The sequence below is a fragment of the Phoenix dactylifera genome, chromosome 4, assembly GCF_051530095.1.
Source record: "Phoenix dactylifera cultivar Ajwa chromosome 4, Ajwa_hap1_PhDact_Kaust_v1.1, whole genome shotgun sequence".
Lineage (NCBI taxonomy): Eukaryota > Viridiplantae > Streptophyta > Magnoliopsida > Arecales > Arecaceae > Phoenix > Phoenix dactylifera.
In genome coordinates, this window is record NC_143193.1 from 43,196,282 (window position 1) to 43,340,460 (window position 144,179).

The following is a 144,179-nucleotide window of genomic DNA, read 5'->3' on the forward strand; positions in this document are numbered from 1 at the left end:
TCCGAGAGGAGTCAAGAGATATAGTTGTATGTATTCATTTTTGGCTTGTGCTGTATTTTTTTTGGTTTTATTATTGGCATACATTAATTTGAATTTTTTTTTGAGAGATATAGGATAGGGCAACAAATCTTATTTCGGAGCGCGTCGGGGGGTCATCATCATCCAACGTGACCCATAATATTGAAGCTCAAGTGCTCGCTGAATTGATGGGCCCAGAGCGTTATGGTCGAGTGAGGGGTTACGGCGTTGGAGTTACCCCCACTCAGTTGTCTTCAGTGGGCACATATACAAGAAATGCCAGAGAATCTAGTAACACTGCAGAAGTTCGTCATCTTCAAGCAACTATTGAAGAGCTGAAGCAAAACCAAGCAAATTTGCAGTCTCAGCTTACGAATATTTCATCCATGTTACAACGATTTCTCCCTTCTCAGGTAAATAACTATATATATTTGAATACTTTACATATTATCAATTATGATATATGAGTTAATATATCACATTATTCCTAACTTCTACGGTTTTTATTTTGTAGATTCCTGATACTTCAAACGCTTGTAGAGATGATGATGGAGCTGAATCCCGTCTCTGATGCATTCTAGATTATCTTTTATGAGTTTGATATGTATATCTTTCTTATTTTTCAGAGTACATTGTAATTTGAAACTTATTAAGCAAATTTTTAATCAGATATGACAATATTCATATTTCGAATGATCTGAGTGTTTGTGTCAATGTATCAATGTAATACAGGTTCATATTGTAATAATATATGTTTTGTAATGTGCATTTTTTTAAATGGAATGGTGTTTTATTTTTTTTTAAATAAAATATTTCCCGACGCTTTTAAGCGTCGGTAAAAGCCGTCGTGGCACCGCACCGGCAAGGCTATGCCGACGCTTCAAACGCTTAAAGCGTCGTGGCAAATGAGGATATACCGACGCTTTAAAGCGTCGGGCATTTGCGACGCTATAAAGCGTCGGAGAAAACCAACAGCACACCCATGACGAAAAGGTCCGTCGGGTAAGCGCCGACGCTATAAAAGCGTCGGTAAAGCTGGGTTTTGGCCGACGCTTTCCGCCTGCGTCGGCAAAAACTTTTGCCACTCTGGTATCTCCAACGCTTTGGCGACGCTTGTCTTGGCGTGGGCTGTACTTTAGCCGACGCTAAAAAGCGCCGCAAAAGGTTTGTTTTCCTGTAGTGTATCCGATCTGTATCCGACTATTATTCCATTCCATTTGTGATTTTATTTAATTTTATATAACACTCATATAATAAGTTAATAACTTGATTTATCATCCATTTAGTAATATTTTTATTTCTATGGTCATAAAGTTTAATTATACAATTTATATCCGTATTTATATGCATACTTTCAATATTTGATTTGTATCCGATCCGTTTAAATTGTATAGATATAAATTTTTGCATTTAACTAATATTCATATTTATATTTGTGTTCGTCAAATAAAACAAATATGCATATTGACATATTTGTATCTGATCTGTATTCGATCCAATTTCAACACTAAATGCTAAAAAAGGCGGCCAACAATATTGGTTGGCAAAGGAACACACGACCACCACATGATTGCAATCCTCCACAAGTCCTCGATTTGCCTCCTGAAAGGGCAAAAACAAAAACGTTGCTCCTTTCTCTTTTTTGGACATCGATGCGATTTTTTTCATGCCCTTTAATAGAATTTTCCTACTTTCTTTTTCTTAAACGACACTAATACGGTGCAATTGATAATACAAAACAGCAATATGGATGCACATTATGATTGTGGGATATCAGTCGCCTATTCTGCTGTCTTCTTCATTTTTTTTTTCTTTTAATTAAAAAAAATCAAATCAGTTATACAAAAAAGAAAAGCATGATAATTTCTTGCCATACTCAAGAACCTTTTGGCGAAAGAGCCAAATATTCTTTCAAGAAACAAGACATAGATGAAAAAAAGTTAATTCATGGACAAAATAAAATAGAATACAGCAGTCAGGAAATTAAGAATATTCAAAACTAGTGTTGCTGATTAACGATTTTCGTTTTCTTTTAGTACTGATTGAAAAATCTTTAATAATATATATATATATATATATGCAAGTTGATAAATCATTTTTATTTTTAACTATTATTTTTTTTTTCTGAGAGAGTTTTCAATTTCTTGAATTATTTTTAACTATTATAATAGATTATTATATATTATTTAGTCCGTTGACAAAATAAAAGTAGGAATTTTGAGTGGCCATGACATGTGTGTGCAGTCTAGTGTCCATATGTTTCATTGGCCCCACTTGCCATACATGACCTTCATCACATACAGCAATGGTATCCGAGTGCTGACTAGAATTAACTCATCCAATAAAGAAAATTACAAATCTAAACTATATAATACGTGAATTCCTTTTCTAAAATATATAGTACATAATCTTTTAGAAACAATTGCATATTTACATACAATTATCTTATACCTTTAGATCTAAACATAATAGATGCTTGGTAGAACTACTGCATTCTCAATTCCATGCATTCCCCGAGCCGAGATACATGGAAGTCGGAGTTATATTGATTGAAAAGGCATGTGAAACCACTATTAGAAATCATAGAAAATACTTGTAACACAAGAGAGGAGCCATACTTGGGATGGAATTGCATCCCTAAGCATTATCACTTTAATGGTAGAGTGTAGAGATGGGGATGCAGGAAGTTTGGTTTACTGATAAGTATAGTTCTAGGTTCATAAATGGACTAGGTTCACCAGGCATGTCAAATTGGATATATTAATCAAAAAAATACAATCAATAAAAAAAATGTGATATAGGATCAAAATGCATGGCCTAAAGACTTCAATTTTCAATGGAAGTGATGAGAATTAAATAGGAACCCATGTGCTTAATTAAAGAAATAGTGAAAATAGAATGTGGATAATTAGAATGCAGAATAGGATAATTGAGAATACAATAGAAATTCTTTTAGATCTTGATATATACGTCAAACCTTCGTATCTAAGATATAGTTAGAGTTCGAAGAGACACTTAACATCGAATAATACCCTGTTTAAATATGTGAGAAAGAAACCATCTAATCCCTTTCATGTTCATATATCCAGGAATTCTACAACCATATTGGGATCACTTGCGGTGCATGTTTTATAGTACAGAAGATTGCACCAACCTTTGTAGCTGTCATGTCATCCATCTCGAAGATGGACGATAATTGTTTATACTTAAGATATGCCATGTTTGGCACCTTATACAACCCTCTCTATTTCCGAGTTGAATGCCACTCATTCATCTTTGAAATGGATGACGTGATAGCTATCCAGAATTGTAGCAGTGAAAAACACCCACTTAGTAACAACTTTATTAACTGAATTATCTATTTTTAGTTTTTACAAAGAAGATAGACAAAAATGGACTCTATGCCAAGTCATTGGTACCCAACTCTCAGTGATTTTGCCAATGGAATTAGCTGGCTTTTGTTTGATAATTAAGTAGAAAGATAAGGAAAGATTGGAACCCGGCCGGCTCATTAATAGCCATTCTCTAGTAACTTGACTAACAGAAATAGTTATTATCCTCGTTCTAAACCTATCTTTATCTGTAAACTTTCAGAAGTTTAAATAATCACTTTAATGGACAACTACCCTCCATCTTTGTTAGAACCAATTGAGTGGTTGGTGAAACAGCGTGTCACGCGAAATCATAAAAAATTGCTTGAGATTATTACGAAGCAACACACCATGTTACTTTTTAGGACAAACAAAATTATATATCTTCCATGTTATAAGATGGAGGGTTCATTGCCTCCATTAAGATGGATTTCTTACAACCTTTTCCAAAACCGAGAAGTCCACTTCCCATGCTAAAATGAACTTTTATAAAAACACTCTCAAAGGCCGGGTCATGCTATCAAACCATAACCAATTGAAAAATAAAACAAGTAGAACGAAGCATGGTAGATTACAAAGCCTTTGTATCTAATATTTTATAGCATATTAAAGTAGATAACTAACACGATCAGCAGAGGCAATATAGAGCCCCCAAGCCACACCCGAGGAATAACAGAATAAATCAAAAAAAAAAAAGAGAAGCCACATTTCAAAAAAAAAAAAAAAAACTTTTTTTTATTATTTATAGTAAAATAAATAATTCTGGGTGTTTTATCCTCCTTCCATGCATAACAATCGAACTTAAAATTTGTTTCGTTTTGTTATTTTTTCCCCCGCAAGTCTCAACTGCATCGGTTGTTTTCCGACTGTTCTTCTCCATGTCCTATTTTTTTTATATAACAAACTCTTGGTAGGATTCCAAAAGCCTCATTCAATCATCCGAAGGGGGTGAAGAGAAGAAGAAGTATTGTTTTCTCATACATGATGAATTCAGCCAATGCTAATAGCTTCCGGCGACGGCATGAGGCCGGCAACGAGTTCGTGCTGCCGGCCGACGTCCAAATTGTCACCTCCGGCGGCCGGAGCATCCCGGCCCATTCCGCCATTCTGGTATTAACTCCGTCTCCTCCAAAATTCCATCGTGGTCTCTTAGTTTGTCTAGCTTCCACTGCATGCTCTTTGGGATCCAACGTTCACTATGTTATTTCGCATGCAGGCTTCGGCTTCGCCGGTGCTGGAAAAGATGCTGTACCGATGCCGGATAAGCTGGAATTCGCAAAGAATAATCCGCATCTTGGGTGTCCCCTGCGATGCGGTGCTCGCCTTGGTCCAGTTCTTCTACTCCTCCAGGTACAAACTCGACGCAAACTAATCGATTCCAATGCAATAATTTGATTGGAATACAAGAGCAAGTTGAATGATGGGTGTGACGGCGATCGCAGAACTGCATGGAGATCGAGGGAGGGGGAGGAGGCGATGGAGAAATATGGCATGCATCTGCTGGTGCTGTCTCATGCGTACCAGGTGAAACGGCTGAAGAGATGGTGCGAGGAGGGGGTGGCGGCGAGGCTGCGAGCGGAGGTGGTGGTGGATGTGCTGAAACTGGCCAAGCTTTGCGACGCGCCGTGGTTGTACCAGCGGTGCATGAGGCTGGTGGCCAAGGATTTTGCCGCGGTGACGCAGTCGGAGGGATGGCGCTTCATCCAGAAGCATGATCCATTGCTCGAGCTGGAGATCCTGCAGTTCCTCCAAGATGCAGACCAGGTTTTATTTATTCCTTCATGGGTTGACATGGTGGAAAACATAATCTTCTTATCACGTTTTAATCTAGGGAGAAATTCAAATGAGTAAAGCACTGTAAGTTTAGATTGAAAAAAATAATATTGGATCTTGTTCTGCTTCATATATATCTTGTGTTCATGCATGTGTTTGGCTTGGGACCATTGCTTTGCGCAATGGTAAAAGGCTTGGAGGAAAAGCAAAACATGAAGGGATAATAATTACAATTCTATCAAAGAAATAAAAGGGAGGAAAGCTAATGCACTGTTCATGAATGTAAGCAACAAATAGAACCTCTCACTGTTTTAAATAAAAAATAAAGGAGTTGGACTTTAAAGAAAGCACCAATTTTCTTGGTTCATTGTAATTAACTAACCAAATTGCATCACAAATTACTTGATCAATTCTTGCGAGAGGAAGACTTGCTTTGTATGCACATTGCTCGATTTAGCATAATTTCAAAAGATAATTTAGATGAATCTAGTCTAATTGTTTAGGTGGTGCTATTCAAAGTAGACATCGAGAACTGCAAAGTTGTTGATTATTCGCAATCTTTATGATGTCTAATGTTTGCAGAGGAAGAAGAGATGGATGAGAGAAAAGAGAGATCAAGAGATGTACCAACTACTGAGTGAGGCAGTGGAGTGCCTCCAACACATCTGCAGTGATGGTTGCACAGTTGTGGGGCCCCATGATGGCAAGCCTCCAAGCAGGAGCAAGGGCCCTTGCAAATTTCCCACGTGTGGAGGGCTACAGCTCCTCATTTGCCACTTTGCCACGTGCAGCAGGAAACTGTCCCCTGGAGGTTGCACCCACTGTAAGCGCATGTGGCAGCTCCTTCAGCTCCACTCCTCCATCTGTGACCAATCCAACTCTTGCAAGGTTCCCCTCTGCAAGTGAGTGGAACTCCATATGCCATCTTTTACCCCTCTTTTATGTTGGTAGTGTTTCACTCAAAGTTTATTAGCTGATATTTCTATTAATTTAATGCAGGCAATTTAGATTAAAGATGCAAATGGATGGCAAAGTAGATGTGGCATGGAGGCTTCTGGAGAAGAAGGTGATTACTGCTAGAGTGATGTCTACTTTGGCCAGCAGAAGGAGACCAGAAGAAGTCCAAAAGACATGGTTAAGATACAGAGGCACAAAGTGACTTCCCATCATTCAGATTTTTGTTTATTTTCCTTTTTTTTCATTCTTTAGAACAAAACAATGTTTGTTCTATACTGAATCTTGGTTCTTTTGTACTCTCATTGCATTTATTTTTTCTATATTCTCTGTTATGGGATTTTGGCTCATACTTTATGAAACTTATTGAAGTCTGATGCAGATGACTTGATTAATTAAGCTCAACTTGCTGACAGATGTGTTGTATATTTTTTAGTGGGGTGATGTACATGCAATGATAGAATCACAAACTATATTGGGCAATTGCTCAGATCCAAGAGACCGGGGAGGCGGTGGATTGATGTCGGCGCCGGAGAGGAGAGGAGAGCTAGGGCATCGAGAGGGGTTTGAGATGGGGATCGGTTTTGAAATGGTTTTGGCCTCCGACGACGCTTACAAGCATCGTCGTAAGTCTGTTTTTTCCACAACGCTTAAAAAGCGTCGTCGATTCTAAATCTCTACCGACGCTTTTTGAAAGCGTCGGCATAATTTCGCGCTCTAGGAAAATTTTCCGATGCTTTCCCCTAGCGTCGGAAAATATTATTTTTCCTGTAGTGCAACTATGATATACGTTATCCTAGTAGTAGAAGCATTCTGATATGTGCACCATGGTTTCATTGGATGCTTTACATGTTTTTACCCACCAATGCCAAGAAGGGGACTTTTGCTTGTGGAATCTTTTGAATGGTGGATCAAAGATATAGAACCCTAAAAAGAGTCCCTCCTACTAAATTCCCTATAGTAGTTTCTTTCCCTCCACATAGTTTAAAAGCGTAGATATGAATAGGTTCTAGGAAGCACAAATCTCTCTAATCATCCATAGAACTCACATGGTGTTGGAAGTAGCTCTGATGCCAAAAGAACTATATCATGTCTACATGGAATGAAAAAGTCAAATAATGTATGGAAAAGTCAATGCAGATTATAACAATGCCAGCTATAAAGCTCCAAATATTTTCAACCATTGATTTTATGAAATGCTAGCGAACTAGACCTAAAGCAAGAGAAGATTCGCGCCGAGTACACCATTGTTTAAGGATTTGGAAGAAGGATCTGATAGAACAGACGACAAGGTTTGTTACATCCTACATCAAAAATTTAGAAAAGTGAAGTAGCTTCTAAATTCTAAAAGATTTAAAAGACATAAAGTGCCTCTTCATCATTGAGAGGCCAATGGAACCTACAAACTAGCTATATAGAAATTTAAGTAAACACAAATCCAACCTCATCTTGATTGTAAAAGGAATCTATATCCCCTTACAAGAAGCATGATATGAAAGAAAGAGATTTTAATATTCAGTTCAGACAAGACCCAAGATCGATGCTGTAAACAACTCTGGTAATCATCGACTGCCACCTAAACTATCGAGCAATAAATGTTGGTCTTGATGAAAATTTCTAGCCCTCCAAATCCCCATTCTTTAGATTCTTCCTCCATTTCACCATGACGAGTCTGCCACTAGCTTAGATTTCCCATAAGACAGAAAACTCTGGTAATCATACCTAGTGACAATTCCAAAAAGAAATAAGGAAGAAAGGGCCTCCCTTCATGAGTAGGGACGTAGCAGTAAACAGCTAGCTCGCAATGGGAACCCTTATCTATCAGGATTTGTGCATAGAAAGTGGATAGGGTTGAGGGCATATGCCTCGGCGTTGGGTTTTTTCAAAAGCAAATTAAAGATGGGATTTGATAGATCTTGCTCTGCAAGGAACAAGGACAGTTCATGAATGTTTTGGCTTTTGCTTCATTGTAATTGCTTTTCCTGCTTTTAGAGAGAATAAGGAGGAGACACACCTACACCAAGAATCAAACTCATAAAATTTTGATTGCTAAGTAGGTGCAAATAGGGGTATCAAACAAGAAAGTTGTTCACAAGCTGGCTTATGTTCAGCTCAAAGCCAGCTTGCTCATTCAATCCATGACCCAAGATTGAGCTGGGCTCAGCTCGTCCATTACGGACACTCAAGATGGCTTGTTTAATACTATTTATAATACATTATATTATAGAGATTGACTTAGCTACACCAATTGAATCTCCCCTAAGATCGGTCAAGTTTAAATTAGATGATGAGGATCCCACATCGATGATTTGAGCAATTGGATATGATTTTCGAACTCTAAAGTACTTATATATTAAAAATTATATAATTTGGAGATCCTAACCTATGCATCGAATGATAAAAAATAAGTTTAAATAACATAAAATAATACATATTTTTTTGACTATTTGATGCATAGGATAGAAATCTCCAAATCATATGATTTAGTGCAAGTAGTTTAAAGGTAATAAATCATACTCCAATAGCTCGGATCATCAATATAGGATCCTCAATCTTTCATTCAGACCTGATCAGATTTGAATGAAGATCCACTCAAGTATAGCCACATCAATCCCTTAGTTATATTTAATATATCATACTTATACGTAGAGATTAAATGGACTCCTATAATGACTGGATTTAGGATTGGATCCAGTCATTTCCTAGTCACTGGATAGGAATGGATCAGAATGCCGCTTCCCTTAGCTCCTCTCTATCTAGTTCTATTATTGTGATAGGAAAGAAAAAAGAAAATATGAAACCAGAGAGAGGCATACGACTCTCCTCTCTCCATGCTGCCTTTTTATACTCTCTTCCCACCTCTCTCTTTCCTTTATTCTTTGCAATCTCTCTCTTATTTTTCCCTCTTATGCCACTATCTACCATTCTCTATCCCTCTTCTCAGAGATTCTCTCTTCACTTCGTTCCTCTCTCTCTCTCTCTCCCTTCTATTACATTGTTCCACCTTCCTCCCTTTTGAAAGAAGACAAGACATTCATCCTTCCCTCCCTCCCTTCTCTATTTCGTTCCATCTCTTTATATCTCTCTTTGAAGTATCTTCTTCTTTCTATCGCAATTGATTTATTCTTACCTTTAATCCAAGACCTTGAAGGAAGCCCTAAAGTAGGAGAAGAAAAATATACAAAAAGCTTCGAAACATAATACCACTGCCTTCTCTGCCATCTCCATATCCCTCTACAAAGTCCAACATAAGGAGATGACAAGGAATAAATAGCTTAGGTAAGAAGTAAATAGTAACAAATTTAGTAAAGTCTTACGGTCTGTCAAATTAGCAAACAAAAGCAAGATCTCATCTCTAATTTCATGCATTTCAGATTTATATATGTACATATATGTATATATATGTATATATATGTATGTACGTGTGTATATGTATATATGTATATATGTACGTACGTATGTATGTATGTATGTATGTGTATATATATATATGTCTGTATGTATGTATATATGTATGTATATGTATATATATACCAGCATACATATACATACATACATACATATATATATATACACACACACATTGAAAACAATATATTGTATCTTGTATGCACTAGCCACATCATCCAAAATATATCGCTTTTCATCCACATTTGCCTTATTAATTAGTCTTCTTTCTTTTTGGCATGTTATTTAAAGAATTAGGTTGCTATAAAACTCATATCTATGACTCAATCTTCATAATCTTTTAAAACAATAAGATAAAATACCAATGTTGCCGCTAGAATCCAAGTTGAGATCGGCTGCTGCTCGAAGTCGATTAAGGTCGGTCGGTACCGAGGTGAGGAACAAGTCGGTCTAGAACCAAGCAAAGGCTTTAGAAAGTTGAAGGACTATCAATATCTCTTTGGAATGCAAGTCTGACCTAAAATGAAGTCCACTTGCTGGAATGTTTCTTGTAGGGATCCTCTGACACTTAAGTCAATAGAATTCTAGAGCAATAGTAGAAAATGAGAGAGAAAGTATAAGAGTAAAATAGTTATTTTTGAGAGCTTTTCTGAGGGTCCCCAATTCTTCCTATATATAGCATGGGGTTAATGTCCATTACCTTAACTATCAAATGGTGCAACCACCGCATGATAACGGATGATCGTGCCTTAACTGTATGGAAACGGCTCCTCATGATTCGCACGTGGCAATAATTGCACCGATCGTGTATTTATAGTTGAGCTGGCATAACTACTACCGAAATCATAATTGTGGCTTCTTCTTTAGTGATCCTCGGCATTACTCCATGCTTGGCCCGATCTGAATAGGACCTTAGCCAATACCGAGGTCAGAGACCTCGTAACAACCCGAGGTCAGGATAGCCAATAGTCTCTCCAACTAGTAATAATCTTTTTATCTCTTTTCTAAGAATAATGGCGGGAGCAATACGTGTAAATCTACAACTTAAATTTATATCTCATTCAAGCCTTTTTCTGCAAACTTACCAGGTATGTGCAAAACTAAGGATAAATTCATGGTTTTCTAAAATTCTTATTATTATGATGGGAACTCTACCTTTTTGATAAACTTTCTATCCCAACTCCTTTCCCTTGTAAGTTCTAATTCCTTTTTCTTTTCATCTTCTCTTGTTTATGAGGTTTCTCAAATCTAGCCCTTGAACTTACACTACTTCTCAAATTTATTTATTTATAAACATAAAAATGACTGATATTTCTTCCCTTTAACTTAGCTAAATGTCTAGCATTTCACTCACATTGTATGTAGCAAAAAATCTAGTGGTAAGACCCTAAGTATAGCTCAATGGTTGCACACCCTACCTTAGAAGCGAGGTTGAAATTCCAATCTTTAGTGATGTTATTTTTCAAAGAATTTTTTAAAAAATAAAATTTTGGTAATATGAGCAATAAATTTGGAGCACCCAAACTCTTAGCAATTTAGATACACAGTAATTAGGTTATGAGGTGGATGTGGCCTCCCCATTCTAAGATGAAAAAGGAATATATTACACTAACCTTCTCAGGATTTAGGGTTGTTGCCATCGAAACTAGGTTAAGGTCGGAGTGTAACCCAGACGACTTAGGGGTTGGCTGGAGACAGGCTAAATAGGCAGAACGAGGTGCGGGAACTGGATCTGCTCCGTGTGTGGCTTGCAAAAAATTCGCTTGCCAAAGAGTTTTCGGCAAGAGACCCTCCAATATCAAAGTCAGAATCGAGAGCAACAGTGTGGAAGGGAGAGAATTTCAGCAAAGTAGAAAATCTACGAAAATAGTTGTGTGTGTATTGCGTACCTCAAGTTTTTGGGGTTGTTTCTCTTGTATAGGGAAGCCAGCTTTATTATTACCTAGGCTGATATGGCATGCAATGATGGCCAAACAACGTTCAGTCACACGACCGAGGCATGGGCGCTAGGCAGCGTGGGCGGCGTGCAACGTAGGTCTAGCGTGGTGTACGATGTTGCAGCAACTACAGGCTGCCAAGATTGTCGATTGTCAGGGCTATTAGTCCTTATCGACTCGTGCGGATTAACTCCTCATCGGGGCTGAAGTAACTCACTTCGGTTGGTCCGCTGCTCGGTCAGGGCCGAGGCTATTCTCTTTGGCTTATATCCAAGGTCAAAGGGATGATCTAACCCGAGGTTGAGCCATCCAATATTTTTTCCACCACTTGCCCCCACTTTCGAGGCCAAACTGCATTTCGGTTCGGGCAGTAGAAGTCAACAGTCGCCTCGATTGAGGGTGAGATCTTTGTCATGAGCATTAAATGTGTCAGATGGTCTTTTCGAAGCGTCGTCGGATCCGGGCTACCTAGAGACATCATCATTGCAGGGCAACTCCGAGTCACCATCAATGCAACGATCCGTTGGATAACCCATGCCATACCTCGGGGTGATATATGGCTCAATCTGCTCGAGTAGCCAGGCCAATGTTCCGATCGAGGCTGTTTGCACCCATATAAAAGGGTGTCCCCAACCCTCAGATTCTACCTTTTGCTCCATCTACCCCTCCACATGAGTATCCCAGCATTCGGGACTCCGGATAGTCTTCTGGCGAAATCTTTCGTTCCCGACGTTGGCGTCCTCCGTCTATGGCTCCAACATCCTCCGTTTTCTCCATTTTCTATAGGCTTTCACTCCTTGGCTACTCAGCTCTTTTCTTATGTTCTCCTTCTCTACTTGTCTCCTTTTCCTTCATCTTCATCTTTCTCATTATGAGCGACCGTGAGGTTAAAACCCTAGAGGGAAGTGGTTGTCGGATCATTCTCCCTAGGCTTGGTAGTCGTCACCCTTAACTGAGTCTGGAGCTCAACCTTTAGAATCGAGAAGCAATAGTGTGGAAGGGAGAGATTTCAGTAGAGTGAGGGCATTGTGAGAAAGGTTGTGTGTGTATTGCATACTCAGATCCTCTGGATTGTTTCTCTTGTATAAGGGAGCTAGCTTTATCGTTACCTGGGCCGACGTGGCATGCAATAATGGCCAAGCAATAGCCGATCGCACGATCAAAGCATGGGCTCTAGGAGGCGTGTGGCATACAGTGCAAGTCTAGCGTAGGGCGTGATGTTACCGCGGTTGTGGGCTACCAAGGCTTTGATTATTAGGGTTGTCAGTCCTTGTCAACTCGTAATAATTAGCTTCTTAGCGGAGGCCGAAGTAACTCACTTCGGTTGATCCGCTCCTCGACTAGAGCCAAGGCTGTTCTCTTCGGCTTACATCCTAGGTCAAAGGGAAGATCTGGTCCAAGGTCAAGGCATCTAATATTTCCCCCAATAAGGATAATTAAGGTTGCAAATGGATCGAGTTGACCTGTGACCCGACGCGACCCGCTTAGACTTGATCCGACCAATCTTGGAAGACCCATGAGGCCGAATCGGATCCTAAAATTGGACCCATTCCATTTTTTTGGATCGGATCTAACTGAATTCAAATATGACCCGATCCATTTAAAATTTGGATAATTTTGGATTTTCAATCCTACGACCTGACCCGATACGATCCAACTCGAATCTGTAAAATTATTTGGGTCGTGGGCCGCTGGTACAAACCACTTAAAATTTGCTGGCCATTAGATTGATATCAAATGGGACGGACAAAATAATGCCACGGTAGGGGCAATCCTCCAAATCCAAAGTCCGCCACCATTCTTCTTCATTCCCAAAATACTCCTCCTTCCTCTCCTTATATCTCTTCCCCAAATTCTTCCCCAATCTCCCCATACAGAGAAACCCTAAAATCCTAATCCTAACCCTAGCATGGATCTGCAGCCGGAGGAACTCCAATTCCTGGGTATCGTGGGCATCTACCACTAGGCATCTAAGATCATGCTCTCATGGGGACGTCACTTCTCCCATATCGCCCTCACCCTCGTCCTCCCCCTCTTTATCCTCTATCTGGCTCACATCTACGTCTCTCACCTCCTCTTCTCCAAGATCGACTGCAACAAGGACACCCTCGACGATGCCCCCCTAGGCTCCCCCTCTTAATCCGCCATCCTCTTCTGCCTCTCGTCTGAATGGTTCGCCTTTCTCCTCTTTAAGGTCACATACCTCCGTGCCCTTCTCGTCCTCTTCGTCCTCTCCACCTCCGTTGTCGTCTACTCTGTCACCTTCATCTACACTGCCAAGGAGCTCTCCTTCGCCAAGATCCTCTCCGTCGTCCACAAGGTATAGCGCCACCTTATGGTCACCTTCATCTGGGCCTTCCGCCTCACCTACAACATCGCCTCTCTCTTCGTCATCGTTCTCATTGCCGTCCTCCTCAACCTCGTTGTCGCCGACGTCACTGCCAAATCCAGACCAGAAAGCCCTCACTTGTTGACAAACACAATACCTGGATCTGGACCCGACTCAAACCAGACCCGAACCTGACTCGGACCCAATTTTTTTGGATAGGGTCCGGGTTATACGTAGACCTAACCCGATCCGAATGACCTATTGGGTCAAAAATTGTAGCCGTGGATCCGATCTGACCCGATCTTCTATTGGATCGAATTTGAATCCAAAATTAGGATCCAAACAAAAAACCAGATTCGGTCAGGATCACTTATAACCCGACCAAACTATTTGCGCCCCTAAGAATAATTATAGATTCGTACCGGTATTTTGGAAATATACATATATCCTTCTATCATTATCTATCCATCGAATAAATTAATAGATCTTGTCGGCTTCATAACTCAATAACCTATTTAAAACTTAAAATATTCTTTTTTTATTATTATTTATTTTATTATTTTAATTTTTATTATTTTTATTATTTTAGAAAGGAATATTTTCGAAATGCTGAGTTAAATTTTTAATCACCTCAAATTTCGAGAAATTCAATGTAATTTATTCAGAAAAAAAAAAAATCTGACTCCAGACACAGCCGTGCTTAGCGGATGCTTGCGCCACCCAAGAGACAACAAATCACGAAGTGCAACTCCGATCTCCCTTCCACGCGTCGAAACCGAACGATTCAACCCGACATGGATTCTTGCTGACAAACCAGCCAAAGTTGGCTGGAAAATTTTTCTTTGGAAGTGCTGAAGAGTTGGATCGGCATGTACCAAAAAAAGAAAAAAAAAAAAAGTTGGGCATAGGCGCATGCCTCGATAGCCGGGCTTCGGCTTAGTGCCTTCGTCCTCCCCGAGGCGGCCTCTTGGCTTAATCTTTTTAAGTCCCACCACGACTCCTTCGTTCGCCGCGTTGCTGGTCTCCGGAGCGCGTGCCGTACGGCTAGCAACAATCCATGTCTTGTCTTGTTTGAGATCATGTGATAACAAGGTATGTCCAGGATCAACCTCTTCCTGACCATCTTATGCTTTGCTGAATAATATGCTTAAAATTGAGCCAAGTTTAAACTTTATTAAAACCTTGAATCAACTAAAAAAATTAGCCCATTCTTAGGATTTTGGACTGTTGAAGACAAATGGATGCTGAGACTCGGCTCGATAACAAGAACGTTTGTAACTGTTCAAATAACAGATATGGCAAATCTCCAGAAAAAAAAAATTATAAAGCTTGATAGAAGTTTACAAGATGGAATAGAAAAAAAATAATTATGTAACTGAACCAACCAATTTGGAATTAAAACCTAATTAAATTGAGCTGTTTTGAGTTCATAAACTTTTTTATATAACAAACAACGTCTAAGCAATTTCATACTCGGTTCAGCTTGACTGGTTTGCACCGCTAATTATAATCCAACATATATTAATAAGTAATTGCTTTAAAAATCTTGGCAAAATTTCATCTTTTTATCATTTAATTTTATAAGGAAATGGTATTAATGGTCACAACTTTTCTCCGGAAAAAAAAAAGAAAGAAAAGCAAAACAGACAGATATCCCTCAGCTAAATGGAAGAAAATAATTACCACTCCATCCATTTAATTGCTTTGTTTGGAGATGAATGAGATTACAAAAAACTAAAATCAAGAGATTCAAATGTTAATGTTAGTATAGAAACCACATCTAATGGCGCGTCGATTTTAGATGAATTTTGCAAGGCCCTCAATGAAAAATATGGGCATGAAACCTTCAAAGATATAAATCAATGGTGAGCAGAAGACAGGCATATTGCCCGGTTTACCCATGTCTCGCATGGCAAGTTATCCAGAGACAGGATACCTCCCGCTGTGCAGTCCACAGAGACAGGCAACCTTCTGCAGCATGGGTATCCACACTAGCCAAATGTCTGAAGTACCAGAGACCCATCTTTCACAAGGTGATTTCTTGCAATGGTAGTGCATGACTGTCTTCTCATCATTCAATATGCTTGGAACTTTATGAACTACTGGTGCATATAGAATTAAAGTATTAAACTCAAGTTAGTCATATTTGCTGCTTCTTAAACACACCTTAGCATTAGCCAAGTAATGGAAAGCTTGCAGTGGATCAAATAGAAACTTCTCTTTGGACAAACAAAAACAAAAAAAAATGATTAATAATGCTAATCTGGGCTCATGAGGGTGAGTTCCATATCATTAAAAAAATAAAAGTGCAAGGTCAATACAAGAAAAATGATCAGGAAAAACTTATAAACTTATAGATTAGATTACACCTGATGGCCTTACCTGAGAAAACATGACTATACTATATAAGCCACTAATTACAGCAGACCTTTTTGCAAAACGTTTGACCTATAGATCCCAAACTACTACAAACTCAAAACCATTAGCCCTCCCCTTTCTTGCATGTGGTCTCGTGTTTTGAGAAAAATCTTACTTAGATTTCCTGAGCAAGGAGACATTAATTAATCATGGGTCAAAACTATTATGTATTGGTCTTCCTCGCCTAACTGGAGCATAATCTGCAGTCCACCACAAAGACATCATCCCTTTCTTTGCCCCAAATCTTCCCCTTGTTGCCAGCCGCCGATGCTGCATGCTAGTGGCGCCTTCCGCATTCAATAGATTTGCAAAGGAAAAAAAAAAAGAAACATAATAAATGTGTATCAATGAGAAGATTATCTACAACACATGCATATAATGATAGAAGAGAAATTGTTCATGTCTTGATATACATACAGAGAACAATGGAAGAGAAGATGTTTTACCAACTCTTGTTTGATGATGGAGCAAGAAGAGTCCTGCAAGCATCAGAAGAACAACCAAAGCCTCCATTCTAGCAGATCCCATACTCCTCCCTCTCCCTCTCTCTATCTATTTGTTTAAATGTGAACTAAAAGCATGTCACATCAGACCTCAGGCTGCCTTCCTCAAGTCAAGGACATATGAGACTTCAGCATGAGGGAATTTTAGTAGCTAAATTCTGTCCCTCTAAATGCATGTAGGTGAACTAGCTAGACTCATATTCTAAAGGGAAGGAAGATTCTATAGTTTCAAGCCCTTTTAGTGGGTCTATAATAAGGTGTGGGATTTTCCTCTCTCTCTCTCTCTCTCTCTCTCTCTCTCTCTCTCTTGGGGCTGATATCTGTCAGAATATTTTGTCTCATGTGAGCTCCACTAGCAGGTAAGCACATGACTGTTAAAATTGGAGGTCATCGAGAAGAGAAGAGACACCATCACTGAGATGTTTATATATATTTAACCTTGGTTGATCATCTTGATGGCACAGTGTAATGGTGAATGGGAGGCCACCACGGCTACTCTTAGTGGAAGTCAAGGACAGTAGACCTCATCATTGGCCGTCATATGCATGGATGTAAAGATAAGCTCAAGACAAATATAAAATCCTATGTTAAACTCCCTTGAAATCTAACCATTATAAAGCTACTTAGACAGCATGCCTCGTATGATCATCCTATTGTTTCGCATGAAATTGTTCAGATTAATCCGTCTGAGTATTTTTGGTTTCTTTTCTTCTTCAGTGGGCCATGCTACAGGGAGTAGCTGTCCTCTTAAATCTATGGACCACCAAGCTCCCCATGAATGCAAGCTCTGATCCCAATGTGTTTTTTGATGCCATTACCTAAAGATTTCACCAACAAGGTTCCTAAAGCTTTTATTTAGTTCACACCAGAAAGGAAAAATACTTGGTAAGCCCAAACATAGTAAAGATTTGGGAAACAATTGATAATAACTTTTTCGTCAAGATGACATCAGCTTAGAAAGTTAATTGATATTATTTTTTTGTAATTACTTATTTGCTTCAGCAATTTGGGACTAGATTACCCTTTATACAGCGGTAAAGTCGCCCATTATGCAAAGATCATCAACTAATAACTTTGTTGCTAGGAGTATTACTTAGAAATTGAATTAGTTGATTTTGTTTACTAGAAGGTTGTTCTTCCACTATAGTGGAGAAACAATCCCAAGCAGGTCAAGGATGAAGAAGGGAAAAGGATACAGGAAAGCTCAAATCATGTCCAGGTTTATATATTATGCCGATATTAAAGAAGAGAGAAAAAATGTTTCTCTTCATCCTAGGAGAAAAGGTAGCTGCAGAATAAAACATTTCTTTAAGCAACTCCCTTTGGTTCGCTCAACTCACTTCAGTAGCTGCCCTACAAGCAACCCCCTATGCTTGTCAATCTTATGAAACATTGTACAAACACGACCAATTATAACTCCCTTTTGCTTGTCAAACTTCAAGTATCGTATATAGAGAGCTACATAATATAACAAAAGTTTTCCTCATCCAAATATGCAACACACAGGAAAAAAACTTTAGTATTTTGTTTTATATGTGCACATACTGTCTTCCTTGAATTAATTGGAATAGTTTAAGCTAATACACAACAGAGCACAATCCAACATCAAACATAGTACACCCTCTGAATTTGAGCAGATGAGACTTACCAAAAAATTACCAACCTCTTGATTATATATTACTACTTTATAAAATCCTTGCAAAGCTGTTTCTGAGAATAGGAAGATAATCTGAAAGACACAACACAGGAACTAAAACAGACACATGAAAAGGAGAAAGGAGGGGGAAAATAAAATTATAAAAAAAAAGCCTCAATCTACACATGGCAGAGAACTACTCTGGCCAAATATATCTGGAATGCCATCCCATTTGCCCTCCTCTCTTTCTTCCCAATATCCACCTACATATCGGTAACAATCATCTTCTCTATCTTTTCTGAACCACCTGGGTTGCCATCCCTTCTCCTGTAGCTTTCTTGCCTATACAACAAACCACGCAATTTATTTCAAAGAAAACCTTCAACATATAGAAGTAACAAAACTAAAAGAACCACATGTTCGCAGTCTAGCTCTAAGTCATTGGAGAACAAGAGAGTTTTATTTCTTTTCAAAATATTTTCCCTTTGCAGAAGCATCCAATAAGACATCAAGACGTAAACTCCAAATCAGCATGACAGAAAGCTAGCTATGACCCTTGGAGGAATTGCCTTATGTTCGTACTTATCTGGACTGCATTTTTATATATTTAGAGAGATGTCTGCTTTAAATACTAGATCTCCAACAAATACAGAGAGAAAAATAATAAGATATGTTACACATTAAGAAATAGGCAAAATAAATAACATACAAGCTGCATTTTTAAAACGTAACACAAAGCAACCCCCCTGAATGTTCAAGAGCCTTGGCACTAACCAACAAAATAGAAGTTTTTAATCTATAATTTGGATTATATGGTAAGGACTTCCTTCCATGAATAGTTAATGATCTTTAGTATAAAACTACTAGTTTCTTTGGAATGTGTGCATGTACTTATGTATGCAGAGAGAGAGAGAGAGAGAGAGATTTTGCATGCTTACATCTATTTTAACATAGAACAACGACAACAAGCTCCGCATCTACTCAACTATATTCATGTACAAGTCATGTGGAGTGAGCTCATCAGCAATGATAAACAGAAGAAGCTTTTCGGAATAATCCGGAATTAGTGCAGACTTAAACTGTTGCATTACCTATCTTTCAGAAATATTATCTTCTAATAACTGCTGATAAACAATATCACCAAATGCATGTTTTCCTTCACTTAGAAAGAATGATGTATCCCCTCTCCCACTACCATAAGCAGGGTAATTTGGCTCAATAATAAACAGATCCAGCATCTATGGTGCATGAAAGACATTTAAGAATTAAGGGCTACAAACAGTTTTTAAATTGAGACAACCCGAAACTAAACATTTTTCCTTTTCAGTTTTATGGATTAGTGAGATGAAAAATGACACAGAAGATGCATGATCATATATCCAAAAACAACAGCTAGCAGCAATTTGATTATATTAGCATGGAAATAGAAAAGTACGTGCCCATAATGCCCTTGTAAATGTCTTGAAATTTGAAAACATTTTTGCAATATCTGAACAAACTCTAAAAAATAAAATGTAGGCATGTATTTTTCAAAAAAAAAAAACACTTTGCAATCCAATGTGGCACATATCTACCTGGTCACCCACAAATATCATGTGAGACAATTTCATTAACATGATAGCAGAAGACACTGGAACTACAGACAGGCCCTTCTGCAATCTAATTTTTATAAACGAGAAAAGATTTATGGTTAAACCCTCATGTTTTTGTATTTATGTGGAAAATCCTAAGAAATATAGCCATTTCAGTAGAATAATATATTGCCTGTTCACTTCCGCTTTACAATGGGCCAACTCCAAGTTTAACAAGGGTTTTAACTACAAATTCAAGGTTAAGGGCACAAAAAACAGAATGGGCACCTAAGTCATATATAGATCACAAGTGCAAGCCAAGGGCAATGAGCCTCACCTCAACCATTGTGATTTCCGGTTTGCATGTACTCTAACTAGAAATATGATAAAAATCACCCAGATCTATTTACTCTAACAGCTCAAAGCATGCGCCGTGTACATCAAATCAACACCTTGTTGATGTGATTAACATAGTTGATTAGAGTGGGCAAACATTCCTTGAAAAGCATCCCTGGGGGTTATTATGAATACGAACATATGCAAATTTTACATGTTAAAGCTTGTGAAAGGCATTGCAGAGCTTTGAAAATCCTTGGCATAAGAGCAGCTCATCATTTTTGCTCACCACGAGTCTCAGGAAATATCTGATCCAAAAAACACAAGCTGCCAGCAAAATGAACCTAACAAATATAGATGATGAAAAAAATCCTGCTGTTGTGAGTGTTAGTGGCTGGCCAAGGGCTCGACCATGGAAATTGTAGGAAGGAATATTAAAGTGGAGCTGAATGAAGATAAACTAAGGTTTTGGGACCAGTTAATGTTTATTGGAAACTCATTTTCCAGAGAAATGAGAATGTTTTGGCACTTGGATGAGAAAACCAGAACTAGCTAGCTACCCACCAGAGATGATAGTTGCTGGAAACTTGAAGGAGATGGGCGGTCCTAATCTCAGGTCAGCTTAGAATTCTGAAAGGATAACAGCCTCAGTTTTCAATACCGGAATAATTTGGTCCAAGTGGGCAACACCAACATGTTCAGTAAACATTTGGAGAGCTCTGCAACAAAAATTAGATAGCCCAAGAGCCGCTAGAACTTGCAGCCTCTGTTGGTCAGTGAGGAACAAAATAACACCTTTTGTTCAATAATTGTCATCACTATTGGATGTGGAGGTTCATATAAATTAGGTGCGGATATGATTGAAAAATTATTTGAACTGAATAGTATTTTCCAGAGGCAAGAACTTCATTCTTAAGTTGATGGCATGGAACAACTTGTGCAGGAGTCTGGCACTTACATGGGATGTGAGGCATACAAGTGCAGGATGTGAGGCATATGAGTGCACTTGGGGAAACGATTGCATAAATACAACAGGCAGGATGTGTTGACAAGAAAGTGAAAGCAATATCCAACATGCAGGTAATGAGGTGCATCAAACTTGGTGGGTGCAAGTCAAGTATGGATGCTTAATAGTGGCCAAAAATTATTCCAAATTGTGACTGGATAAGGCCGTTATTTCTCAAGTTTGTAGGATTCAACTGATGTACCATGGGACATAAGGGCCAGAAGGGTATTAATGATTGAAATATTTTTCAGCTTTTAAATGATAATATTTAGTGTCATCTCAAGTCTAAGGAGTGATTCTTGCAGCTTAACTACAACGAAACTTGTGAAGCAAGTGTTTGGATGATGCAAGGGCACAGTATCAGCTATTAGATGGCAAACAGCCCACTAACTAACATAGTTTGCAGCCATTGGCCACTCATAAAACTTGTTTACATATACCCACATTGGCAATAGATAGCATAACATTAAGCTCCACAGAACTCCACTGAAGCATTTCTTTTTCAGCCAAGACCAGTCCAAAACAGATGTTGATATCAAAGAATCAGCAGAAACTAACTAATGGGATCAAATAAATGCATATACACCAAGTAAATTTTTTAACTATTTTTGTATTACTTATATTGTTCAGAAGCATGTTGGCTAAATTAAATTTAGAGTTGAGAATTTTGATAAGATTTGAAAGCATGGTAACATTAGGTTTCAAAGATATTTCAGGTTGAACAAAATTTTTGAAATAAGCCCAGCTATCCCAGAACTCACTAATCATATAGCCATGTAAATCATCATATGTTAAATTGTCATTAAACTCGATTTTTATCTGCACAACCAACAAAAAAGATACACCAAGCGATCCAAAATATTGCATATTACCTCCTAATTTTCTCTTAGTGGCTTGCTATACTTTTTACAATTCTGTATTTTCCACAATTCTGTAGACACTCTTTTTGTATTTTTACAATTTTCGACCACAAAATCCAAAACTAGAGATGAAATCGCTAAATTGCCAACATGAGAACTCAATTGGTCCAGCCAAAACTGAGTTCTCAAACCTATGTATATTATGTAGCTCGAACAATCATTAATTCAAAGCATAAATTGTTATTTACAATTTCAATAACTTGTTTCAAATATTTTGCTTCTTGATTCCAGCTTTTTCAGAGTACATTTTTGCAGCCTGATGTACTGAAAACATTCGTGGCATCTCAATGGCAAGGAATGCAGCTGGTATGATGATCTCTCACATTTTTGACTACAGCATAACAGCAATGCTAAGATTCAAAGTAACTCGAAGGCATTACAAAGTGGGATCTGTATATCACATATAACAATAAAAAAAATTTCACAGTTTTTATTCATAAAAAATCATGAATTATTGCTCAAAATGATAAGCATATTAAAAGTTCCTTGCTGGATATTCTACATCTTTGATCATAGGACTTAAGCCAATACCAGGATTAGGAAACATATTGAAAGGATAGAACAAAATCATGTGGATATCATCTAATCTTAAATAAGAAAGAGATATCTCACGAGTTTGCAAATTCTGAATTTTTGAATAAGCATGATCAAAGTGTACCCAGATGTAACAGAATGAGGGGGGGAACATGCAACTCATACTAAGTATTTCGAGACATATCATAAGCATTTTACCAGAAAAGAAAGTCATCAAAATACTGGCATGTTGGAATAAGCATAATAACAGGTACCTGTCTTTGCAATTGTTCAAGCCTGAGTTTCTCTGCATTTGCCAGCTCATATTCACCATTTTCTAGGTGTCGTTGATCAGGCCGAAGACGAGAGTCGGTTGGAGGCAACTTCTCCAACAAGCTAGGTGTCAACTCATTTAAGGAGATAGCAAATGGTGTAAGGTTGTAACGTGTCTGAGTGACAGACTTGTCTCGCTCCCATAGAAGCATGGCCTCAGACATTGGATCATACCCCTTGGGTTTTGTACTTGGATCACCCAGTACATAATACATGGCTTCATCCCACTTACCCATCAACATTGCTACCTTCCTTCCTGTTCTATTATCCTGCACAAATCCATGTACCTGCATGGTAAAATGGAACTATCAGTTAACAAAAAGGGGAGGTACAGGAGTAAAAAAATACATAACGATACCCGTCTATAAACATTTTCCATGTTGATTCAAACATACAACCTAATGTTGATAAAAATAAATTAAATAATCTAGAAAGAAATTTCTCTTTTCTGCTACAAAAGTAAGTAAAGTTAGTTGCTAATATAGGGGAATATACTAAATTATGAATATAACATACCCAGCCAAATTTCTGATAAAAACAAGTTAAAAAAAAATAACCAATGATTGATGAAGATGTTCTGTTCAGATTGAGGAGGTCTTGCTAGCAAATATGGAGATCCCATCCTAATCACTATCACTGGAACAACAACATTGCTATATTACAGGATACCACCATACATTAGATAATGTAAAGAGAAGACTATGAAAGAATAGATATATAAACCAAAGGAACAAAAATAATAATTTGTGTTAGTTACCATATAACTTCTTTTTCCTTTTTCTTTTCTTTTTGTGATGGTGGTGTCCTGGGGGTAGCGACGTGGTGTTCTCGAACAACATCAAATGCACACGTATAATTGGCCAATGAGTTTCCTAATTAGTAAACAGGTATCTCTGGGTTACTGAAAGAGAAAAGTACTTGATCTTGATTCTTATAGTTTCTCCTACATAATATTCTTGAGACATGTCTCAGTAATTGTCTAGTGTATGCTCTATCTCCCGCTAGTCAATTGAATGACATCAACTTTTAGTTTTTTCCATGGCCTAAAATGCATGAACCAGAAGTCTTTCCCTGGTTAGGATCAACAAAAATTCCTAAACTAACTGCTGATCGCCGAATCTTGCATGTGACACTATGCTATTTTTCTTTTCTTTAAAAAATGAAATGTGAAGATAATCCAGGTAATATCTCTACCATTTTAGTGGGAGAAGCTTTTCTGACCAAACTCTTCTTTTGCAACAATACTATTGATCAGACTTTTTACTGACTAAATAGAGTTCAAATGCAAACAAAAGAGAAGAAAAAATAATGAGTTTAGCAATTTTTTAGAGTCCTAATTTAGAAAGTGTTCTAGGTTCTTAATGGATTTAGAAACTCTTTAGAATCTCAATCCAAAAAAGTCAGAATCCCCAATCTAAGAAATGTTTAAAATACTGCAACAAATATTTTTTTCTTAAGCATGAAGGTAAGAAAGCCTATTCTTGAAAGTATCATAGCCATGCTTCTGCCACATGCATAGCAGCAATACAAAGTGCTGTTTTGCAAGAAATGAAGAGAAAATATATGAAGCCTAAAGCTTTTATTCATTTCCAGAAATGAGAAATAAGGCATCAACTTTCTAACAGAAGTTCTTTGAAGTGCTCAATAAAGTGGAGAGTGACATATACACAGAACAACTCCACAATCATCATTGTTTATTCTAGTTTCTAAGCTGCTGCAGTTTCAGTCTGTATTGTGTTTTGTGTGTTTTATAAGACTTATACACCTCTTATGCCTTCATGATCGGGCTTCTCAAAGATTGGGGTTTATTCTGTTTTGCTGGTTTTCTTTTTGGACTCTTTGTTGACTCATGGCAGTTCTTTTGCAGCTTCCATTTTGATCTCCCTATGAAACAAACCTTGATGCATGTTCACTCCAGAACAACCCCCACCCAAAAAAAATCTCAACCCAAAAAAGATAAATAAATAAATAAAATAAAATAAATAACAATTATCAGAAAACATTTTGCTAAACATATTGTTCCATGAGCTAGGGACCAAGTAACTGCAGAATAGAAATGCTATCTGCATCATGCAGAGGTACCTGATGGGGATTTCGATCAATGATGGACTGTTCTTTAAACTTGAGCTTGCAGGAGTAATGGCCACTACCCTTTATGCGCATGGTACCATAGTGATCACAATAAATTTTACCAATTATAATGTTATATATAGAAGTGGTGACTTTACTCCATTGAAATGTCTCTCCATCTTCAAACTGGAGAGTTAGAATGCCAATAGGATCAAGCTGGATAGATCGACCCCAAAACTTTCCTTTCAGATTAGAATCACCCCAGAATTTCCATCCTCTACCTTCACAGTGACAAGCGACGATCATTGGGTGGTGACTCACCTGAACAGACAATAATTTTTTACCAAAGAAAACAGTTCAATGTGATCAGAATCTGCATTATTTCGAGCACAACAAGAGGACACTAATTGCTTCTGCTGAAAACGGATAGAAATGAATGGGAAAAAATGAACATCACTAAAGTTTCTGTTCTATCCAAACACATGACATTAATAATCCAGAGTAACTTAACTAAATAGTATGCTGCACATTATTGAGAGAAGATAAGAGTGTAACCTTCTCAGAGAAGAAGTGAAGACCTTTATCTGGATAATCAGCTTCATATGTCTCCCCAAGAAGAGGGTTGAAAGGTTTGCATTGTCGACCTTCTGTTGAAGCATAGCCAGATACCGCAAATGCTGCAATGTGGAGAATCCTCATTAAGCTGTTTCCCTGCATATTTTTCACCACATTCTCTTATGTTTCACAATCAAGCAACAGACAGCACTCGACCACATGTTACGCTATCTGTTCAATTGAATATATAGGTTTATCTATGAGCTATAATAGGTAATCAGGTGAGGCAGCTCTTAAATGAAAGTTATAAACAGCAGGCTACAGCAACTGTAGAGTCATAAGCTTTTATATTGTTGTTGCCTATCAAGAATTTCCCTACTTGTTAAGACATTTTCTTTCTATTCAATGGTATCCAGGAACTATAGCTGAGAGTCTAAACGATATAAGTATACAGTAGAAAAGGAGTGCAGTGAGGTATAAAAAAAAGGAAAGAAAAAGAAATCTAATGGCCTGCCACTGGTTCAGGATTTGAATCAGCTCCCAAGCAACTCATATGCATAAAAAGTTTGACCCATCTTCATGGCATAAACATTATAATCCTTGTTCACCATTTGTTCTTATTTCAGAAGCTTGATGTGTATCTCTGATCCATGATTCTCATGAATAGATGAAAAATATAATCATCCATCATGAGAAAATGTTAGATTGGTCCAAACAGAAGCTATGGCAGCACCATGGCTGCTTATTCATATGTCATGGCAAAACTACTTGACAGTGTAAGCAATCTGACCATATGATGGCAGAACTATGGACAGGTTTATGATATAATAAAATTTTACATATCATTGTTGAACAGAAACTTAATGGGTGGTAGCGTTAATATCGACAAAGTTTAGATCGAGATTCAAGGTATAGTGTTAATTATGGTAGGATTATGTATATAATCACAAAAACCTGATTCTAAAGGCTGAAGTTCCATCAATGAGGTTAATGCTTTAATCAGGCATTGGACATAAGAAAAGGATAAAGCAATCTTGTAATAGTTCCCAAAACTGTCACAAGACCCAAAAAACTGATGCGAAGCTGCAATATCATGCAACTTAAAGATCTAAGTTTGGCTCTTCAGATTATTGCTTGTGCCTAGAGATAATGCAATTCTCTGCATCACATTATGCCTTATTCCCATGCATCCGGACTGCAAGTCTAGGTAGACGTCAATAATTTGCTCCTAAGTTGCACAAGCTTAAGGTGCGTACTGCGGTAGGTCTCCATACCCAGAAATGGCTTCTCTAGGTCTTATAGAAGTACTCTCCTTGAAAAGATTATCTAAGAGATTCAGCACCAGTGTGCTAAGATCAGCTTAGGATACAACTGGAAGATGTTTCTTCGCGTTGATGAATCATATGCATAAAGCCAATACCAACTAGATGGGATATAATTTGTTGGTTTAAGGCTAAGGTTAATACAATATGAACAGGAACACCCCAATACATGCACAGTATTCTGTACTGTTCAAGTCACTAAAGCAGTAAACATACCAATGATATAATAATAAATTACCATGTATAACATTACAAAAATCCCTTGTATTACTGATAAATTAAAGAAAATATGGCAATCAAGCAAACATGAAGAAAAAAAGAGGACAATAATCTAGAATAGTAGATAGCATTAAATATAAGCTGCAAGGCACTTTAAAGATCAGAAATAAAGAACAAATAGCATCAATTTTTTAACATTAACCATCCATGCTTATACCATGTTTGGTAGGCATTAATAGCTACCTACAGTGATGCATATTACCTGAAAAAAAAGTGGCAATTTTTTTTTTTCAAATGAACAATGCAAAACCTGAAAAGGTTTGTTACCACTGGCAATAGCCCATCATTACTTGAATAGTGGAAGACTTAATTGCCACTAACAAGGCAGATATCTAGCTCAGGAATCAGGATACTAGAAGTGTTGAGCTGCAGAAGTATCAATTTCTTGTGAAAGTTTTCAAAAAAGAATGTTCATGATTGCCAAGCATATACATTCATCAAAATGTTTCAAACTTATAGACATCATCATACATATGTAAGGATGATATTGTTTCAAACTAATAAAAGGGAAGGAAGCAGATGCTTCCGCACAGCCATTGAACATTCATTCAAGAGGATAGCACACTAGCTACATTAATAAGACTAATTAGTAAAAGTTCATATTAAAAAACATCTCCATAACAAATAAACATAAAACAAAAGCAGCAGTATGACCAGATCATCAGCAATGAGTAAGTGCCATCTTTGCACCAAAGAATTCCAAAGAAAACATAAAAATTTTACAGAAAACATTTACATTAAAAGGGCATGCTTATAAGTTGTAACAAATCAAGACCCATACGAAACAGGAATGGTAGTACTATTGTATATGAATAAGCAATTGATTAATAAGAGTTGGAATTCTTCCAAAGATTAAACCTGCTTGCCCCATTCCAATGCTCGATCGACCAAGTATGAATATTCCAGGTCCTCAAAGCATTTTTGCAAGGAAGAGAGTGGCTCGTTGAAATAAACAGGAAGACAAACTCCCGAAAGATCTTTTCCGATGTTTTCTTTAATTATTGACCACAAGCCAACAGGTTTTTCTTTTTCCTTTGGCTCTGGCAACTTCTCTCTCCGTTTAACATAAGGATACTCGATGATTTTCACTCCAATAACAATATTTCTTATATGATCAGGACAGCAGGAATCTCTATCACATGTTAAACACATGCAGCCATTAGTCATAGTTTCCCTACTACGATATGAGGCACTTCTTAGTGACTCTGATGATAGAAAGTCTCTAGTGTCAAAATACATCCCATCATCTTCATCTGTTTCCCCGTCTGCACCTTGACTTTCATTGTCTGCATCAGAGTCAGTTGCACTGCCCTCTGACATAACTGAATAGAAATCTGTAACATACAAAACAAGATGAGTGTTTTTAAAATTCCAGAAGAAAGAAACCAAGCCTGACAAAAATACATGGACATATTTAAATACAAAGGCATTTACATGGACACTATAGCCTCACAAAGTAAAACAGGTATGCTCCTAAATGAAAAATGAGCAAAACACAAGCACTTTTTTCTTTTAAGGACATTTTGTTTGTTTTCACTGGTAAAAGCACCATTTTGATGCATCAAATTACATTGCTGAAGGTCTGAATATTTTTCATTTCAATTCTAACTAATGAGAATAAAGGAGAAAATAGCAACAAGAATAAAAATGGACCATGCAATATCAGAAGCCATCTCATGAAAACTGAAAGGGGCCAGACCAGTGGGAAGGTAAAGGTTTGAGCATGTTAATCAACAAAAAAATTCAGCTCAAACAAGTCTCCATCTGCATGCATGAGAAGCGCCCCCAGAGTCCACCAAAGCATCCCACAACTATTTATAATGTTGCTTTGCCTATGTGGCATAAGATTTTAGTCTTTAGCTTCCAGCATGTCAACAAAATGGTTGACAACAGTAGCCAATTGTGGTGACTCATCCCCACAAGAATAGACATGCATCAGCTATTTTTTGTTCATTTTGGATCGAAAAGGGTCCATCTCTGGATGGTAGTCAGGATTTAACATGGAGATGGAGATATAATGAAAGCTTCGGAAGAATGAAGATAAGGAGAGGAACATTAATTAAACTAGCTTGTACATGTAATGCAATTTTGGTCCATATATGCCTCAAACAATGTATGTAGCCAAGGGAAACTGCAGCACAATTCCTCTCATTATCTTTTGAACATTAGGTGGTAAAAGTCAAATCGTCTTAAACTGAAGAATATATGTTATCCACTAGTTTTCCAGGTGCAGATGGGTCACATCAATCAATCTAACTTGACTCAAATTCCCAACTTAATTAGCTTAAACTCTAAAATGTAGAGCAAATACCAAGCAAACACTGGTTTCAGAAAACAAACATGAACCAGACATTTGGAGAGACAGGTTCAATCATGTACCAACTTCAGACTGAGTTAAATGGGCCAAATCTCATTTTTTGAGCTCATTTTCCTGGAACCTATAGAGTTTTTTTCAAGTAAAATCATGCAATGTCCAGCAAGATTTGAAGCAATAGCTTCCAAATAGATCCATGTATCTTTTCCTGGTGATTACCAGCATTATTTCAAGATTTGAAGCGATCATTGTTCACACTCTAACATATCCACAAAATATATAAATCAAAGCAAATTTGTGAGGATCCATGTGGATGTGTGTTTAGCCTAGATAAGTAGATCTTGGATACTTATACAGGACCAAGGAATCCAAATAATACATTTTGGCTAGACCTTCTTAGATGAGGTCTTGGGTTATAACAAATGGTATCAAAGAACAATTTAGAACCCCATCCAAAAAGGCTAGCCAAAAGGTATTATTTGGTTCCTTATTCTTGTCAAAATATTCAAGATCTACCTAGTGCATAGCCGGTGTGGGACTAAACACACGCCTGCACAGGTCCTCACAAGATTAAAATGAGTAGGGAGAAAAAAATGCATGCAATTTTTTCAAAAGAAAATGAAGCAGGGTCATGGTAAAAGCAGATTAATACAAATAGGGATAAAAGAAACACATGATATTTTTTCCAAAAGAAGATGAAACAAGGTCATGGAAAAAGCTTTCATAGTTCAGAATATCATATAACAATATGCCCATTGATTCATAAGAAAATTCAATAAATTGTGAGTATGATATGCATAACATGATGTCAGATAAATGTCAGATGACAGCACAAATTTGTAATACCAAAATAAATTATAGTAAATGTCAGGACATAGAAATCCCTAACTGATGCAGCTATATATATACATCGCGAGTATTATAACAAAGCATTCAAGAAAATAAATCTATTTCAAGCACTACTGACCACTGAATCTCCCATTCCCCAGTCCAGCATGTGCTTCACGCTCCTTTGTTTCGTCTACTACTGTAGTTTCCAGCTCCACTTTCTCTGTCTGCATGTCAAGAAAATAAGGACAATATAGTTCCTTTAGGACCATGTCTTTGCTTCATGACTCAAAAAAAGATACAATAATGAGAAAGAAATGTGAGCATCTGAAATAGGAGGTCTCTGCAAATGATTTCTTGAACATAATCTATCAAAGAAACATTAGTTAACTTTTCCCACCAGTTATCATGGGCACACATTGGAATTATCATCAGTCATCGCCATCAATATAATTCAAGCCTTTTCCCATGAAAAGATGGTTCTACCGTGAAGCACAACTCTAAGCCAATAAGTTATGAGAAAATATTGAGCAATTTTTTCAATTGCTGATTGGCCTGATGGCATTTCCCTGAAAATTAGAGCCAAACTCCTAGCTAAAGCAGCTTCAAAAAACAGAGGAGCCTTCCTTGAAACTTAGAAGGTCAATAGATTGTAAAGGAGTTTAAGTTTTGCAACAAGGGAGCAACCTTTTCAAATGTCATAAACTATCAAATAGCCTAGGCAAAAAGTATAAAACCCTATGATGCCAGAAATGATGTCTCGTGTGTCTATATATTAGGACATTTCACTGAAAAAAGAATGTGATGTGTGCTTTTCAAATTTGCTTCCCCAAGTTCTTGTTGCATGGATTACAAAGAAAAGGTGTATGTTAATTTTAAAATATACAGAAGACGAAAAGTTCAGCAGTCAGTTAGGCCACTAAACAGTGTCTGGAGTAATATTAATGGATTTGATCCATAACCATTATGCAGTAACTGATGCTCTGGGAGTCATATTTAAAATGGAGATGACCAACTGTAAGCATCTTATCCCTTGAAGCACACATGTGGACCTTGATGTGCAGTAGATTGGAGTGTCATAATGTGCATAAAAGTTTGAGCATGTGAACAGTGAGCTGCAAGAACACGTGTTTATGTAATTGCGGGAGCATTGGACCCTGGGCTGCCAAACTTTGTTTTCAGGTTGTAAATGCATACGAGCAAGGATATACAAGGTTTCAATTGCAAAGGGGCAGCAACAGGAGAGCAAACAAGAACAAGACAGACAGCAAAGACAAGCAGTTAGGAAGGCATGGCAAGTTTGAGATTAAGTCAAGGCAATCGAATGTTGATCTGATGTGGTGGAGAGAAGCCTTTTCTGCAAATATTCATTCTTGAAGTTTTACTTTATAAATAAAATTACAACAGTATATACCATGTTTTATTGCAACATTGCACCTGCATGGAACTATATCCATAAAGGAAAAGAGGTGGATGTTTTAGCACTGTAGTGACTGGTGAATATATTCCCTAACATCATAAAAATTAAAAGTTTTACTACAAGTGAAAACAAAATTTTTAATAATACTGCATAATCATCATTAAGTTTTAAAAAATGGCAATGCATGCTACAGCAACAAGCATACACCACTTATGATCTAAGGATATCACACAAGAATATGTTTGTTGTTAATAACAATTTATAAGATATAGTTAATGGAATTAAGTATTATTAGCATTTAAACAAATACTCCACATATTGTTCTTAAAATAGTACATGACAGTATATTGCATGCAGAAAGAATGTGATTTCAAAATGTAAAAACAAATCAGATGCAAATAATACGCAACATGAGAAGGTGGAGAACAAGGTTTGCACACCAATGCATACATAAACTGAAGAGAAAGATCAATCACGTTACCTTAAGAAGAAAAAATCAATGGAAATTAAAGAATTATTAAGAAAAAAAGATCAATAGAAATTAAAGAATTATCTGGACGAAGGAAAATTCTCATTAAATATGTTGGCAAATTATGCCTTTTTTGTTTTACATTTATTCGGTGTTGGTTTAACTGTGAAAACAATATCCTTGTTATTCAGAAAAAGTTACCTCCAACTGCCTTAGCGTGTCAAGTAAAACAACATGTTTTTGTTGAAGAGACTTTAACTGGTTCTGCAGCTCGGAGAGTTCAGATAGCATTATAGACTCGCACTCTTTGACTGCTGCTTCATTGAGTCCTTCCTGCAGCAATCGTTCACGCAGCTTCTCAGTAGAGACTGTGACATCCATGGTAGGTGCGAAGTCATTGCTGGTTAGCATACGAGGAAAGTGATCTTTAGCTGACAGCAATGCTTCGATCCATGCACTGCGATCTTCTCTAGAATCACACCGTAAATGAAGAGTTTTAGTGCCAGTGAAAATATATAGCCTTTTATCATCTGATTTACTGGCACGAATTGAAGAAACCTGAAAATCATGTTCACTGCTCACTTGTTAGTACAGAGGATGGAAGAAATGATACAATGATAATATGCAAAGCAGCAAAACAAGTTGATTAAGCCATGAACTATCAATAGGTTACATGGTGAACAGCTATACCAATTGTTGTTTGAGGATGATACCATAAGTATCTTATGGGACCAGAGCATAAGTGAATGCAGAATCATACAACAAAGGACGTAAAAATTTAAAACATCCAAATGGATCAACCCATCAATTACTGCATATATACTTAACAAAAAAGGCAGTAGATATGGATCAACAGAGGTCAACGCAACACCATAAGTTATAAATGTCTTCCTCATATGATGCCATTTAGCATCAAGGCCTTCAAAGTTGAAGAGAAACTGGCAACATACAATAAAGAACTTTCCATATAAAGTGATCCTAAAATAAATTATCCAAGTACATTAATTTGGAGGGAGAAATTCTCTGTTGTAAGTCTGCCTACAAACACACACACACACACACACACACAGAGGCTAGAATGCTTCTAACAGCATTCAGCCTCACATGCGGCACAATGAAAACTAATGATAGGCCTTCAAAATGAAAATGCATACTCATAATCATGATGATCTACAATGTCTATACTGGCTATAAACCAAAATCGTGCACTTTTAGACCTTTTACCTATGCATCATATGGAATCAAAATGGACAGTTTTAATGGTGTGATGCCATGTTCTAGTTTGATCTAGTCATACTAATTAACTAAATCTTCATTTGTATTTATTTTACAATTTTTTGATCAAGATCAATAGTTTGTATTTGCAAATATTATAGTCTATGATGTAGTTTTGCTCACTAGCTATATTCCTATTGTTTATCTTGTGCTCATTTAATTTATTGGCGAAAGACCTCTGATCTTTCACCCATATATTGGAAGGATTCAAATTGCACAATTTTAATAGGTGTTTGCTACAGTACTCCCCGGCGATTTTTATAGTATGCAGTTTGAGTCATTTGTTTTAAAATGGTAAGCTTAGGTGATTTACCAGGTAATCAATGGTACAAGTTCAAAGAAAAAGTTATCTTTTAAGGACTAAAACATTAAGGGCTCGTTCTTTGGAAGGTAAAAAACTTACCTGGGAAGCTGCATTTTCCTGGGTAAGTATTTCTCAGGCAACATAAGACATAAAAATAATTTACCTATGTTCTTTTATGCACTGAAAAATGGCTATGGAACTGTTACCCATGTTCATTTGCATTACAATTTTTTCGAGTAAGTTGCTAAGATCTATCCATATTTTTCATAGCAAACTTTAGTATATAAATATTATTATATAACAATAATATTGTATTATATTATATATATTATATATTATATAATATAATAATATATTATATTACACATTATACTATTATATAATATTATATATATATTAGACTTATATATCATGTTATATTAATGATATATCATAATAATATATAATGTTACATATTATATATTATAATATATTATATTATATTGGTTTATATTACATTATACTATATCATATATTATATTACATATTATACTATTATATATTATAATAATATATAAAATATATTATACTTATATTTTATATTATATTAATGATTTATCATAACAAATATATAATGTTATATTATATATTATAATATATATTATATTATATTGTCTTATATTATATTATACTATATTATATATTATTATATTATTACATAATGTAATAACAATATAAGTTATTATTATATTATATTATTATATTATTAATATAGGGTTGGGGAATTTAAGAAAAAAATTAAAAGATCATTTTACCGGCTGATAGGAAAATGACTTATCCACCTAGAGAAGCATGAGAACATGGATAAGTTGGTCAATAAGAACACTGATCAACTTTTCCATGATATTTGCCCACCAAAGAACTGCCCTAAGCCCTATTTTAAAGCTTCATATCCTTCTTTTTCTTCCTACTTTCTTGACACTCTGCAACGGCCTTATTGGTTGCCAGTTGTCTTCCATGGCAGCAATATCAACGCTCTCCTCTCCCCCCACCCTCCTCTCCAAACCACACCAACGCGCCATTTCTACACCACTGCATCCGCACCGGTGACCATGGCAATTGGTAAAAAAGGTGCAATCACCCCCTCTATTCCCCCTTTGCATCCTTGCCATTACTATTGGTTTGCTGCCGCACTGTTATAATCCCACATAGCACATCCATTCGCTCAAAGGACATTCTACCACTTCCTAGATTATTAACAAGCAACAGCCATGGCTTTGGAAGGTACTTAAGTGCCATCATTTAAGGGTGAAGTGGGGCTACAAGGATAAGTGATGGTGGCCATTGACTCAAATGTAGACAAGTAGCCATCATAAGTCGCTGAGAAAAAGCTAAGGAGATAGATGACTTTCCCATGAGGGACACTCCTAATGGTTCCATACTCCGATGAAACCAATGGTCATCACTGCCGGTAGGCTGCTATGGCTGCTTCGCAACCACGGTGAAACCACAGAGGCAAGACGTTGGGAGGTGGAGGAAAAAATATGGCTTATAACTCTCCCACAATACCTTCATCCATCAAAGGTCAGGATCTACTCCTGCAAACCATTAAAATATTGTGATGCCCTGTTTTGGTTCGATCTATAGTCCAGAAGCATACAAATTTATTGAATATTGGTTTATACATGTTTTAAAATATTTAGATCAAGATCAACTGCTTGTATTTGGAAATTATATAGTTTATGGTGTACTTTTGCTCATTAGCCATATTGCTAGTGCTCATTTTGTGCTTGTTTGATGTATAGATAAAAGACTTTCGAGGCAAATGATTTGTAGTTTCTAGGCATTTTATACAATTATATCCAAATTTTTTGCATTACATGAATGCAAAAAAAACTTTGTTAAAAGCATTATCCACATTTGAGAAGCTAAGAATAGTAAGAGAGAAGAAGGATTCAAGAAGAAAAATAATGGATAAACTCTATGTTCGTGGAGTATGTCAAAATAAGCCATCAAGAGTGGAAAAATATAAGAAGCAAAAAAAGTAGAAAATGGCCTAAAATAGCAGTAAAGAAAAAAATGGTATTAAAATTGTCATTATATATTGCAAATAAAATGAAGGAAAAGGAATGCATCTGTATTTGATCATTCATTTTTATTTATCCAAAATTTCTCATAAATGCATCAATTTATTGAATGGTGCTTAGACCCATGGTTTGGCTAGAGACTAAGAGATAATAATAAATTAATGATTAATTAAGCACTTTCCTTTAAATGAAAATGAATACTACAATCTATCAATTGTGTCATCGAATGTTAACATTTTGACTAGTTACTAAGAGTTACTTCAATAGAGGTTTATTACATTGTCATGGATCTCTTTGAGATGACACTGTTGCAAGAAAGATCTAAGACAAAGTCCATACCAATTTATGGTTCATGTTACTTACTGACTTCACTTGTAGAACGTGAAAGCTTGCATTAGCATAGAGTTTGCAACAAGTGCCCAAATACTAGAAATGGCAGAACTGACTCCAATTTGCTGATTGTTAATGACATGTCAGATGAAGCACAAAAAGATATCCTTTTCTTGTTCAGATTAATCTTGCGGTGCTTTGAGATCTTCTTAAGTGATTTTTAGGCTGAAAAGAATTCTCATCTACGAAGGATGGAAGGTTGAAAAAAGGAGAGACTTGCCGAGCTCTAATTCAGCAAACTAGACAAACTTGCCATCAAGTTCATTGGCACATATCATGAAGCTTGAGTGTAGTCAAGACTGGTTCTAATGATTGAGAATGTAGATAAAATGTTGGCTACAGGAAATGGAAACCCAGGTGGTGAAACCAATACTTCTTTATTCAGTCCCTTCATCTATTCCAACTTCCTAGTTGCCAATTTGTTATACCAGTAGAGATGTGGTTCACATGATTAATCAAATCATCTTCTGAAAGGAATATGGCTATAAATAAAGAGATTATAGGAGGTAGAAAGTTGTGCAAAAGAAAGGGGCAAGGTGTCTTAGAGGTCAAATCCCATGAAAAAATGGCATCTTGCCAATTCAAAAGTTCATCTGGATTTAAGAAAAGTAATATCGGATTTTGGAAGTGTATATCAATAACTCTGACTATTTTTTAAGGCAAATTTGGATTATCTGGCTGGTATTAATCAATTAGTCCTTTTCTACCACTGTATGATGAAAATTTGTAAGCATGATACAACTTATTTTCCGGCATACCCATGCAAAGCTTCTCATTGCGACATCCAGTGAACAAGTCTGCTATAACTTCACAGCGTTCAGCATTATTGCTTGGAAAAAGATGAACTTGTTGTTTTCATGGAAAGTGTACCAAATGATTGTGATTTTCTTTTCTGATCAAGGATTAGTTCAAATTTTAGATGAGACAAAATATATCAGAGAAGGTCATTTACTAGCAAAAATGGCATGTCTTATCCAAAACAGCTATGCTTTCATATTAACAACTAGTTGATAGACTATTTCATATGCAATAATCCCTGTTCGACATTGCAATTCAGGATGGACCAACCAACCACAAGATCAACGGCCTGTGCCAAAAAACAACTTTCACAAAACCAGATAAAACAGTAACAGAAGAAGACGCAAAGAAAGCAGAGAACTGGCACCAAACCTTCAAATGTATCTCCCCAAATGGCTTCCACTGCTTCGCCGTCCCCCGCCCTGCTGCTCCACTCGCCGCCTGGTCCTTCCTCACCCGTCTCAGCGAGTCCTCTCCGATCATCCGGAGGCCGCCGACCTCGCATACCGGCCCCACTGCAATCTTATCCGGCCCATGCACCTTGTAATAAGACAGCACCCCATCCTGCAGCACAAACCACCTCGATCTCCACCCCTTCCCATAATTCACCCACTTGTACAGAACACCCGCCACGACCCCATTCGTGGTGCACCCTCTGCAGCCGCCCTTCACTTCACTACCTTCCCCCGCCGCCGCCGGCGCCTCCTCCGCCTCCCGACTCACACCCAAATCCGAATCTGAGGCCAGCAACGGAACCTGTGCCGACGACAACAGCTGCTTGCTCGACAAATTCCTCCCCTGATTCTCAACCCCTGGAGGCGCCACCGCCGACGCCGACGCCGACGCCGGCGGCTTCGCCTTCAGCGTTACCACGGGCGAGTTCCCGCGCTCCCCCCGATCCAGCGACACCGGCGCAATGCAGCAGAGCGGATTCATCTCTACCTATATGATCCACCTAAAACCCCAAAAATATCCAAAAAAAACGCAACAAAAATCCCTAAAAAACCCAAAGAATCGCTGGAGATCGGATCCAAAGGTCTGTCGGCACTCAGCAAAGATTGGAGGGAATGGAGAAGGGATCGAAGGGCATTGGGATCCAGGGGGAAGGAAAGGCGGCGGCCCGGGCTCGAGCCCTAGGCGACGAGGAGAGGAGGGGGTTGGAGGGAGCTCGATCAAGGGAGATCGAGGAGGCAAGCCATGCGAGGGCTGCGGGGGATGACATAAGAATGGTACGAATGGGATCTAGAGAGAGAAAGAGAGAGTGTGTGTGTGTGCGCGCGCGTGTTTTATTAAAGAGAGTTTCTCAGCAGCAATTAAGCTGGGCGATAAAGAGGAGCAGGCGCGACAGATCCATTAAATTCGCTGATCGGCGTCGCAGCGCCAGCAGCAGCGCTCGGTGGAACGAGTGTGAGAGAAGAGAGAGAGAGAGAGGGAGAGGAAAAAAAAAAGTAGCTCTTGCAACGGATCTGCTGCATATATGCACTGTACCCGTGGCGTAGTATTCTGACACGTGTCTGTCGGCGGATAGGGAGGACAGGTGGCAGTATTTGATTGGAGAGATTGATGAAGATTATTGTTGGGGGGGGAGGGAGGCTGGCGGTGAAGCATTTGGCGTGGATGGGGACAGGTTCCGGTGTGCTGGAGGGGGAGAGGAGGGTTAACGTGGACCGTGATTTGGTGACACGTGGATGAAGGAGGAGGGAGCCGGACGGGGCGACGGTGGGTCGGTTGGGTGGCTTTCTTTGTCGCGGGGCGAATTGGTGGAGCACAGTGGGTGGGCCGTGGGCGCACCAAGTGGGTGCGGTTTGGGTTATGTGGTGCTGCAGAGTAATGGAAGCGAGTTTGTCTCTGGCTGGGGAATATTTAAAAGAAGATGCTTGGGCTGGAAAATCTAAAGTGCGTGTCCTGACTGACTGGCTCTTTATGCGCAAAAAAGAGTGCAAAGCTTGTTTAATGATCCTTTATTTATCTAAACATTTAGCCTTCCTTTTTTTTTTTCATTTTTCCAATCACCAATGTTTTAAAATGTTAGTTATGGTTCTATTTTCCTAGACAAAGAAGAAGATTTAGATCTTCTCTTCTTGATAAAGAAATATCTATAACATATGCTTGTGTATACAAGAATTGGAGCAAAATGTTCTCGAAATCTTACTATTCTTGCAATCTAGTTGTTATTTATTTTCCTTTAAAATATAAGAAGATGCAATATGAGAAGGCGGTTTATTGGTCATCTGCTATGTGTCTACAGGTAGAGGATGTTACAACACCTCCCAACCATCTCTACTAGTCCAAAAGATGCTATTGGGCAATTATATTTAACTCATAATGGTTTGCATTTTACTAGTCCAAAAGGTAGTATTACAATGATACAACACCACCCAACCATCTCTACTAGTCCAAAAGGTAGTATTACACAATGATATGGAATTAACCATAGTTTAAGATAACAATTATTGTAACAGATAGCTTTCAAAGGCCTTATACCACTTTATATTAAGATTTTTTTTCTTTTCTATAGTGCATTGGAGTTTCTGTTTGAAAAATTTCATTTTGGTCGCCCGCTTCTAAATCTCTTAACATTCTGTATTTTCCAAAAACACCCCCACATCTATAATTATTTAACTCTCCCTCTGTCTCTATTCCTTTCTCTTCTCTGCATCCTTCCTCTTCTTGTCTCCCACCTCACAACCAAACCCAAGGGACCCCCTCTCACAATCTTTTTATTTTTCTTTTTCGCTTTGGCTCCTGTCATCCTACAATACATAAGCCTTAATCATAATCTAAGGTTGATTTAAAGTCACCATCGGTTCTTTATAACTTAAAAACCAGAAAATCCAAAGAAATAAAAGTAGATAAGATAGTTCTACAAAATCCTAGCTTGGTTGAGGCTTAAGAGTATTATTAGAGAATGCTTAAGAAATAAAGCATCCTCTTTAGTCCTAGGTACAAGCATCTAGTCTTGTACTTCCTTATGTAAAAGGATCAATGGTACATATATCATGCACCTATTGGATAGACACATCATGGATGAGATATTGAAATAATGAATTCTAGTTTCCTACACCTTAAGATACTATCAATGAGAGATTTGATGATGGAGGAGACTATGGGATAAGATAAGGGGTCCTAGATCCTATCCATCCATCTAGATACCCAAAAGATCAAACAATGATCTACAAACTACTAAGCAAGCATCCAACAACTAAGCTAAGATAAGCAAAGGAATCAAAGTGCAAGCCAATTTTCACCAAAGAATAAGAAATTTTATTGGCCAACATCAAATTACACAAATAATATTATTATTAAATGAATATATACAAAAAAAATATAAATGAGAGGGAGAAAGAAGTTCCTCTTGAAGAATTTAATCTAAACACTTTCTTATTTTAGACCTTCTTGGATCTCTAATGAGGATGTCCTTAGGTTGGGGGGATTTAGATCCAAGAACATTAAGATAGGAGAAGAGAGAAAGCTAAAGCTAAAGGAACCTAAGCTAAAGCAAAAGGAAGAGAAAAAAAATCAAAGAACTAAAGGCCTAAAAAAGTTGGTGGAGTTTGATTTTTGAATTAAAGAAAGATTAAGATGACACTAAGTAGAATCTAATCATTGACTTAAGAAGAGCTATAGATCAAAACTTGATTCAATGATAGCATACTATCTCATTGATATGATGGCTTAAAGTCCTTCTCTTCTTCCAACTTTAGAAGAAAAAGTAGTTAGTGTTCAAATTTATCATTTCTATCTAATATTCTCACCCCTTTTCTATTTTTTAGTATATTTAGATGGAATTTTAGGTAATTTGACTGATTTTTGTTAGTAGGGTAAAGATATGTCAAAAGATGTAAAATTTTAACTAGGACACATAAGTTATGAGGGAAGGTCATAGTTTAAATGAGGGCTCAATCTAAGCTTATTTAACATACTTTTAAAAATCAGCAAATTTAAACTCATAAGTAAATTGACTAGGGTCCAACCAACTTATACATATAGAATTTGATCAAATTAGGCATAGAGAAATCTAAGTGGATCCTAAAATTATTAATTGAGATTGAGGTGAAGTGAAATTAGTAAGTAACTAGGAGAGAATTGAAATGAGTTGGTAAATCAGGCTAGATTAGGTGAATTTGTGCTAGCCTATTCAGGTTAATTTGGAAAAATTAACCAGGTAGTTGTTTAGGTAAACTAAGACTTGGTCAATGAAGGAGTAGAGTCAAATAAAATGGAGAGTAAATTAGATATCAAATGACTTGAGATTGGTAGAATTAGATTGAGATAAACAAACTAGGGTCTGAAAGTGGTAAATGGGTCAACTGATGCAACTGGGTATAATTGGGTTTAATTAAATATGCAATTGATCAATTTAGAGTAGTGGGACTTGAAAAATTTAGAATTAATCAAAGCAAAGAAAAAGGGTTGGTAAGATAAAGTTTCATCCAAACTAAGGAGCTTTTAATTTATAAACATGATCACTTATTAAATTTATGCCATAAAGCTTAGAAAAGGATACTTGTGGTGTCTACACAATCACTTGGCTTTCATCCCAAGAATTAATCCATATCTCTCCTCTTTCCATCAATCTCTAGCTAAAAATAGTTTCTTCGGACCTCTATAGCCTTATCCTCGTAACAAAGACTCTAAATTGAGAAAAAAAAATTAAAATGAAGTAGAATGGTCTAGCTGTATAGATAATGTAGAGCAAATATCTCTTTTTACAAATAAAAATTTTAAGATCTAAGAAGATAAAAATAGCACTATTGTCCTAATAACTTTCTTTAAGAAGTTAATTTCAGTAACTAACTACCCAAATATGGCCTCTTATATGAGCAACAAGTGGCTACTCTTAATCACTCCAAATGACATCATTGAATAATTTAATAAATCTTGGTTGATGCATCATTTATATATGTTATTGTAGTTATCCACAATAATTAACTATTGAGTGATAGCTTTGTTTTGTCCCTCCAATTACACCTCTATTCTAGTTACAGACCTAATTGCTTTATTAATTGTCTATATAGATTGAGCAAAGATCCTATCATGAATTACAAGCTTCAATTCACCAAAAATATCTGGCAACTTGCTGTGACCCAATCTAAAAAATTAATATGTGAAGCCAAATACAAAGAGTCCTCCTAAATAGGCTCACACTGGTCCCATTGCTTGCAATTATGATATGGTTGAAATGATAGTTAATCATAGTTAGCACATAAAATTTATGCTTTTAATAAACTTTTCATCCATTACCATGTCAGTGTAAGGGCTTTAGATTATTTTCTTCCCTCCAATTATAGTTTTTGCACTAGGCTTTATATTCTTTCATTGCTTACCCCATATATTTTTTTAAAACATCAGCCCCTTATATGGTGATAAAAGAAACATTTGTTCATATCTTTGCTTGGAACTCCTACAAAACTTTAAATAACCTATTTGACTTGTTCCAATTAAAGACATTATATTAAACCAACTAAGACTAAAATCTAGATAAGTTATGCCTGAAAATTTTGCAGGCCATGCATACCTAATATATCATATCTTGACTAATATCAAGATAAGCTATGTTTGAACTTGCAGGTGGTGCATCCTACATTAGGCTTGGGGTGGTCCGGTTAGGGGCTAACAGGAGTCTACAGAGAATGAGAAGGAGATAGAGATGGAGTGCCAAGGTTGGAGATAGCGTTGAGGTGGATAATATCTATCCCCCAATAATTCAGAATAATCACAACATCTAATTTCTATATATTTTTTTTGTTTCCTATCAATGATAAAAGGAAAAATAGATTAAAACTAGAAAAAAAGAGGGAAGGGGGTTGATGCTTATGTCCTCTCCGACGAGGCTGTGTTCTCTTGAGAAGCAAGGCTGTAGATCATAGGAAGTATGCAGTTGTATTACTGGTCTCTAAGACTTCAAAAATTAAATTGTCTGTGGATCACCTATTGTTATTAGTGCTATGACTATATAAATTAAGCTAATTAGTTAACTAAGAAATTTCCAGAAGTAAGGATACTATGAGAAAGTTACAAAAGTCATGTGGGATATTTAATTAAGTTTAGTAGAAGTTGTATATGTGATAAAAAATTTGCTTTTAAATGGCAAATCTAACCGGTCTACATTGACTAGCTTAACTTCCTCTTGTTAAGTGCTTTGCTGATAGAGTATGTGGGGGATCACCTGGCTTTTGTTATACTGATATTGGGTGTTGTATATTACTTTCACCCTCTTGTTGTTTAGAGCATTGTATTACATGATTATTAGCAGGTAGTTAGTTACTGATTTAAGTTAATAACTGTGACCATTTCTACAGGATAGCAGGATAGGAACTTTCGCTCCTATTTTTATTAGCAAAATTAATGCTGCAGAAGATTATTGGTTTATTTTCTCAGCTTTCTCATTTTGCAATTCTTGCACAAAAAAAGTTATGTTAATTTGTGGGTTTATCTTGTTAATTTCCTAAATAACTTGCAAATATTTTTTAAATCTACTTTAGTTTTAGATTGTAATGGGTTTTCTCAAATAATGCCAAGCGGACATGGCCTAATTGAGATGGATTTTTCTAAGGGTTGATCATGGATTGATGTTACTGGAGGTAAACTGCTGGAATAGTATATATTTGAGCAGGGCAGGATTTGGCTAATATACTTGTGGTTTTTTTTGGTTATCTTTTTTCTTCGTATGATCAGATTATTTTTTTGGTTCCTTTTTCTTTTGAGGGATGGAATTTGAATTTGATTCTTTATAAATGAAAAACAAATACATGCTGCACTAATTTTAGTTTCATTTGAATGGTATGGATTTTCTTTATTATATAGAAAGTCAAGTGATGTTCAATTAACTGAATGGATATTTCTTCTTTTAATTAATTCAATTTTGCTCTTCATATATTGACAGAGCAATTCATACATAAAAACTGCTTACAACAATATGCTCAAAGGTTATCCATACCTTTGCTAATATATCAAACTGTTAATGAAGGGCATCCACATGCATCACAATTCAGATCTACTATTCTGATAGATGGAGTGACATTCATGTCATCTCGAACATTTTCTCGTCGAAAAGAAGCAGAGCAAGATGTGGCAAGACTGGCTCTTGAAGGCATATATAGGAAGATAAAGGATGAAGGAATTTTCCTAATTCATGCAGTATGTTGCATCTATCTAATCATTGTTTCATTTAAATTTGTCATTGCAACATTTTTACACTTCCAAATGTTGTGTAGTGTCTGTATGTCCATACTCCAACAATTGATACCATAGTCTTGCAATTTGAGTTATTTGTTTCTTAATTTGTTTTGATACTTGTACAGAAAACAAGAGAGCTAACACAAAAAAAACTGCTGCGATATTATATTGAGATATCTAAGCCTACTTTTTATTCGTTAATTATATTGTCTTCCACTAAGAAGATTAAGAAATTTTTTGTTTTTTCTTTATTATTGTTTTGCTAAGTCGTGCATTTGTTTGTGAATTCAGAATATTGCTCATAAAGCAAAATAAGGGTTAGGTAGGCATATATGTTCCATGTTGGTAAATTTAAGATTACCCAACAGAAAGTATGAAAATCATAACCACAATGCTTTATAGGATATTTGCAGATCAATTAATCATTGAAAAAAAATAATGCAATGGATGTCATATATGAAAATATCTTATATATCGAGAGATTTAAGGCTGCCTTTTATTCTTTAATTATATAGTCATACACTAAGAAGATTAAGACATTTGTTGTTCCTTCTTTTTGATTGTTTTGCTAAGTCATGTGTTTGTTTGTGAACTCAGTATTAAGGTTTAGCTGAATTTAAGATTATCCAACAAAAAGCATCAAGATCATGGAATACAAATCATAACCACAATGCTTTATAGGATATTTTCATGTCAGTTGATCATTTGAAAAAATGATGCAGTAGATATCATATGTTTTGTTTGTTAGTCTCAAGTGTTGTCTAAAGTTTCAGATCAATTGTTCATGTAACAAAGGGCAAAGAATGCTGTATCATTTGTCTGCGTTTGAAATATATTACTAAGTAATCGGACTCCATGACTTTCACTTCATGTTACTTGTTGGGTGCAACCATTACATAATAATGTGTGCACATGTATGCATTCACAAGTTCACTTGTGGAAGTGAGATAAGCTATGATATCTTATCTCCAGCTCTGCGTTACTTAAAAATAAGAGCATTGCAAGTTAATTTCTCAGTAAAGCAATATAACTTTTTATCATTTGGAAGGGTGAGATAAGCCACTCTACCCACTTTGTTTTCATACTAAAAACTAATTGATATATCTCTAGAACTGCTTGAAATTAGCCCCTAACACTGTAAACTTTTACTTTGGAGCTTCATATTCTTTTGTTCAGTTATAACCGAATGCAATTATTTCTACTTTTGTTAATGTGAAGTCCACCACTATTTTGAGGTGTCTTTCTCTATTGTAATCAATATTGTCATTAATCATGATGAATGCTTTACCCATAATTTTTTTTGAGCATCACAATATTGTAACAACCCAGGACTTCATCGAAAATGGCTAGCCGAAGGTATTATTTAAGTTCTTTGATCCTATATAAGTATCAAAAATCTATCCAGCGAATAACTGATGTGAGACTAAACACACACCCGCACGGGTCCTCACATACTTCTTCCATTCAAGTTTTGATGTTCTTGTCAGGCTAGGGGTTCAAATCTAATAGAATAATAGACTGAAATCAGAATATAGAAAGAGAAATCAGCATATTGGAAGAGACATAAGAATGGAACCAATTGACGATAAAAGTGATAAGAAATTGATTTGGATGGTATGGATTTTGTGTCAAAGATTTGGAGGCATTTCCATGAGGAGATTTTTTCATCATAAAAAAAAGCCTCTCTTAGTGAGTTCATTTTAGGCCCCCAAATGCATTGGGCCGCCCCTGGGTAGATACAAACATTTAGTATATATTATATATGAAAATAAGACTTGGAATGTTAATGGTCATCCATCTTCCATTCTCCTGCTGCTACATTTCTTGTTACCTTTTATTGCTAAAAGAATGGACTTGTCAACTCCCCCTTACAATAGTTCTATTCCTAATATCAAACAGATAATGAATAAGTAGAAAAGAAAGAGTTTTTTAGTTCTAAAACTATTTGTTAGAGTCATCAATATCCTAAGTTTAAAGGGCAATGTTGATGTTGTGGCCTTACTTTTTTAATTCCTACATGCTTTTAATTCATTGCTTAAAAGGATACATAATCTTGCCATATCTATTTTAACCTATTTTAAAGGGATTCACAACGGTCTCTAATGCTTTTCTTCTATCACATTAACTCTATTAAATATGAAAATCAATTAGATAGAAAACATATTCTCATTCCTAGTGCTAGTGTCCCCAATGAAGCATGATTTAAATGAAGATAAGATTTACTGACTGTTTACGCCATATTTAGACCGATGGTTGTGATCTCAAGATCGATAGACTAAGAAAAACGTAGGTTGAAATATACAAAATGCAAGCTAAATGAATGGGGCGGAGACCCAAGGGAGCGAAAGTTACTATTACCCATGCGCGTGAAGAGTGGGTTAGTTATACACATCTTACCACTATCTAGAGTATGAAAGAAGTGGAATAGTTGTACCTATCTTATGACTACCTAGAATATGGGAGGAGCGAGGCAGTTGCTGACTTTTATGAATTTTGTCATTTGATTTCGTCTCCCTTCTCCAAGAAGAGGTTTATATGGAGAATTTCATAAATTAAAGGTGCTAATAGAAAATAGGATCATAGTATGTCAGTCGTATTTGGCCATGTAGAAGATGTGGCTATGATGGCAAGATTAGTTTAGACTTATTTGGAAGAGATTAGAGAAAACTTCCACAAAGACAGAGACTCTCCTAACAAGTAAAGGTTAGTAGGGGAAAATGAATGCATTGATAGAATTTACATTAGGGACACATTCGGTTCGTGACCAGAATAGAAATTGAAATAAATCGAAATAAGAATCGGAATAGCCATACTCTTTGACACATTTGGTTTATGACAGAAATTTGAATCAAATTTGAAAACCTAAAGAAAGTATAGATTGGATTTATGAGGATTGGGGCATTTCTATTTTTCTTAAAATTGGAACGAGAATGGAAGCCATTTATTTCTATTCATCCTCCAACTAGATATATCCTAGATTTTCCGAAAAACAAGTCACAAAGTTAGTGTAGTTTATGTTTATGAGTGCACTGTATTGGGCGTAGCTCAAGCTATGCATTCCAAACCTTTCTTCTCAGCCCAGGCTGGCCTGCCGAATGGGCCTTGCAGATCCAAATATGTCACTCGCGTCCATTTCAAAATAGAGAGAGAGAGAGAGAGAGAGAGGGGTGTCAGAGGGAGAAAAAACAGTAAGCAAAAGAAAGGCCGACGCACAGCCACGGAGCCGCCCAACGGATCCAAAGCGCGATCGTCGCTGCCCACAGTATTTAATATTTCTCGGGACATCCGCTGCGGCATCGGGATCGCAGTTAGGTAACGTGGCGGGGGCCTCACGCCGACACCCACCGCACGGATGGAATTGGAATCCCTTCCCCACCGTTGAGCCGCCGCTGTCGCTTCCGATCCACGCCTCTCTCTCTCTCTCTCTCCTTCCTCCCTGTCTCCCTTCCCCTCTTAGCGAGATTGTGGTTCTCGCCGACGCGGCCAGAGCACCCGCCCTCATTCCTTCCGCCGCCCGCGGTCACTACCATGAGCGGATGCCCTAGGCGGCGCCACCTCTCGGATCTCGTCGGCAGATCCACCCCCTCCGCGCTCTCCAATGGACGCTGCTTCTCGGCCGGCCGTTGTCATCGACAACGGAACCGGGTAAACTCTTTTTCCCCAACTAGAGCTCTTTTGGTCGTGTACTGTGAGTTTGACTTGGATTGACTCATTTCTTCGTACAATTTTTTTAGCTTTTTGCTCTTGTTTTGATACTTTGAGCACGGGATTAGTGTTAGTATTATTTGTTTTTGGTCTCAAGATGGTCGGAGAGGGAGTGGGGGGATTGGGAGCTGGGAATGTGGAAGATCCAGTTAGAACTTGAACTTCTTATTGTTGTTTTTTTCCCGAATAGACGTTACGTATCTGGTTCGGAGCTCTATGTGTGGTTGGTGTAGTTTGGAATGAGACTCTGTGTTATTGGATCTGGGGAAGCTAAGTTATATTTTTGAGATTGGATTGATTCTTTCGGAAGGATGAAACACTTGTATTCAAATGAAAATAATTCGATCTTTAGCAAGGGGGAGGTGATTTTTAGGTTAGATGTCATGGATTACCATTTTCTATTGAGTTTGCGGCTTGCGTGATATATTGAACTCATGTTACTGCTGCTCTTCTGTCAGTGTTACTTACTTGACCTTGTTTGCAATATGGGTGCAGTTAGTTAGTGGAGACTTGCTTTTAAGGAAAGCATGCACAGGTGTTGAGGCTTCTGTACAATGTGTGATCCTTCTTATGTTATATACCATAGAGGATCTGAATTTTGGTTGAGAAGATTCAATGAGTGTTTTGTAGTTTTTAAATGCAGCTTAACAGTTGTTAAAAGGCATGGTAGCATTAGCAGTAACCCTTGATGCTCCATGGATAACAACGATAAGCGATAAAATGAAGGAGGAGGGATTGGAGAGCTGCTTTCTGTCTATGGTATGAACGAAGGGGAGCACTGCCAGAACAACTTCTTGGATCTCATATAATTGGGTAGAATGGGTAAAAGAAAAGCTGAAAAGACCTAAAGCGGATTGTCAAAGAGTGGAATGATTGAAAAAATGCCTTAAATTTCATGTAAAATCCTAAAAGGAATGCAATTGTTCCCATGCCTTCTTCTGTGATTTGTCCAATACATTGTTTTTCAAAAACAGCCCCTTGGAACTTTACTTATCCCTGTAAACTTGTATCTAAAGCATATCTTGTTATTTTTTAACTAGATTTTGTATCAAACTTCATTTTGGCACTACTATTTTAACTCTCAGTCTGTTCTTTCCTCACAGTTTTTTACTTAGGGCTGCAGATGGATTTAGTTTTCCTGAAACTGAGCCAAACCAACCTGTGACGTGTTTTGAACCCACATGTCTTAATTGTAAAGCTTCGTCCATTTGATTGTCATGCATCAATGTGAAACACGAATAGGAACCTATCAGGATTGGAACCTAAAATTGGCACTATAAAAACCCATTACTAACTAATGATTTTCCAATTACATTAATGGCCCGTGGAATTTTATATCTTGGGTTCCAAGGAGCAATCTTTAATAAGTTATCAGTTGATTTGGATTACTGTTTGGGCAGATTTTTTTTTAGTTTGAATAATCCTGTCTATAGTTGATTTAGAAAACTAGAAGATATTGAACATTTGCTGCTATGTGGTAGTCATTTTGCCATTCTCCATCACTTGTCTTGGAGTATACTATGCCTTGAAAAAACTAGAGCAGGGGAACAAATTAACCTTGTTGAAAATTCTGAGCAGAAACTGGCAGGATGGAAAAGCAAGATCTTATTTGATCGATGCAGAATAATGCAAATTAAACATCTTTGGTTTAATTTACTGTCTGCATAATTAATATTTGTGCATAGCTAGTCGATTGATTTGAAGTATCAACAGAGTTCTGCAGGGAAGAACATTGAAATAAAAAAGGCCACTCACTTCTTAATTGAAGGACGGTTTGTTAGTGCAAAGTTAAGGGAGTTCTTGGCTTATGACTGTACATCACAACAGTTATGGTAATTAGCCATGATAGCCAAAAGCTTTTGGAAGGTGTGGTCAAGATCTGCTAGCACTGAGAATATGCTATGTAAATTATTGATTCTTTCTCCAATGGCATCCTTTTGTTTCCTACTATAAACATGAAGGATACTCAGCTTGGGAAAGGACTTTTTACATATAGATCCCCCTCCCAGTACTCTCCATTTGTTCTCTACATTTTTTTAGTGCAGCTGTAAACAAAGAAGCAATATGAATGTTCCGGTAGATTGTATGTTGCTGCTTCTAAATAAGAAGGCATCAGATGAGCAAGAAATTCAATATTCAATGAACTTGTTCACTTTATCTGAGTAGTTCTAAGGTCACTGTTGCTCAGAAAATAGTGAAGATGGTGGTTTTTTTTTTCTTTCTTTCTCCATAAAACCCTATTTTTCCTTCCTAAATGAGGGAGGCTCATCTGCTGTGGCAAATCCTGAACACTGCCATTGAAGTTGTTTTAGGACTACTTCCTGATCCCGAATCCAGGAAAACTTATGAATAAATTTGCCTAGAAAATGTTGATCTGCTCTCAAGATGAGAGGGGCGATACGGTTCACCTTTTTACTGATCACGTTATTGCATAGATGATGTAGAGGGGGATTCTAATATTTCATGTTTAACTACTTGGAGTGAATGGCATTTTGGATCTCTTCTATAATTTCATTCATTTCTTCATCAACATTTCCACACTCATAAGCAGGTCTTTTGTATTGCTTATGCTTGTCTGTTTTAACAATAAATCTTTCTGTTTATCTTGACTATTTCACATATTTCTTGCATTTAGGTACACAAAAATGGGATTTGCTGGCAATGTTGAACCATGCTTCATCATCCCTACAGTAGTTGCTGTCAACGAGTCTTTCTTAAACCCGTCAAGGAGTTCTAGTAAGGGAAATTGGCTAGCACAGCACAGTGCAGGTGTAATGGCTGATCTTGATTTTTTTATTGGAGAGGAGGCTTTATCGCAGTCTCGCTCTAGCAGTACATATAATCTTAGTTATCCTATACATCATGGACAGGTATAATATCTGCTATCCAACTGTCATGTTTTCCAATTTATGCAGTCCTTGTGAACATTTTTGAGGTAACAGTGCCATTTTACAGGTAGAAAATTGGGATACAATGGAACGATTTTGGCAACAGTGTATTTTTAATTACTTGCGCTGTGATCCAGAAGATCATTATTTTCTATTGACCGAGAGCCCGCTGACTGCTCCGGAAAATCGTGAATACACAGGGGAAATCATGTTTGAGACATTTAATGTCCCTGGTCTGTATATTGCAGTCCAGCCTGTCCTTGCTCTTGCTGCTGGATATACTACTTCCAAGGTTGGCTCCAACAGCTACCTAGGGCTGGTTTATTCCTCATTTAGCAACATATATTTTTCTTTATTTGCAGCTAAGATGATTGCTATAATAAGCCTTGGTAGAATTTTGTCACACTCTAATTTGGAAAAGTTAATGAGGTATATGTGTAAAAATGTATATATTGGATTAATTATCATGTTGTAAAGTAAGAATGTATTTTCCTATACATAACTGCATCACAAGAATACTTTGATTATTTACGTTCCTTGTAATGATTGTGAGGAATCACCTTTTTTTTCACATATGCTAGAACATATTGTTTATATTTGTTATTTAAATTCTAATATTCTAAAACTATTACAGTTGTCAAATTTGGAAATACTCTTTTACTTTATAATCTATATCACCTCAGAACTTCAAACAAGTGTGCATGGGTTTTAGTTTCTCTTTAGATTTTGATATTCTGAGAAGCATGCCTGCACGCAAGCAGTTGCATGATTAATACCATGGCTTGGAAGTGCAAGACTGTGTTTTAGTTTTGCCAATATAGGATTGCGAATAGTTGCTAAAGCATTTTCATTTATTTAGCACTTTAGGTTTATTTTCCTTCCCTGTTCTTCTTGGTACTCAATTCTTGGAAATTCATGTCTTTAGATTCAACCTGTAAGTGTGAGTTCTAATTGATTGAGTTTGTGAAGTCACTGGGCATTGTATACCAGTAACTTGGGTTGATCTGGCTCCTTCAGTATTTAAGCTGGTCTTCCTCCTATTCTAATTCCCGATAAAAGATCCAACCTGTAAGCATCTAAAAGCATTACATGACTCAAACTGTGTCCGAATTTTTTTTTGAACTTGATGTCATGTTTGTACATCATATGTAATGTATGTCATCTTATACATCATTTAGCCAAATTTTTCTTAGGCTATACCTTCTCTAAATATATATTTCATGGGCTCTGGTTTATACCCATATCTTAATTTTCTTCTTATGTGCCATAATCTAAAGCAACTAATTGTTAAGTTTGCACATTGTATGTAGACACATCTATTATACAATTATTAGAATTTTACTCTCTTCTCCTACTTCGGTCTCATTCTTTGTTCTGTTTTTCTTTGAAATTCTTTCTTAAATATTGATGATATAGAAACAGATCTGACCATCTTATTGCTGAGCAACCTTTGTTCCTTCCTATATATTTATCTTTTTTCTGGTAAACTTGGAATCCTTAATTGAATACAAGACAAGCCAAGTACTTAACATAAATGTTCTTTTCTTCTAGAGTGTAGAGCTATCAAATTCTATTTTGTCCCTATTTTCCCCAAGTGCATGGGCTGATGCATATATAGCAAGTGACATTGTTTTCATGTAGTGTTAAACTTGTTTTTGTTAAGACTGAGGACCGCTTTAAGAGCTAGCTGAACATAAGCTGCTTATTCAATGAGATTTCATCTTACATTCTCATCTTTGTTGACCGTGGGCCAGAAAATCACCTAGAATGTTATTCTTCCTACTGAAATTGGGAGCATAAGACCTATAATTTTGGTAAGCATAAATTCAAGGTGGTATGAGGGGTGGAACATCTAACATCACCTCTTAACCCTCTCAAAATGTCAAAGAGGAGGGATGGGTAAAGTGGCCTTACTTATTACAATGGAAGAATACTAACACACTTAAAACTAGAACACTGGGAACAGAAAAAAGCAAGCATAATTTCTATAAGAAGGCTGACGAATTGTTTGCTTTTATGTGCTTCCTTCATAGCTGAATTATAAGATTTAGTCCACGAGGTAGTTTGGTTTCACTGGAAAAGAGAGATTGCTATCTGAAAAACTGCTTTCTCAAGACCTGAGTAGATAAGTTATTTATAGAAAACAATGAAAATTATGGTTCTTTAGACCTAAGAAAAACATTTTTAACATAGAGATCTCAATCTGTCATTTGTTTCAACCTTTCACTGGTTGTATTTTGTCTTCTCTTTTTCTCCCTTTTCCTTTCCAATAGGTAAGCTAATTTGTTCCTTCATGTCTTAGTAATATTAATAAATTTTCCTTTCCATCATTGGTTTTGTACTAATATGATAAGCCATAGATAATTGTGTGGACGGAAGTCTGGCTTGACTCCGTGTGTGCATTTGTATATATTTCATTATTATTGTATTTAGTGGATGAGTGGGGTTCAATACCTTTAAAGTGAATAATATGAATTGGGCAGATCAAATAAAGTGGGAAAGTAGATAGCAGATGCCTGATGGCAACTTATGTCTCTCATCTTGGTTATTCTACCATGTTATCCGCTAACTTCCTGTAAAGGATTTTGAATTAAGGTATCCCTTCATATGAGTAAAGAAAAAAATTATAGGCAATCAGGATCATTTTTAATTTGGGCTTTTGTTGAACATGTTATCTTTATTCAAGGCAACAAAAGTATCCAAAAATGGGTTTTCTCCCTAATTTCCTACAATATACTTCATATTCCTCTAGATGGGAATGCTGAAATGATGTTGATGAACCACTCTTCTCCGAATTCTTTTAAGGCAATCATCAAGTAGTATACAGCCAAATCAGTATCACTGCACATTTATGTTTTCACTGGAAGTTCCAGTATGGAAGAAAGAAATATTAGGAAAGCTTGAATGTATTTGGGGTAGGGCCACTAGCATTTAGGGCAATGTTGGTGTTGCTTAACGAAAGTACTTTTTTAATTTTTAAAGCAAAAAATGTACTTACTGAAAAACAAATGTTTGGTAATGTTATCTAAGGAGTGCTTCCACAAGAAGAAAAGTTAGAAAAGCTGTTTTAGGTGAAGCTAGATAACCTTTCTTCTAGCTTCTTCTTTTGTAAGAAGAAGATCTTTAAAAGCAGAAGCAACACCAAACATGCCCAAGTAAGCAGTACATATGTTTCTGCAGCGGTTGAGCAGCACAAAATGTCGATATTGTATAGGAATACATGTTCAGCCAAACTATCTCTTTGCATCAGCAGGTGATTCATTCTCTCATGTGCATGATAGAGAAAATAATGGTATCCAGTAAAAAGAAATGTAATTGGTAATTTCTATTTGACAAGCATGTGGTTATCGATTTACACAACTTAATTTGTTATCTTTTAACTTATTTTTCTTATGATGTATCTGCACATTGTTGTATAGCTATATTTAGAATTTTAGATACATGCATTTTCATTCCAAAAAACTGTTTTCTCTCTACATTTTCTTTTATGTTTTTGACATTAATATTGCATAGGATATTATTCATTAAGTTGATCAGTTTGCTTTTTCAGTGTGAAATGACAGGGGTTGTAGTTGATGTGGGAGATGGAGCTACACATGTTGTGCCAGTTGCAGATGGTTATGTGATTGGGAGTAGCATCAAATCCATTCCTATCGCGGGCAAGGATGTTACTCAATTTATTCAGCAACTTTTGAGAGTACGAGGCTCATTATTTTAATCCCCTCTACCTTGTAGAAGTCACTAGAGCTGCAGTTTGCCTAATTACCATGACCCATTTGCAGCTTATTAACATGCAAGCAATAAATCTTATTATGAAATACATTCCAATTTAACCGAGTTTCTTGTATATGACTAGTGATAAGAGATCAGGCTTATAAATTGGCTTGCTATATCAAGTACAATTCTTTATGAAACCTCATTAAAGTGTTCAATTTTCTATGTTAAATTTGATTATGCTTGCACAACTTTTCATTGAACTATTAATCAAGATATGAAGTTGTGGTCATAAACTGATCTCTTTCAGTTGAAATGGGTTGGTCTCAATTGGAACTTGGAATGGAGCCAAAACTGACACTCAAGACTTGGTTTCTCTCTAGTTTTGCTGGTTTCAGTGGTTTGCCTTTGCTGGTTTCTCTCTAGTTTTGCTGGTTTCAGTGGTTTGCCTAAGTTTGGCCAAGACTAATGTAAACTAGCCGTAGATGTTTCTTTTTTTTGAAGTTTTTTGCTTTTGGCTGTTTATCATGTTGGAGTCATTTGGTTATTTCTTAAGTACAAAGTCTATATGATGTCAACTTTGGTTCGTTTTCCTTTCTTGTTTCCTGGCTTAAGACTAGGGAATGGATAATAAACATCATACTATGGTCATTTCCTTATTTCAGTAAGTGTGGAGGCAATATAGTGTCACTTTTCGGTGTTTTTATTTTCTTGAGATATCTGAAATCTTAATAAAAGCCTATGATACTCTTAAAGACTACTACATGAATGCTGAATGAGAAAAAAGAGATCAATGTGGACAATTAAATATGAAACACCATTTTTCATAATAATAGCTTCTATTTTCTTATGTGAAAATAAATATAACATTCAGTAACTACATGAATTCAATTAAATAACCATTCAACCTTGAAAATATGACAAAGAAATGCCCACATTCTAAATATTTGTGAAATTTCCTGAAAATGATGAAGAAAAATTGAATAATCTAGGCTTTCAGAAGCTCTACTCTTGATTATTTTAATGAATTTTTGAACAGCTGAAGTTTTAGAATCAAATATCATGTTTTATATTTATAGTATCACTATATTTATGACTTTTGTTTAAATGGGACTTCATTTTAAAATGCTTTTCTCAAAAGACTTCATCTCGAAATTGTTGAAATTACACAAATAAAGAGCCTATATAACACAAAACTAAGTAACTTCTCCTGGCTTGTTTTGTTTTTCTGTATTTGTTCTTTTTGAAACTTTTTTGATTTTCTTATTAAAACTTCAAAACTTTTGCAAACCTGGGTCTTGGTGGAAGTGGCTTTAGGAATATAATGAGTCCTATTTGTGCTTTTCTATGTAGTGCTCCCAAGCTTCTTTGGATATCTTTATGTCTCCTAAGCAAGGACAACAGAACCGGTACCAGGCACCGTATCTGTTGTCTGGTGGGATGAGTTGGTATGGGCCTGTGCTGTGCCATGCTGGGCCTGTACCGACACATCTTCTATGGTAGGTAGGGCTGTTAATGAGCCGAGCTACTTGGGCTCGGCTTGGGCTCCGCTCGGGCTCGGCTCGTTAGTCAAACGAGCCCGAGCCCGAGCCCAATATGAGGCTCGTTTACACCCGAGCCCGAGCAACTCACGAGCCCAAACGAGCTCTAGTTTTCCACTGAAAAATCTTATTTCAGCACCATAATTCATAAAAATCTGACCATATAGAGAAAAATAGCCTGTTATCAAGCCCGAGCCTGAGCTCGAGCCCGATTACGAGCCCGAGCTCGGGCTTGTTCTGGAGCTCGTAATTAAAACAAGCTTTACGAGCTTAATCCCGAGCCTTTGCTTTGCCAAGCAAGCCCGAGCTCGAGCCCAATACAGAGCTCGTTACCGAGCTCGAGCTCGAGCCCGAGCCCGAGCCCGAGCCCGAGCTTCTGTGAAACGAGCCGAGCCGAGCCTCCCTACTATTGGTAGGGGAAAGGGAGAACAAGAGAGGAAGAGAGAGAGAGGAGGGAACTTCCTCTCCTTTCCCTCCCTTCCTCGCTCTCTCTCTCTCTTTTCCTCTTCTCCTTCTTTCCCTCCGGCGAGAACTCTCGATTTCAATGGCGGAATCGTCCCGGTCCGCCGCCGGTATGGCCCGCGATGCCCCGAACCGGGCAATTCGGAATGATTCCACAGACGTTGCTCCTAAGGCTCTAAATGGATATGGATGACCACATCTCAAAGGAGGGTTTTCATTTTATCTATGGTCTAACACCAGTGTATTCTCAAGTCCAAGGACTTATTCTACTAAAAGACATGGAGATCCATTAGTTTTGACGGGAGAAGGGAAGATAAACAGAAATTTTTAATTTTCAAAAATTTGAAATTACACCAAATAAAGGCCCTTTTGTCAGTTATTTGATCCGTATTCTTGTTAATTAAGAATAAATCCACAATCTATTATTTAAGTTTTCTATATAAAATCTAATCATAATCATCATGATGTGGAGCTTGTGATGGTAGATATGCAAGGAGAGAAGTCCAAAAGACAAAAGTAAAAAAAAAAAGAAAAATAGAGAAAACATATGATTTCCTCCTAGCTTGATAATTTGCTGGCTTCAAATTGAGCTCTCAATAAATTACTTAGGCCTCATTTGGAGGAGCTTTTGAAGGGTCACAAAATACTTTCTGGCCCTCCACATGCACTTTTGGATGAAAAAGAGTATTTGATAAAAATTTCGGAAAGTTGTTTTAGCTTTTTCAGAAAGCTAAAAACAGCTTTTTGGGAGAAGCTTCATTTTGGAGCTTTCTGAAAAAGCTGTTTTGAGCTGTATCGGAAAGCTGTTTTTTTAACCAAAATACTTATAATAAAATATAGCAATTACATACTTTGTCCCTTTATAAACCTAAAAATCTGTTGGAGCCCTTACAAAGAATCTTAGCCGTGGATCAAACTTTCTTTCATGCAAGAAAAGGTATTCTTGTTTCCTATTATTCTATTATCCTATAAATATAATATTATATTACATTATATCATAATACATTAATATGTTATGTTAAATAATTTAATATTATGTTTTATTATAAAAATTAATGTACGCTAATAATTATAATATTTTGTACCTTTATTATTGTATTATACTATAAATATAATATAATATTCCATTATATCATAATATATTGATATGTTATGTTAAATAATTTAATATTATATTGAATTATTATTCTATAGTATACAATGTTATATTACTATATTATAATAATATTATATTATATTACGGTAATATTATACTATATCATACATTTATGTATTAATATATGTTATATTTTATTATGCTTTGTTGTATAATACTATGCAATGTCCTTTATGGTAATTTTGTCATACAAAAGTACTTTTTCAGTTTGTTTACCAAACATATATATTAAAGTGCTACAGCATTTTAGAAATGTAGTTACCAAACAGCAAACAACTTTTTATAAAAGCTTTACTTCAGAAAGCTCTACTTCCAAAAGCTCTACTGCCAACAGCTCCCCCAAACAGGGCCTTACTCCTCACTACTTCCTAAAAAAACTGTAAAAACATAATCTTTAAAATTCAAAGTAATTTGAAAAGAGAGATTTTCTTAGCCCAGTGTGACCTTAATTGCATCATACAGCCCATTGAACAATTACCATACAAGAAGCATCTCTTTTTCAAGCATTTCCCCCCTAATATGCGTGACATATACAAAAATATCTGGAACAAATAGGAAAGAAACCCCAACGTGATTACTGTTCATAAACAGCCCATATTATGCTATAGGATTAATGAAAACAACATGTAACCACCATGTCACATAAATCTAACTACCAGACTGGTCAACCTTTATAGACCGGCCTCCCCCATTCCCTCAAAAATAAAAAACTCTCCCCTTCTTTCTATCTGTATATCTGCAAGCTTGCATGTAGAATTGATGTTTAGCATTGATCTGGTTCATTTGCATGTACTGACCTAGTCATATGATTCTACTTCTAGCATTGATGTAAGAAAACCACTTTATTGTTGGGTAGGAAAGTCATGTCTTTTTATTTTGAGATGCACGTTATATGTTTATGGTTTGGTGCTCATGATTGGCTAATTTTTTCATTCATAGGAAAGGGGAGAGCATATACCACCAGAAGACTCTTTTGAAGTAGCTCGGAAGGTGAAAGAAATGTATTGTTACACTTGTTCAGACTTAGTCAAGGTAATTTTTCTTTTCATAAGGTTTTTATTTGATAGCATTCTATTTTTAGTTCTGTAATTGAAATGTACTTTTCACTCTTATATTTTTGAGATTGTATCTGTCGAATATAAATAATATTATTTCTCGGTCAATATCACTATGGTTGCTGTAGAAATTGTAATTAGTCAATCTGACTTTTTACTAACTAAAGCAAATCTTACTGCTAGTGGTTTCAGTCTAACTTCTGATGATAATAATTAACTAGACAGAAGGTTATTGAAGTATTTGAAATGTTTTTATTGATCGAGATGTCCTGAAGAAAGTAGTCTAGTATTACTGGTTAAAATGTTACCTCATTGGTTTCAAACAAACCATAGAGTCAAGGATTGATGTCCCAGTGCATCCTCAGTGCATCCTGCTGGTACTGTTCTGTTCCAACAAAAAACTGGTACTCAGGATGCCCCCCAAGATGCTAGATCGCTCATTTTTCGGGACGTCATACCGAATAGGATAAACCAGGACATTTATGTCCCGACACTTGGGATGGTGGTGGGCCCCAAGATGCCCTTTTTTATTTCTGATTTTTCCCTCTTCATTCTTATTGTTAGTGGTTGTTCTGGTTTGTCCAGACCCGTCGCGGTACCATATCAACTTGGGACCAAACCAGGATGGGTATTGGCATGGAGACTTCAATCCTTGCCATAGATGATGGGCATAATTATTTATGCTTCTCCCGAATACTTGATATCAGCTTTACAGATTTTCTTTCACCAGTAGTTCCTACTAAGATTTGCCCCTGGTGTTATTTTTAATCTTTTCTGTTTTCGTTCCTATAACTTCTGTCCATGTTAGCTTAAGTCTTTCTATGTTCTTCTTAAACTCTTGAACATATGTTTTACTAATTCTGATTACTGGAGCCTCCTTATATTTTCCTTATGTATGGTTGTAACATCTAAATTGGCTCCATCATTTTGTTTTCAATTATTGTAACTCCTGCAGGCGCTCAGTTATATCTTTTCCTCGCTCTGTTCTTTCTATTTTTTACACCACCGTCTTACATTCTCATTACTGTTAAACTAATCTATTTTTCCTCTTTGCCCAACATGCTAAGTCATACAACATCGTAGATCATTGCTTTCCTTATTGATGCAAATTTTCAGCAAAATATTAAGAGAAGTAGATTTAAATTATTATTATTTTTTGGATCTAGATTTTCAGTAAAGATCCAGTTTAGGACAATACTATATCAACTTCATACCATTTGTTTACAAATTTACGGTATCAACTTCTGAATTTGATCGTAAGCTGATACCAATCCTGCAACTTTGTTTTACCTATCGAACCTTCCACAGATTTTAAACCAAAAGCGACAAATTCTTCTTCTAGCTGCAAAAATTAAATGACAAGCATAACCCGTCACCGGTGCCTCAGACTTCATAAGCATAATATTTTCATTGTGTCTATAGTGCATGGGTATTCTTAATTCTTCCTTCATATGAATGTTTCTTTACCTCTGCTGGTAGGTTTTTTCCTGCTCTCTTGGTAGAGTTTCACACAGAGCTTGGTATAAAGTATAATTCCAGCATGGAGGTCATTTTTGTAGTTACATCTTGAAAAAAGTTTGTTTATAATTTGAGGGAAACACTTCTATTTATGTTGGTTATAATCATGGTATGCCGTACTGGCCCGAACCGGGCGGTGCAGAGCATACCATACCATACTGATTTGTTACCGGTACTCGGTACAGATGGCATACCGATATTCTGTACCGTACCGACATTGTGCTAGTGTAGCACCGGTATGGGGTCCGGTACTGAGACGACGAACCTTGGTTATAATGTCTAGACACATTTTCATTTCTCAGATTATGGTTATTCATAAATAGCTAAATGACTCGGGACTTTTCTTCTTTTGACCTTGCTTGTTGGTCATGGATTAACCTATCGATTTTTCTGGTTCCAAAACTTGTAATTAGTAGTACTTGACCACAAAAGTACTTTGCTCTGCTATTACCAATTTTATCATCTTAAAGAACAAGTTAGCGGCTTTTGTTATCAAATTAATGAAGAAAAATTTAATCTCTAAACATGCATTAGTTATAATATCTGCGGCAGCATGAGTTCTGTATAAGGATGATAAATTATTATTGTTTACGTGTTCGCATAGTTTGTCATTGTTCACTATCATTTACCTGTCGACTCAACTTATCATCTAATGTTATGTGATAGAATTGCTTGTTACACCAGTCCCTTGCTGGGTTCATATCATTGACCTATTGTTTCCTTTTTGAACTTTCCATTGAATAAATATTACTTGGACATGTTGATAATTTGAAACAAGTTTTGCTTTGCCTGATGGATCGGCTCTTTATCAGTACATTTATATTCAGAAGTAATTTATGCATCTGCTTCTAATCAGCTTGAGCACAATGCAAATATTTTACTGTTAATAGGATCTCAGAAGAAAAATCTCTAGCACTTTAATCAGTGATTATTTTATATCATATTGTCTTAGGAGTTCAATAAGTATGATAAGGAGCCTTCTAAGTATATCAAGCATTGGACTGGTGTTAAGCCGAAGACTAGAGCACCATACTCCTGTGATATAGGATATGAGCGCTTTCTTGGGCCTGAGGTAGGTTTTTCATTTTATTATCTTGTATCCACCTCATGCCACCATGTTTTTCTCTATGAATTATTTATGTTTATATGGAAAAAGTTTTCAGTCATTTTTTAGTTATCCACTTGACAGAAATTTACGGTATTCTGAAAGAGGATTATCTCTTTTAGACCTTTCTTGAGTTATTTGTTCTTGATATTTAATTTAAGGCATGCTTCATCCATTATAATTTGTGGTGGGTATTCAGTAAATTTCTCTTAGACGTTAAAACAAAAAGTCATTTGAGCCAAAGATAAACCATGGAAGCCCAATAAAATCTGCAACTCGGAACTTTAATGTCCAGTAATTGAATACATATACAAATATGGGCATCAAGATGCCAATAAAATCTGCAACTCGGATCTTTAATGTCCAGTAATTGAATACATATACAAATATGGGCATCAAGATGCATATGTCAAGATGGATTTTAATGTCAAACCTGTAAGATCTTTTCATTTCTAAATTTGCTGTTTTGATCATATAAAATCCGAATCAAACCATCACTTGCTGCTGCTACTGCTACCACCATAATCATCACCACTTCACCACATGCACTGCCGCCAAGCTGGCTGATTGGTTCATAGCTGCTGCTCATGTTTTGCTTCCTGATGCTTTTCTTGCTTCCAGCAAAAATGTTACTGCTGATGTGCGATGTCTGCACTTTCTGTGTGATGTTTGCTTCTAAATGCTAGTATCATTTGCAATATTTGATGATCTGGTGGTATGTTGAGTTTACTGTATTCACCTTATTCAGTGTGAGATTGAGAGCCACAATCCATCCATGAATTGAGCCTTTTGAGCTCGGCATTTAGTCCATTCAAAAAATGTTTTAGTCATTTGGCATGTTATCCATCCATTTCGTGTGCTTCCAAGAAGGTATGCTTGATTCGCACATATTTTGGATTATTGCTTTCCAATCTGCATGTTTTTGAAACCCACTTTGCTTCTCCTGGGGAATTAAAAGAGATGAATGGAGTAAAGATAAGGGATTTTGTTTGCTCTGATATGACTTTGATCAGCTTGTATGGTCTCTTTGGATTAGGGTTCCATGAAGGCTTTAAAGCAGGTTGTAAACTGGCTGGGGGAACTATGACTTAAAATCTGTGCTTGCTGTCCTACCCACCCTCATATGAGAGAGAGAGAGAGAGGGAGACTGGTTCATAGGTTTGGATGAAAATTGAAGGAAGGGGAAGGACTGTTGCTTCATGGATTCACAGTGTAGAGTGGGAAATAGGATAACAGGCTAGGTTTCCTGGCAAGGTACGCAGTACCGACTGTACTGACGTACCGGTGGGCATCGGTACCGGTACGGTACCGAACCAAACCAAGCCGAATCGGTACTTTATCGATGGGGCTAAAAGCCAAAAAAAAATTTGGAGCCGGTACGGACTGGTCGGTTTGAGTTGGTACCGGATCAGTACGGGCTGGTACCGGATCGGTACGTGTTGGTATGCATCGTTACCGGTCGGTACGGTTCGGTACCGAAATATGTAGCTGTACTGTACCGGTAGGGTCCGGTAACGGTATGTACCGGCCGGTACCGACCCGTACCGACTGGTACGGCAGACCATATTTCCTATCATTATAGGTCTTGTTTCTACTACCTATACACAAAAAACTACCAAAGTGCCATATTGTCAAAAGATAAGCTGATAGGAATAGTTGATTAGATATGATAGTAGAAATCAAAGATTTATTAAGCCTTATATAGCTCTTGATTGCCTGAGTAGAAGAAACTTTTGAAAAACTTGAGCTTAAAACTTGTTAGAAACGTGGCTTAGATTACTTGGTGAAATTTCCTATAAATCAACTAAACTATTATGCAGGTGATCCATACTTGCATGAGAACTCAATATTCAATGTCAGATGCATCCTAACCAAAGTTTTGTATACTAGTCGCGTTTAACCAACTTGTGCGGCGAGTTGTATGTATGGATAGAGAATTGGTTTGAACACATTATTTTAATACCAATCAAATTTGAGAAAGAATAAGATGCTTTTCTTTGGCCCAAATGACCCGATTTCAATGAGGCAAGCCAATGATGTGTTTTTGTTTTTTAAAAGGTTTTTACAATTATACCCTTTGAGATATGCAAAATTGCAGGAGTCATGGATACCCTTTCAAAGTCATTATTTCTTTTATATACTTGAGGGCCCATTCTTTGGGGGTTTAAAAACTTACCTAAGATTCTGTATTTTTCTGGGTGAGTGTTTCTCAGGCAATATTTAGAGAGGAAAATAATTTACTCATGTTCTTTTATGAATTGGAAAGTGTCTTCGAAATCTATTACCCATGCTTTTTTGCATTACTATTTTCTTGAGTAAGTTTCTAAGATCTATCCATATTTTCCATAATATTCTATCTATATATATTATATTTATAATAAAATATAATGATTATTTATAATATATAATATTATTATTGTATATAGTACACGTAATATAATATAATATTAGGGTTATGGGTATTTTAGGAACAAAATAAAAAGGTTATTTAACAGTTGATGGAAAAATGACCTACCCACATCTCAAGTGGGTAAGACTTTCCTCCAATTTCCAAGGAAAAATATCTTACCCACCTAGAAAAGCATGAGAATATAGGTAACTTGGTCAATGAAAAAGTTAGAGATTAGTTATTGAAAATTGGAATGACAATAATGACCCAATCTCCATCCTCTCGTCCATTACTAGCCCATTTGATGACCCTTATCTGGCTTGAGGTCCTAACAACCTTGCCATTTGTCATGTTGCTCGCGCCCACTGCTTCTATGACATCAAGGCCCTCCTTGAGCCAGCATCATCACATTTCCATTCCTTTGAAGCCAAAGTCGGCACCCATTTTGGTCCATTCCACGACCTACTCTATTACCCCACTCCCCTTTTCTCCTTCCTCTCCTTTGCTTACACGCTCTCTCTTTTGCCCATGGAATTCTTCACGCCGCTACCTCTTTTTCCATTGCTTCTTTCTCCTTTAACTCTTTGTTCACCCCCACCCACCTCTTTGGCCTCTCGAGCTGTAGCCCCATCATTTGGACCTTGCATGGTTCCTAATTGTCTGGGCCAAGCCCCATACGAACCCCTTCACCATCTCGTCTTCCTCCACCCACCTTTCTCTCGTCCTTTCTGCACCCCTTCTTTTCTTATGGTGGCCCCTGCCCACCACGACCACCTCTGCCGTTCCCTTCCTCTCTTTATCCTACCAAGGCCAAATACTGTCCTAATCCCAACCCAAATTCCTCTTTTTTTTTTTTTCTTCTTTCCCCTCCTAATCCTTTGCACACCCCTTCCCCGCTTATGGTGGCGCCTCCCACCACCACCTCCTTTGCTTTCCCCGTCTTCTCCTTATCCTACCTAGGCCAGATCCAATCCTAATCTCAACTTGTCCCCCTTATTTTATTCCTCCTTCCCCACTAATTTCGTTCCTTTCCCGGCTTTGGCAAATCTAAGGCCAATGTCCGTGATGGAGGGTCTGAGGAAGGTCGTGGATATTGAGTTTGAGGATATGTGGAAAGAGAGTGGAAAAAGGTCTAATTAAAATCCCATAACAAGGGTATAATGGTCATTTGAATTTTCAATTCATTTTCAACCCAGTTAAAACCCAATTAAACTAGCATGGATTGTGATGGTGGGGATGGACATGCCAAATGAATAACCCTTTTAAGGATACACAAGTAAATAATGATTTTGAAAAGGCATCCATGTAATTTCACATATTTATAAGTGTATACCTAAAAACCCTTTTATGACTATTTATAAGTCTAATATCTTGTCATAAACTTTTAATACATGGTTGAAGCCTTGTATTGCAATTCATGCAATTAGAACCTATAAAACATCATCAAATCATATACTTGTTTTCATATTATTCTTTTAATTTTCTTGATTTTATATGGTTTTAGAAATTTCTCCTAGTCTGGAGGTTACCAAAAATTAAATTTGTCAAAGTTGTAACCTAAAACCAAAACAATTTGATACTAAATGAATGTGTTCTGTCCAATATGCTAGGCATATGTCTCTGACACTGAAGTTTTAAAGTTTTACCAAAACCATATCTGCAGGGTTGACGACAACCTTTGGTTGTTCTTTATATTAATATTTAAAGGAAGAGATTAAGTTATTTACATTGTCCGCCAAGAGCAGACCATTCAAGGCAGGTCCTTATCTTGATCAAGAATATCCCCGGTACACTGCAATCATTCTCAGAATTCGTTTCTCAAGTAGGTTTAATAATTCTCTCCCAAAAATATGTATCAAATTATCTAACCTGCACTCCCTATTGCAAAAGAGGAACAGTCATGGGCAAAAGCTTATAAGTAGACCATTAAGCTGAGCAATCATTTTTATTTTCTATTGCTTGATATTACTTGCTGACATTACTAGGTTTTACATTAATAAAATATTTCGCAAATTATAATGCTTGCTAACGATTTCCAACACAAAATATTTTATTGTTTTATATTATATGCAGATTTTCTTCCATCCTGAGATACACAGTAGTGATTTTACCACTCCTTTACCTGCTGTAATTGATAAGTGCATTCAGTCATCCCCAATTGACACAAGGAGGGCCTTGTATAAGGTATATGAGATGATACCATTGTCATACCATAGTCTTATTTCTAAGCGTTCATGCACTTTATAAATGACTCTATAATCACCGTTCCAGAATATAGTGTTATCTGGAGGATCAACCATGTTCAAGGACTTCCATAGAAGATTGCAACGAGATCTAAAAAGGATAGTGGATACACGAATTGTTGCATCTGATGCCCGATTTGGTGGGGATGTTAAAGTAGGCAAACTCTCTTTCTCTCTCTCTCTCTCTCTATATATATATATGTGTGTGTTGGGCTGATTATTTTAATCTTTTTTGTTCCAGTCTCAGCCCATTGAAGTTAATATAGTTAGCCATCCTATCCAGAGATTTGCCGTTTGGTTTGGAGGTTCAGTACTTGCATCTACACCTGAATTTTATCAGGTATCTCTCTCTCTCCCTCTCCCTCTCCCTCTCTCCATATTGTCATAACATATTGAATTGTATGTCCTTGTGAGGGGAAAATAAGGGCTCACTATGTCATTTGATTACTAGTAAAAATAAAATAAAATAGATTACAAGCTTTATGTTGCAGATATATTGCAATTCATGAACATTGAACATGATGTTCATGGTCCTAAATTATTTCCTGAAGAAATAAAATTTAAGCATCAAATAATTTGCATCAGTGTTTTAAAACCATCAAACTGGACTGACATTTTTCTTGGTCAAGTCATGGGTCAATGGTTCCACCATGGTGCAATTGCAATCTAAGTGATTGTCCTAACTTTCCATTTCCTAGATCCTGATCTAAGTTACCATGAGGTGGTGCTGCCACCTAGTTGGAATGAACATATCTTGAAATTGGATGTTCCTAAGAAGTTCTAGTGAATTTTATTGTTTCATTAGTGCAACAAACCAGGACCTCACCCAAATTGGAAGGTGTTTTTTGGGTTTCTTAGCCCTTTATAAGTACCTAGGATTGTATAACCAATATGAAATTAAATACACGCCCACCTGGGTCCTCACACACTCCCTCATTTAAGTCCCGATATCCTCATTGGGTTAAGCATCCAAATCCAGGCAAAGCCAATCACAAACACTACGATTGGCTGGTGCTGCAATGTCTCCTATTCATAAACGGGTCGTAGGTTGGGTTCACTCTGATACCATTTGTAACAACACAGAACCTCACTCAAAAAGACTAGTTAGAAGGTATTATTTTGGTTTCTTGTCCCTATATAAGTACCTAAGATTTTCATAGTTTACAACCAATGTGGGACTAGACATATGCCCACACAGGTCAAAATAATATAATAAAATTTTGTAGATTTTTGTATTTTTTTATTTTTTAATTGTTCCCCAACCCATGCCATCATTGTACCATCAAAATGTGCTACTATTCCATTCAATAGTAAGGAAGTGACTAAGAGCTCTACTCCTAGATAAGTTAAAAGAAAGTTGCTCTACTCTCTCCTTTCCTCTTTGTTTTTGCTTTGTCATCCATCTCCTCTTTGCATCCATATACTATCACTAAAAGATGAGGATTGTTTAGTTATAGTTTTCCATTCCTTAATGATGAGGTCTACAACATACAATATTTTCGAACTTCACACTCTGACTGTAGTAGGCATGTTTGTTCTCCTCTCCTCATTTCCCATTGGCTTGTCTTTCAAGTGCAGCATCATCCCTAGCCATTACTCAGAAGCCTCTCAAAACCTATTCATCCCAAATGTATAGAGGAAATGTGGGAGATTCATGTGGATCCTCTCACTCTGCAGACACCAAGCCCTTTACCTAGATCTACTTGAGCCCTTGGCCCGAGTATGATCACTATTGGTTGTTGACCAAACAAGTAGTTCTACTTATCCTACTCACTTTGAAGAGTCCAATTTTGCAATGAAGAATCTGAATCAAGATTGTAAAGACCATGAAATCACTGACCTAGAGTTTGAGGGCACTAATGGAGCTGAATATGAGTGGAGGAGCTGATTGTTAGGCCAGGTCTTGATTGCAATTTCTGCAGTGTCTTAGATCGAATTAGGGGGCATTAGTACTTTCAGAGAACTCGAGATGGTAACTGGTATGGCTAGATATTTACCAACATAGCGCAGTAAGTTTGGTACAATATCAAACTGGGCTGTCATTGGCATGAGGGATGATGGAGAAACAATGATGACAAGGGAGATGGGACAAAAAATAGAAGAGCCTGGCAAAAGAAAGTAAGACAAAAGGAGAAGACCATCAACTTTTATAAACTTTAGGGATACAGATGTCATTTCCAGGTTATTGATTGGTGTTAGTGGCATTTTGATGTTATGACGATGTTAAAGGGGAGAGAAATTTCACCCATGTTTATGTTTGCCTAATTTGTAGGTTGAAACAATATAATGTAGCTCATGTTATAAAAATCTGTAATTCGCACATGTGCTTGATTATGGGTAGTAGTAATAATGTTTATAGAACTTTGATGAACGAATAATTCCTTGAAATACTTCCCTAGGTGGATAAATGATAAATATTTGAATGAGAATGAAAGACATGTATGGTAGGGATCAAAGGAAACCCTTAAATCACTATCAGTTTATCTCAAATAATCATCTGTTCATTTGTCTCCTACAAAAACAATTAAAAAGAGAATCTTTTCACATTTTAATTTTCACTATATAGAGCTGAGATATTAACTAATAGAAAACTTTTAATTGAAACTTGAAAGTATATAGAAATGTTTTCTTTTTCTTTTGCCTTATCTTTAGTGCATCTGAGTCATCATTTTGTGTCAGTCAATTGTTTTTATTATTCTTTCCTATTGCATGAAACATAAGACACTTACTAATAGGAATGTCAATGGACTATAACCGCCCAAGATGTTTTTAAGGCTAGCCTATCTTCAGCCAAGTATTGATAGTCAACTAGAGACCAATAGCTTGCGCCATGTCTGTAATTCAGGCATAGTTTCTCATGGAGCTCTGTATAGATCAGACCTACATCATCATCATCGCCACCAGCATCGTCATCATCGCAACTGCTGTGATCACCGTCATCATCATGAGGACGAGCTCAAGGAGGAGGAGGATGTTCTATTGGATTTGTTTAGCTTATTTCTGTGGCTAGTCATCAACCTCCAATGAGTTGGTGCCTTGGGTAAGAAAAGGACCTGCCATGAAACTTTGAAGGATAACTGGTGGATAGGGAGACTCACTTTAGCATGTGCAACCTAGAAGCAACTTACAAATTTCATTGGACGTGATAGAGAGGGAAAATGATGATATAAACAAAAGGCAAATGAAATAAAATATCTAGCGACACATAGGCACATGCATGTGAGTGCACACATGCATACAGTGAATCTTTACATTCATATTTTTAATGATTGTAATAAGCTAAGAGTTCGGTATGCATCTAGGTTTATGCTATCACTTGAGTTGTATTGCACCATTTTGGTCTGCTAAGACCAAATGCTGTATGCTAAGGAGTGCCAACTTAGGGTTGAGTGTAAAGCTCTTGATGGTCGGGGTTTGGATCAGCCCACCAACTACCCAAGTATGAGCTGATCTAACTTAATTAGTCTGTGACCAGGATAGAACCTGAAAATCTTTAGGCCTAACTGCCACAGCAGAGGCCCAAATGAGCCTGACAAGAGAGAAATAACATCTTTATTGCATCCCATGCCCTCCTCTACTGGTCCCTTTCCTTGTGATCCCTAATCCTGATCCTTCTAAGTCAAATACTAAGATTGGATGATAGAAAAAAAAATTGAGAAATAGGTCTTCTTTTGGGATTGAGAGAGAAAGGAAACTAGGCTCAAGGAGCTATTATTATGTCTAGAACATAGAGACATTGAGGTTACATACAATACCCATTGAATCTCCAAATATATAAACATCATGATCCCATGGACATGTTACGAAGCACCACCCTTCCCCCCCCCCCCCCCCCCCCCAAAACCAATTTGCCCCAATCTTATTGTGCTTACCTAATTGGTTAGGCCATGGGAGGACGGCAAGATTGTGAAGGCAAGCATGGTGGTTGAAGGATGTTGGGCAAGTGGTGCCATTGGTATCTTAGATAAGGTGTGAATCATTGGATTTTTCTTGTCATGGGGGTCAGGGCAGTGAGGATGACCATGGCTGGTGGGAATGGGTATGAGGTGGCTAGAGCTTAGGACTAATCGTAGTCATCCATTCAATTAATGGTCAGGATTCAATTCATAACATCTACCTGATTGTGTATATTATATGTCTAACATAACAAATAGTCATGTTGTGGCTTGGAACTGGGCCAAGGCTTGCTCGAACCCAGCCTAATATTGATTCTGGTCCTAGTTTTTAGGCTTGGGCCCAACCCAGACCCCATATTATTGGGCCCAAGGCCTGGTAAGTGGGACCTTGCCTGTTCCATTTATGCTCCTACTCCAAGGTTGAGTATACACAGCAATTGTATTCAAAAGATTAGGCCTTGACAAACCACTTATGTCAACCCAGCTATTACGATTCTTGATTGTTAACAAACTTCAACTGAGGTTGTAGGATTATATGATTATGGTTTATCCCTATAGGATAAACTACCATAATCAGCCATCGTAAGGAGGGTTTTCAGATTTCCTGGCAAGTTTGTATGGAATGATTTTTCTATGTGAATTTAATGCAAGCTAGTTTCAATAGAAACCTAGATGGTTTCATGTCACATATTGTCTTGTTGTTACTAACAATATTCTGATTTAAAATGCAACACTTACAACGACTGATCTGACAGAAGCACGGGTAATTATAAACCTACTGTTTAGTAGGGGTTGCAACACTGAATGCTATATGGTATATCAACATCATGACATATGGTCTTTGATGTTTGGGCTGGTCAAAGGCTTAAATGTTTAGCTAGCATATAACCTACGTGATATGCGGGGTGCAGTTTTCCTTCTTTTTCCAAATTTATTCTATTTCATTTATTGATTCCATTATAGCTATTCCATATGCAATTCAAAAATAGTTGGAAAAAGGGAAAAAAACTGCACCCTGCGCATCACGCGGGTTCTAGGCTAGTATCCTTCTAAGCCCCAATGCTAAAAGCCTATTTTATTTAAGAAGCCCTAGAATTTACTTAAGTTTCATATATCTTCCAATAAAATTCCTAAATCTCAACTTCATTCTAGTAAGAGGAACTGTTCGAGTGCAGCATTACCCCATCAAGAAAAGAAAAAATTCACTGCAGCCCTTTGCTGCTTATGTTTTTCTCAGCCCATTACTGTCTAGTTTTTTCTCAGCGGCTCTTTTCTTCCACCCACTTCCCACTTGACTTCTTAGCAAATCACTCACTCTTATTGTCTTATGTCCCACTAAATTATTGTATCGGCTCCAAACCTCTATATTTTCCAAGAGGTAGCTCTCTACTGTTCAAAAATTGCAGATGCTCTGGAATTCAAGAACCCCTGCATAGTTATGCAGAACCTATCTATTGAACTTTTACCAAATATGTTTCAGTTTATATACCATAGATTTAGATCCTTAAAAGAATCCCATTCATAATAAATGCTGCTATAATACTGCCACTACACACACAGATATATATATATATATATATATATATATATATATATATATATATATATATATATATATATATATATATATATATATCCACTCCTACGCATATTCCCTCTACCGTTCCCTCCCCTATAATGCAAAAACCTCCCTTATTTTTTTTCATCCATCCTCCGTAGATAACTACGATAGCTTAATCCACACTACACTTTTTTGCTTGGAGTCGAGGTCTGAGGATAGAGTATTCCCACTTTCCTTATCTCATTTAGTGTAAGCATAGTTAGTTGAAATGTATACCCCTATTCAACCTAGTATTCCTATAAGTGTCATATAAAAGTTACTTTAATCAAACATTAAAAGATACTTCGCTAACTTCCTTTTACCTACCAACCTTCCATTTTACAACATAACAAATACTAAGTAATGATATCCTTGAGTTTTACATAAACAATGGTAGTCTGAAACCCCAACATGATGAGATGTTTCTTCCTGTTTTAACCTAGAAGCTAAGCAAACTGAGGTTCCAATAAAGGATGTGAATCTAATGATGCCCATAAGATATAACGAAACATGCAACATACAACTCAAAATGCTTTAGTGCGTCATATTAACGATTTGTAATGCTTATCTCTTTGGGGTTTCATAGTACTCATGGATGATACTACACAGAGACCAGTTTTCTAAATTCTTGTAGATAAACACACCTCCATGTACCTGATAAAGTATTTCAAACATACTAAAAACAAAATGACAAACAAAGATTATCCATCCATAATTAAGAAAGTAAGCTAAAATTTGTGAAAAATAGATCCAAAAATTTCAAGCTCCATTTTTCATGATGACTGATAAAAAATCTAACTTTCGTACTTCTGGTCTAATATCAACTTTGTTATTCTTGGTGTTCGGTAAATACAATGGTCATCAGTAATTGAAGTAATCATATAACGATTACTGATCTCTCACCTGAGAGTGACTGCCATGGTCCCCGGGGTCCTCTACACCCCCTGACGATAACAAATTTCAGATCAATTCAAGTTCTAATGAAGCCAACAGATGACAGCAAGCAAGAAAATTTAAGAAAAACTCCCTAACAATCATTCGATCTGGCCAGGGCCATCAACCGAATGGCCACCTCTCAAATTCGGCAGGATCGATAGATTGACCGTTGGCATCAAACAAATCCTCACCGTAATCATTCCCCTTGGTGCTTGTCCTCCCGTCAATCAGGTGGTCTATCTCATTTCTGTCCTCATACTTGTAGCTCCCGATGCTCGAGCTCTCGTAATTGTTGCCGTGGTTGCCATTCGTCCACAGCATCATGTATGCCTGCTCCTAGACCAAAAATTCTCCGAATCCAAGAACCTCAGAAACTTCAGCTCAAATCCTAAGACAAAGATCTGGCAACAAGGAGAGAGGATCGAGGAGGCTCACCTGTTCTTGGAGCACACGGGCTAGGGCGAGGTTGGCGTTGATTTGGCTGAGGCTAATGAATGATGTTCAGGAAGGCGGCCTCGCGAGTAGTGGTCACCTTTGCGACAGACTCAGCCTCCCCCTCCACCGGCAGTGGAGGGTTAGGGCTAGGGTTTTCATCGGTAATATTGTCTTTGGCGCCTCTCTCTTTCGAGTTCTTCGGGGAGGGAGGGAGGGAGGGAGAGAGAGAGAGAATGGAAAAGTGATGTGTTCCCCATGAAATGCCCTTCCATTTTTCCGAACTACAAAACTACTTTCTATTCCGCATGAAAGTAAGTATTGTTTGGACACGTGGCGATGGAGAGCTATACCATTTGTACATGTGGCAGACAAAGAGCTTTGTCGAGGTAGAGTCTCCATTTTAGTGTATATATATATATGTATATGTATATGTATGTATGTAGGTATATGTATGTATGTTAGATGTGTTTATTATGAATTTCAAGAGTTCACTCTGCCTATGCTGTCCATAGCGGAACATCATTTTTCACCTTATAGTCCACATCCTTGCTGCACTTTCTTTTCCTGATCCTCCCACTTGTCCACCTCTGTTGTACCTAATAATGCTGGATATAATCTGGATGCTTATATTTATGCAGGCTTGCCACACGAAAGCAGAATATGAAGAATATGGTGCAAGCATATGTCGAACAAATCCTGTCTTCAAAGGAATGTATTGAATTAGAAAAAGATCATGTCTGATAAATGTAAGGTTCATCTCTGTGAAGCTATTTAGGGACAACATTACTCTCCTCTGGATCTCCCCGGTGCATCCCTATCTGTACAGCTGAGAAGATCATGGAGGGAGGGCCTTCATATGAGTTGTACAATACTTGTATCAGTAAAAAGCCTCAGGTTTAGTGCTGCCAATTGATTCTATATTGATTTCATGAAGTATTTATATATTTGATAAAACAAAAGAAAAGGGGAAGTTCCCGCTTGTACCCTAGCACAATACTTTGAGCTACTAGATACTGAGCAAGAACCTGAGCTGCACGACCTTTGTAGTGTACGGCATAGCTAATTCAACACCATTTTTTTCAGTATAATCACTTGCAAGTAGATCTAAGCAACAAGCTGAACTTTGCAGACTCTTAATTCACATTCTTGAAAACAACATTGGACTTTGCATCAAGTCATCTGTACTGTGAGGGATTGCATAATGTTTGATCAATATTGCAGAACTTTGTGGATGTTTCTTAAATACAAGACTATATTCACACTTATATGCAGGTGGCTCGTAGCTGTTACCAGCACCCACCAGAGAAAAAAAATACATAAAAATTAAAATAAAATAAAATAATCAGGCTTTTCAAGCTCGAGCCGAGGCCAACCCGCACTACTCCCACCATTGTCTCATGGTTCTGAATGTAGCTATGGAATTCCTTGTATTGCCATTCATTCTTCCATTGCAAGGTTGGACTTTGGTTCCCATTGTCCATCTATATCTACATACTTATGTCTATACTCTATTGAAGGAAAATAGGCACCCTTTCATTCAAAAAAGAACCAGGAAACTAAGCCCCTCACAAGAGAGAACCTACCAGATATAAACTCAACTAAAAAGTAAGCAGTAAGTGCGGGCCTAAAGTGCAGAAAGATAGGATTACAACAAAGGCAATTACGACTACACCAGAAGATACTTCTTAGCAAGGATTGTTGAACCGTTGCCAAGAATTATATCGGTCATAAACTGGTTCGGTACAATATACAGATACGATGTGTACTAGTATGTACTCTACTGATCCGACGTGTATCAGAACTAAGGGATCCAAGTTTCCTATGCCTTGATCTAATCTAGAAAGATTCTCGAATCCAAATTTTGTGTTTCTTGATCTCAAATATGATGATTTGGTTATTTTAGATGCAAATCATCATCGATTGAGAGATGGGGAGGCTGAAGGGCCTTGGATCTATAACCTTCAAGAATGTGTAGTTAATGAGATATGCTTACTAGAACCAAAGCGAGGAAGAGGGAGAGGGGAGAAGAAAAGAAGAGAGATAGACATGCTTTCCTAGGCTACGGACAATGCCTCCCTCAAATCCAAGCCCCCAATCCCTCAATCCAACCTAGAAAGGTCCTCTAATAGAAACTTCTTGATCTCAGGTCTGACGGCTTGGATGCTTTTTGGTGTATATCATCATCAATAGGAGATGGGGATGCTGAGGGGCTTCAGATAGATGACCTTTAGGAATGACTAGTGGACGAGCAATGCTTTTCAGAACCAAGTGAGAGAGAGAAAGGGTGGTGAGAGAGAAGAGAGATCAACTGGCTTGGGCCACAAAGGATACCTCCCTCGAATTTAAGGCCATGATCCCTAGATCCATCCAAGAAACATCCTCAACTCCAAGCAACATCCAAGAAATATCCTCAATTCCAAGCTTTTTGATCTTAGATCTGATGGCTTGGTTTCTTTATGGTACATACCATCATCGATTGGGAGATCTAGAAGGGTCTTTAGATTCGATGTGGACCACTTTGGCCACTACGGATAGAGTTAGGTAGAGTCTAGGAGAAAGATCCATCACATTAGGAAACCGAGTCGCAAGCGAAACTTTCAAGGGGCTTAACATGGTCATACAACGTCCGATTGAGATGATCTTTGTTTTTTTTAATTGGGGCAACCATTTGAAATCTACGTCATGATGCCATGCCCTTTAGGAGGCGGTGCCAGTAGCGATTAAATCCAAATTGCATCGTTTGGGGGCTAGAAATGGGCCAGTCAAACTAAAAATTTTCTTTTCGGGTAAAACTTTGATCAAACATATTTCAATCCTATAAGAATCAAATAGAATAATAGAAGACAGAGTATATGTAGAAGTCGAGATCTACCTTCTGCAGAATTTTAGATTTTTCGAGTTTACTTTTACTAATCATGTCTATTTTAGGAAAGAGAGTCCAATTAAAACAAGATGAATTCGACCCAAATTATGTAAGGATGAACCTCACCATTATAAATATAGGCTGTGTACCTCAATTTTAAATGGTCAATAAAAGAAGAAAGAATAAGTCCTACTTTCACAAGTCTTCCATCTTTTTTTTGAGAGATTCGAGTGGAACAGATTAAGAAATTTCTTCCTTCTACCTGATTGGATCAGACCAGAAGGTCGAGAGGCTTCAGATCCATGACCTTCATGAAGGAACAACAAATGAAGGACGCTATCAAGGGGGTAGACAGGCAAACTCTTGATGGGAGGAGCATCAACATTAACGAGGCACAATCCCGAGAGACTATAGGTTCTGTAGCTGTGGAAGTTGCTATGAGAGTGGAATAGCGATATTTAAAATATTGGAGAAGGATAGGACGATAGGACGAGAGAAGAGAGCAATAAGGAGATGCGCTAGAAGCTTCAAGAGAGGGTGGAGTCGACTGGAAGTTTTGAGAGAGAGCGAGAAGTGGAGTGTGCCAATGAGGAGATGAATTGATGAGGAGATGAGCTAGAACAAAAAAATAAACTATCCCAAACCAAACCGAAGGGCCCTTTTTTACCAGTAATTGACCGATTTGGGACAACACACCCCGAACCAAATAGTTTGAGATGGTTGCTCGTCCTTGCTTCTTACATTTATATTTTCAGACTACAATAGGCCAAATATAACAGACAATAAAGGCAACAACTAGCTTGTTTAAAACACACCCACCACAATACAATGGGTGGCAACATAGACTATCGCTTGCCAGAGAAACCATTGTCTTCCATGGTAAACCAAAAACCGATTGCTCCTTTTGTCATCACAACCACCAAACATAATGACATGGCTACCTCTTATTGCTACTACTCCAAACAATTTTTATTTGCCATAACTCATTAACCAACGCTACTATTCATCATTTTAATTATTAAAGTAAGCCAAGTTCACTATTAGTAATACCTTGGTTCTCTTGAGAGACCTTCACAACCTAGTTATGCTTGCTAGCAAACCACCACTTTGAAACGATGAAATCCAGAGAAGAAAGTAGAAAAGAAAAAAGATGCAGGCCAAACCTACATCTAGTTATATCTCATCAGAAGGACCAGATTTGGCCTCCCTTTTAACCCACATCCTACTAGATGGTTGCCTCCTTTGCCATCATAAAGCCTATCATCAGAAAAGAAAAACACTATGAGCCTGTTTGAGAAATGCAGCAGGATTGGAGTAAATTCTTGTTGAATTCATGGAGTAGATAGTCTATTTAGGTAGGGTCCATATCAACCCTATACCTTTTAGCTCAAGTTCAGTGGAAAAAAAAAACCCTTCATGGATTCTTTTTTTCTTCTTGTAGACCAATATACCTATAGATAGGAACTAAGACAGGCGTTTAGAAGAATACAGGCTTAGTAGACCATCATGCCTGATTTCTATAGGAAATCTTGTCTGATCTTACTGAATTTTCCAAATAGGCCCTAAAAGGACAAAAAAAGAGGGGGAAGATAAGAGAGCAGGGAGAAAAGAGTGGGAAAATGGAATAGAGAAAGTGAAAAAGAGGGGAAGGAAAATCAGAAGATCAAGCCGTTGAGCAAACACAAAAAATTTAAAAAAGTAAGAGAGAAAAAGGAGCAAGAGAAGAGAAAAGGAAAGAGGAGCAAAAAGAAGGAAAGAAGGGGAAAAGAGGAGGGAGAGGATGGTCAATAAAAGGTGGGCAAACAACAAGAATGGACTAGGGTTAGAAAGATAATAAGGTTGCTACTCCTCTTAAGATAAAAATCAATGATGGCCAATCGAATTAAAGATCGATCATGGTTAAAAATGCTTAGAGATCAAAAAATTGCATCTTTTGGTAGTCCCTAATCTATAATCAAGTTGGTGCAAAAATAATGGTTAAAATGATGTAAGTCCACCATATTTTGCTATGATTTAAGTATTACAAATATTAGTTTTCAATCTATATATTTGAACATTTGTAGATCATGATATATCTATAAGATGGCTTCTCAATTTAAATGCTTTATCATGTATTTTAGAATAGTAATAAATGAAAATCAACCATTTGTGTGTCCACATAATGTGTATGTTAGAGACTACTAAAATATGTGATTTTTAAACTCTAGATATTTTTTGTAATATAAATCACAATTAATATTATGGATTTTTAATTGGATGCTCCATTTTTTATTTCGGACTTGAGAGGAAAAGTAAACTTTTCTCCTAGAAGAAGCGTGTATGTGTATATTCATCTTGAGAGAAAAGGGCATCTACTCCTCTCAATTTTTAAAACAATAATATGTCATCCAATAATAAACATCCATTAAATCCATTAAGTAAAATGGATCTTTATTAATCGTGATCTATGCCATTAAAATGTGTAGAAATAAAAATCACTTATGATATGAAATCATATTTTATTATAATCTAAGCATTAAAATTTATTGATTCTTAATCGATGGCATTTTATATGTTTAGATCATGATCAATAAAATAGATTTTCAACTGTTATATCATATATTTTAATGAACTAACATAATGGAAACTTTTCATTTTGGTATTCATATGATTTATAGCTTAGAGACCAACAAAATATATGCCTTTTGATTTCAAGCCACTTTAATAACGTATATCATAATCAATTTTTTGGATTTACAATTGGGATGCTCTACTGTTAAATTTGAAATTGAGAGTTGATACCATCTCCTCTGGAAAGGAGCGAATCCATACACACACACACACATAGAGAAAGAGAGAGAGAGCATGGGTGGGAAAAATTGATCCAACGCACAAAACCTAACCCAACTTGATCCTATTTAGATCGGGTTGGCGTCAAGAGTTTTTAATTAGTGTGGGGTATAAGGTAGATTTTTTAATCCAAACTTCAAATGAGTTAGGTAAAGCTTTGACCCGACTTAGATCATTAGGCTAGAGTTATATTTGGATTGAAATAGTTTATGTTGGGTTGAGTCATCATCTTGGATAAGAATTTTTTAAGTGGTTGATTTTTTTGATACTAATTATTTAAATTATTTTAAAAATTACTAAGTCGGTAAGAATTGCAAATATTTGATTGGATAGTTCTATTGGGGATAAATTCTTGCAAGATAGAGTATGTCTGTTAGGTCCCAGCCCGTGAGAAGGAGAAAAAGAAGTTGGAATGGAGATAGTTGATTCGAAGCCTCTCTTTGGGTGAGAGAAAACCCTCACATGTGTCCTCTACTCTGGGTGAGAGAAACCCATCCACACACTCACAAACCCACGTAAAGAAAAACACATAACATCCAATGTACATTGGAAATAAATATAAAAAAAATAACTCCTCTCCATGTTTGCTCACTCAATCTCCCATTTATCCTCCCGCCATAACTCCTTGATAACTGACTTGTGAAAGGTGACTTGTGAAAGGTTGGGCCTTCACTTCATCAACTCATTTTTCCATATCTTCACATGGGATCTGGGTGCATGGCATCCACTTAACTCGTTCCCCACGTCCTCGCGTGGGAGCTAAGTGCATGGCGTTCGCTCCCAATCTCGAATGTGCTCCGCTTTCTTTGTCTTCGCAACAGAACTATCACCGGAATGATTCTTTCTTCTGCAAACCTGGCGCTGCGTTTCATGTGTCGACCACATGGTCGATGGCTACCAAATAGCAGGATCCATCATCCCTCCCCCCTTCGGCCAAAATCTTGTCCACAAGGTTTGCTTTCCAACGATAATCTTTGATGGTTGCTGGCTCCATCGCCATGATAGTCGACTTTGCCCCCGCTGGGTCCTTCCACATCCTCCACGCGATTTGCTTCTATCAGATAGGCATGTGGAGTCTTGCACCGATGCATCGGAGTGAACTTTTTATTGCATTTGAAGTAGAGTCCTCGTTCCATCGTTGCTGCATCTCCTTCCATGATATTATCGAATCGGTGCTGGAGCGAAAAGCCGCGATGCAGGAGTAGATGAGTTCGATAGTCCACTGCTATGGGCTGCTTTTTGCTTTTGCTCCAGCCTCTCCTTCTGCAATCGAGCAATTGTAATTGCTTCCCGCAGGGAATGGGGTCGTCTCATGCATACCTCCTTCATGATCCCTTCCTTGAGTCCTCCGATGAAAGTGCCAAGGAGTGCGTCCTGTGGCCAGTCCCGAACTCGGTTAGCCAACTTCTCAAACTCATGTTGGTACTCCCTCACTGAGCCTTGTTGCTGAACATGGGAGAGCTTTTCGTTGAAGTTCACATACTTGTTGGGGCCGAATCGAGCCAACAACTCTCGTTCAAACACCCTCCAAGTGATGATGGCTTCTTCATCCTGGTATGCTTTCCTCAACCACTGCCACCAGTGGTTGGCCTCCTCGTCGAGATAGAATGAAGCATTGGTCACCCATCAGTTGGCCGGAACTCCTTGGCCATCGAAATATTGCTCCGCACGGTCCAACCAGACAATTGAGTCATCTCTAATGAACCGTGGAAAGTCCATTCTCGGGTGTCATTGGGTACCTGCATACTCCTCCACTCGCTCGATACCTCCTCCTCTTGGTGAAGCTGGTAGTGGTGATGGCTGCTCGGATGGCGGTTGTGGCTGTACGGTGATTTGGAGATGTCGGACAACCTCCAAGACCTCAGTAAGCCGCCCATCCACCCGTTCCTCCAAGCCATGCAACTCATCTTGTAGGGTGCTTAGCTCGGCTTCCATCCGCTCGATCCTCTCCTTGTTCGTCATGGCTCTGATACCAGATGTTAGGTCCCAGCCTGTAGGAAGGAGAAAAAGAAGTTGGAATGGAGATAGTTGATTCGAAGCCTCTCTTTAGGTGAAAGGAAAACCCTCACATGTGTCCTCTACTCTGGGTGAGAGGAACCCATCCACACACTTACAAACCCACGTAAAGAAAAACCCATAACATCCACTGTACATTGGAAATAAATATAAAGAAAATAACTCTCCTCCATGTTCCCTCACTCAACCTCCTATTTATCTTCCCACCATAACTCCTTGATAACTGACTTGTGAAAGGTGACTTGTGAAAGGCTGGAACGTCACTTCATCAACTCCTTTTCCCATGTCTTCGCATGGGATTTGGGTGCATGGCATCCACTCAACTCGTTCCCCACGTCCTCGCATGGAAGCTGAGGGCATGGCGTCTGCTCCCAGTCGCGAACGTGCTTCGCTTCCCTTGTCTTCGCAACGAAACTATCACTGGAACGATTCTTCCCTCTGCGAACTCGACGCTGTGTTCCACATGTCGACCACGCGGTCGATGGCTACCAAATAACGGGATCCATCAATGTTAGAGTCAAATGTTTAATTCAAATAAATGATGGGTGGAAATAGGTCGAGTGGTCTTGACAGATCAGGTGGGTTGGATCGAGTATAGGCCAAGCTTTTGTTTGTCGTTGTCCTTGCCGAACGTAACCCGAACCTGATGCAACGCATTGCGAAGGGGGGGACCTAGTTTTAATCCACTTTTGTGATCAATGAAAATTTTTAATCTGGATTTGAGTCGAAGGGGGCAAAAAAGGGTTCAGTTTGTTTCCTGCCTTTGAGAGCCAATGTATTAAATACTAGGCTGGAAGCAGTGCAAACATAAGAGTTAGGCTACTGGGGCCAGCATTTTCCATTTTTTAAATGGTTGTTCCGTAAAATGTTCGTTACAACTGATTAATGATGAGTAAACATCCTTTTCATCCCTAGTCCAATTCTTTCAATCAACATCAATGATGAGATCAATATTTAAGTTTGAACAATTTTGATGGATCCCAGTCAGAGGAAGGAGCTAGTCGAGAGAGAGAGAGAGAGATGGTTTATTTACTCCTCTCTTCGGGTGAGAGAAAAATCCATGCAAGCAATGCTCTACCTTTTTCTTGAGGTGAGAGCAACCCGGTTACAACAAAAAAAGAAAGCAATACTCAGAACTCAACTATCTCCTCCTCCTTCCCAGCTCTTAATCTCCTCCCCATGATGTGATACCCGAGCCTTCACTCATTAGCACCGTTCCCCATATCCTCGCTTTGGAGCATAGCTACTACCTTTCTTCCCACGTCTATGTGGAAGCCAAGCCATCGTGCGTCATCACCATTCCCCACGTCCTCGCTTCGGAGCACCTCTACCGTCTTTCTTCCCACGTTCTCATAGGAGCCGGGCCATCATGTGTCAACACCGCACCCAACGTCCGCGCTTCGGAGAGCATGCATGGTGGTTCTTCCTCCTCCATCCTCGCGATGTGGTTCTTCCTCCTTCGTCTTCACAACATGGCTATCAGCGGAGCCATGTGCATGGCCCCTCTTCGAGAGCCCTCCTACTTCCCACTTCATCGTGGTAGACTCCTCCATTTTCTCCTACGAACTAGGCATGGAGCTGTCAAGGCCTTGGCTGTCGAGGTGGCTATCGAGGTCATGGCTGATGGTGACCAGGTAACGTGGATTCGGCCTACGGACTTGCTGAGGCCTGGCAGGTTTGGGAAGCTCATCACCCCCATCATCCCCTCCCCTTTCAAGCAAAATCTTGTCCTCAAGGTTCACTCCGGGATACTGCTCCTTCATCAATTCATACTCTTCCCAGGTGGTGTCTTCTTTAGGCAATGAGCGCCACTGTACGAGGATTTCTTCTGTAAGCTTTCCTCCCTTGCGGACCCATCGGTAATCCTTAACCAGTTCAGGCTCGAGCATCAAGTTTCCGTCCTCTTTTATTGGTGGTAGATCAATACAGGGGGTCTGGCCTTCTCCCATTTTCCTTTTGAGGAGCGAGACATGGAACACCGGATGGACTTTAGCAGTCTTTGGTAGTGCCAACCGGTATGCTACTGACCCTATACACTTGGTAGGGGCCGAAGTACTGAGCTAGCTTTTGGTGAGCTCATCGGAAGACAGTCTGTTGCCGATAGGGAGGAAGTTTTAAGTACACCCAATCTCCTTCTTCAAAGATAACTTCCCTTCGCTTCCTATCTACCTATTGTTTCATGTGGTTCTGCACCTTCTCCAAGTTTTTCTTCAGCTCCTTCAGCAATTGATCACGGTCGACCAGGTTTTTGTCGATCTCATCGACGGGTGAAGCTCCTTCCATATACTGGGCAATTGAAGGTGGAGCTCTCCCGTATAAGGCTTGAAACGGAATCATCCTGGTGGTCGAATAGAAGATGGTGTTGTACTAATACTCCGCCCAAGCTAGGTTGGCCTTCCATGACTTGGGAAACTGACTGCATAAACATCTGAGGTACTGCTCCACACATCTATTCACCACTTCAGTCTGGTCGTCCGACTATGGATGATAAGCTGAACTCATCTTAAGAGAGGTCTCTGGAGTTTGAAGAACTCTTGCTAGAAGGCGCTCACAAACACAAGGTCTCGGTCACTCATGATGGACCGCGACATCCCATGTAATCGGCTGATTTGATTCACAAAAAGCTCGGCCACCCCCTTAGCAGTATATGGATGGGAGAGAGACAAGAAATGAGCGTATCTGGTTAGCCGATCAATGACGACTAGGATCACGTCCTTGCCCCTGGACCGCGGTAACCTTTCAATGAAGTCCAAGGAGACGTCTTCCCAAACTTGCATCGGTGTTGGTAGAGGTTGCAGTAACCCAGTCGAGCCTGTGCTTCATACTTATACTGCTGGCAGACCACACACTCTGCTCCAAACCTTTGAATATCCTTCTTCATTGATTCCCAGTGAAAGGCTTGAGATATTCGTTTATAGGTTCTCAACACCCCCGAATGATCGCCGATCTTGGTGTTATAGAATTCCTCCATTAATTTGGAACACAGGGATGACCCTGGTGGAATCAGAACCTTATCCTTATAATATAAAATTCCTTCCTTGAGTCGGTAATCTTTCATGTGGTCTAGTGCGGCGTCAAGCTGCTTGAGTTGGCTTCGCAAATAAGAGTCTGTCAATGGTGCAGCAATGATCCCGTAGTCCTTGACGAACTTCGGTAATACCCCATCAGCTCAAGAAATCCTCGCAGTTCTGTCACTGAAGTTGGTTGTGGCCATTCTAGCATAGCTCAAATCTTCGTGGCATCCACCTATACTCCCTTGGCTGAAACAATGTGGCCGAGGTACTCGACTTGCTGTTGCCAAAAAGAACATTTGGAGGGCTTGAGGTAAAACTGATGTTCAACGAGGATCTTGAGGGTTTCATTCAGATGAACTAAATGCAATTTCCAAGTTGCACTGCAGACCAAAATGTCATCGAAGAAAACCAAGACAAACTTACGCTGGAACCTCCGAAAAATTGAGTTCATTGCTGCCTGAAATGTGGATGGGGCATTGCACAGCCCGAAGGGCATTACCAAGTACTCAAAATGTCCATTATGGGTGCGAAAGGCTATCTTCGGAACATCATCGGGGTGAACACGGATCTGGTGATAACTCGATCTAAGATCGAGTTTGGAGAAGTACCGTGCTCCATGAAGTTCATCGAGCATGCCGTCAATGGTTGGGATGGGGAACCTGTCTTTAACGGTGGCCGCGTTGAGTGCTCGGTAGTCTGTGTAGAACCTCCAGGTTCCGTCTTTCTTCTTCACTAGGAGCACCGAGGAAGAGAATGGACTCTGGCTCTCCCAGATGATCCCAGCTTCCAGCATGTCAGTCACTTGTCTTTCTATCTCATTCTTCTGATAATAGGCATACCGGTAAGGTCGCACATTGATTGCTGAGGTTCCTTCTCGCAAGGGAATTCGGTGGACGAATTCTTGCTCCGGTGGCAACCTTCAAGGCTCTTCAAAGAGTGCCGAGTACCAGCTCAACAACTGCTGGCGGTCCGTTGGCTGTTCGTCCTCAGTTGTGGGTTGGTGGTTGCCCCCATCTTTGACAAAGACGGCGAACAATTGGGTCTTTCTTGTTACTTCTCGCTGCATCCCTTGGTGATCTAGAGCTTGGGAAAGTCTAAGGGATTATCCAGATAGTTCACACTCCTGGCCGTCCCACCGAAATTTCATTGTCAAATGCTTCCAATCACAGAGCACCGGGCTGAGCAGGGCGAGCCATTGTATACCTAGAATGGCATCCAGCCCTACTATTGGCAGTGTATAAAAAGTCACCAAGAACATGTTGCCTTGCAACTCCATCTCCACCAGCTGACACTTCGCTTGGCTTTGGAGAGTTTCCCCATTCGCGACTCGGACCCCAAACTTCTTGATAGCATCCACCGAAAGTTGGAGCACTTGGGCGACGCGATCACTTATGAAGTTGTGGGTCGACCCGCTTTCGATGAGGATGGTTAGCGGATGTCCTCGGATATGAGTAGTTACTCGCATCATCTTCGGCCCAATCCATCCTGTTAGCGCCTGTAGAGAGATCACTGGTTGCGCATCCTTTTCTGCTTGGTCTTGGCTGTATGGGTCTGTGTCACCATGGCTGGGTCCTCCCGACTCCTCCTCGCGGTCAGCTTCAATCAGATAGGTTGGAGAGTCTTGCACCGGTGCCCAGAAGTAAACTTCTCGCTGCATTTGAAGCAAAGCCCTCGTTCCCATCGTTGCTGCATTTCCTCCCATGAGATGCGTCGGATTGGAGTTGGAGCAGAGAGCCGTGGTGCAGGGACAGACGGGTTCGGAAGTCGTGGGACTCTGACTGTTCGTGATGCAAGGCTACGGGCTGCTTTCCGCCTTTGTTCCAACCTCTCCTCCCTCATTCGAGCAATCGTAATTGCTTCTCGCAGAGAACTGGGTCGTTTCATGTGTACCTCTTTCGCGATCTCTTCCTTGAGCCCTCCGACGAAGGTGCCAATAAGCGCGTCCGGCGGCCACCCTTTGACATGGTTAGCTAGCTTCTCGAACTCCTGCTGGTATTCTCTCACTATTCCGTGTTGCTGGACGCGTGAGAGCTTCTCGTTAAAATTTACATACTTGTTGGGTCTAAACCGAGCTAATAATTCACGCTCGAACACCCCCCCAGGAGACTACGGTTCCTTCGTCTTGGTACATGCGATGCTGCCACTGCCACTGGTGATTGGCTTCCTTGTCTAGGTAGAACGAAATCTTGGTCACTCGCCTGTTGGCTGGGACGCCCTGGCTGTCAAAGTATTGTTTAGCTCGATCGAGTTAGACAATGGGTCATCCCCAGTGAACCGTAGAAAGTCCATGCGTGGATGGCGTTGGGCCCCTATGAGTTCCTCCCTTCCATCGAAGCCTCTATCTCATGGCGACGGTGGAAGCGCTACGGCCTACTCGAGCGGTGTTGGTGGCGGAATCGAGAACTGAAGGTGGTGGATGGCCTCCAAGACTTCCGTGAAACGCCCCTCCACATGTGCCTCCAAGCCGCGTAGCTCCTCCTGCATTGAGCTCATCTCGGCTTTAAGGTGCTCGATTCTTTCCTTATTCGATATACTCCCGGCTCTGATATCAGTTGATAGGTCCTAGTCAGAGGAAGGAGTTAGTCGAGAGAGAGAGATGGTTTATTTACTCCTCTCTTCGGGCGAGAGAAAAACCCATGCAAGCAAAGCTCTACTTTTTTCTTGGGGTGAGAGCAACCCGGTTGCAACAAAAAAAGAAAGCAATACTCAGAACTCAACTATCTCCTCCTCCTTCCTAGCTCTTAATCCCCTCCTCATGATGTGATACCTGAGCCTTCACTCATCAGCACCATTCCCCACGTCCTCGCTTCGAAGCATAGCTACTACCTTTCTTCCAACGTCCACGTGGAAGCAAAGCCATCGTGCGTCATCACCGTTCCCCACGTCCTCGCTTCAGAGCGCCTCTACTGCCTTTCTTCCCATGTTCTCATGGGAGCCGGGCCATCGCGCGTCAATACCGCATCCAACGTCCGTGCTTCGGAGAGCATGCATGGTGGTTCTTCCTCCTCCGTCTCCGCGACATGGTTCTTCCTCCTCCGTCTTCAAGATGTGGCTATTAGCAGACCCCTCATCAAGAGCCCTCCTACTTCCTGCTTCATCGTGGTAGACTCCTCCGTTTTCTCCTGCGAACCAGGCGCGGAGTTGTCAAGGCCTTGGCTGTCGAGGTGGCTATCAAGGTCATGTCTGATGGCGACCAGGTAATGTAGGTTCGGCCTACGGACTCGCTGAGGCCTGGCAGGTTTGGGAAGCTCATTGCCCCATCAAATTTCAAATCAAAATATGGCCTAGTCAAAACAGATGGAGCACTGAGCCAAAAAAGAAGAGGGAGTAGTGTCTTCAGTTCCAACAAGAAAATTGTAATGGATTCTGAGTCGCACAAGATAGACATTAAACAGATCCTCGCAATCAGCTTTTGCATTAACTGGCCAGAGCCTTCCTACATTGGCAATAACTTCAGAGCCAAATGCTCCTGTCATCCAACAAATCAGACAATAATACCATAAAAGCTGTAACACTGGTTTCATAAATAGTTGTTGGTCCTGCCTTAACCACTCTAAATAGCAGCACCATTTTGATTAGAAATTTAACATGGCCTACAGCTATCAGAGGACATCATCATGAAGATCCATGGTTTCTGATTTGACATGGCCATTTATAGGATTAATTAGAGATGCTTGCTGTTTGTCTGACAAATCTATGTCACAAAAATAGTTTTGCTTTCTAATCCCATAAACTAATTTTCAGCATTACAATAGCATCAATCCAATAAAACAATTTTATTGGCAAATGGTTTACATGAAATTAAACATCACCGCCTGTAAAGTAAAAAAAGAAAACAGGCATAAAATTAAATGACAGGTGATTGTTACAACATAAAAATCCAAAAATGGAGGGGATCTCATTGGCATGAGAAGGCAGCTACCCCTGTGCTTCCCTGGGGGAAATGTCGGCAAACTATTTCAAGGTTTTATGGAGCTCTTTCAAATGGAAAGGTATCATTGTAACAGATATCCCAGACAGCCCCAATGGCATCTCTTGCAGCTGCATCTGAGCAGTGTGGATTTTTTTGGACAGACTTCAGAGCACGCCTTTGCACACATTCCTTCAGATGCCCCGCAACAGAAGACGACAGTAAGTAGAATACAATTAGAAGAACCATTATAGAAGTGGTGCTGAAAATAGAAAGCAAGAGAGAGAATTTGGATGACCAGAAATGCTCTATTGACATGTTGTATTGGAACTTGGTAGTTTATCAAAAAATGAAAGTGAAGACTGAAAACATGATAAACAAAGATGGACCTCCCTGCTGGAACAGGTACAATTGACAAAGCGGTTTTCAGTTCACCACAACACCTGAAGCCAGTTTGGATGCCTGCATATCTAGTTCAAGGATAAACCATGTGGACTGAAAGTGAGGAATCAAGTAGGGGTAGGGAGAGAAGAAAACATCACCATGTAGGATCTTGAGAGTTGCAAGTCCTGAAAAAATGGGATACTGTAAATTACAAATCTAAGGACCTGATTTTTGAGGATTCTGTGATTGGGGACTTCTCTGTTGCGACTCCTCTCACATCCAATGACCCTCTAAACTTTTAACAAGAAAGGATTTATCCAATAGACAAGACACACAACCATCCAAATAGGCCCTTAGTTTCCATGCTCAACAACAAAGTGCTGAGACATCTATTTTCTTAAGTTGCAACACCTATCTGAACTTAGACATAATATAAAGTTCAAGAAAGGAGTGGGGTATTTTTTAAGGCATAATACATTGTTCGAGAAAGAAGTGGGGCAGATTGTAGAAAACTTAGACAAGGTGCATGTACATGTAAACTAAACTCCAAGATAAGTACCCAACAACAGCAGGCACAAGCTCTCTTCCTGTCCACTTTAACGGTATGATGACCCAAAAACAAGAGAAAACTTTTAAGAGCTTATCAACAGGCATACATCAATTAGCAATATCTAGATCAAAGTATAATCAGTTTTGAAATCAGAAATTGAGCGTTCCAGCTAGTTCACTTCTATGTCTATTTAGTACTCAAAACAAATTTCTAATGTATGAAATCATGTAGGATATAACCCTTAAATACGATTCAAAGTCAGACCATGATAGATGCCTCAAGGCTAGTTGTTTAGGCTCTTACAATTGCAACATACAACTAAGATATCTTTTACAATTGTGTTAATTTTTGAAGGTAGTAATAATTACAACAATGAGATATTTCGCATCATGAAAAGAAAGCAATACAGAATTTGAAGTCATACACTAAAGGGTGCAGATGAATCAGAATGGTTCTGGATTTGCTTAACACCAATCAATCATGATTGATAAACATCACTAATTCTAGGGCCAAACCTAATGACTTGAAACATGGATCATGTCATGTTGGAACGGATCATTAAATTATCTCGAATCATGCTGGTGAATCTCTCTTTTATTAAAAAGCAAAGACAGAAGAGTCAGTTGAATTAGTAGGTCTGATCCAATTTTATACAAGTCAAACTGCACAAACCCCAACATAAATTAGCTTGGATTGACTTCTTTCAGGTTGGACCAGATTCAGGTTCTGAAGGATCAATTTATTGAGGGCCTGCAATTTATTAAAAACAAGATACGAAGTAGGTCAAAAGTATAAAATGATTACCCAGTTTTCATTCATACAAGCCATTGCGTTGAAAAGACTTATGTTGACATTGGATATATCCTTGCTAGGGATGAATAGTTGAATAAAAAAAAATCATACCAACCCAAAAAGCTGGGATTATGCTCACTAATTACAGTTACGGTCATATTCTTTTCTCAGAGAGAAATATCTGCTCTGATAGTAACTCTTTCCTGAAGGCTCTGAGGGACGGGCAGAAGAATACAACATGCTTTTAAGTAACAGATCAGCCATTATCATGAGTATTTCTTTATCTGTTATCCCTATTGTAGTTCTAAGAGGTCCAAATTAACACAATCTATGGTGATATGACAAAGTTATGCACAAAGTATGGTGATATGACAAAGTTAGGCACAAAGTATGGTGATATTCTAAGTTCTAGAATAATGAAAAACTCACTTGTTCATGACCTCGTATTTTCATAAATCCTCGCAGCAATTCTCGTTTGTAATGGCAATCCCCGCTAAGATGATTAGCTCGAATCTGGATGAATAAGTAAGAGAATATATGAACAACCTCAAAACACTTCAATTTAAAATTATTTAAGGCATTGCTCCTTGCACTTAGTCTTAGCAAGTAACAAAATCAATTGTCAAGTAAATTCCAGAACATGTATGAATTTCGTGGACCTCAGAGCAAGCATGGTGAGCACAATTTTTCCAGTCCATGTTCTTTGCACGGCAATCATCACAAGCATGGATTAGCTCATGAATCAAAACTTGATTGATCTCATCTTGGAAAGTCATATGATTACAACAAATAGTTATCTGAAATAAAAGAACAGGAGGGTTAGTCCATTTAAGATGCTCACCATTAGAACAAAGTATTACAGAGAAACTTAAACAATGATACGGTACAATTCTTAATTCTGATTTTTAAACAATTATAGACAATAATTACCAGTTAGAACTACTTAATTTTTCAAATAGAAAAACTATGAATCTACTAATAGAAACTAACAGAACACACAATACAAGTTAGTAGTTGCAACACAAGCACATGAATATTGTCACCCTATCAGTGTGACCAAAGAAAAACAAAGCAGGTAAAGCCAAGATTTTCTGTCTCAGTACTGAACCTTGTACACGTACCTTACCTATACGGGTCAGGTTGGTCCAGTATGCCCTTATACAAGCACAAGGTACACTAGGACTTTAACAGATCAGTTATTGGTATATCAAAATCTGTATCAATATTTATTCAACAGTTTTGAATATGAATACGAATATGAATATTAAATGGATGCTATAATTAGAATACCTATTTATCTAAATGGATACAGATGCAAATAAGATATTAATCATATTTATATCCGTGTCAAATGGATATGCATATAAATCAGATTAAATAACCGATACAAATTGGATTTTTGAGCAAAATTTAACAATGACAATTATCAGATTATAAAATGTGGGCATATATATTTTTTTAAAGGTCAGCTACCTTGCATGGAGAATTTATAAATTAAAAGCCTTCTTCTTGGTCACCAAGAATGTAAGCTCATTAATTTCAATGTTAGGCAAACATCCATGCACCTCCAAAAAAAAAAAGTTTGCTCTTTTACTAGCATATTAAATATATGGATATCCATCTGAAAACTTTTTAAATATCCAGATATCGGAAGCCGAATCTCGGAGTCTGATAAACTCAATATCTGGTCCAAGTCCAATTTAAAATAAACTTAGAATCAGTATTTATATCCTTATCCGAAAAAATTTCTATCTCCATATCTGAATCCAGTTGCATATAGATTTTTTTGATCCAAATCCGACCCAAGCCAGATCCTAATTCAGAATCGCTCAGATTTTATCCACTTTCAGTCCTATGGTATGCTATCCAAGTCAAGATAGCAGCTGTATACCATGCGTCTATACAGGGTCATATTGAGCCCATCTACTATCCTAGTAGTCTACGGCGTTGATACAGTATGCCTCGTATCCATTGGTGCTGAAAGCCTTAACATAAACTAGGCCAACATTTTCTACTTCAGTAAAAACATGCTAAGAGATTTTTACTGTTCCTTGGCTCAATGTTTGTAACCTAAAAATGTACCAACTTCCCTCTATCAATTCTTGCCTTCAAGGATTCTCTGTCCAACCAAGAAGTCTTGCAATTTCGATATCTCACATAGACTTCTGGTATCTTTTAGAAGGACAGTAGGTGCAACTAGTAAGTAGTAACAGTTCACGTATCAATCATTTAGTGTGAAGCAGGATAACTATTAAGTTTCTTAATAATTTCAGTAAAGTATGAGTTTGTGACAAGTCCTCTTCTTTTTTCCTTAATAAAATGCATGCTACATGAGCTTTTTCCAGCAAAAACTTTTTAAAATCAACTTAGTATCATTCAACATATTTATATATTTTCTAAGTGTTTATACATATGTATACATATATATACCAAACATACATATGTATGCATGTATGTTTAAACACTTAGAAATATGTATTTATGAATGTAATTATACATATACCATATGCATGCACGCACGCATGTATGTATATATGCATGCGCATATGTATTTATTTTCTATGTATGTCATTGCTTATATTTTATCCCACAATTTACTTTACATTCCTTTATCCATAAGATGAATTGACTAAAAAAATCCTTGTTCACGTGAAGGAAAGAAGATGACATGCATTATCATATCAATATCTTTATATCTTTCTAATGTAATTCTAACATGTCTCTTCTTACTGTTTTCTTGATAAGATGATTATATAAAATTTTATCCACATGATGGAAAGATAAATATATTATCATGTTGTAAGCCTTTCTAGCACTCCTTAAGAAAACAAGTAAAAAAGAATAATTAATAAAAAACATGTTTCTGTCTAGACTGAGAAACCAAGAGTAGTGCTATCATCTCAGCCATTATAAGATATCAATGAATTCATAAATTTGTTTTCAACATTATTATCTAGAAAAGCTTATATCGGTTGATGCGATAAAATGTATCTATTAACATGGTATCTTAGTTTTATCTTAGCCCAAATCTTACTTACATGGGAAAAACTTGTCATAAATATCTAAATATCAACTTGGTTTGGATTTTTGGCAAGTTCAGTTTATATGAACAAAAAAAAAAACGTTACATATGTATCATATGACTAGCGTTGGTGGAACCGTCCAAATCTATTCGGCTTAGGGTGTATCAAGCTTACCAATGGCCAAGGTATGCGGTAGGGGTACCGGTCGCCTACCAGAACCGGTAGGGTACCGGTATCGGACCGGCGAACAGAGGGGCACTGCAGAAGGAAAAAAAGAGTTCGCGAGCGTGCGCACCCACGTTAGAAGCCACAGAGTGGCTTAAATGCCACTTTGTGGCATTTGTGTGGGTGTGCTGCCCGCACGGGCGGAATCATGCGCAGGAACCGCGCGTGGGCACGGTTCCCAGTGCGCAAACACGCTGCCCCAGTGCGAGGCCCGGTTCGCCTGGTATCGGGCTTGTACTGGTACGAATCGGTTCGCACCGGTACAATGGATTTACCGCTCAGCTCCGACGGGGCCGAAACTATTTTCCACCAACCAAACCGGACCAGCTCGGTACAAGCTGAACCGGCCGGTACGGGCCGGTTCAGCATACAATGCCGATGGTAGACCGGGACGGTTCTATCCTTCAAATCGAGAAACTGGCGAAGGAGAGGGAAAAAGAAAGAGAAAAAAAGAGAGAGAAAGAGGAGGATGGAGGAGCCGATGGAAGGCCAGGGAGGGTGGCGGAGGCCGGAGCAGTGGACTCTGCCCTTCGGTTCTTTATTTCGTTCCAAATAGAGGTTCCAAAAGAGGCCCTTTTTTATTTCGGATGAATCACCCTTTTTTATTTCGAACAAATCAAGGGAACCAGGGGGCGGAGCCCCTCCTCCACCCCTCTGAAGCCCTTCGTCGGCCGGTCGCTGCCCTCCCTTCCTCTCTCCCTCCTCCCCCTCTCTCTTTCTCTCTCCTATTCTCCCTCTTCCCCACCCTTGACACGATACGCGCTCCACTGGTCTTCTCCCTCCCTTCCTCCCTCTCCCTCCCTCCCCCTCTTTTCCTCTCTTCCGTTCTCCCTCTCCCCCGCCTTTTTTGCTGTGTTGATATAGAATGTCACACAGGTGTATTGAACATGCTGCTAGAAAACCGGTATGGGACATCGGTACTAGCACAACAATCCTCGATCATATTTGTAACTAATTGACAGCAATATTAGTGCTATATTGAATAAGTTAAAAACCATATCTTCAACACTACTTTTAAATCTCAATGTCATTTCAAAAATTTTGAGTTTCTACAACATGCTTCAATTTTTTATAAGTACTATGAAATCTAACAAATATCCCACCTTATTTTTCTTTAGAAATTTGTTTTTACATTTGTTCTGAAAAATGTTTGACTTGTGTTTTTCTAATGAAAATTATGAAATCATAAAGCTTTTTAACTTGATATTTTTGAGCTCATACATACATTCTTTTTAAAACTTCTTCTATATCTGTTTAGTTCCATTTGAGCTTTCTAATAAATGTTCCATATGGAATTTGCACAATTCTTTTACATTGAAAAACAATACCATATTTGAAATATATCTGAGCCTTTAGCAAGGTAGTATATGTGGACCTTCAGTCGAGTGGTACATTAGGCCCTGTTCAAGTTATCAATAAGTACATATCTAACACTCTGGTTAGATGATATATGCAGCCTCATCCAAATTATTGATAAGGACATTTATGGATGCTTAGGCAAGTGTTATATGTGGACCTCCAGGATATATGTAGCGTCATGCAATTTACTATTGAGGATACATACAGTCTAGTATGTATTAGCAGCAACAAGTTATAGGGTCTTGAAGGAATAAATGAACTTTAAAGAAAATGTGATCTACGTGAATTTACTGAATTTTTTATATAAATTTTATGTGTTCAAATCCTTTTATAGTATCTCAGTCCTTAATTTGATATGTCATTACCATTTTCTTTCATTAACTCTTCACTTGAACATTCTGCTGACTTTGATTTATGCGCTATGTCCTAAAAGCCATTTGCTTACAACATAAACTTAAATTCTTTTAATTGTCGCAAAGTAATTTAGTTGCATAGCTTCAATTATCATCAAACCTTTTCAGAGTGGCTGGTGATGATTGGAGTGGGCATTTTGAAAAGGAATTAGTTTTTGGAGTGCCTTTCTGGGTCTGGGGTTTGCTGATGCAGCAGTGACAAACAACAACTTAGCGCAGTAATGCCCTACTGTTTTGTAACTCATAAAGGTGTTTCGTTGGGTATGATAAACTATGTTAAAGTTTGTCATACAGTTTTTATCTAAGATCTAAGATTCTAGATATGCTAGATTTTATCTACGATCAAAAGTTCATCATACAGTTTTAGTAGTGCTCTATTCGACATATGATGGTTTAAGTAAGGCGTAATACGATTGCTACTTCACCTATATTTGATCAACTATAGTAGTTGTACCTTGAGATTTAAAAAAGTATAGTCATAAAAAAGTGTTGAACTTTTCAAGTTACATGATATGTCAGTCTTTAGAACATCAAAGTGGATTCAAAGATGCAACCTTGTTAGTACATTCAACTTGCTTGCATGCTTCCCCAACCACTTTCAAGTTGACTTCTCTCACATCATTAATATCCACATAAAACTAAAGCCTTGCTAGCAAGACCACAAATACAACTTATCAACTGTCGTTAATCATCAAGCTAATCATAATTGGCATCCCATGTATGCTATTAAGATAGGAATCAAACAACAAATCATAGATGGGAGCTAGATCAGATCAAATCATGTATCAAATCGTAGATCATAAGATTTTTCTTGATTTCTTTCGAAACTTTTTATCACATAAAAGAAATTCAAAAATCAAAACTTAAGTCAACTATAGAGTAGACAAATGGAGAATGGAAGGTCCTACATATAAAATGTCCAGTTTCCACCATCATAAGCCTATAAATAGAATGTATAATGAAACAAACATTTTTGTCTACTTATTCAAGATGTTTATATAAAATATATCAATCAATTATCCTTTTAGGTAGTTGTTTTATAAACAACAAGGATAAGATTTAAACATATGGTTGTAAAATATGTTATTTTCCTCCTTACTCCATGAACCCAACTATAAATTTGCTAATTTTACTCCTCAATAATTAGTTATTATTGATAATTAATTTATAAGCCATGTAGCCAAATAAATTATAAAGGCTTCTACATGATTTCATATGTAAATAGCATAACCAATGTGGTTCTTATGATCCATGCACTGTGTTGTCCATGATATCAATCTAGATCCTATGGTACAAATTGATTCTGGTCTAAGGATGAGATCTAGATCAATTGAAGCCACTTCGATCTATATCATAAGATCCAGCTCGCAAATAGTAAGTTTTTAACAAAATAGACCCCATAAAAGGGAAGCATGCAATAAGCTTTAAGTCTTGAAATTTATCGATTAATCCTATGGATCACTTTGCATGATCCTATATTTTTCAATCTAAAATTATGATGCTTTACTCATTTGAATTTCTTCCTAGATTACAATGTAATAATAAGACTGTGTTTTGGACTATGTTAACCCATAAAAGAATAAGCATATGCTTTGAATTGCTTCCCAAACTAAAATGCCAAAACAAAATCATTTTCTTCATTACAAACATTTGCTTGCTTGCATAATGTCTTTTGCTATCTTAGATAGCCTAGAGAACCTTTAAGATAGCTACATCTTCAATGAGGTATTGAAGGCATGCAAATACCTTGGGAATCAGTGACTTCCTTGTGCACCATGTCAGCACTCCCTTCACACATTTATCACATAGCAATGTCAGCTTTCCCAAAACACCCTAGCGAATCCTTAGGCTCTTTTGTCAACCACTATATAGCTGGATTCTATAGACAATAGATGCTTTTTTTTTCCTAAAAAGGTCCAGCTTCTATCATAAGGTACAAAGACTAGTCTAAAACTTAATATCAAGATTTGACAAAACTACTAACAAAGAAACCCGTGCAAACCAAACAATCTTGCAAAAGATAGCCAGCAAAATGAAAAGAATTCTGTTTTTCCGCATGAGATGAATCGTGCCACCTTTATTAGCAGACTATCTCAACCTTTAATCATGATAAAATCATGTGAAGTGATCACAAAAAATTGTGTAACAATTGACCATTGAGCACTTTGGTTGGCAGCAATTTGGCTAAATATACAAGAAGTACGAACCTACCACATTAGGATATCGTACCAATTTATGACTTAGAACCATGGACCAATATCCTAGAAAGAAACTGTAGTCTTAGGTGTTTCTTGCTTTGACGCTAATTGAACTAAAAACGAGCAGCACAGAACAGCATGAAGACCAGGTACCCTAAAGTGACATTGTTACCAAGAGCAATATACAAGCAAGAGCACCAAGCAAAAAAGGAAAATATTATACAACAACAAATCTGTTTTTTATTATGATAGTTCACCAAGTTTCAACATTTAAATTACCCAAGAGGCATTTTAAAAGTATCAAAATATGAAGTCTGCTTTGAAATGATCTAAACCTTCTAGTTTTTAAGTAGGCTGCACCTTCAAAAAAAGATGCAGAAATAATGAAAACAAACAAAAAAAAAAGAGTGGTAAATTCCAGCCAAAGTTGATCATAGGCTGGGCCTCGGGCCTAAACTCTATTCATTTTTAATCGGGCTTCGGGTCGGGCCTATGTAAAATTTGACATTTTCTATGCCCAAGCCCGGCCCATAATTAGCTATGATTCCAGGTCACATCTGAAATTTTCAACTCCATGCCAATGTTCCTTCTATTAGGTCAGATGAGTTTTTTGACTGAAAGAAAGTATTTGGGAAGAGTAGATATATGATTAACTTATGTAAAGAAAGCATATAGAAAAAGGGCAAGAAGATAAACAAAGAGAAGGATAAGATGAGGAGAAAGACAAAATAAAAGAAATTATACATATCTTGGCAAATTGTGAAGTTAGGCTTGATTTTGAATAGAAATAGTGGTGAGGGACAGAGTTTTCAACTGGCCAATTTTTTCTGGATCTGGGCACCATCTGATTTGATAGTAGGAATACTTATGCTAGAGGCTTCTACATGGTTGCTAGTTTAATCCATTATCATCTAGAATTACCAGTGAATCTTCATTTTGATCAGCAGAGGTGATTTTTAAGTAGACGATGTGAATTAAAAAATCAATATGGCCAATAAATAAGGGAAGCTACGGTAAAAGATATGGGGGATAGTAATGAAATAACTGTAACTCTCCAAAAAATAAGAATATATATTTTTCAGACATATAACAAATTAAGATAAGCATATCAGGTTATGTATGCATCTGATATGAAGAATTCATCATTTAAGGATCTGATTGGTTAGCTGATATCCAGTTCCCTTGTTAGTTCCTCAAATATGTAATCATGTGCAGAATACAATTAAGTTGGTGAAGATAACGTCATCAAAAATTTTGCCCTCATCCACTACAACTCCTGTTCATCCAAAGCTACTCTTCTTCCCCATAGTAATGCCCCTAAATCCTTAACTTGGAATATTCTAAAGAAATAACAAGGGAGCCTTTTTCTCTTTTGATAAACTGTATCTTAGACTTCAATTAAACAAAAAAAATGCATTCCACATGTTGACTAAACTTCCCACTGGAAGTCGATTAGAAGCACAAATAAAAATAACACTAATTTTATTATGTTAAACAAGAACTAAAAACTGCTTGCCTTCTGTACATGCCATCCATGCCAGAACAATGTCAGATCCACCATTGCATCTTCGGTACATGAAAAGATAGAAGTTTGCAATACTAAGATCATTGTTTCAACAACAATCCAACATCAAGTCTTATGCTTCGATGAACATGAATTAGGTAACCTTCATCCACTATAATCGAAGCACGAATTCTACCAGCTTCCCACCCATAATGGCCAACCCCTCTTCATAAAATGTTCAAAAATCGGTTCCCTCAAAACTATCAATAGAACGAGAAAATTCAACAAATTGACAATGAAGGAACAAAGGAAGGATAAAGAAAGAGGGAAAACGTAAATACCCCACGCTTGCTAGCATAACCGCCGGCAGAGCCTTGGTCTCTGCAGTTGATCGCCAGGAGAAGCCGCATCCAGACGGGGCAGCCAGCTTTCTCCATCTGCTCCCGGAGAATCCTCACCGTCGGATCTATATATAAAAAAAAAAGAAAACCAGCACCAATGCATATAAATTATTTGTCGAAATGCCAGCATCTAATCCATGCTTCAAACATCGATGGACAAGAATAAAAGAGAGAGAGAGAGAGAGGAGTTGTACGTTTGAGGCCCTCGCGGATCCTATCTGTGCACTCCTCCTGGGACATGCCGGCGTTGGGGTTGTTGGTCTCGTCGCTGGTGCTCGCGGAGACGATGGGCACGGCCGCGGCCTCGCCCTCCATCACTGCGTCAGGCTCTCTCCGGCGGCCGCGAGAGGAAAGAGAAAAGAAAGTGTTTTTTTTTTTTTTTTTGCTGTTTTGTTTCTTCAAGATTTTTCAGGGTTTTTCTGTGGAGGGCGAGTTTAGCACGCGCCGCGCAGGTTGCAGGCAAGCCTCGGACACGTGTGACCGAAAAATAATTAAAAACTAGGAAGGAACCGCGCTGCGGTTTTTTTAATACATACTTCTCATATATATAAGCGGTATTATCAACTTTCGGCCCCTACTTATATGGTATTTTGTCTAAGAGAGGTAGTAAAAGAGTTAGAGATGTAGAGCTTTTTCTTTTTTATGTCTGAAATATCTTTATGAGCTCATTGATGACTAGAGATTGGTGGTCCAAAGTTTTTATCAACATCTGCTTGTGTATGCAAAAGTATTATGAGTTTATATTATGACTTGAGAGGTTTGATCACCTAAAAAGATAGCATCATAGATTGCCTTCATATCAGGGGCTGCACTTATATTTTTATTTTTATTTTATTTATCTGCATGCTTATTTATCTATTTGCTTGTTATCTTCAAGCAACATCGTGTGTAGACACTTTTCCATCCAAAAATGCATATGGAATCTGTGCTTTTTAATCATTTTCTTGTTTATTAGCTTTGCGCTGCAAAAGCAAATCATTAACTAAAGTTGTTTATATAGGATAGAACAGTATTGGACAATTTTAAGTAAGATAATTCCGGCAAAGTTGTCCAAAAAAGATTGTAGGTGCTTTCTACTTTTTCGGGCAACAATAGCATGAAAGCTTAAAAATCCCTTTGAGAAATAAACATGTCATTCATGTGAATCCAAAGTTCATATGTCCCAAAACATGCTAATGGTATGTAGTCACAAGTTTAAGTTGCAAATAAAATCTCTTTGTTAGAATTTGGAGAATTAAGAATATTTTTGCCCATGAACCCTTTCTAATAATAAATAAATAAATAAGTATTGACTCATGAGTGGAACTGATGAAGCGGGTTCAGGTTTGGTTTGATTTGGTTGGATCTTGGACTCGGACCGGTCCAACAAAACCGGTTGATTCATAACCCTAGAGGATATAAAAACGGGTGGGGTGGAGCCATCGGACCTTCCAACCTCTCTTCTCTCCATTCCCCTTCCAAGTCAAAAGAGAACAAAGAGAAAAGAAGGCGAGACAGCGGCATCCGCTAAACCCCAAATCTGTGCGTCGGCCGCCGCCGGACGGATCCGGCCATCTCTCGAGAAAAGAAAAACAAGAAGGCAAGAAGACGAAAAATAGGGAAAAAAAGAAGAAGAAAGATAGAGACGAGAGAGAGAGAGAGAGAGAGAGGCAATTTTTCATCAAGAACTTCAATAGGTATATGATTCCCATAATGCCCCACCCATCATTGTTCTAACTTTAGAAATCTCAAATCAATCGACTACCTTCTTGGCCTTTTTCTCCTGCAATTTTATTGTGTCGATTTTGTTGTTTTATTAGTCTGAATGCTATTGTTTTCGCTTATGTTACTCGATTTCTTTCCTTTAATGTTTGTGGTATTATTTTTAAACTTATTTAGCTGTTTTCTTTTGCTTTTTGGCCAATTATTGTTTTGGTTATGCTGTACATATGAGATGTTGTTAGCTAGATGGATTTATTATATCTGAAATAGTGGATATACTGTTAATTCCGTTGAACTCTCGATTAAAAGGAAAAAATTATTGGGTATTATCAGGTAGGGTTTCGGAGATTTCGTTTACCAGTTGATTTTTTCTGGACGGTATAGTGTTTATGGATCCTATGATGGAAGAGCAGTTGGATTATGGGGATGAGGAGTATGGGGGAAGCCAGAAATTGCAGTACCAGGGGAGTGGAGGAGCGATCCCGGCAATTGCAGAGGAGGAGATGATGGGGGAGGATGATGAGTATGATGATCTCTATAATGATGTCAACATTGGTGAGGATTTCATGCAGACCATGCAGCAAAGGCGCGAGCCACCTGTTTCTCTCGGCAATGGTGGATTACTTAACCAGAAGACAGATGGCCCTGGTTCAGCCACTCCCCAGATGGGAGGCCAGGCCAGTGTGAGCATCGCAGGACTTGGGGAGGAAGGGAAGGAGCTGAAGCCTGCTTATGGGCCCCTGGAAACTGAGCAGAAGTCTGGTGGGTTGCTCGCTAGAAAGGGATTGGAAGAGGGGAGTGGTGATTTTCCTGAAGGGTTTTCTCATCAAGGAAGTAAGGCTCCAGAGACTGTCCAAGAGAGTTATGTAGGGAATGCTGGGTTTCATGGAAATTCTGCAGCACCTTCGCCACCAAAACCTGGTATGGATCCCAAGTATGCTGGTGGGCCTTTGTCACTGCCATCAGATTCGGCGAGAAGTGGTGTCAGGAACCCCCAGCCGGTGCCTGTGAATCAGGCAGTAACAACTGCCGCATACCATGTGGTGATGAATGATAATTCAAGGTCAGGAATGGGATTGGTGGGTAATGATGGCCCAGCCATGCTCGTTGTGGGGGACCTGCACTGGTGGACAACTGATGCTCAGCTTGAGAGTGTGATGTCGCAGTATGGGAGGGTGAAGGAGATCAAGTTCTTTGAAGAGAGAGCTAGTGGGAAGTCGAAGGGTTACTGTCAGGTTGAGTTCTATGATGCTACAGCTGCAGCTGCCTGTAAGGAAGGAATGTATGGTCATGCTTTTAATGGGCGAACTTGTGTGGTGGAATATGCTTCTCCTCAGATTTTGAAGCAGATGGGTGCAACTTATACGAGCAGACAATCTCAAGCACAACCTCAGCAACAGGGAAGGAGGCAGATGAATAGTGGGATGGGTAGAGGTGGTGGATGGGGTGGTCGAGGTGGACAGGGACCGCCCAACAGGGGTCAAGGCAATGCTGGGCCCATGAGGGGAAGGGGAGCTATGGGTGCAAAAGGAATGGGGGGGCCTGGTGGTGGATTTGGGACTGGGGCCACTGGTGGCCCATATGGGCCTGCAGGAGGGATGATGCACCCGCAGGGAATGATGGGTGCAGCATTTGACCCGACATACATGGGTGGAGGCGGCCCTTATGGAGGCTTTTCTGGTCCTGCTTTTCCTGGGATGATGCCTCCTTTCCAAGCAGTGAGCAGTGTTGGCCTTCCCGGAGTGGCACCTCATGTTAACCCAGCTTTCTTTGGCCGTGGGATGTCTGGAAATGCAATGGGAATGATGGGTGGCAATGGGATGGAAGGGCATTCTGCAGGGATGTGGACTGATATGGGCATAGGTGGGTGGACAGGGGAGGATCATGGAAGAAGGACAAGGGAATCAAGTTATGGTGGTGATGATGTTGCTGCTGACTATGGCTATGGGGAGGTGAACAATGAGAGAGTTGAGAGATCAAATGCATCTCGAGAGAAGGAAAGAGGTTCAGAGCGGGACTGGTCAGGGAGCTCTGAGAGGAGGTATCGTGATGAGAGGGAAAAAGAGCGGGACAGGTCTGATAAGGAACGATACAGGGAGGAGAAAGACAGGTATATGGACCATAGGCAGAGGGATAGAGATTGGGATAACGAAGGTGACTGGGATGGAGGGCATTCTTCTTCCAGGTCTCGAAACAAGTCACGGACGGTGCAAGAAGAATATTACAGGTCTCACTCTAGGGATGCGGACTATGGAAAAAGACGTCGCCTACCTTCGGATTGAAGGATGTTTTCAAAGAACTGATGACGGCAACTGGTTTCATATTCCTGGGGTCAATCTTGGGTGCTGACTGCTGCTTGCCACTACTCTCGCTGCTAATGGTTGGTACCGCATGCAGGCTAGCCCCTGGGATGAAAAAGTAAGTTAATGATAGTGGTATAGAAGGAAGACTGTCTACTTTTATGTTTGCTTATATCAGAACATTCTTCGCTGCAACAATTAACATCCATGTGCGTAAGACAATTAATAGTATTTCTTAGCCTTTTGAACCTTCCAGAGGTTGGCCGTAACTGGCTACGACTTTGCCAGAGTTCTTTTATCTTGAATAATTACTATATAAAACACATGACTTGGTGTTTATAATATCCTTTTACTAATGGTGTCGTGAATGTGTGATGATACGATTACCTTTCTTTACTTATTTTCTTCCATACTCAGGTGAACCGTCAGGTCCACTTTGTACACTCATGCTGTAGCATGAAGTTAAAACTATTTTAAGTTCAACTTGGTAGTTATTCATGATGGTTTCTGACAATCAACTGTTTTTATACTGTTAGATATTTTTTTAATTGCGAATCGGCGAAAGATTTACATCAGACAAAACTGATTGTTTATTACCTGAATCCTTGAATATGTATCTGTACTGACACATGCATCCGTACAGATATGTATCTGTGCTGACATTGTTCTATAATATGTTTTCATGTGCATGTCTGCATAGATTGTTTGGTTTATTTTGTTATGGTTTTCTGCTATTACTGATTTAACTTATGTTTGTGTTCATTCTACAATTAATTGTTGGAATAACTGGAAAGCATTTCATCTTTTTAACTTTCGATGTGTTCTTTTTATTGCCTGTTTAACATAATGATTAAACCTTTTTAGGCATCCAATACCCTGTTGTGCTGTATTCTTGAAGAAGATTACTGCCATGTTATGACTTAGATGTTTCCGGGACAGCTTAGCCTTTGTTCTTGTCATTAAAATTTTAGAGGACCACTGAAGGACCAATTTTCTGTTTTGCCTTGCATTGGTATTAATACATGCCCAGAGTTTGCATATATGTACATCCGAGAAATTGCTTAGCTGGCATTTTTTTTTCCTGTGGGTCAAATATTCCAGGGAAACCCGATGTGTCTAACATTAGGTCTTGTCTATGAGAATATTTGCAGAGTAATTGCTCGTAGATTTATAGTTTCTTATTTTATTGTCACAGTGGTTTTGTTTGGTTTCTGTAGTTTATCAGTATGCTGTGGAAATTAGTGATATTTTTGGTTTGATACTATTTATCTTGTTTATGTATTTTTTCCATTTCCTTAAATGGTACTTATGAGATTATATAGATAGTAATGGATTGCTTTAAGAAACAAGTAAAATGCAGCTTGATCTTTCCTTGTTGACATTTCTTGCTGCAGAATGTCTATTGTCAACTATGACTAGAAATATGTAAGATTAAATTCTCTTTTTAAATTATGTTTTTAAATTTTTTGTGTGTATATGTAAGATTAAATTTTGTTTTTAAATTGTGTACATATGTATATATGCATATATATATATATATGTGTGTGTGTGTGTGTGTGTGTATATATATATATATATATATATATATATATATATATATGTAGGTACATATATGTGTGTGTATATATATGGGTAGAGCTAATATATAGGCGCTCACACAACAACCCACATAAGGTAGGTCCTGACCTTATGATTGGGGGCCAAGTACTAATGATTTGAGCCATTGGATGTGATTTAATATCCCTAACTGCTTACTATTGAAAATTGTGTGATTTGAAGATCCTTACCCTATATATCATTCGTGCATCCAGTGATCAATAATGGACAATTTAAATAATAAAAATAATGTATATTTTTGCTCACTAGATGTATAGGCTAAGGATTGCCGAAGCATATGGTCTATTGACAGTAAACAATTTAAAGATAGTTGGTCACATCCAACGGCTCGAATCATTGGTCCTAGGCCCCCAATCATTGAGTTAGGACCGACCTTATTTGAATGTTCTATGGGTTCCCACAGAACAATCAAATAAGTTGATATATATATATATACCTTTTTTTCTTTTAGCAATAAGTTGAGATTTATGTTGCATTGGTGACTTTTGGAGTTGTACTTTATTATTTATACTATCAATGGAAAAATTAATTTGCATTTTACTGTTTCTTTATCCTAACATGCTTTGTACTATGTGCATAGGAGACAATTTTATCAAGTTTTTTTTTTTTTGACAAGGAAGCAAGAATATTTCAAGTTACATGCTGTGTTATATGGTTAGGATATGCTTAATTTAAATATCCTTTTTAGAAATAAAAAAAGATTCCACATACTTCCTTGATGCACGGGCTGCTTGAGGGGTTTCTTTAAAAGGATGAGGGAAACGAATTTTCTTCTTGGTTTCCTCCTCCTCCTCCTCCTCCTCCTCCTTTTCCTCCTCCTTCTTCCAGGGTGAAGGTTGTTTTCTTAATTATGGGTGGTTAGACGTAGAGTTTATGATGTTGATGTTTCTGTACAAGAGTGGATGGATTTGAGTGCTTACTGATTGATGGTGTTTTTTGATGTTGAAGTTATTGTATGAAGAATGGACTTTGATCTTATGAATTTTTGTGCTAATCCATTATGCTTTATGGATGTTCTTATACATATGTGTAAAACTATAAGAAGGATATATTTAACTATAACTGTATACAAGCTGTACTGCATCCTATTTTTTTAAAAGATTGCCATATCTATGTATCTGTATTGTGTTATATCCATATCTTTTTCATTTGTTCATGCCTCATAGTTTTTAAAGTTCTACTAAAAATATGCAACCCCGTGTTTAGAAAATCCACTCCTATCATCCTTATTGTCGGCACAATTTTGTACGTTTGCCTTTTTCACCCAAGATCAATCAGGGCATTACCTTAATATGCTGGTCTTTTGTGCACCAACAGTGCTATCTTGACGCTGCTGAAACCAAACTTAAAGAGATCTTTTTTCCCATATTGTCGAAATTTCCATAAAGTTATGACTTTATCAAGCGAATGAATTTAATGCTTGCTGTGCTGTAGGTAGATGATACTTGCTGCTTATCTTCATTAAGAACCCACCAACTATCCCATGGATCAGGTTTCCAGAGATTTATACTGGACTATTGGTTCGTCTGACTGTTTCATTAGATGTAAAAAGGGGTTTTTTTCTTGTCGTTCATGTGGCTGTTGTCCTTCCATATGGCTGGATGCTTGATTTTTTCATTTCTGACAGGAGGCATGTGTCACGGATTTGTGACACGTCTTTGGTGTTCTTGTCCTTTTGCCAAATCGATCTTGAATAGTTTCCTTCAGTTTCATACAATAGTTTGACAATGGTCATCCTGTTTTTAATATCTTTCTCTCCAACTTGTAGTCAAAAGTGGTTGGAAGATTATCAGGTAAATTGCATTTTCAAATCTCTTTTTTCTTACAACATGCCTCAAGGTCATGTTCTTCAGCTCCTCTTTGTTTAGCCTTCATTTTAGATTCTTGATTCCTTCCTTGGTGGAGCATCTTTTGGCCTTTGCGAGACATGCTGACAAACAAAATAATTTTCCTTAATTTAAACTCACCTCTATTCCCATCGTTTTGGTTTTATACTTCATCTGTCTGTTTTAGCAGCAACAACAATGACAAAAATATGTACCAGGAAGCATACTTTAACAAATATTCTTCCTTGTTCATGTAGTGTGTCAATATTATCTAGAAATTTGAATGATTTAAAGTTGAATTAGATGGCCATTGAATGTTAGGAATCTTATTGCAAGAGTTTGGAAATAGCGATATAGACACATGCCAATGTGACTAAGAAATGCTTAGAGAATATGGACAAGTTGAAATTGATTTTCATATATGTTTCTCTTTGGATAATGTAATTGTAGATGTAAACATAGTGGAGGTGTAAACATAGTTGCATGAGGTTTTAACCTAGGACGTTTTATTAAGATACTCCCTTAAATATGAGATCAACAGTCAGGTATTGTATCTTCATTGAAGGCAATCTACCAACATTGAAAATTGAAAAATAAAGTGTGATTGCAAGATTTGACATAGTGACTAAGGGTCATGCTCATATTGCAAAGTGTATGCTTCAAGGATTTGTATGAACTAACAATGATGTTCTATGATTGTTGGCAACTATTTGCTGAGTCAATGATCCAATTCTTTGAGTGGATTAGGCATGGAGAGGTTGATTATCATGTTGAAAGAGAGTTGGATGAAATAGTTACTTCTATGTAAGATATGTAATCAATTAGTGAGCTTTTTGACCAATCCTCATATATATTCTCAAGTCTCAACACTAGTTTGTTGATTATGTTGCTCGTGGAAGATACATGGGTTTTAAAACTCGATCTTGGTTTCACTTTTGGTTTTGATCCTCTTGATAAACATGTCGGATTTGGTTGTTTCCATGGTTTTAGTTGTTTTGCTCGGAGTTTCAAAGTTTGGCTCAAAAAATCTAGAACAAAATCCAAGAAAAAATAGAAAATATTAGGAGATTAATAAAAGAAATCAAGGCAAGTTATTTCACATCATTTTGTTATATTTTGGTCTAGGATGATAATTTAAGTCAGGTATATCAGGATGAAACTAAACTATATGAAGCTAAATGCATTAATTATATCACATAAATATATCGATCTATTGAGGATGAGTATCAGAAATTGCCTAATTATGTTTCAAGTGCTGTTTCTCCAGCACTAACTTCTTAGCCTTCGGAAATAGAAGGAGAAAGGGCTCTCTTATCTCCTATTCGTTTGAGCCATTCATTACAGTGGTGCAGCCGGGAAGGCAGCTTAGCACTCTAGTCCTTTTGAGTTAGGAATTGTACCATGGGCAGGCAGTACAAACTGAAAAATGTGCAAGAGTACAAAATTAGTTACGTCTACCAAATTAGTACCACATAGTGCTGTGAGGTAGATCACACAAATAATGATGGTTATTGCCATCATTATCATGACATGGGTGAGAATATTCACGGGGTTGAGAATAGTCATGAGAGAGCTCACTACCTGAACATGGATGTTATCATGTCATCATAGGGCAACATGTACTCTTGCTGCAATTGTGTGGCTGCACTTGGTAAGTCATGAAAGTTCCAAGTATGCACCTTTTGTGAGCGCTATAGCAACTTCCTGAACTTCCTAGAGAGGCCAACTTGGAATATACGTGGCTTTGGCTCAAATGGTCATTAGGATCGGGTGCATTGTGGTGTCTCACGTGGCTTGCATATGTATGTTCCGCATGTGCTTCTCTCATGCCTCAAGATGTAAGACTGATGCTCTCAATATTTATGTCTCCTGATATGTTGAGTAATGAAATCCAAGATCGAATTAGAGCACCATCGCCTTCACTTGAGCCTGCAATTGTTGCACTGCCAACATAACTATCACCAGAAGTAGGCTAATGTGACCATGTTCTTGTGTGTGCTCTTGTCAAACTAATCTCTGGTCTTACATTGTGTCACACTATTTCTAGCTTTGTTTATTCCTTCAGATTGCTGTCAGGGATCAGAGTTGAAAGAGATAGAGGTGTTCAACAACTTGTCCTTAGGGTGGGAGAGGGATGAATAATGTCCATCGCATCTTCCACTAGCTAACTTTCAAACAAGAAACAAGTGGGTGACACTGAGGTGACATCAACAGCCCTTTGTTGCCTCGCAAGATTCTGTAAAATGAGAAAAGGCCTTCTATTTGTTCCCAGATAGAAGTAAAATTTCGCATTGAATAGTTTCAGCAACTTTTGCTGGTTTTGGCTGAAACTGCTAATACTAGCAAAACATAATCGACACTAGCTAAAACTGGCCGAAATAAAAAAAAAAATCGCTTAGTTTCAGTGAATACTGATTAATTTCAGCTGAAATTTCAATATTTGATCTTAAGGAATATTATCGTCATATTTGTATTTTTACTATGGGCTCGAAAATGTTGTATTGTGGTTTAGTAGACATTATATTGGCTATTGGAGCAAGAGTAATATGCATGGGCAAATCCATTTTATTTATGTCTGAGAGAGGTGGGGTGCATGTCATTGCCTAAATATGAGAGATGTTGTGTGTGTGTAGAGAGGAGGGGGGGGGGGGGGGGGGGAGCTTTGAGACCAATCAAACCATAGCCTCTTCTTTTTGGTTATCCTTTGCCTACTCTTTTCTTGTAGCACTGATATCTCAAGGAAAACAAGAACTATAACTAAAGCCATGCTCCCTCAAGGCCAGTTCTATGAATCCTTATTCATCGCTAGTTCCTTCTAAGGGCTTTTTCTGGTGTAATTGGAGGATTTTTGGAATCTTTCTCGCATGTTGTATTAAAGTTAGCTTGGGATTGTCCTCTTTCATTTAACTTTGGTACAAGGTTTTAAGGGCCATGAACTAGTATTGTCTTTGCCCGCCACTGGCATAGTGCATGTTATGCTGTGCTGTGCTGTGCTAGTTCTTGGCAGAGACTAGCAAAAATTGGCAACATACACTGGCATGCAGCCTTGCCAGTTACCACATGTTGGTCTGGCATGGTATATGCCATATGGTATGGACACGCACACCTAGCTATGCTTTCACACGCTCAATCACCTCTCCTCAGAAACTTCTTGAATTGTAATAAAATGATTAGTAAAAGATGGAGAAACATGGGGTGCTTCCAAAGTAATTGAGGTTTATGATCTCATCTTTTCAATTGGAAGGATGTAATTTTACAGTGTTTAACAATTTTTGTTTTTTCAATTCAGCTTCTTGAAGTTAGCATGGAATGATAGAATAACTGTTTTCATCTCCTTGAGTCTGAAAAAAGATCCTCTTTTAAAATGGGCAAACGATGATCGTAAGAACTAGATTGTTTAAAAACATAAAAATATGATTTTTAGTTTCATAAAAGGTATAACCCATTGCAAAAGTGACCAATTATTTGAGGCTCCTAGCAGTTCTGATTTTACACGCACCACGAATATCCAATATTCTATATATTTTCAATTGATAGTTTGAAGTAATTTGTTTCCATGGTTGTACATAATATATATTCCTATCTTATTAGAATTGAATTTTCATTCACTGCTTTTATTTCTTGAAGATCGGGATCCATTTCCTAATTGAATTATTTGACCTACCTAATTGATTTGTGATAAGATCTTTTTTTTGAAACTTAAGTGATGAAATCCCAGAAATCTTTTGGTTTATTTTGAATTGGAAAGACTTAGAAACCAGATGTATAGGTGAAATTGGTAGGTTATGGTTTTGTATCTCAGGTCCTGTTTACTGCAAGGAATCAAAGCTGGGAACCTCATGTTCCCTAAGACTAGGAAGCATGATCCCTTGATATTCTTACTTCCGAGTTTCTGGTGTGGGTTTCCAATAGCACCTTTAGTATAAAGGTCCCTGCTTCTGAGACATGTACACTTTGATGCTCAGTAGGTATTTGTCTAAATGACCAGGATGCATCCAAATTCTTCAGAATTGCAGTTTGTTGATGAACTTATGTCTTGGTGTATTAATGTTTATTAGTGGTGGTTAGCTTAGGACACACGGTGTATTGTTTGATTAGTTTCAGCTGAGTTATTCGTTACTTCCATTGGAAGATAATAAGTACCAATATTGTGCCTGGGCCAAATTAATTCCATATCCTCTTTTCAGTCCTTGGAGAGTCAGCCATTTAAATTATCAGTTGTTAGGTTTTACTTGGATTAACTGTTGCAGTAACAATTTAATGTTCTTATAAGTGGAATTTTCCTTTGGGCTTTTCAAAATTATATTAGTTGCCTAAAGATGTAGAATTTATAGGTTGGAAGCCATTTTTTTCTGTTTATAGGGGATTTACCACATCAATTGTCTGGTGCATGTAGAATAATCCATGAATTGCATAGATGGCCAGAAGGCATGTATATCAAATGTTATTATCCAGATGTTGTTGATTGCTTCTTAGCGTAGGTTTTGACAATGTTTTTCAGTGTAATGGCAGAGATGTTTCATCATCAAATCATATAATAGGCTTTTTATTTTTCCCTTCTTTCAAGGTCAATTCTGTTTCAAGTTTTGACATGGTTTTTCCTTTTATCATCAGTTCAAGGAAGACACCACTGGTCAAATTTGATACTTGACTGCTAATGGAGCTTATTAAATCAGTCCTAGATGAAATTAAATACATGTTGGTGTATTCAATAGCTACATAAGGTGGATGGTTTCTAATTTTATTGTTGCTATTTGGAGCACGGGCTGAGGAGACAACATTCATTCCTGTAGGCATAGCTTGTGTCACTAGGATATGTGGCTTCTAGTTGTATTCAAAACCTCATGACATTTCAGCCATGACTGCATTTGTATTCTTGGAAGATAGTTTCTCTACATGCTCAAATTGTAAATTATGTAAAATTCTGTAACCAGCATAGTATGAAAAAAATCTGGGTTTGGAGTTGTATCATTTTGGGATTTTGGGTATTTAGTTGTGTCTGGAGTTCTATATGCAAATCCCAGTTGCATTGTACATCAGGTAGGAGTCACCTGGATGCCACTATGGGAGCATGTGGCTGACATTTGGCTTGTTTGGTGGTTTTTCCACTACTCAACTCTTCTATTTCTATGTTGATTAGGGTCCATTTCTGAAAATATTTTTGTATATTTGACCCTCAACCAAACATCATTTGTCAAGCAAGTTCTTGCTCATAATACAGTGTAACAGGGAGAATACCCTATGATTTGTAATTGCAGATAAGCTTTTATTTTTTATTTTTTTTATATCCTCCCCCCTTCCAAGTGATTTGCACTTGCTCATGTATTAAAATTGCTTCTAATTGATTTTTTAACATTTGAAACACTTGATGTAGCAAAAAAAACACTTGGTTTTTGTTAAACCATGCCATTCGATTTTTTTTTGAAATGGATATGCATTATCTGTTTTGTACTTTGCGTGACGTTCAATATCAAAAACTTTTGAATATGAAATTCTAAAAGATTTTGGCTGCAAGAAAATGCAACATCCAGCCGTTACATGGGTCTACTTCCTTTTGGGTATCTGTGTATTCGAACCTTTTATTATGAATGCTTGTCAAGATGATGTTTCTTTCTTTGTCCTATATGTTGTATTATGCTCTGTATCAATCTGGAAGATCCTTGGGATTGTATTAGGATAAATAGTGTTGTAAAAGGTAATGCAGTCATGTTGGTTCTTGGTCCTTTTTTTTCTTGTATGTGGGGGGTGGGTGTAAGAGTGGGTATTTGAATGTATTAATAGCAAGTTGCAAGCTCTTGTCAAGCTTCATCGGCGTAGTTTCTGAATCAAGTTAATTAATGATTGGAGGTCGAAGTGCGTTTGTTCATCCAAACGTTGCTGGTTTCGAGGAAGTTTCCTGACCAGCAGATTCATCATTGATTATTGAAGTCCTTTGCAGTCTGCTGCGTGATCCATATACTGTGCATCTTTGATTTGAAGACTTAAATGTATATAGTCTGCTTTTGTTACAGCTGCATCATTTTTTGGGTTTTCGAGGTATTGCTGTCCCTTTGCCATGTTTCTGTTCTTGGTTACGAAGGGAGCTCAGTGTTTTGCGATTGAACAATCCTTAGCTCTTGTATTTTGATCTTATTGTGCTGCCATCCTCTCCTCTTTTTTTATTTATTTTTGTAGAAGGGATTTTATTGCCCCTTGATGTACTCATGTTGCTGAAAATGTTATTTGACCATCCGTCATTTGAGGTCATGTAATATTGCTGTGTTATTACTCATGTTCATGTCTGTACTGTATGTTGGATCCATATGTGCTGTATCCTTTGTAGGCCCTATAATGGCTGTCTCATTTGAATATCCATAGATGTCCCATTCTTGTGGGGGAAGTGGATTCTTTATTCCCTGAATGATATGGTTGTGCTCTTATTTGTATGTGGCACAGAGGTAGCCATATGTTGTGGTTATATGGTCATGGTATTTCGCTTATTGTTCTCAGATGTTGTCAATATTGGGTACATAGGAAGTGATACATAATACTTGAATTTTTTTGCCACAAGATTCACCTCATTTGAGACATTCAAGTTGTTCAATTTAACTATTCTGTTGTTGCACCACCCCATGTTTGGCCTATTAGTTTATGCCCTTTTGTTTCTATTTTTTTTAAATTAAAAACTGAGCAAATGCTCAACCTCTCTGCATTAGTAAAATGAAGGGAATGGTAAACATCCTTTAGAGGAGAAACAAGATGGTCCAAAGAAAAAAAGAGAAATACCTAGCAATGATGGAATACTGTCAATGTTGCCAGGATGCACATTGAAGAAGAATCAGAGAGAGGAGTAGCCATAAGTCCGATATACTGCATCAAATAGGGAGTCCCAGACGTTTGAGAACTTCTCAAGATGCTATTTCTTCCTCCAAGGATCTTGAGTTGATCTTTCTCCGAGTAATTATAGTTAAGAAAAAGAATATATATATTATCCAAGTATGCTTTGCAAAAAGGACAGCGGAAGTGAGCCAGCCATTCTTTCTTGCTCGATGCCTCCTTAGCGTTTAGCTTGTTCTTGGTGGCAAGCCACAAAAATTCTTGAATTTTTTGAGAGCAGTGGTGATTGGGTCTAGGGAGCAAATTATTCCTCCAATGTTTAGGAATATGTTTAAGAGTGTACATATTACTTGCAGTCCCTTTGAATAAATGGAAGGATAACAGCTAAGCTTCTGATCTCCTGTAATGCTAAAGCTGAGAGAGGGAGATTTAGCTCCAAAACTCTATTAATCAATCCAGAAGAAAATCTCTGATCCTTTTCCGAGAGAGAAGGAAGTATTAATCCAGAAAGGGTCATGAGCATTGGAAATGTTCCTCCGAAATGTAGAGGCTCTGGCCATCTTCCTCACTCTTCCTTTACTCAACCCCATATCCTCAAAATACGCAGCAGTGATCTGCTAGCCCAAGGCATATCTGAATCCCATCCCAATTTTGTCAACAAAACTCTATTGAAGTCAGTCACGAGCACCCGGAGCTCCATTGCTCTTAGATTTGCAGACAACCTGCCAGCTAACAAAGGTTGCAAACAAGGAAGAAGATGGCAGCTCTTTCCACAAAAAAAACTTCCTCTAGTTTTATTCCTTTTTTTTCTACAAGCCATGCTGCAAGGAGAAATAAAGATAGATAGGAAGAGAAGAAAGCACCAAATTCAGTAGAACAAGTCATCAATGAAGAGGGATTGACCTTTCCAGCTCTGGATTCAAATTTCTGAAGGATTGGTTGGCCTGTAACTCTTATTCAGAGGCTTGGGTGTGAGTGCAAATCCAAAGATAGGTAATAGGAAATTCATTCATGGTGCAATCAAAAATACTTGCCAGTCCTTTTGGAAGCCTCCTAACTCAAGTAAATCACTAAGTTTTTTGGAGAAGTTTACTTTCAAATCGAAGATATCTGAAATATCTGAAATGCATTCGATCTATTTGTCCCCAAAGCCTCTTTGTTTGAAAGATAAAAAAAAAAAAGATATCTATTTGATCAATAACAAACATCGTTGTTCTGCTTAAATTAAGGATATCTGAAAACCATCTGATCTGCCTCCTTGTATGGGCGAGAGAGGAAAAAAAAAAGAAAATCCTACTTTAGTGTACAAAACATTCATTCCTTAGGAATATGAGGTGTGAATAGAAAGATGGTCTGCATTTAGCCTTTGGATGCCCAACGGTCAATTTGGCCATCCTACACTATCCTAGTGACTAGGCTACTAAGCTCACACGAGGAGTCTATTCAATTTCCATTACGTCAGAGCCCAAGACTTCAACTAAAAAGATTAGTCGAAAAATATTATTTGGGTTCTTTAGTCATGTATAAGTATCCAAGAGCTTTCTAGCAAATAACTGATACAGGACTATACATACACCTACAGGGTCCTCATATACTTCTCCGTTTAAGTCTTGGCATTCTCATCATGCTTAAGGTCTAAATTCATTCAAATCTAATCACAAACATCACAATCAGCTCAAGATTAATCTAAATGGGCTCGTGCTGCAGTGTCTCTTAATCCTCATAGTCTGTTAGCCAAGTTTAATCTCATATTATTTGTTATAATCCAAGATCTCATCCAAAAATGCTAATCGGAAGGTATTATTTGGGTTTCTAATCCTATCTTAATCCAAGATCTTCTCGATGAATAACCAATATAGGACTAAACACATACCTGCACGGGTGCTCACGCATTGCCTCTTTGGTTTTGCATTAAATGCTTCACCTCAAGTACCCGATCTCTTAGATCTTGTGATTGGGCGTCTCTATTGCCATCCCCATCGGCAACCCATCGATCAAGCTCTATTGCTCTTAGAGGTTCTCTAATTTTATTATCCTGGCTATATATCATCATATTCTAATCTCGCATATCTTTTCTAAGACAAGCTACATATGAATGCTTCTCAAGTTTTTTGTAGTATTTGAAGAACTATAAGTTGGAAATTCACCCAAGTAAAATGAGATACTCATCAACCTTTTGCTAGGCTCTTCAAATTGACTAAAACTTGTTCAATCCATGTTTGCCGGGGGAGCTGGTATCCCCCACAACATGGATTTTTCCTATAATGAAATGTTTTTAGGACATTTGAAATGGTTTTGTGGGAGAAGACAAACACAACCTTATATGTAGGAAACTAGTTTCAAGCTAACTCAACTTTTTTTTTTTTGCATTATTTCCCACTGTAGGATGGTTTTATTGTGGGTTGTATCATGTATGGTTATCAATGTGTTTTCTTGACCTTCCTACTAGTTTTGGAATACCTTTTATTCAGAATTTTCCCCACCACTTAGGATGGCCAAGTTGAGAGTCACCTTATCCCACTCCAACCTCTATGACTTTACCTAATACAACCATCTTCAAGCTAGATATCCAGCGTAGCTCAAACCCTTCTTAAGCTAAATTCAATTTGGGTCTCCTTGGATTAATCAGGTTAAGTCAGGTTGAATTTGATTTAAAGGTATGAAAAAGAATTGGAACACTGCTATTTAGTTGATGTTAGATTGGACCATTGGATCCCAAGTGTTTGTTACATTGTCTTTAATCTTTTAGGTCCATTGTCTGGATAATCAAAAGAAAATCATAAATCAATATAACTAGAAATTGTTGCTGGTCCATGGTTTGTTGTCCACAATTTTTCTATCCGTGGTTCTTTCTCTCTATCATCTCAATTCTCAAGACTCGAATAGAGGGAGACAAAGAGATTAGGTCTAGGTCTTACTGAAATGAGCTTTTCCCATCAATTAGCCTTAGCTTAGCTAGTTGGCATCCCTCTTTACATGATAGAGGGCTAGAGTTTGACCTAATAGCACCCCTATCAAATTTTTCAAAAGAGAAAAGGTATTATAGATATTTTCTAAATGAAAATTAGATATCTACTTGGGCCTGCTGGCTATATATGACGGCAACTTTTTAGATTTGAAAATTTCATCATGTATTAGGCGGTGCATGAAGAATCTATTAAGGGACTATTTTTGAATTAAAAGTCTACCACATATGATAGGCGGGCTTGAAATAGAAACTTAATTTCACTTTGTAGATGGTCTAAGCCCAAAATTGCACCCCTCTTGAATAAAAAAAGCACATTGCTCAAATCTATGAACTTTGTGGATTGTAACTTTGCAAGGGTATTTATACAATTTCTCTTATTTGGGAGAATATATACTCAAAAAAATTTACAACTTGGTTGAATCAATAAGTCAAAAAAAAGGGCCAAGTCACATTTTCACCTTTTCTTTCTTTAACATCTGAATTCGGTCAATTTAAAATAGTAGACGGTCATTTTGATAATTATATTCTCCTTTTGGATATTGATGTAATTATCATTTTCAATTTTATGATATTTATATACTCTTCATTATTTTGAAGATTAAAGCATATTTAATTTACATGGATTATCGATTTTTAGATCAGTAACATAGCTTTTAGTAATTTTCAAATAGTGAATTGTAGTTGTTTGTTGAAGCAAGAATTTTACAAAGGTATCACGATTTATTCCATAAGAATTGATGTCCGTTGATGCCTAAATTCGGCTTGACTATGTTCTAATAATTTGGAGGTTTGAGGGGTGTAGATCAGTCCGCTCGGTCCATGGAGGTGGAAAACAGATAGTCAACTGCTATGGAGAGTCATAGACTCACCGAACCATAAATAGAGTTTGGATTATGGGTTATTTAAGAAGTTTCTTGTCAAATTTCATTTATACGGGGTGTTGCTACTGAATCCAGACCGAGGTTGAAGCACAGCTCGGTCGATCCTAAGCTCAGCTGGAGATGAGCTGGACAGGCTGATTGGAGTGTCGAGTGTTGGGCTTCTCTGGAGATGGCCTGCAAGAGAGTCCACTTGTCGGAGAGTTTTCGATAGGAGACCTTTCGAGTCAGACTCGAAAGGCAATAATGTGGACGAGAGATTTTCGTAGGCTGTAGTTTTTGGTGAGCAATGAATGTCATACCTAAGGTTCCATGAGCCATCCCTTTATATAAGAGAGCCTACTTTGTTGTTACCTAACCTTATGTGGCGTGCAATGGTGGCCAGGTAATGGCCAGTAGTAGACCACAGCATGGGAGCCAGTCCACATGGGTGGTGGGTAGCGCTGGCGGGGTGCAAGCCATGGTGTTGCGACAATTGTGGGTTATCAGAGCTATCAGTCGTTAGGACTGTCAGTTCTTATCGCCATATTTTAATTGTTTCCTAGACTGATGGCTCCTCTTTAGTTGGGACCGAAGTCCCTCACCTCGGTTGGCTAGATGCTCAACTTGTTCTCTTTGATTCTTGTTCGAGGTCAATATGGTAGGTCCTAAGGTCGTGGTGTCCAATATTTTCTCCATCATTTGCTCCCATTTTCGAGGCTGAACTGCATTCTGATTTGGGCGATGAAAGTCAAGTGATTACTTTGATCGAGGGCGAGACTTTTGTCATGGGCAATAAATGCATCAATCTGTCTTCTCGAAGTGTCGCCCTATCCGGGTTGTCCCAAGACATCATCATTGTAGGATTTTCCTCGAGGCATTATTACTGCAGTGATTTTGGCGAATCACCGCATCGTGTCCCTAGCTGACATGTTGCATGATCTACTCGAGTAGCTGAATCGGCATTTTGATCAGTACTATCTGTGCCTCTATATAAGGGTGGTTCCACCCTTCAGTTTACACTTCTTGCTTCATCTGCTGTTTCGCTCGCGTGCACAAGCATCCAGGCCTCTAGTTGGTGCTCCGACAAAGTCCTTCATTCCTTCGTCACCGACATTCTCCATGCTTCTCCATTTCTGGTGGGTTTTTGCTACTTGGACGCTCGACCCTTCTTCTTGTCTTCTCCCTCACTACCTTGTCTTCTTCATTTTTTTTCTTCATCTTCTTCTTTATTTCTCTCGCCACGTGCCACAATGAGGTTAATGCCTTGGAGGGGAGTCGGTCGCCATACCATTCTGCCTAGGCTCGGTAGTCATCACCTTTGGCTAAGTCCGAGGTCCAATCGGGCTTGGATCGTAAGGCATCCATCCTCACCCAAGAGGGGATGGACCTCGTTCTAGCCTAGTATTTTATTCCTCCCGAGTTCGTCTTCGAGCTTGCTGGTTCTAGTGACTGGGTTATCCGACCTCCTTCTTGACTCGGCCTATAAGAGGAGACTCTGCGGGCTGGGCTAAGGCTCCTCTCCACTCCTTTTTTCGTCAAGCTGATGAGGGCCTATAGCTTCGTTCCGACCTAATTAGTTTCGAATTCCTGGCATATCCTTGTTGATTTTCTTTCTCTTTATTTTCTCTAGGGTATCCAAGCCTCGATTTTTCTCTTTCGGAGGTGCTTCACCTTGAAGAGGCATCTTAGGGATAGCAGCTAGTGATATTTTTTTCTCGAAAAGACCACCAGTTGCTTCGAGGTACTCCTTCCATCCACGCATGGAAAGAAAGGATTTTCTTTGTTTACTCTGAGTAGCCATGGGGGTTCGAGACCATGTGGAGGGTACCTCGGACCAACCTGAATTGGCTCCCTAGGTTGTCTGGTATGATCAAAGGGCCTTGAACATGCTTCTAAAATCTCGATATGAGATTTCTACCTTGTAGGTGATGTTGTCTGAGAAGAGTCTGATTAACATCGGTCTAAGCCTAGCTGACCCCTTGAGTAAGCTCCTCCTGCACTCTTTTTTTATCCTCCCCCCTTGTTGCATTCCTTTTCGACCTTGTCCTTGGTTTTGCAGTTCTCGCCACCATGAAGACCGACTCCGTGTTGATTCATTAGAGGAGGAAAGTGAAGAAGAGGTTGGTCGCTGCTGTCGAGGTCGAGGTTCCCTAGAAGGAAAGACCAAGGGGAGAGTCCTATTCGGCTGCTACCACCGAAGTCGGGGTCCCTCAGAAGAAAAGATCGAGGGAGGAGTCCTCTTCGACTGCTGCCACCAAAGTGGATGCCGAGGTCCTTAGAAAAGGCCAAGGGGGGAGTCCTCTTCGGCTGCTACCGCCAAAGCTGCTGCTGAGGTTGGGGTTCCCCAGAAGCAAAGGCTGAGATGGGAGTCCTCCTTGGCCGTTGCCACCAAGGCTGCCACTGTGGTTGCCACTAAGGCTCCGTCCCCAGAGGTCCATGGCTCAGCTCGATTTAGTCCGAGCTGGTCCGTCCGCAAGGAGCGCCCTTTCGCTCCAAGCCACACCCCCAGGGTTTACTCCCGGTGCTGATGTGTTCGAGAGTTAGACTCGGCTCTAGCGAACCCTGTGGTAGCAATGGAGTTGGTCGAGGCCATGCGGCTCCCGACCGACATAGAGGCTATGCACTCTATCAGCATTACTGAGTTCTTCAACGAGGCTTTCACCATGGTCATTCGAGTAGATCTCTGACTTGCAAAACTTTCTTATAGTCCTTCACTTCGGTTACTGACTCTTGTTCTTCTTTTTAGCATGCCCATGTCATCAGTGAGACGCAGCAAATGGCCGCGAGGCTCTCGAGGCATTGCTCGACACTCGAGGGGAAATGGAAAGCTGCCGAAGAGCAGGGCGAGGTGGCCAAGGTGAAGACCAAGTCAGCCGAGGGCAAGATCAGGTCGGTAGAAGCCTGCGCCTCGGTCACATAGGCCTAGGCAGCAATGAAGGAGGCCCAACAGTCTGTGGCTAGGGAGGCCCTCAAAGTTGCTAATCAGAGGGAAGTGGAGCTTTCTGTGAGGCTAGCCCAAGTTGAGTAGCGAGCCAACGAGGCCGAGCGGCAGGCCGCAAAGGCCAATCAACGGGCTGCCGAGGCTAGGGAGCAGGTCCTCCGGGCTAAGGCAAAGATTACGGAGGCGGTCGAGGAGTACCGCGCCTCAGAAGAGTTTCGAGAGAAGACCTTACAGAACGCAGTGTTAGGATCCCACATATGCCATGAAAATTCGAAATAATTTTTAGATTGCAGCGGAAAAAACTATGCGGGATCCGTTCATCGCATGAACATATTTTAAAACCTTTCGTTTGTAGATAGATTAGAATTAAATTATTTTAAACCATTTTAAAATCATTAAGAAGATCAGATCTTCACCTTGTGCGGGTAGATGGTCTCCGCAAATCTGATTCACGTGGATTTGTAGAAGGTTCAATGGAAGCCGCACACGCGTCCGACCTCTACGGGTATCCACACGAGGTAATGATTCGATCGAAGCCTACGTATCTCCCCGGGGTGCTAGCTCCCTTGCAGAGATGGCTTTTGATGGCTGAAGTCCACCCTTTCAATCAACTCTTAAATGCTTAGGGAGGAGGAGGAAGAAGGATGGATCAAAAGGAACAAGAACAAAGCCCTACAGCCTTTTTCTTTTTCTTTCCTTTTAAAACCGAAATGAAGAAGGAAGAGGGCGATCAAGGCTCTTCTTTTTCTTCTCTTGATGGCGGCTCAAAGGAGGAAGATGGAGGAGAAAGGTTGCTGTCGAAATGCATCAGAAAAGGATGAAGAAGAGGGGTCACATGCCTCCTCTTTTAATCCCTAAAGTGATAAGGATGAGTTCCTATTTTTTAAGAACTCATCTTTATCTTTTGTTTTGGCCAACAAGGAGGGGCGTGCGCCCCTCCTCTTTCTCCCACGCACACCCCAAGGGGAGGGGCGTGGGCCCCTCCCTCAAGTTCATTTAAATCTGCTATTTAAATAAATTAAAGGGGGTTTTAATTTGGGTCCATTGCATGAGTCCAATCCTAGTCAAAATAGGATTTTTATGAACCCATTTCAATTTCCTCCAATTCCTAATCCAATTAGAATTTAATTGAGCCATGACCCTATTGAACTCTTCAATCCTAATCCAATTAGAAGTCATGAAATTAATTAGATTAAATTTAAAATTAATTAGGACTTAAGAAAATCCTAATCTAATAAGGACTTGTTCAATTTTCAGCCCTAAGACAATTAGGACTTTAGAAATCCTATTCCAAATAGGATTCTAATTTAATTTGAAATCCTAATCCAATTAGGACTCCAAAGATCCTACTCCAAGTAGGACTCATGATCAAGTCCAATTAATTAAATTAAATTGCAATCCGATTGCAATTATTCTTTCTTCTAACCACTAACTCTTAGCTGGTTTTCATTTATCAATCTAATTGATTATTTGTGATTCCTAATCACATTCAACCATTGGATCGGTCATTACCTCTAATGTGTGTGACCTCATAGGTTCCATTCTGACTGGTAGTGAGATTTATTGTGATCTCTATCACAATATCATTGAAAACTCCTTTCAATGGGTTGAAACAATTTCAACTCAACTCATCAGGGTTTATCGACCATCAAGATGATCCCTGTGAGTCTCACCATCCACCAGTGACACCTAGCAGTATGTAGTGGCCACCCAGCAGAATAGAATGATGAATCTCTAGGTACAGTTATCGTATGATACAGTCCTTCTATCGTGGATTCCTACAGACCGGAGGTCATGGACAACTCGTCAAACCCCATCGTCTGTCATATGTCTAGATTTATTTGACTTGAGTTCGATAGTGAAAAACTCTTTCTCCACTGTATATTACTGCCCTGGCCAAGGTCTTAGAACTCAGTCTAATAAATCACATAGGATTACTCCTCATCTATCAAGGTCGATAGATTCCATGTAGGTGCATACCCTACTCCTACAGTAAACTTACTGCAGCCAATCTACACTACAAGGACCCATATGACTAGAGACCATGTGTATGTGCAGTCAAACTACAATAACCTCACTGTGAGTAGCCGAAGCATCGCAGGTGAAAGGACCAGTCATACTACTGCAATATCAAGAAAGTCACTGACGAGTGGATAGACATCCAAGTGACTTCTTGTCTTGGTCACGCTCAGTACCCTTGTTCTCTAACAAGCACCTGCACTATCACTTCAGTGTCCCCACACTGTGGACTCGAGTCTCGTCCATCCATAAGGAAAGCGATCTGTGCCCTGATCGGATCGATCACCATCCTCGTGATGATCCATTGATCAGGAGCATTTAAAAAATAATCACCAATGATACATGGCTCAAATTCTCAACTCTTGAGAATAGTATCATTATCTTATTAATTTTTTGGACGATTCATAGACACATAAATAATATGAATGAAAAGATGCCCATTTATTATTCAATAATAATAAAGTCAAGTACAAATTTATGTCCCAGAATAAATAATGTGTCTGCCAGATTGGCTTCTAGGGCATACATCTAACAATCTCCCACTTGCACTAAAGCCAATCAGCCATATATCTAAGTCCCATCTTCTCAAGGTGGGCTTCAGTTTTCTGCTGACTTAGCTGTTTAGTGAGCGGGTCTGCCACGTTGTCCGCGGAGTCTACTCTCTGTACCTCGACATATTTCTTCTCGAGATAGTCGCGTATGAGGTGGAAACGCCGCTCTATGTGCTTGGACTTCTGATAAGACCTTGGCTCCTTAGCGAGAGCTATGGCGCCATTATTATCGCAGTAGAGGCATTACATCTAGCTCTGCAATGAATTTCTTAAACCAGAAGGCTTCCTTTGCAGCTTCAGAGGCGGTGATATACTCAGCTTCCATGGTAGAATCAGCAATGATCGATTGTTTGGAACTCTTCCAATTTACCATACCACCATTGCACAAGAACACATATCCAGATGTAGACTTTCTATCATTAATATCAGTCATAAAGTCTGAATCTGTGTATCCTTCTACCTTTAACTCCGATGCTTCTCCAAAGACCAAGAACAAATCTTTAGTTCTTCTTAAGTACTTAAGAATGTTCTTCACAGCTGTCCAGTGCTCTTTGCCTGGATTCGACTGATATCTGCTAGTGACACTCACAGCAAGGGCTATATCAGGTCGTGTACATAGCATGGCATACATGAGGCTCCCTATTGTAGAAGCATAAGGAATCCTGCTCATGCGTTGAATCTCTTCAGATGTGTTGGGGTACATCTTTTTGGAGAGATGAATCCCATGCCTAAGGGGTAATAGACCCCTCTTGGAGTTTTCCATACTGAACCTCTTCAGTACCTCCTCTATGTACATCTTCTGTGATAGGCCAAGCAACCTCTTAGATCTATCTCTATAGACCTTAATCCCCAAAATGTAGGATGCTTCCCTAAGGTCTTTCATGGAGAACTCTTTTGACAACCAGACCTTGACCGAGGTTAGCATGGGAACATCATTCCCAATCAAGAGGATGTCATCCACGTACAGTACGAGGAACACGACAGCACTCCCACTAACCTTCTTGTAAACACACGGTTCCTCTTCGTTCTTGATGAAATCAAACGATTTGATTGCATCATTGAAACGAGTATTCCAGCTCCGAGATGCTTGCTTTAGTCCATAGATGGACCTTTGCAGCTTGCAGACCTTGTGATCTCCATCACTGGAAGTGAAACCCAAAGGCTGCTCCATATAGATATCTTCATCAAGATATCCATTCAGGAAAGCAGTTTTCACATTCATCTGCCATATTTCATAATCATGAAACGCTGCGATGGCAAGCAATGTCGAATGGATTTTAGCATGGCTACAAGTAAAAAAGTCTCCTGATAGTCAATACCTTCGCGCTGACTATACCCTTTGGTCCCTTTCGTCACTAGCCTTGCCTTATAGGTCTCTACCTTCCCATCCGAACCAATCTTCTTTTTATAGATCCATTTGCATCCAATAGGTACTATACCTTCTGGTGGATCTACTAAGGTCCAGACTTGGTTGGAATACATGGAGTCTATCTCTGACTTCATGGCTTCCAGCCATTTCTCGGAATCGATATCTGATATCGCCTCGTTGTAGGTATTGGGATCCTGTACATGTTCCCTATCTCCCATGAGGAACATTTCTCTGGTATCCTCTACTAGTATACCTAAGTATCTATCGGGAGGATGGGAGACCCTACTAGATCTACGAGGTGGAGGAGGTACAATGTGTGCTGGCTCTATATGAATAGGTTCTATAGGATCCATAACTCGTCGCTTTTCAGAGACTCTCTCTTCAAGCTCAATTTTCCTCCCACTGCCTCTATCAAGGATAAACTGTTTTTCCAGGAGACGACATGTCGGCTCACAAACACATTGTGATCCTTTAAGATGTAAAAATTGTATCCTAATGACTCTTTAGGATATCCAATGAAACGAGCACTTATGGTCCTAGGCTCTAACTTGTCCGCCTGTAGTCGCTTGACGTGGGCCGGACATCCCCAAATCTTGAGATGACCAAGACTCGGCTTTTTACCATGCCATATCTCATACGGTATGGTAGGAACGGATTTAGAGGGAACTCTATTCAATAAATAAATCGCGGATAATAAGGCATCTCCCCAAAGAAACATAGGTAGATTAGTGAAGCTCATCATGGATCGAACCATATCCAATAGAGTCCGATTCCTCCTTTCTGACACCCCGTTGAGTTGAGGTATACCCGGAGGTATCTATTGTGAGACTACGCCATTTTCCTTTAGATAATCCCGGAATTCCCCACTAAGGTATTCTCCTCCTCTATCTGATCGAAGAATCTTAAGGGTTTTTCCAGTCTGTTTTTCTACTTCATTTCTGAACTCTTTGAACTTTTCAAAAGACTCAGATTTGTATCTCATAAGATACACATACCCATATCGTGAATAGTCATCGGTAAAGGTAATGAAGTACGAATAACGACCCCTGGCTAGCACATCGAATGGGCCACATACATCAGTGTGTACCAGGGTAAGTATTTCAGTGGTCCTCTCCCCATGTCCTACAAAAGGTAATCTAGCCATTTTTTCTTGAAGACATGACTCACAAACTGGATATGACTCGGAAGTCAATGGACCAAGAAGCCCATCTTTCTCCATTTTGTTCATTCTGTCCTCTCCAATATGGCCAAGCCTGAGGTGCCACAGATACTTCTGGTTTATCTCATCTCTGGATCTTTTAGATCCTATGGCACTCACTACTTGCTCAGACACATCAATATTCAAGTGATAGAGACTGTCAATCATGAAACCACGTGCAACTAATTTATTTCTGAAATAAATAGAACATCAGTCTTTGTCAAAAGTCAAAACATGACCATCCTGTGCTAAACACGAAATAGAAATCAAATTCCTGCTAGCAGCAGGGACATAATAACAGTCTCTAAGCAATAAACTAAATCCAGACGGTAATCGCAGAGGGTAGGTGCCCACAGCTACAGCAGCAACTCTTGCCCCATTGTCAACCCGAAGGGTTACTGCACTTTCCGCCAGCCTCCTACTTTCCTTTAGACCCTGCATAGTAGTGCACAAATGAGCACTAGAACTAGAATCTATAACCCAACTAGAAGTAGAAGAAACCGTAAGATTAGTTTCAATCACGAGCAAGTCTAGCATACCTTCAGAAGGTGTGTCCCTTTTGTTCTTCAGGCTCTCGAGGTATGAAGGGCAGTTCCTTTTCCAGTGGCCGTCGATGTTGCAGTGGAAACATTTTCCTTTGTCATCAGCCCTTTTCTTATGAACTTCCTTCTTAGACTTTTTGTCTTTCTTGTGCTTCTTTGCAGGCTTCTTATTTTTCCAAGTAGACTTTCTCTTGGAACCAGAAGTCAGCTCAGCAGCCAGAACAGAGCCCCTTGAACTTTTCAAGGCCCCTTCAGCAGTTACCAACATGTTCAACAACTCGGTCTTCGTGCATTCAATTTTATTCATATGGTAGTTTACTATAAACTGACCAAATGAATCAGGAAGGGATTGCAGGATCAGATCTATCTGCAGTTCCTTATGCATGGACATACCGAGCTTCTCAAGCTCCTCGAGGTCCTTGATCATAGTCAGACAATGATCATGGACAGACTGCCCCTCGCGCATCTTTGCCTTGAAGAGCCTCTTGGACACTTCAAAGCGTGCAGTGCGGCTCTGCTCACCATACAACTCTTGCAGGTGAGCCAGTATTTCCCTAGCAGTCTTTATGTTCTCATGCTGGCATTGAAGTTCGTTAGTCATGGATGCCATGATATAGCACTTGACCCTAATGTCGTCATCAATCCACTTCTGATGCGTCTCACGCTGATCATCAGTAGGACGTGCTGGTAGCCTAGGGATATCATTCTCGAGCACATACCCTATTTTCTCACAATTCAGAACAATTTTCAGGTTCCTAAACCAGTCTTTATAGTTGGTTCCGGTCAGTCTGTTGGTCTCAAGGATTCGGGTCAAAGGGTTTGAAGCTGACATTGTAATCTGTAGAGAGTAAAGATTCTAGTTAGACTTTGTACTTGAACTTAATTTGTTCTAGGAACTTTTAAAATAAATATACTTCCACTATTTTCTCGAATCCCTCATACTCCCCTGATGGAGAAACAAAAATCCTACGCGACTAGAATTTCTAGTGGGTACTACGGTCTCACCGATTTACATGCCACCTCACCTAACAGTTATTGGTGACATATAAATGGATGAGTGTAAAACTCTTGTACAATGCTTCTCAAGCAAATTGCAGTGGTATTTGGTCTCTAAGTGATGAAGACCTCACCTAACAGTTATTGGTCTCATTACTTAGTTAAGTCAGACCCACCGTATAACCGCAGAAATAAAGTCGTCATTGGGTCCTCACCTAACAGTTATTGGTGCCCAACCCCACCTTTACCCCGCAACATCTCATGTCTAATAGAGAGGTCCAGTCCCCTGATGCAACTTGCCCACTGTGTCCAGCCGAGACAAATCAACACCGAAAAGACCTTAGCAGCTCTACTACGGTGGAAGACCTATGGACTTAATATTGCATAATCAAGTCTTAGTGTTTGCAACTTGAGTTCTTCATAAGAGGTAATCGAACAATTGGCCAGGTAAGCAGGTGGGGGCTCCCTTTACTCAGAGAGTAAGGTCCTAATTAAGTAACCACCTTATAGGCTTGCCTAGACACCAATTAGATCAATTAATCAAATATGACTAACTCATGTTGGTTCACCCTCGACTGATTAGAGAGATTTCGATTTAGGTCTCACTCGATCGCGTATTCACATCTCATGCAAATATAAATCTACCCGCATAAACATAAGCATTAAACATCCAGGCATTTATCAAAAATAAAATTAAATGGTGATGATCATGGATCTAGGATGGGGTCATTTTACAAGCACATGCACGTCAATTGGTTTGATCGTCTTCAACTCTTGACTCGATCTTGATCCTCTAGATCCAATTGTGATCAACTCCTTGATCCATCTTTAATCAACCCTTGATCTCGATCCGCGCATGTTGAGCTTGTTGATGTACATATCGATCAACCATCGACGTGCAACACACATCACAGATTACATCCCAGATTGCTTTAAAAATTAAAATAAAATAAAAGAATAAATTATAACCCTTTTTCATGAGACACGCACGTCTCTAATACATGAATTTAAGATGCACGCAGGCATCTGAAAATTAAAATTACATGCATCACAGAACATCGCAGAACATTTCAGCACATTCAAAAGGGTTCATCCATGTTCATCACCATACGCATCACATGCATAAAAATTATTTTCAGATCTGATATTTAACTGATTATTTCATCTCATGACTTGCTGATCATGCTAGATTTGACTCTAAACATTTGTAATCACATTATCAAAGCATTAGAATCATTAATCTAAGCATCTAAATATTAGTATGCAGAAAACTCAGCAAGCTGAAAATTCTGCATACATAAATTTTAGCAAGCATAATCCCTTAAATTTCAGTTCTAAAATACCTTAAAAAATTTAATTCTAATCTTAATCTACATACCTGGCTCTGATACCACTGTTAGGATCCCACATATGCCATGAAAATTCGAAATAATTTTCAAATTGCAGCGGAAAAAGCTATGCGGGATCCGTTCATCGCATGAACGTATTTTAAAACCTTTCGTTTGTAGATAGATTAGAATTAAATTATTTTAAACCATTTTAAAATCATTAAGAAGATCAGATCTTCACCTTGTGCGGGTAGATGGTCTCCGCAAATCTGATTCACGTGGATTTGTAGAAGGTTCGATGGAAGCCGCACACGCGTCCAGCCTCTACGGGTATCCACACGAGGTAATGATTCGATCGAAGCCTACGTATCTCCCCGGGGTGCTAGCTCCCTTGCAGAGATGGCTTTTGATGGCTGAAGTCCTCCCTTTCAATCAACTCTTAAATGCTTAGGGAGGAGGAGGAAGAAGGATGGATCAAAAGGAACAAGAACAAAGCCCTACAGCCTTTTTCTTTTTCTTTCCTTTTAAAACCGAAATGAAGAAGGAAGAGGGCGATCAAGGCTCTTCTTTTTCTTCTCTTGATGGCGGCTCAAAGGAGGAAGATGGAGGAGAAAGGTTGCTGTCGAAATGCATCAGAAAAGGATGAAGAAGAGGGGTCACATGCCTCCTCTTTTAATCCCTAAAGTGATAAGGATGAGTTCCTATTTTTTAAGAACTCATCTTTATCTTTTGTTTTGGCCAACAAGGAGGGGCGTGCGCCCCTCCTCTTTCTCCCACGCACACCCCAAGGGGAGGGGCGTGGGCCCCTCCCTCAAGTTCATTTAAATCTGCTATTTAAATAAATTAAAGGGGGTTTTAATTAGGGTCCATTGCATGAGTCCAATCCTAGTCAAAATAGGATTTTTATGAACCCATTTCAATTTCCTCCAATTCCTAATCCAATTAGAATTTAATTGAGCCATGACCCTATTGAACTCTTCAATCCTAATCCAATTAGGAGTCATGATATTAATTAGATTAAATTTAAAATTAATTAGGACTTAAGAAAATCATAATCTAATCAAGACTTGTTCAATTTTCAGTCCTAGGACAATTAGGACTTTAGAAATCCTATTCCAAATAGGATTCTAATTTAATTTGAAATCCTAATCCAATTAGGACTCCAAAGATCCTACTCCAAGTAGGACTCATGATCAAGTCCAATTAATTAAATCCAATTAATTAAATTAAATTGCAATCCGATTGCAATTATTCTTTCTTCTAACCACTAACTCTTAGCGGGTTTTCATTTATCAATCTAATTGATTATTTGTGCTTCCTAATCACATTCAACCATCGAATCGGTCATTACCTCTAATGTGTGTGACCCCATAGGTTCCATTCTGACTGGTAGTGAGATATATTGTGATATCTATCACAATATCATTGAAAACTCCTTTCAATGGGTTGAAACAATTTCAACTCAACTCATCAGGGTTTATCGACCATCAAGATGATCCCTGTGAGTCTCACCATCCACCAGTGACACCTAACAGTATGTAGTGACCACCCAGCAGAATAGAATAATGAACCTCTAGGTGCAGTTATCGTATGATACAGTCCTTCTATCGTGGATCCCTACAGACCGGAGGTCATGGATAACTCGTCAAACCCCGTCGTCTGTCATATGTCTAGATTTATTTGACTTGAGTTCGATAGTAGAAAACTCTTTCTCCACTGTATATTACTGCCACGGGCAAGATCTTAGAACTCAGTCTAATAAATCACATAGGATCACTCCTCATCTATCAAGGTCGATAGATTCCATGTAGGTGCGTACCCTACTCCTACAGTAAACTTACTGCAGCCAATCTACACTACAAGGACCCATATGACTAGAGACCATGTGTATGTGCAGTCAAACTACAATAACCTCACTGTGAGCAGCCGAAGCACCGCAGGTCAAAGGACCAGTCATACTACTGCAATATCAAGAAAGTCACTGACGAGTAGATAGACATCCAAGTGACTTCTTGTCTTGGTCACGCTCAGTACCCTTGTTCTCTAACAAGCACCTGCACTATCACTTTAGTGTCCCCACACTGTGGACTCGAGTCTCGTCCATCCATAAGGAAAGCGATCTGTGCCCTGATCGGATCGATCACCATCCTCGTGATGATCCATTGATCAGGAGCATTTAAAAATTAATCACCAATGATACATGGCTCAAATTCTCAACTCTTGAGAATATGTATCATCATCTTATTAATTTCTTGGACGATTCATAGACACATAAATAATATGAATGAAAAGATGCCCATTTATTATTCAATAATAATAAAGTCAAGTACAAATTTATGTCCCAGAATAAATAATGTGTCTGCCAGATTGGCTTCTAGGGCATACATCTAACACGTAGCGACACCTTTAAGAAAGGCTTTGAGGTATGCTGAGCTCAAGCTCAACGTCTTTTCACAGGAATGGACTTTGCCAACCTCAATGACAATGATGACGATGACATCGATGAAGGTGCAGGCGGCGGAGGCGGCGGCCCATTGACAATGAAGGTGGTGACGTCGGCCACGGCGAAGGTGGTGACGTTGGTGAGGGTGAATGATGAAATATTTTGCATCAAATTTTTGCTTTTTTGCTCGGACTAGCCGAGCTTGATGTACATTTTTTTTATTTGGCCTCTACTGAAGTCGGTGTAAAAGGTTCAAAAGTAATAAAAGTGGAGGAATTTTCCATGTACATGTGTTAGGGTTTTGTCCCTATTGTTTTGTTGTTTGCTCTTCATCTGAGTTTGAGTTATCGCACCATACTTTGACCTTCCATTGTAGTTCTTTCTGGCTCGACTTCTATCAAGATCAATGTATGTACTAAAAAAAATGAAAGTAAAGAAAATTTTCAATGTACCTGACTTCAGTTTTTACTTATTCTCGTTTATTTTTTTATTTGAGTTTAGGTCGTCTCACCGAACCCTTACCTTATAGAGCTTTCGCTTGTCTTGGGCTCCTTGGTCGATCTTCCCGAAGTTTGGCTTTCGAGAAAATCTGAGTGACCTCGGTGGAGGGTAGTTGGTGCCTTCTTTGTTAGTCATCTCTGGAGTCTTGCTTTAAAGGCATCTTTGGACTATGGTTTTAGAAAAAATTTGAGTGAGCTCAATCTTGAAGAGGTCGGGGTCTCCTTTGTTGGTCATCTCGGGAGTCTCGCTCCTAGAAGAATTTCGAATGAGCTTGATTTTTTGCTCGGGCCGTTTTCGACCCGAAAAGGTCGATTGGCATACCAAGCCTTCGGTGATGCAGCCGGTCTCCTGCTTGGGCAGTTTTTGACTTGAAGAGATCAGTTGGTATGCCAAATCTTTGATGCAGCAGCCTGTCTCCTACTTGGGCCATTATCGACCTGAATAGGTTCAGTTGGATGCCAAGCCTTTGGCTTGGTGGCCGGTCTCCTGCTTAGGCCGTTCTCGACCTGAAGAGATCAGTTGGGACGCCAAGCCTTCGGCGTGACAACCGGTTTCCTGCTTGGGCCATTTTTGACGAAGTTGGTTGGCACACCAAGCCTTCGACTCAGGGGCCAATCTTCGACTCTTTGGAGTATGCTCCCAGAGGCATCTCTGGAGTTGGCTCCTAGAGAAAATCCAAGTGGGCTCGATTTTCAGGAGGCCCTAGGTATCCTTGAGGTGTCTCTTTTGTTGGGGTTCGGGCGTCCTCGAGGTGTCCCAAGTCGAACACAATTGCCATAGTCTTTCAATTTGAAAGACAAACACAAGGAGAAAATTTTGATTGGAGATAAGTTAGGACTACAATGAGCCTTACTGATAACAGACACGAGGGTTGTCAGAGTTCCAAGCTAATGGGATCGGAGCGCCGTTGAGGTGCCCCAACCTGTATGTTGAAGACCTTCAGCTGTCAATTTTGAGCTCCTTTGAAGGCTTGAGTCCGATGATGAGTGTCTTGTACCTAGTTTTGTTATTTGAGGTGGAGAACTAGATCCAGAAAGTGTACTCTATGACTACTCCATTAGGGCTGGTGAGTATAGGACTAGCCCCACTGCACGCAGGCTCGATGACCCATCCACGTGCTGAATTTATAGCCGCTTTGTGGTCTATTTTTGAGGACCTCGGCTATCCGAGGCACTTGGGGCCTCGACAGATCTGCCAGCGATGGTGTTGATGATGCCTGCTGTCGGGTGATTGTTGATTTGTTCGGAGGAGGTGAATTAAAGGCTGGGGTGGGCGCTCCTCAACCCTACCGAGCACGTATGTACCAGTCTAGCCTCCCACGCCGAATGAGTGTTTTGATTTCGTCCTTGGGTTGACGCGCTCTTTGATGTCGTGGCCGTGGTTCTGGTGGAAGTGATAGTACTTCTTCTAGCATCTCTTGGTCATCGGGTCCTTCATTGGATGCGGAGGGTGTAGGCAGCCTCGGCCATCTTTCTCCATAAGGATCTAGGTCCTTGGGGCGGTAAGAGAGGTGTACCTTTCAAACTTTCGAGGAGGGCTCTTGGGCCATCGTGAGCCCCTCTCGCATTGAAGCGAGACACTCCTCGACTCTCTTCACTCCTCGCATTCCCTCTTACTTTCTCAGGGAGGTCTCCCGCTAGCAGACTCGCAATGGGAGGCCATGGCTTCCTCCGCTTTGGTATACTCATCGGCCCACGCCAACATTTTGGCAAAGTCGATAAGGAAGCACTTTTCTAGAAAGAAGAGGAAGCTCGATGGCCGCAAGCCGCTTTTCATCGCCAACATCGCGACCAACTAGTCCAGGTCGTGGACCTCCGGTGTCGCCATATTAAATCAGTTGATGTATTCTCTAAGAGACTCTCTCTCTCTCTCTCTGCTTGATATCGAGCAACACGTCTGAACTATGGCGTCATCTGTAGGGTTCTAGCATGTCATAATGGGCAGCGGAAGCTAGAAATTTTAAAAATTTTCTTAATAAAGTCCCTATGCATGAAACCCTTTTAAGCCTAGATCACCTTTGTTGCCCAGTAGATACAACCCAAGAGGGGGGGTGAATTGGGTCTTTCAAAACTTTTATGCTACTTCTAAAACTTTTTGATTAACTATGCTAAGTTGTATAGATGCACAGTGAAAGTTAAACTTAGCAAGGGTTTGATGTATAGACTTCGACTTGATTAAATATGCTTGCAACTAAAGGATGTGCGGATAAGAATTAAGCAAGCAATTTATCTAAGTAAGTAAGTGTGTTAGTTAGACAATAACTAGAGGCATTACAAACACAAAGGACATATAGTGGTTCGGTGCACCCCAGCACCTACATCCACTCCCCAAGACCTCTTGGGAATTTCACTATAATCCTACCGATTACAGCCGGTTGTTTTACAAGCTCACAACCCAACTTGTTGTTTTACGAGCGCACAACGAACTCGGTCGGTTTTTCCAGGCTCACCGACTAGAACCACTCCGATTGTTTTTCCGGGATCACAATCGAACCCTACTCGTTGGTTTTACCCTCGGCTCACCAACAAACCTAACACAGTTGGTTTTCCCTTTGGCTCACCAACAAACCTTACACAGTTGGTTTTCCCTTTGGCTCACCAACAAACCTTGCACAGTTGGTTTTCCCTTTGGCTCACCAACAAACCTTAACCCCTTGATTCAATCCCTTGATTGAATCAAGTTACAAGATATTAAAACAAGGTATAAAACAAAACAAAGCTTCTTAAACAAGCAAATATGACAATATAAACAAATAGAGTAAAGAGAAGCCCTCAAACGAGTTTTGAAGATGAAGGAGCTCGGCTTCTTCTTTACTTGACCCTCTTCTGATTTGGCACGAAGTAGAGGATCACCGAGGCAGCACACGGATGGAGAGGAAGCTTTGGGATTCACTTGGATGCTCTTCTTCTCTCTATTTTCCTTTGAATGGCGCCCTTTTGTGCTTATGGGAGATTTTCCGTGTAATCTCTCTGGAATCTTTTTCCTAAATGTTCTCTCCCACTTCCATGAGTTCTCCCCTAGCTCTCTTCTTGTTTTTATAGCTTTAGATGGAGTGGAAACAAGAATATAGCCGTTAGAGACAAAAATATAGCCGTTGGAACCAGTCTGCACCTCCTGACAATATTACCGTTGGGATCGGAGTCGACTCGCGCGATCAGGAGTCGACTCGGCTGTAGCGGGAGTCGACTCAAGCTTTTCCGGAGTCGACTCGGCAACTGTTCCAAATTTGAATTTTGTCCACTCGAGTCGACTCGACTATCCTGGGAGTCGACTCGAATCCCAGAGTCCGAACTCCCGATCCTCTGTCTTTTGGCTCGTCCAGTCTTGGAGTCGACTCGAACTTCCTTGGAGTCGACTCGGCTCTCAGTTTTCGAAAGTTGGTCTTCTGCCATCTTAGTGTAGTGCTGCCTTGGAGTCGACTCGAGCTGTCTGGGAGTCGACTCGAATCTCAGAGTCGGAAAACTGATCCTCTGTATTTTGGAGCCGCGCTGCCTTGGAGTCGACTCGACTTGTCTTGGAGTCGACTCGCCTCTCAGAGACGAAAATACCGTCTTCTGTCTTGGGGTTGCGCTGTCTTTGGAGTCGACTCGGACTTTGTGGGAGTCGACTCGAATCTCAGTGTCCAAAAACTGCTTCTCTGAGTTTTCCCTTGTGTACCACTGAGAGTCGACTCTCGCTTTCTTTGGAGTCGACCCGACAACCATTGGAGTCGACTCGCATTCCTCAGGAGTCGACTCGAATCTCAGGGTCGAAAATCCCTCTCTGACTTTTCTGCCTTTTACACCCTGGAGTCGACTCGTTCTACTCTCGAGTTGACTCGCCAAGCATTGGAGTCGACTCGAATTCCTCAGGAGTCGACTCGAAGACTATTCTTTTAAATTTTCCTTGAATTTGCTCCTCCAATTTGAATCTTTTGAACTTGAGACTTGGGCCAATAACTTGTAGCTTTCTTCCAACTTTTCTTGAGTGCTTTTAGAGGCCTTCTTGTGTTCTTCCAACTTGCTATGTTCCTTGCAACATAAATATCTTTCTCCTTGCAACATAAACATTAGTATCTATACTTCAAGGTTTTGTGATCATCAAAATCAATCTATGAATCAATCTTTGGGTCATCAATCTCCCCCTTTTTGATGATGACAAAACTTGGAGTATATGCAATATAAAAGATATTGTTTTCTAGAAGTAATACATAGCTAAGTTGCATGAAGTAGAAAACATATATATTTGAAACATACTTCATGATACTGCTTTAGATTCAATCAGCTTAACACAATCAATTTAAGCTGATTTGTACTCAATACAAAAAGCATTATAAGCATATACTTAAATATTTCTCCCCCTTTTTGACAACATCAAAAAAAAAAAATAGGGAAACATTAAGCACAAATATTTCTTTTCCTTATTGTACTCTGATTTGAATGTTGAATTATTGCAAGAATATGAATCATATAACTCAAGGCAATAATATTGGAATCAGATTAGTGAGCACAGATCAGAGCCAATTAAGATAATTTCAGAGCAGAACACATTGAATGTGATTTCAAGAAGTTTTCTAATTTGATACCACAGATAGTTTTCTAATCAAGTGTGGGTGGAATCTCTCTTAGGTTAATTCAAGAAGTACCACAAATGATATTCAATGAAAAGCACGAATGGAAGTCTAACATCTCTTCAATAATAAGTATGAAAGCTTGTTCATTTAAGATCTTTTGCCCAATCTATTAAGTGTTTTATCAACAGGAGAGCAATTTAATTAATTTTCAGAGTAACAGGTCAAAACCTATATATGTAAAAGACACATCATCATGTTGGATCATTAAGTCTTAATAACTTCAAAGTTCTTTAATGATAATAAGATCATTGGGGCACAAACACCAAAATATGAAATCATGCAACATGATTTCTTTAGAGACTTTCTTTTATCTCTGTAGAAAGTAAGCACAATTTGATACATAACAATATGAATTGGCACACAATTTAAGTTCTAAAGTTCAAGTCAATTACACGTTATTCTCCCCCTTTTTCATTAAGTTAGAGGCTCTCAAGATTTGTAATTTGGTTCATGAGTGATGCATAAGATATACTAACCAAATAACACGCCTCAAGGTGTATCATAAAGATTTTCAGATTTAAATTTCAGATGATACATATTGGAGAGTATTAGGATCACTTTTCATTTAGTATTCTTTCCCTCTCCTATAGATTCATGTAATTAAGTTCCATAAGACCTCTCCTTCTGAAATTTTCTTTCTCCCCCTCAATTGATCATTCCATTTAAGAGTTTAGAATCCTAAGATAATGTTCAACAAAATTGTCAATCTCAAAAATATATTTTCTATAAGTTTCAGCTTATTTTCATAAGACTCAAGGTTTGAGATAAGACAACCTTTATAGAACTCATCTCAAGGTAATTAAAGCATGTCTTGCAATATAAGGAGGTTCATCAAAATCAATCCATAAAGTTCAAAGCATGCATCAAAATAAAGTGTCTTTGGGATAGGATACTGAATATCTAAAGCTCCCCCTCAAAAGATGCATTCTTCTTTAATCATTTTAAATTGTTGAATTTCAGATTATAGTGATAAACGTGAATAACACTGAAATTCTATGACATCGAGAATGTAGAGTAATCTAGTATTATTCAAAATTTGTAGCAATTACTCTTTCTAATCCTTTAAGAACAAGGTATGCTTCCTCTTCAACTTTGAGAAAATGTACTGAAATATTAGTCAAAAATGATTCATTTGAAGCTCAGTTTCTTTCAAAACCATTTACATTTTCTTTCTTTTAGACTCATTTGAGTGAGGTGAAATATTTCTAGGCTTTAAGATCATTCACTATATTAATGGAAGTCTTTTATAATGTAGGAGGGAAAAACATATAGATGATCATTGAGGTATATATTTTATAAACTTCAATTTCTTAATCACAGTTTTTCAGCTATGTACACATGAAGCTCAATAAAATTTTAAATATTAAAATAAAGTCATATATTTAAAAATATTTGCTTGTAATCAAGATCATTGAAAGACACACCATTTAGACCAATATGAGTACACTTTGAAGATAAGAAATGATATGTTTCGGAAGTGTATCGGAGCGATCAAAATAAATTCTGTTTTTCTTACATTAACATTTTATTTAGTAATCATATGGAGTTTAAACTTTTATACAAAATCATATTCTGAATTTCATAAAGATTTTCAATAGAGGCTTTTTAAGTCATAGTTTGAGATATGTATCTTTCACATTGTGGCTCATCTTAAATTATTACAAAATAAGGATATTTTAACAAGTATTAGAACATTATGTATCAAAGTTAGGCAATTAGAAAGATAAATCAAAATCAATTTATTTTTCCTAAATAGAGATACTCTTCTCTTCTCCTTTCTACAATTTTATTCGACTTTCAGATTTTAGAGATGATTATGAATGACAAATCTGAAATTTCTTTTCAATAGAACCAAACAAAAGATGTTATGTAGCAATTCAAACATTCAAACAAATTGTCCAAGGATGAAGCATTACAAAACATTGAGAATCAATAAATCAAGACATCATACCATATGCAAAATATACCATGTGTTAAGTCATGCATTAAAATACTAAGTACAAGAATGTCAAGGATCAAAATCAATTCTTTTCAAATAAACTCCCCCTATTTATATATAATCTTGCACTGAGTTCATCCTTAAAGTATGTTTTCAAGTGTTTAAAAAATTGACTTGATTCTTCTTATATACTTTTATTAACTTTGTCTTTCATTTTTACTTTCTTATGCTCTATACTCTATTTGCTCCCTATCCGGTGGAGTTGGGAAGGGGCACGAGGTACTACCACTAGCCTCCCTCTTGTGCCGTCCCTAATATGCCCTACACCGAATAGTTGGGTCAAATAGTGCCGGGTACTACCACTAGCCTCCCCATTGGCACCATCCCTATGATGAGCAATATAGAAAGGTTAAAATATTCACTCCAAACTCTCCCTGTTTGAGTGTAATTAATTATAGATTTTATCCCTTCCAAATGTGCCGAATATATTATGCTTGTTTTGCTTTTCCTTAAGATTGAAGTACTTGCCTTTACTCAGATTTTTCATCTCTTGAACAATGTCCATTTTCTTTTCTTTATCTCTCTCTCTTTTTGTCATTCTCAAGTAATTTACATGAAAGAGTAGAATAAAGAGATAATCTTATGTATCATATAGATGTATATTATGCAAACAACATTTTCATTGTGCTCAAGGATTCATAACTTCTCACAAGTTATTTTACATCAAAATTTTAAGCATATACTTGTGTATTTCATGGTTATGATATAGGCAAAGATATATTTTAGTTTGGGCAAACCATGAAATAATTTCTAAAAGTATAAGTCAGTCACTACACATATAGACATGATATCAAAAATTAATAATTAAAGAATTTAATCATGCCATAATAAGGTTTAAGTTACTGACTTTGCTCAACTAATTTGTGAGAAAGGTATCTAAATTACCTATTCATTATATGTTCTTCAAGCCAAACTAGATTTCTTATGTGTGAACTTTTGGCTGAAGAAGATCCTCTCTCTTGTTTGCATGTGAATCTTTAGTGTATCTTACATGAAGATATCCTTCAAGTTGAAATTTCTCATTTTTCTTTCTTGAAGGAAGGTCATTAGTTTCTTTAAGATACAAAGCATTCATCCAACATATATATTTTTAACTAGATGACTCAATATAAGATATGACAATAGTTGCATGTTGAGTCACTTTACTCAAGAGATTGCCTAAATATAAGCAAGCACATATCACTTGAACTAAAGAGATAGATTCATTAACCAAGATAGTTCAAGGACAAGCATGTGAGGCAATAGACAGATTTATCAAGGTCAAATCAATTTAGTTTAGATTCTATTTGCTTAAGATAATTATCAATAAGATGTGTTAACTAAGTTTTAATCAACTTATCTTAAGCGTTTGTTTCTATCAAAATTCAGATTATGACGTATTTGTTATCAATAAAATATGATTAATTAAAGTTAGATTGAAGTCTTGCACAAGGTCACATAATGAGCATACAATCTGGTCTACTAGCTGTATGATAAAATAATTATTCTATCATGCTTTAATACAGCTTTAAACAATAGATCTACTTTGCTCATCCTTTACAATTTCTACAAGATGGGGTCATAGATATACCTTCTTCACGCCAATCTTCCATAAGAGTTTTCTTGTGGGCTAACGTTGGTCAATGAAGATCCCCTTTCCTGTTTGTCTTAATTGGAGTTTGAGAGAAGATGTTAATTCATTCATCATATTTCAAATTCACTTTGCAATATAACTATTCATATAAATTTTCATTGGTAGAACAAAAATGATGCCATCAATGTGTGCTATGAGCAAGCAAGATATCATAGATTCTTCTTTTTGATGCATAGATTTATCACTATTACTTTCTATCAACAAGGTTACCTAAGCTTTTATATATCAAGCTTTTGATGCTTGTTTTAAATCACATATTGCTTTATCATATATGTAATGTGTAATTTTTAAATATGGTGGTTATCTAACATATATAAAGTAAGCACATAGAAGTCCATTCTACACACTCATTTGATAGGATATAACGTTTATAAAGCAAACAAATGATAAAGGTGATTTTTACTTCTAATCATGCAAGAATCTTATCAAGATCTATTTCATCTTTTCTTGATTTAATCTTCTAGTAGTCATCATTAAGTGTATATCTGAAAAATCCAATTTGGTTCTAATTAACAAGTTTTTCAGATTGTTATATGTAAAAGATTTAACCATATAATTTGATTTTAGTATTTTGATAATAGATCATTAGTCTCATAAAGAATAAAATGAATTGATACTTCTACAACTAGAATTTTTCATGAATGTTCTATATGCATTGCTTGATGAATGATATCCAAGGATAGAAATATCTTTATTAGATTTGGCATTATTTTTCAAGAGAACATATCAAGCATAACATGTACGACTGAAAAATATGAAAGATATGCAATGGTTCATTTTCCATTTTTCAGAAGATCAAAAGGAGTTTTCATCAAAAATAGATCTAATAGAAATCATATGTATGACAAGCAGTGATGATAGTTTTTTTTTTAAAAAAAATCATTTAAGTAGATGACTATCATACACAATTGTCTTTTTCATTTCTTCAAGAATTCTATTAATCCTATTTTACTTAAGGTGTCCTTGGTGCTGAAAATATTATTTTTCTGTGCACAACTTAACACAAAATTGGTTTTTAATCACTATGCCATGATACTTCTTTTACTTTCATAGTTTGCAAACCTTTTTCATTTGATCCCTTTCACAAGATTTAGCAAATGTAGAAAATACTTTAATTTTACTTGCCAAAAACAAATCCAATGTAAGCTTGTGAAAACTTAGTGATGGAAACAACATCTCTAGATTTAGAAATTATTTTTGTTTGTTTCCTTAGTTAGCATGCATAGTAAAACTTTGACCTTTAAGAGGATAATCTAAGTAATCCTATGGCAAGGTCTTTTGAGATTAAGTACATACTAGCATGAGCTGATTTCATATGCCAAATATGGTTTCTTTAATCTTGGTATTCATAGTGCATATATTCAAAAGCATACCAAGTACACATTATCATATCTATGATCAATAAACAATAATGCCATAGATAAAAACTTTCAATCAAGCATATAGAGAATTCATAGAGTTATTCTTAATAAGTTGATTAATCATTTAGCACCTTATCCACTAGTGAGTAAAATGAAATGATTTGATTATATTTCCAAAAGTATTTTCTATATACAAAATTGATCACTACTAGCAAATCATATCAAATACTAAAGCACAAATAATGATGAGATGCAAGAATTACTGATTTCATTATTATTTTTTTTGTTAATAACTTTTTAAGTTTCTTTATGTTCCATGGGTACCTTGGTACACCTATGTGTACATCCTCATTTTCTCATTTTGGGTACCCAAGCTTGCTTGAGTCCTTGAGAGTTAGGACATATGGTTCCTTTTGGAACCCATATCTGTTTAATAGTAATAACTTTACCATTTGATTTAATTATACTAGAACGATAGGTAAAGTTGTTATTCCCATCCTTTTTATTTTTGAAATAAATTATCTTATTTAATGGTTTGCTTGGTAAATTGATAACCTTTTTCTCTAGAGATTTATGGCTAAGTGAAGGAGTCAAGCTAAATTTTGATTTATCAAAATCAGCATGTTGGCTTTCAAACATCATTTTTAATCTTTCTAAGCTTACGGTGAATTTGTTAATGCAAGATTTTAATTGATTAATTTCTTCGCTTAAGTTTTGATTTTCTTTAATTAAGCTATGATTTTTCTGAATCAATTCTTCTGAAAATGACCTTAAGCATTCATTTTCAGAATTTAGTTTCTCTTGTATTTCATCATTAGAATTTCTTTCTTTTGAAATTTTCAGATTTAGTTTCTTAAGATTTTTATTCTTTACAGCTAATTTTCTACATTCACCATACAAATCATGAAAAGCATTTAATAATTCATCATAAGAAAATTCTTCTTGAAAATTATTTGATGTAAGAGTAGATTCAGTTTTTACCTTGTCTTCTTGTGCCATAAAGCACAAGTCAGTTACCTCTTGTAGTTTCTTGGAGCTAATATCATCATTGTCGCTCCTAACTTTTATTTTCTGGCTTGACTCTTTCTTGGTCAAGGCTTTCTTCCTTTTTATCTCTTTCTTCCTTTCTTCTTGCTTCCTTTTCTTCTTTGTCTTTAGGAAGCTGATTTGCCTCGGAGTCGACTCGGACCTTATTGGAGTCGACTCGGTGAACTTGAGAGTCGACTCTGAGATACTTGGAGTCGACTCGACTGAGGGAGATTCAACACCCTTTTCTGCAGTCTCATTGTTAGTATATATTTGAAGCACATGTGAGCTAGTCTGAGATTTATCATAAATATTTTCTAAAGTATCCCAGATCTCCTTAGCAGATAAGCATGCAGAAATTTCATTAAACTTCGTTTCTTGAATAGCACAATATAACATGTTCATAGCATTAGCGTTCAATTGTGCTAAGTCCTTTTCATTAATAGTTTGTGAGAGTGTGTGAAGGTCATTTGTTATGATTTTCCATAAATAATAGTTTTGTGATTGAATAAAGATGCGCATGCGTATTTTCCAATGTGTATAGTTTATGCCATTAAATAGTGGAGGTGTATTAATTGATTGTCCTTCTCCTAGAAAACTATCTATTTGAGTTGTCATGATCTTTGGCTCTTGATCGTGAGATCAATGATTAAACTTAGAGCACCTGCTCTGATACCACTTGTTGCCCAGTAGATACAACCCAAGAGGGGGGGTGAATTGGGTCTTTCAAAACTTTTATGCTACTTCTAAAACTTTTTGATTAACTATGCTAAGTTGTATAGATGCACAGTGAAAGTTAAACTTAGCAAGGGTTTGATGTATAGACTTCGACTTGATTAAATATGCTTGCAACTAAAGGATGTGCGGATAAGAATTAAGCAAGCAATTTATCTAAGTAAGTAAGTGTGTTAGTTAGACAATAACTAGAGGCATTACAAACACAAAGGACATATAGTGGTTCGGTGCACCCCAGCACCTACATCCACTCCCCAAGACCTCTTGGGAATTTCACTATAATCCTACCGATTACAGCCGGTTGTTTTACAAGCTCACAACCCAACTTGTTGTTTTACGAGCGCACAACGAACTCGGTCGGTTTTTCCAGGCTCACCGACTAGAACCACTCCGATTGTTTTTCCGGGATCACAATCGAACCCTACTCGTTGGTTTTACCCTCGGCTCACCAACAAACCTAACACAGTTGGTTTTCCCTTTGGCTCACCAACAAACCTTACACAGTTGGTTTTCCCTTTGGCTCACCAACAAACCTTGCACAGTTGGTTTTCCCTTTGGCTCACCAACAAACCTTAACCCCTTGATTCAATCCCTTGATTGAATCAAGTTACAAGATATTAAAACAAGGTATAAAACAAAACAAAGCTTCTTAAACAAGCAAATATGACAATATAAACAAATAGAGTAAAGAGAAGCCCTCAAACGAGTTTTGAAGATGAAGGAGCTCGGCTTCTTCTTTACTTGACCCTCTTCTGATTTGGCACGAAGTAGAGGATCACCGAGGCAGCACACGGATGGAGAGGAAGCTTTGGGATTCACTTGGATGCTCTTCTTCTCTCTATTTTCCTTTGAATGGCGCCCTTTTGTGCTTATGGGAGATTTTCCGTGTAATCTCTCTGGAATCTTTTTCCTAAATGTTCTCTCCCACTTCCATGAGTTCTCCCCTAGCTCTCTTCTTGTTTTTATAGCTTTAGATGGAGTGGAAACAAGAATATAGCCGTTAGAGACAAAAATATAGCCGTTGGAACCAGTCTGCACCTCCTGACAATATTACCGTTGGGATCGGAGTCGACTCGCGCGATCAGGAGTCGACTCGGCTGTAGCGGGAGTCGACTCAAGCTTTTCCGGAGTCGACTCGGCAACTGTTCCAAATTTGAATTTTGTCCACTCGAGTCGACTCGACTATCCTGGGAGTCGACTCGAATCCCAGAGTCCGAACTCCCGATCCTCTGTCTTTTGGCTCGTCCAGTCTTGGAGTCGACTCGAACTTCCTTGGAGTCGACTCGGCTCTCAGTTTTCGAAAGTTGGTCTTCTGCCATCTTAGTGTAGTGCTGCCTTGGAGTCGACTCGAGCTGTCTGGGAGTCGACTCGAATCTCAGAGTCGGAAAACTGATCCTCTGTATTTTGGAGCCGCGCTGCCTTGGAGTCGACTCGACTTGTCTTGGAGTCGACTCGCCTCTCAGAGACGAAAATACCGTCTTCTGTCTTGGGGTTGCGCTGTCTTTGGAGTCGACTCGGACTTTGTGGGAGTCGACTCGAATCTCAGTGTCCAAAAACTGCTTCTCTGAGTTTTCCCTTGTGTACCACTGAGAGTCGACTCTCGCTTTCTTTGGAGTCGACCCGACAACCATTGGAGTCGACTCGCATTCCTCAGGAGTCGACTCGAATCTCAGGGTCGAAAATCCCTCTCTGACTTTTCTGCCTTTTACACCCTGGAGTCGACTCGTTCTACTCTCGAGTTGACTCGCCAAGCATTGGAGTCGACTCGAATTCCTCAGGAGTCGACTCGAAGACTATTCTTTTAAATTTTCCTTGAATTTGCTCCTCCAATTTGAATCTTTTGAACTTGAGACTTGGGCCAATAACTTGTAGCTTTCTTCCAACTTTTCTTGAGTGCTTTTAGAGGCCTTCTTGTGTTCTTCCAACTTGCTATGTTCCTTGCAACATAAATATCTTTCTCCTTGCAACATAAACATTAGTATCTATACTTCAAGGTTTTGTGATCATCAAAATCAATCTATGAATCAATCTTTGGGTCATCAACCTTAATGATTACAATCAAATAATATAAAATAAATGCAGAATTAGTAGAATACCTCAAATGCTAATCCAAAGTGTACAATCTCCATGAGGCGTCCAAGTGTCCGCCCTCCAATGGTGATCCACACGAAAACTTGATCAAGACTTTAGCTCCAAAGACTTTTGATCCTTAATGCAGAATTCTTCTAAAGAACTCTAATGGCTTGCTTTCCTTCCTTTCTATTTTTCTTTAGCCTTCTAAAATCACTTCTAATCCTTTTGTCCTAAGGAAGACCACCTTGTCTTGGCTTAGGACACACTAGAAGCAATGTTAGAAAGAAAGAAACTAATGTAAGAAAGAAGGGATATGAGAGAGAGAGAGTTGGATTGATTTCCGAT

The 144,179-nt window shown here is 38.3% G+C and overlaps 6 protein-coding genes across 13 annotated transcripts in view; 4 read left to right on the forward strand and 2 right to left on the reverse strand.

Moving 5' to 3' along the window:
• LOC149767801 (uncharacterized) overlaps window positions 1-711 on the forward strand; it is a 2,980-nt gene extending 2,269 nt beyond the window's left edge. For both annotated transcript variants that reach the window (XM_089930131.1, XM_089930132.1), the window contains exons 6-8: window positions 1-26; window positions 114-431; window positions 533-711. The exon at window positions 1-26 is cut by the window's left edge and continues 76 nt beyond it. In XM_089930131.1, coding sequence (XP_089786257.1) covers window positions 1-26; window positions 114-431; window positions 533-589 — 401 coding nt within the window. In that variant the 3' untranslated portion in view covers window positions 590-711. The remainder of the gene's footprint in view (window positions 27-113; window positions 432-532) is intronic.
• Window positions 712-4,370: 3,659 nt separating this feature from the next.
• LOC103720201 (BTB/POZ and TAZ domain-containing protein 1-like) lies at window positions 4,371-6,321 on the forward strand. Its single transcript, XM_088720820.2, has 5 exons — window positions 4,371-4,499; window positions 4,606-4,739; window positions 4,832-5,153; window positions 5,745-6,064; window positions 6,162-6,321. Exons 1-5 carry the CDS (start codon window positions 4,371-4,373, stop codon window positions 6,319-6,321), a joined length of 1,065 nt encoding a protein of 354 aa, XP_088576946.2.
• Window positions 6,322-18,355: 12,034 nt separating this feature from the next.
• Window positions 18,356-38,566, reverse strand: ORP1D (OSBP(oxysterol binding protein)-related protein 1D). 2 transcript variants are annotated; one of them, XM_039133803.3, is made up of 8 exons: window positions 37,489-38,566; window positions 32,485-32,841; window positions 30,534-30,621; window positions 28,111-28,586; window positions 25,652-25,807; window positions 25,109-25,417; window positions 22,969-23,313; window positions 18,356-18,689 (listed from the first exon to the last, which is right to left on the reverse strand). In XM_039133803.3, the coding sequence occupies exons 1-8, from the start codon at window positions 38,050-38,052 to the stop codon at window positions 18,522-18,524; spliced, it is 2,463 nt and encodes an 820-aa protein (XP_038989731.3). In that variant the 5' UTR covers window positions 38,053-38,566; the 3' UTR covers window positions 18,356-18,521. The 2 variants fall into 2 exon arrangements, with proteins under 2 accessions (XP_038989731.3, XP_088576087.2); XM_088719961.2 differs by having other exon boundaries at window positions 22,969-23,309; window positions 25,105-25,417; window positions 37,489-38,558.
• Window positions 38,567-47,436: 8,870 nt separating this feature from the next.
• DIS1 (Actin-like ATPase superfamily protein) lies at window positions 47,437-74,023 on the forward strand. 2 transcript variants are annotated; one of them, XM_039120753.3, is made up of 10 exons: window positions 47,437-47,940; window positions 50,636-50,870; window positions 50,956-51,180; window positions 54,439-54,585; window positions 58,701-58,793; window positions 61,287-61,406; window positions 65,902-66,012; window positions 66,100-66,225; window positions 66,313-66,411; window positions 73,577-74,023. In XM_039120753.3, the coding sequence occupies exons 1-10, from the start codon at window positions 47,894-47,896 to the stop codon at window positions 73,655-73,657; spliced, it is 1,284 nt and encodes a 427-aa protein (XP_038976681.1). In that variant the 5' UTR covers window positions 47,437-47,893; the 3' UTR covers window positions 73,658-74,023. The 2 variants fall into 2 exon arrangements, with proteins under 2 accessions (XP_038976681.1, XP_088576088.1); XM_088719962.2 differs by lacking the exon at window positions 61,287-61,406 and having other exon boundaries at window positions 47,457-47,940.
• Window positions 74,024-86,299: 12,276 nt separating this feature from the next.
• Window positions 86,300-98,977, reverse strand: LOC120113078 (mitochondrial inner membrane protease ATP23-like). Of its 4 annotated transcripts, none has more exons than XM_088719963.2 (5): window positions 98,614-98,976; window positions 98,360-98,484; window positions 89,956-90,093; window positions 89,726-89,809; window positions 86,300-86,782 (listed from the first exon to the last, which is right to left on the reverse strand). In XM_088719963.2, the coding sequence occupies exons 1-5, from the start codon at window positions 98,732-98,734 to the stop codon at window positions 86,702-86,704; spliced, it is 549 nt and encodes a 182-aa protein (XP_088576089.2). In that variant the 5' UTR covers window positions 98,735-98,976; the 3' UTR covers window positions 86,300-86,701. The 4 variants fall into 4 exon arrangements, with proteins under 4 accessions (XP_088576089.2, XP_038989727.3, XP_038989729.3 ...); XM_039133799.3 differs by lacking the exon at window positions 86,300-86,782 and adding an exon at window positions 87,420-87,762 and having other exon boundaries at window positions 98,614-98,962; XM_039133801.3 differs by lacking the exon at window positions 86,300-86,782 and adding an exon at window positions 87,769-88,139 and having other exon boundaries at window positions 98,614-98,975.
• Window positions 98,978-99,850: 873 nt separating this feature from the next.
• Window positions 99,851-111,272, forward strand: LOC103718191 (RNA-binding (RRM/RBD/RNP motifs) family protein). Of its 2 annotated transcripts, XR_005514917.3 has the most exons (3): window positions 99,851-100,095; window positions 100,454-102,538; window positions 110,478-111,272. XR_005514917.3 is itself a non-coding variant. In XM_039133798.3 (2 exons), the coding sequence occupies exon 2, from the start codon at window positions 100,510-100,512 to the stop codon at window positions 102,400-102,402; it is 1,893 nt and encodes a 630-aa protein (XP_038989726.2). In that variant the 5' UTR covers window positions 99,852-100,095; window positions 100,454-100,509; the 3' UTR covers window positions 102,403-102,788. The 2 variants fall into 2 exon arrangements, 1 of the variants encoding a protein (XP_038989726.2); XM_039133798.3 differs by lacking the exon at window positions 110,478-111,272 and having other exon boundaries at window positions 99,852-100,095; window positions 100,454-102,788.
• Window positions 111,273-144,179: the final 32,907 nt, after the last annotated feature.

Bases quoted from the DNA above. Each gene is read 5' to 3' on its own strand.
- LOC103720201 (XM_088720820.2), top strand. From the start codon at position 4,371: ATGATGAATTCAGCCAATGCTAATAGCTTCCGGCGACGGCATGAGGCC. The intron at 4,740-4,831 runs GTACAAACTCGA...CGGCGATCGCAG, and splicing joins CAGTTCTTCTACTCCTCCAG to AACTGCATGGAGATCGAGGG. The intron at 5,154-5,744 runs GTTTTATTTATT...TAATGTTTGCAG, and splicing joins TCCTCCAAGATGCAGACCAG to AGGAAGAAGAGATGGATGAG.
- LOC120113078 (XM_039133799.3), bottom strand. From the start codon at position 98,734: ATGGAGGGCGAGGCCGCGGCCGTGCCCATCGTCTCCGCGAGCACCAGC. The intron at 89,810-89,955 runs GTCCACGAAATT...TTATTCATCCAG, and splicing joins CTCACCATGCTTGCTCTGAG to ATTCGAGCTAATCATCTTAG. The intron at 87,763-89,725 runs GTGAGTTTTTCA...GGGCATCTGAAG, and splicing joins AAATACGAGGTCATGAACAA to GAATGTGTGCAAAGGCGTGC.
- DIS1 (XM_039120753.3), top strand. From the start codon at position 47,894: ATGGACGCTGCTTCTCGGCCGGCCGTTGTCATCGACAACGGAACCGG. The intron at 66,226-66,312 runs GTAGGCAAACTC...TTTTTGTTCCAG, and splicing joins GATTTGGTGGGGATGTTAAA to TCTCAGCCCATTGAAGTTAA. The intron at 66,412-73,576 runs GTATCTCTCTCT...ATATTTATGCAG, and splicing joins CTACACCTGAATTTTATCAG to GCTTGCCACACGAAAGCAGA.
- LOC103718191 (XM_039133798.3), top strand. From the start codon at position 100,510: ATGGATCCTATGATGGAAGAGCAGTTGGATTATGGGGATGAGGAGTAT.
- ORP1D (XM_039133803.3), bottom strand. From the start codon at position 38,052: ATGAATCCGCTCTGCTGCATTGCGCCGGTGTCGCTGGATCGGGGGGAG. The intron at 32,842-37,488 runs GTTTGGTGCCAG...CATGATTTTCAG, and splicing joins TTGGGGAGATACATTTGAAG to GTTTCTTCAATTCGTGCCAG. The intron at 25,418-25,651 runs GTTACACTCTTA...TTGTCTGTTCAG, and splicing joins TTCACTTCTTCTCTGAGAAG to GTGAGTCACCACCCAATGAT.